General features: G+C 47.0%; 3 protein-coding genes, 1 non-coding gene and 1 pseudogene across 4 annotated transcripts; 1 reads left to right on the forward strand and 4 right to left on the reverse strand.

Annotated features, from left to right (window-relative positions):
• Window positions 1-6,678: 6,678 nt before the first annotated feature.
• Window positions 6,679-73,601, reverse strand: WNT7A (Wnt family member 7A). The gene is made up of 4 exons (XM_025991553.2): window positions 73,245-73,601; window positions 67,546-67,772; window positions 48,296-48,567; window positions 6,679-9,133 (listed from the first exon to the last, which is right to left on the reverse strand). Exons 1-4 carry the CDS (start codon window positions 73,313-73,315, stop codon window positions 8,654-8,656), a joined length of 1,050 nt encoding a protein of 349 aa, XP_025847338.1. The 5' UTR covers window positions 73,316-73,601; the 3' UTR covers window positions 6,679-8,653.
• Window positions 73,602-84,454: 10,853 nt separating this feature from the next.
• LOC112914617 (U6 spliceosomal RNA) lies at window positions 84,455-84,558 on the reverse strand. The gene has a single exon (XR_003233893.1). It is a non-coding gene; the product is annotated as a U6 spliceosomal RNA (small nuclear RNA).
• Window positions 84,559-101,581: 17,023 nt separating this feature from the next.
• Window positions 101,582-102,508, reverse strand: LOC112914511 (vomeronasal type-1 receptor 90). The gene has a single exon (XM_025991633.1). It carries the CDS (start codon window positions 102,506-102,508, stop codon window positions 101,582-101,584), a length of 927 nt encoding a protein of 308 aa, XP_025847418.1.
• Window positions 102,509-129,426: 26,918 nt separating this feature from the next.
• LOC112914510 (protein FAM114A2) lies at window positions 129,427-131,356 on the reverse strand. The gene is given in 4 exon segments (XM_072722120.1): window positions 129,427-130,816; window positions 130,931-131,088; window positions 131,091-131,126; window positions 131,350-131,356. Coding segments are annotated over 4 exon segments (1,476 nt in total). The 3' UTR covers window positions 129,427-129,541.
• A 2,969-nt stretch (window positions 131,357-134,325) lies between these two features.
• LOC112914556 (large ribosomal subunit protein eL29 pseudogene) lies at window positions 134,326-134,879 on the forward strand (annotated as a pseudogene).
• Window positions 134,880-144,179: the final 9,300 nt, after the last annotated feature.

A 144,179-nucleotide genomic window follows, 5' to 3' on the forward strand; every position in this document is an offset into this window, starting at 1 on the left:
CAGGAAGCTAGCTGGGATGTCTAGGGAAGGATTGTCATCCTCCACACCTTCCACAGATGACAAAACGGAGGCCCAGAGAGGTGAAGCCCTCCCAAGGTCACACACACAAGAGGTCAGAGCAGGATTTGAATCCAGGCCCGGCAGACCGTGATATTAACAGCTAACATCTGTTGGGTACTTTTTCTGTGCAGGGCACTGTTCTAAACACTTTCCATGGCTCTGCTGTGTAATCCCTGGCACAGCCCCATCAGGCAGGAATGCCTGGCTCAGTTTCCAACAGGCAACGCTGCCGAGGGTTTCAGAGTAGTGGGCTCTGGAACCGAGGTTTGCATCCCACTTCTAGCTTTTGAAGCATGTGTGATCTTGAACCTGTTACTTAAATTCCTTGCCTCAGTGTCCTTACCTATAACCAGACGTTATAGGTCAAATTGTGTCTATCCCACCCAAATTCAGGTGTTGGAGTCCTAATACCCAGGGCCTCAGAACATGACCTTATTTGGAGATAAGTTCTTTAAAGGGGTGATAAAATGGAAAGGAGGCCATGTGGATGGCCCTAATCCAGTACGACTGGTGTTCTTACAAAAGGGGACACTTGGACCCAGAGAACATAGAGGGAAGTCAATGTGGAGAGGCTCAGGGAGAAAGCAGCCACCTATGAGGTGCAGAGAGAGGCTGGGAACAGACTCTGCCCCGCAGCCCTGAGTAGGAACCAGCCCAGCCCATGCTTTGATTGTGGACTTCCAGCCTCCAGAACTGTTAGGAAGTCGGCTTCTCTTGTTCAAGCCCCTTGAGCCTGGGAGGCTATGTTCCGGCAGCCCTAGCCAACTCATACCAAGGCCAATAGCCGCCTATTTATATCGTGGGGATTACACGAGAGAGTGTGTGTAAGGCGTTTGGGAAAGGGCCTGCCACACACTGACACTCAGTAACTGGTGAGGAAGCTGAGGCCCTGAGGGGCTGAGCACCTTGCCCAGGATCACACAGTTCATGGTGTCTGAACCCCAGCCCTACACTTTTGACGACTCACCGGCCCTGCCTGAACTGCAAGCCAGGCTCTCTCCTAAGTGCACTTCGCCCGAGTTCCTGCCACCCCATGCCTTCTTTGCCCATAGTTGGTGCTTAACCACATTAATCGATCATCCTCTCAGAGGTCAAAGGGGAAGAAAGTGAAACAGCAGAGAAGAGGGCCAGGCTGGCAGAGAAAGGATCTAACTCAAGGAAGTAATTATATATTAAGTGAAAAAGTCCACCGGCATGCTCTCTGATTTAGCACCACCACGTCTCTGAGGGATCTGCAGCCCTGGCTGCCTTCCAGTTGCAAGAGCTGTGTCAGAGTATCTGCTGCAAGTCACGTCTCTGCCACCGTCCAGGTGTGCTGGCTAGCAGGTGGGCGCTGGCAGGTGGGCTGGAGGCTGTGCAGGGCAAAAGAAGGTATTCCTGTGGAGAGGAGGGCAGCCTGGCGCCTAACTAAGTGCCAAATGACAGGCCCTGGGGAGCCGAGCCTCAGTCTGCTTGTCTGCAGTATGGGTGTCACTGGGATGCAGGAGCCCCAGGACCTGGGGGTGTTCAAGAGCCTGTTACTGAGTGGCAAATCCGAGCTATGCCTTGTTGGAGACCAGAGAGGGTCAGGGGGAAGCTGCACAGAACATAGTCCTCTCCGGTCAGCCACCATGGGGGAGGGGTGCAGGGCAGTGGGGTAGACAGGCAGATAGGCTGCCTTTGGGGGGTAGCAGAAGGTGGGGTGAGCAGACTGCAGCAGCTCTAGGACCACCTCTCAAAGTAGTCCTGATGGACTATGTTCCCCTATGCGGGGGGAGCGGTGGTATGTATGGGGGGTGGTGAAGGGAGCAGTTAGGTGGCTATTGAGAAGACTTTCCCAGGCTCTGAATTTGAGAGCAAATGTTACCAGAATGAAAAGTGCCTAAGATCATCACAACTCAGCTCCCCCCACCCCTCATCTCTGCCCTGGGGAGAGGGATCATAATGCAGACCAGAGAGGGAAGGCATTATCTCAGGGTGTACAGCCAGAAAGTGGCTGGGCCAGGCTGCCCGGGGGGTGGGGGTGAGGGGCAGATGTCTGGGAGGTGGGGGCCCTTGGTACCCAGAGGCCTCGGGTAAACTTTGGGTCATCAGATTTTGCAAATAAAAATATAGGATGTTAGTTAAATTTGAATTTCAAATAAACAATGAATTCTTCTTAGATAAGTATGCCCCGTGTAATATTTGGTACGTACTTGTACTAAACTTGCTGTTGTTGCTTATCTGAAATTCAGAGTTAGCTGGGCATCTCGTGTGTCCTCTGACAACGGTAGGCACAGGGAGGGGCAGGAAATGACTGGGTCCGGAAGGTAGCAGGGAGCTCCCAAGTCAGATTGTCTGAGTTTTGGTCCTGACCCCACCATGTAACTAACCCCATAACCCATCAGATTGCTGGAAACTCCTACCTTCATTGCACCAACCTCAAGAGACTGGTGTGAGGACTCCATGAGATCCTTCTAAAGCCCTTAGAACACAGCCTGGCACACAGTCCAGACTCAATATATGCTCCCTATTTGTATTATGTACTGAAATTGGATGAGCAGAGGAACTATAATCGATTGTTAGCCGTGCATATAAGGTAGCAGGTCTCAAATGTCGGGGTGTCAGGACTCCTTAACATTTAAAGAAATTATTGCAGATCCAGAGCTGTTCTTGTGTGTCTGGAGATGGGGGAGGTTATCTATTAATTGTTACAATAATAGAAATTGAAGCTGAGAAAAAAATGTAAATATTCATGTATTCATTTTAAATGAGAATGAGCCCACTGTGTTTACACAAATAACATATTTTAAATGAAAATAGCTCTATGTTTTAAAACCAATAAAATAAAACAGTGGGGAAAAGTGGCATTTGTTTTACATTTTTGCCCATTTCTTCCATGCTTGGCTTCATTGAAGTCGGCTGGAGGCTCACGTCCACCACTGCATCCAGCCTCCTGTGCTAGCACCCGTCATCTGGCCTTTAGAAAAACCCACTGTATACCTATGAGTGCACAAGTGTGAAAAAGGCAAGTGTGTTAGTATTACCATAAAAACGGTCATGACCTTCTGATCTCCTAATCCTGGGAGAGGTCCACGAGCCACACGTTGAGAATCCCCCTCTGGGACCCATCTCCGGCAGAGGCCCCTCACCGCCCCAGAGCCACCTGCTGATGGGGACAGAATGCAGGCCAGCTGTGAGGCAGTGCTGGTGGGGTCTCAGCCACCGTGGCTAGTCACAGCTACCGTGGGCTCTGAGAGCCGCAAGAGGCCTGCCTGGGATTAGCATGCACTTTACAGCGGGGTCGCTGAGGCTCAGCCAGTGGAAGGGCCTCCCTGGCCCAGTCTGTCCACAGGAAGAGGGACAGGGCTGAGACTGGAGTCCAGGGTCCTGGACGGAGAGAGGGGCTTTGCACCCGGGCACACTCCTCTGTGTGAGGTCAGACAGCTCACACAGCTCTGGCTCAGAGGGTGCTCTCTTGGCCCTCATGGGTCATTTCTCTCTTCATACTCCATGATCTCCCATCTGGGTATGTTCTCTTGAGGGAGATGGCCCTGAGTGCCCTCCAGCTCGCATGCCCCTGCTTCCTGGCCTGCCCCTGCACCCAACACACACACACACACACACACACACACACACACACACACATACACACACAGGGTCTGCTGCCAAGCAAATGCCCGGGATTAAAGGTGAATGGTGAAGATCAAGCCAGCTTCCAGGTAAGACAGGTTGCTCAATCTGTGAGCAGCCTCTGGGTGTACATCTTGTGAGTGTGACCCTGTACCCCTGGGGGTGGCCAGTCTCTCAGAGCCTGTCAGTGAGGTCCGTCTGGGCTCCAGTCATGGCAGATGTGTGCCTGCACTTCCCCTTTGTGAGTGCCTGGTCCCTCCATTGGCCACGTGCCAGGCCCTTGGGTCTCTCGCTCAGTGTCTGTGTGAGACTGTGTGTCCGTGCGTACACACACGAGCATGTGGCATGACGCTTTCTCTGGGTCGGGGGTGGCTGACCATCTTGGAGGCTAAGCTGAAAGATGGCTACAGAGTTCTCCCGTTGTCTCCAACACATTCTTCTGGGGCCAGGAGTGTCGTTGCGGCAACCAGTGGCCACCTTGTCAAGGGAGCAGATGTGTCTGCGATCACATCAAGAGAGCTTGATCTGTCTCCGCACTCCCATCTGGCCCCGAGTAGGCAGGCAGCACTCAGGACGTGCCAATTCCTGTCCCCTGGCTCCTTAACTCCAGAAGCCTGCCTGCGCCCACCACCCCCACCCCCTGCCTGGGCCCAAGTGGGGACCCAGCGAATCTGCGAACAGGCTCTAGGTCTTCGGTCATTCTTATTCAACAAAGATCTATTAACCCAACTGGGTGCTGGGTACCAGAGACCCATTGGTAGCCAAGACGCATGAAGTCCTACCCTCATGAAACTCAATAAACATATTAATACCCAAGCCTCACACCTCCTCAGCCCTTACACTATGCCAGGCGTTGTGTTTTGCAGTTTACGTGTGTTGGTTCAACACCACACTGATTCTACGACCGCCCCTGTTCTACAAATGGGGAAAGACAGGCACTGGTATATTACTTGCTCTAAACCACATAGCAGTAAGCAATAGAGGCAGGTTGAGCACCGGGCATCTGGCTCTAGACTCTTAACCACTATATCGCACAGCCTCTAGTAAGTGAGAAAGACCATTTAATATCATGGCAAATGCCACGAAGAAACAAAAAGGGCAGATGAAGGGTGCTGGAAGCCAGGGTTGTTGGCATTGAAGAGTTGGCATTGGAGTTGTCTTAGTAACCAAAGAGATCCAGCCATGCAAAGGTCAGAGGGAACCGCATATGCAAAGGCCTGGAGGCAGGACAGGAACTGGCACAGAAGGAAGGCCACCAGCCACAGCTGGTGCATGGCGCAAACATAGCCAGACTCTGCCACCAAATGGCTGCTGGGCGTGCCCACGGAGAGTGGTTATGTTTGGGTATATTGTGACATAGACCAACGGGATATGCTGATGGATGGAGGAGTGGAGGAAAACAAGACTCAAGACTGACGACAGGGCAGCTGACAGGGGTGGGGAGGGTGAGACTCTGGGGAGGGGAGAATGGGAGGACTTGGGTTTCCCTTAGCCAGCTGCCAGGGCACCCCCTGCAGGCCTATCTCCCCTTGGGGTCCTTGGGAAGGCCCTGCCCCTGCCCTGTGGAGCCTTGAACTAGGCTTAAACTTAAGTCCAGAGGATGTGTGAGCGCATGCCCACACATGTATGCACACATATGTACGTCTGAAAACAAACAGGAACTTTATCCCTCCCAAACCAGCCTCCAAACTACTTTACTGCTGCTAGAGTGCACCACTGTTGGTGAAAGGACTTTCCCAGGAGGCACAAGGCCCAGCTTGGTCTTTCTGCTAGACTTGCTGTGTGGCCTTGCATAAAGCCCTACCCCTCTCTTGGCTTCAGTTTCTCCATCTCTAAAATGAGAGGTTTGGGGGCACCTGGGTGGCTCAGTCAGTTAAGGATCTGCCTTTGGCTCGGGTCATGATCCTAGGGTCCTGGTATCAAGATCACATCAGGCTCCCTGCTTAGAGGAGAGCCTGCTTCTCCCTCTTCATCTGCCACTCCTGCTTGTGTGCACAAATGCTCTCTCTCTCTTTCTCTGTCCCCCTCTCTGTCAAATAAATAAATAAAATCTAAAAACAATAAAATAAAATAAGATAAAACAGGAGCTTTGGTTCAAATTAGAGGCTGCATGCTGGTGGCCCAAAAGCCAAGTTCAGCTTATAGCCTACACCATCCTCATGGTATTTGTCAAAATACCAAAAAGGTGGGAGATTTTTATGTAAAATTTTGATTCAGTCTCTTAAGATTTAGGTCTTTTTAGGTCTATTTTGTTGAAAAGCCACTTTAGGAATAAACCAAAGAGGGGGAAATATTTTGCTCAACACAGAGCCTAATATTTTTTAGCATAAGCTGTGTTTGAAGAATCTTATCATTATGGAAAGAATAGTAATACATGATAATTTATTGTTCTACCATTGCTCTGCAACTCAAAGTGCCATACAGTCATCAGTGTGAGGAAGACCTCGTGACATAATTATTATCCTACTTTTATAGATGGAGAAATTGAGATTCAGAGCCCAACTGAGCTGGGGACCTCAGAGAGGGAGCAGGCCCCAGGGTTGGAAACTAACTGTGCTAAGGGGCCAGGTGACACACTGGCAGCCAACCTAGATATTCTCGAAGGCCTGGCTGCCCTCATGCCAGACACACTCTCCATCTGGATAGTAGGGAAGGACATGGAGGTGATTTCTAGGGTATCTAGGGAGGCTTTGTCAGAACCTTCTTGATTCTTAGACACCATGAGGCCAGGAACAGAGGGACTCTCTTCGCTCATGGTAGACTCTGGTTTTCTCAGGCAGAGATAAACTGTGACATGGGATCTGTAAGAAGCTTCTGTATATTTTCTCCTACCTAACTGCCCACCCCCCACCCCCCATCCATCCATCTACCCATCTACTCACCCATCCACCCATCTACCCATCTATTCCCCTATCCACCCACCCACTCACCCATCCAACCAGCTACCCATCCATCCACTCAGCCCTTCACATCCCTACCCATCCCGACACCCAAGTAAAGAAGAAATAAATGGTCCAAGGGAAGAAATCAACCAACCATCCAGCCATTTTATTTGTCCATGCTGTGATCCAGGCCCAGTGCTGACACTGGGGAGTCCAACACAGCCTAGACATGGAAGAGTGCCCAGTGCATGGGGCCATTAGGCTGTGGTCTCAGAGGTATCTGAGTTTCACCAGTGTCTGTGGGCACAGAGTTCAGAGGTGCCATCTCTTGGTGGCTCAACACAATCGCCAAAGGTCCCTATAGTCTGCCTCACACCACACCTCACCCGCAAGCAGAGACACCTGGGGACCAGCAGATGCATAGGCACACACCCACATGTACACACCACCCTGCATCTCTCAGGCACATGGAGAGAGACACACACATAGATGAGTATATGCACGAGCACACACAATGTAGGCACATCAGCCCCCCAAGGGTACTTGATGGTGCAAAGTCACATGACTACCCCAAGACTCCCCAAGGTCATACACACATACATACACACACGTGCACACAGAAATGCAAACGGACACATATTAGAACACCCACAGCCTCTTGGAGGAGAGCCTTCCAGGCTGACAGGCACTGGATACAGGTGGACCCAGAGCAGAGAGGCCTTGTCCACACCTCTCTGCCTGTCTGCCCTAAGACCACGACATCCAGGAAGCCCTGCTGAGCCCTGCTGCTCACGGGACCCCCTCACCCCAACTTTTCTGCCCCATAACTGAAGACTATGCCTCACCTCTCGGGACACACAGCAATGGCAGGGGTGTGCCAGTGAGGAGTGGGCTCCCTGAGCTGGTTTCTGCCGAATGGCAAATCATCAAGCTCTGTGATGGTCACCCAATGCCAAGGGTACGGGCCTGCCCACCACATGGCTCATCCCGAGGTCACAGCTCAGTGACCCTACTCAAAAGGCCTTGGTTGGGGATCTGATTCCTTTCCCAGGTAATATTGATGACACCCCAGCCCAGGCATCCAGGGGCCACTTCTGCCCACCTGGCTAACAGAACTCGAGAACCCAGCTATGTGAGGGTCCCCATGGGGACCACGCCTCACTCCTCCTTACCCCAAAGCAAGTACCAGAATTAAGAAGAAGCACAGGCCACGGAATGATACAGGCAGACTCAATATAAATAAAATATTCATATAAAAATAGTCTCTTACAAAATATTCTCTCTTATCCAGTGGCTCACTTTCCAAAAGATGGAAACTGCTGGGAGTTTTATTATTACCCTTCCTCTCTCTCTGTATTCCAAACTGGATTCCTCTACTGGTGTTAAATTTGATCTGGGGAGGACTAAAGGATGGGAATCATAACTGGGGAGATGTCTCCAAATCTGGATCATCTTAAATTTCTGGATAAGTAGCAGCAAACAGCAAAAAAATATAAACGTGTGCGTATATATATCTATATATGTATAAAGGACGTCTGCTCTTAAACATCTAGTGCTGCAAGGGGGGGGGAGTACCTGCAAAATCAACTACTAGAAATATCTGCATCAAGGATAATTATGTACAGTTCTACTTGGCTCCTTGTCCTAGTGACAAAATTATCCCGCAAGGAAAGCAAGTGGTCCACGTTGATTGCAGAAAACGGATCCCGACGAGGTGGAAGGATTCTTTTTAATTAAATAAATTAATATTATTTTTTATCAGAATAAATTGTTAAATATTGCTATGTTGAGGCCCCAGGGTCCAGAGCTCCTGGTGCGAAAGGCTCTGCTCCAGCTGAGGAGGGCCCTGGGTGGGCGCTGTCTGGGGTTGGGGTGGAGCAGCAGTGGCTACGGACGAGAACAGTCCAGGGCTCTGGGGAGATCTTTCATTTGGGCGCCTGCTGAAAACCCAGGAGAAGTGTCCCCATAGCAGAAAAGACAAGCTCAGCATTCCCCCCATGGAGGTCCCTGAAGAGACCTGCCAGGGTGACTGCAGCCCGGGAGCTGTCCGGTCCCTCCTGCAGTCTGCCTTGCAGCTGGAGGCGCCCACCTGGCCCTAGGGCGGCGCCGTCGTTTCAGGCTCACTTGCACGTGTACACCTCGGTACGCTCGCTGCAGGTGTTGCACTTGACATAACAGCACCAGTGAAACTTGCAGTTGCACTGCCACACGCGGGCGTACTGGTGGGTGTTGTAGCCGCGACCGCAGCACATGAGGTCACAGCCGCTGGCCTGCGGGGCCGTCTTGTTGCAGGCGCGGCCCTGCGTGCCCACGCTGCCCGTCACCGGGTCCTCCTCGCAGTAGTTGGGCGACTTCTCGATGTACACCAGGTCTGTGTCCATGGGCTTGCGGTAGGACAGCGGCTTCTTGATCTTCAGGAAGGTGGGCCGCTTGTTGCGGCTGGCGCGCACCGGCTCCACGTGGACGGCCTCGTTGTACTTGTCCTTGAGCACGTAGCCCAGCTCGCGGAACTGTGGCAGTGTGGTCCAGCACGTCTTGGTGGTGCACGAGCCGGACACACCGTGGCACTTGCACTCCAGCTTCATGTTTTCCTCCAGGATCTGCAGGGGTGAGCGGGGAAGAGCACAGCGCAAGTCACTGCATGTGGCGGCCTGCGGCAGCCCACACCCTGCCCACGCCCCCCACCCCCCACCACCTCCACCTAGCCAGCTAGGACTTTTTGTGATTCTTTGTGGTCAGGCCACAAATCCCTCTCACCTCTAGCCTTTGTGCCGTGCTTCTACCTGGAACCCATTTGTTCTCCTGGCCCCCGGTCCTGCTATTTGGTCCTGAGATAGATGCTGAGATCAGTCAGGCCAGTCCAGGGCACACAGGGGTTCCCTTTGGCCTGCACAGGCTTAAAAGCATTTTTGCACCAACATTGAAAAACCAGTAGAGGAGCACCTGGGTGGCTCAGCGGGTTCAGCGTCGTCTTGGGCTCAGGTCGTGATCCTGGGGTCCTGGGATCGAGTCCCACATCAGGATCCCCACAGGGAGCCTGCTTCTCCCTCTGCCTATGTCTCTGCCTCTCTCTGTGTGTCTCTCATGAATAAATAAATAAAATCTTTAAAAAGAAAAAGAAAGAAAGAAAAAAGAAAAACCAGCAGATAGAGACTTCCAGGGTTGGTTGGTTGGTTGGTTCCGGCAAACAGAAAAGGCATCTGGCAACTCCAGGGCAAGATTCAAATCATTTAAGGTACTCAAGTCCAGCTGAGCGCTGACCGACTGGCATGGAAGCTGGCCACAAATGCTAGCATGGCTGTCCTGCTCACCACAATCTCTGGCAGCAAGCCCTGGAGCTGAACCAGCAACCGTCTCCTTCACAGGCTGGCATTCCTCAATTTGCCACAGTCCCCACCACTCCATATTGTATCCCTGACCTCGAGTATATATTTAAAAGGTCATCTGCTTTGACCACTTATGACATCTGCCAGGCACAGTGAACCCATGGGGCCAGGAACACCTGGCTCTGATTTAACCTTCCCGGGCAGCTTTCTGTGACCTAAAGGCTCAAAGGAATGCCTCTTCTGAAATCCCAATTCCCCTCTGGCTCCCATCACCATAGCACTGAGAGGCCATCCTGTATGAGGAACAAAAAGCACAAGATACCTGACCTTGGATTTAAACCCCAGATCTAACCTGAACCTGCTGTGTGTCCTTGGGCAACTTACTTGAGTCCTCTGTGCTGCAGTTTGCTCGTATGCAAAATGGAGATGATAATTGTAATTAGTAGTGATCATACAATGAAATACCTGGCAGCAACAGAAAAGAGTGAACTAATACACACAAGAACAGATCTCTAAGATGTAATGTTGAGTGAAAGAAGTCAGATGCCAAAAAGAACATACTATGCGATTCCACTGATAGGAAGTTCAAGGAGAGGCGATACTATTGGCTGGGTTTCGTTAATCTCTACATACAAGGGCAGTGGGCCACAGATGGCCTGTGAACCGTATTTTGCTGACCCCTGCCTTGGAATACCCCTGCAAGCAAAGAAGGCAACATTTACCAAACCCCCCATGGTACTGGATATTTAGGTTATTTTCAAGCTTTTGGGTTCTATGGGGTTTTTAAAGTTTTTTCTCTCCCTCCCTCTCTTCTTTCTTTCTTTTTATAACTCTATTATAGAAGGCAGTGGAACTAAAGCTTCTCTTCCTTCCTCATCCTCTTCAGCCTGATTTCATCCCAAAAGACATTTATGAAGCTCCTACTGTGTACCAGGAATGGGGATGGGGATGTACTAGTGGGCATAGTTTCTGGGTCATAACATATGAGCATTTTCATGGCCCTCATCTGGACTGTTAAATTAACTTTGCCTGTTGTCTAGTGGGAAAAAATGGACTGATGACTGAACATTTATTAATCACCTGTCCAGGCACTGGTCATGCTTTTGTATGTGGCATTACTTAATTCCATGAGGTAGGTATGATACCATCTTATGAGGTAGAAGCTAGGCTCACTGAAGTCCTAGAGCTGGTCTGGAGGGCATTCAGAGACAAGGGTCTTATTGCTGGGGGTTGTGAATCAACTGCTTGGTGGCTGCTTACTTGCTTCATGACTTTGAAATTGTCACACCCTCTCTGGGCCTCAGTTGCCTTCACTGTGACATGGAATGAAGGCAATTCCATCTTTTCAGGCCAAAGTCAGGGCACTGGACCAGAATCAGACGTCCAAAAAATAATCATTAGTTCTCTCTCTGGGCCTGGGCCAGTGCGGGTCCTGGGGACACAGAGGTAGTAACAAGATAAGGTCCCGGTCTCCAAGGATGGGCTCGTGTTCAGGGTCCTCTCAGTCCTAAGAGCTCTGCCTCTAGGAGGAGGTGACCAGTGCATGGATCAACGGACTCAACAGGAAGGGAGCACACCCTGTTTCAACCATGGTATCTGCAATTCAATGAGCCAGCAACACCACAAGTATCCAGAATGTCCAGGGACAGAGATTCCAGTGGCTAATGCTCTGACTCCAGGACACCTCCTAGTGTGAGAGCACCTACTGTGCACAGTGCCCTCACAGGACCCGCACACACATGCAGCTGCTACTGGATGAGCAGCTCCCCCCCAAAAAAACACACATGTCCCTTTTGGTTGTCTGTGGGGAGATAGCACCAAAGTGTCCAGCTCTCCTTCCTGCCTTGGCCTGAGAAGCGTGGGAAAGAGCAGGGCTCAAAGAGGGGTGTGGCAATGTGCTTTGGGGGCAGGGTTAGGCAGCAGGTTCCGGCTGACTGAGGCTTTAGTGCAGTTGGAGATCTCAACAAGACATGCTGGGGACACTCAGAATGGATTCTGACAATACTGAGGATGTGGGGCACCTGGAACCCTCATCACAGCTGGCAGGTGTACACACAGTGTACGGCTCTAAGATGCGCTGACCTACAACTCAGAGATTTCACTTCCAAGGTATACACCTGAGAGACTGGAATGCTTGTGTGCGCAGCAAACAGGCTCAAAGACGTTCATAGCAGCAGTATTGACAGACATATGGAGAGTGCCCAGGGGGGTGGATGCACGGTATCTTCACACTGGGCACTCTCCATATGTCCATCCGTGGTGGGATGGATAGGCTGAGGGGTGCACTCAGTGAGACACTATAAGACAGTAACAATGAACAGATACAGCAAAGCACATCACAGAGGTCAAGCTCAGAAACACAGTGGGGAGGGGCGCCTGGGTGGCTCAGTTGGTTAAGCGTCTGCCTTTAGCTCAAGTCATGATTCTGGGTCCTGGGATTGAGCCCCGCATTGGGTACCCTGTGGGGAGCCTGCTTTTCCCTCTCCTCCCATGCATGCTATCTCTGTCTTTCTCTCTTTCTCTCAAATAAATAAATAAACAAACAAACAAATAAATAAATAAGTAAATCGATCGATCTTAGGAGAAAAGGAAAATAAATACAGTGGGAACAAAGCAATTGTAAAAGACTTCCACAGAATGAGTTCATCTACATAAAGTTCAAAGGTAGGCAGCCCCCCCCCCAAAAAAAACACACATGTCCCTTTAATACAATACAACTGGATTGTATTGTTCAGGGGCACCTACAGAGGTAGAAAGTATAATAAGAAGTAAAGAAATGAGGGCCACAAAAATCAAGACAATGGCTGTCTCTGGATGCTTTATAATTATTCTTTTAAATCAACACAGATGTCCTGTGTGCTTTTTTGCACATAAGCTATATCTCACAATTTATAAAAATGCAATGGGTACAAGAGCCACAGAGCACATGAAAGGATGCTCAACATCACTAGGCACCAGGCTAATGCAAATCAAAATTGCAATGTGATACCAGTTCACACCCTCTAGGATGGCTGATAGAAGAAACACTGGCCTAGCAAGTAATGGCAAGGGTGTGGAGAAATGGAGCAGCCCTGTGGAAAACCATATGGTAGTTCTTCAAAATGTGAAGCTTAGGGTTATCATATGGCCCAGTGCTATGACCAGAATGTTTGAGTCCCCCTTCTCAAATCTGTGTGTTGAAGTAGGGCCTTTGGGAAGTTCTTAAGTCATGAGGGTGGAGCTGTCATGAATGGTATGAATGCCTGACAAAAGAGGCTCCAGAGAGACCCCTGGCCCCTTCCACCATGTGAAAATACAACAAGAAGGCACTGGCTTTGTTTTTTGTTTTTTAAGATTTTATTTATTTGAGAGAGAGAGAGAGCACAAGCCAGGGAGGCAGAAGTAGAAGCAGACTCCCCACTGATCAGGGAGCCCAATGCAGGGTTCGATCCCAGAACCCCAGGATCATGACTGGAGCCAAAGGCAGACACTCAACTGACTAAGCCACCCAGGTGCCCCAGAGCTGGCTTTGAACCAGAAAGAGGGCTGGCGACCATGCTGGTATGCCTCCTCCAGAACTGTGAGAAATAAATGTCTATTGTTTATAAGTCACCCAATCTGTGGTACATGGTTATAGCCGCCTGAACAGATTATGACACCCTGCAGTTCTGCTCCTAGGTATACACTCAGGAGAAATGAAAACATACGCCCATACAAAAAACTTGTAAACCAATGTGAACAGCAGCATTCTTCATAATCGCCAAAAGTGGAAACAACCCAACTGTCTGTCAATTGATGAATGGATAAACAAAATGTGGCACATCCACACAATGGAACATTATTCAGCCATAAAAAGGAATGAAGTGCTGACACACCCTATAGCATGGATGGACCTTGAAAGCATTATGCTCAGTGATACAAGCCAGACACAAAAGACACAAATTGTATGATTGTGTTTATATGCGATGTCCAGAATACACAAATCTATAGAGACAGGAGGTAGATTAGTGGTTTGGGAAGGGGCTGGGGGAAATGAGTGACTGCTAGAGAGTACAGGTTTCTTTCGGAAGTAATGAAAATATTAGAATATTATGATGGTCTAACATATCTGAGAATATGTTTAAAAGTGTTGAGCTAAATACTTTAAATGAGTGTACTGTATGGTATGTGAATTATACCTCAGTAGAGCTGGTTTTTTAAAAAGTCACTGGAAGGTTTTAGTGAAAAAAGCAATAGGAAAAAAAAAAAAAAGAAAGAAAAAAGCAATAGGTTGTATTTTTGAGGCTGTGACACCAACTGTTTTTGTTGTGGCGGATGCTGGGCCAGGAGCCCCAGTGCCAGAGGTCAGGCTCCAGGGTCAGGTTGGGTGCAGCTGCCACTCCCGCTGCATGCAGCCTCCCCTACATTGCCTCCCTCTTCCTGTGAGGCCACAGCTGGCCCGAGGCCATGGTAGTATTTGTGTGGGCCCCTAATCAGATGATGGCCAGCCTGTTAACCCTGCAAACTCTGCATTTTCAGAGCCTCAGTGATTGCATTATATCCACACTAAGCTGGGCATAATCAGCCGCCCTGGCCAGAACTGGCCACCCAGACGGGCATCCGGATGGGCACCCAGCCCTCTCCCCGAGGCAGGGGACAACAGCAGAGGAAACAAGTGTGGGACAAAGCCACATTCTTTGCACTCCCTGCCCCCACCCCTCGAGGCCAGGCTGGCTACCAGCTTCTCAGCTGTCCAGAGGGACTTCCAGGGCTCCCTCTACACTTGAAGAGTCTGGATTGTGGTTAAGTGACATGTGGTTGGAGGGTCTGCAGGCTCCAAGATGACACAACCCCATGCACCTTCCCAGTGCTTGGCACAGAGTAGGTGCCCAGGAAATGGCCAAAGGTAAATTCGCCAACAGGAATTGATACCGGGGATTGATACCGGGGTCCTGGGATCGCATTCAAACTATTTCACCACCAGCATGCAGCAAGCCTGAGCTACCACCCTGAATGTTCAGGGTCTGGGAGGCCCTGCCTGGCTGGATGGAGGAGTCTCGAGGACCCTGGGAGCAGGCGTGATGTGTGGAGGGGTCATCAGAGGGCTTGGAGCAGCTGCTATGGACCTATGTTAATATTTTATGTCCCTGGTTGAGGTGCTGGGTCCCAGCTTACAGAGCAGCCACCTAAGATTGCTTAGGATCTGCCACTTTACCATCCTGGGATGCAGAGATGCCTCGGTGCAAAAGGCAAGTGAAGGGGAAAATCCATCTGGGAGGCCCAGGGTCTGGTGTCTCAGTGTCTCTGGAGAACATGGAGTTCTCTGGTGTCTGCAAACGGTGGCCTGGGTTCTGAACACAGTGAGGGCCTCAGATTAGTGGGCTGGGGGGCACTCTGGGGGGAAAGAAGTGGCTGCTCCAGGGTTCACATTTTACCTGATTCCTTCTCTTCTCTACCTGTCGCTGCTGGTCAGCTAGGAGATGCAATTTTATCGTGAGTGGATGGGGAGGCCAGGAACACAATTCTGGATTCACAGAGATCTTGTACTGGTTGTAACAAACGTGCCACTCTGGTGCAGAAACTGTGCGGGTGGGCGCAGGGGCGATCTCTGTCCCTTCTGCTCAGTTTTGCTGCAAACCTAAAACTGGTCTGAGAAATAAAGTCTATTTTTAAGAAAGAAAGATCTCAGGAGAGAAAGCTGTATGCAGGGACAGTCTCCAGTGCTGAGACTGGGTTTGTCTCCACTGCTCTTTGGCCGGGTACCCTTGCTGGCCCTCAGTTTCCCCATTTTGAACTCAAGGGTCTGAACTAGATGATTCCCAAGGCTGCTTCTGATGCCATCTCTCTGTCTTAGCTTCGTATCCATACTGGTCCATAACATATAGAGTGTTTTCAGAGCCCTGACGGCACCTGATTTTCCTGACACTCCCTGAGAGATGGATATTATCATCCCATTTCACAGGTGAAGAAAGTGAGGCTCAGAGAAAGGGAGGGACTTAGGCAAGGTCAGAGTGTGTGTCCGTATGTCTCTCCAGACCACCCCCCATACTTTTGCCTCTTGCCGCATGCGGGGGAGACCATGTGGCCCCTGACCATTGCTATTGGTGATTGGTAGGCTGGGCCTGGTGCGTATTGGTCATGGGATAGTTTGAATGCCACTGTCACTTCCAGGTGGGCCTGACCAGTGGAAGCACTGGTGTGAGATGAGACGGCAGGAGGCAAGTCCTGCCAGGTACACCTCCTGCTCGCTGCCCCCTGGGCCCCACATTTTCCATCTCCCTAGAAAGATGCTCCACTCCTGTTAGCAGTCACTCCCTATTTCTCCCTTCTCCTCAGTCCCAGGCAGCTACTAAATAGTGTTCTGTAAGGACACCTGGCAGCTGAGCATCTGCCTTTCACTCAGGGTGTGATACCGGGGTCCTGGGATTGAGTCCCACATTGGGCTCCCTGCATGGAGCCTGCTTCTCCCTCTGCCTGCGTCTCTGCCTCTCTCTGTGTGTCTCTCATGAATAAATAAATAAAATCTTTTTAAAAAAGATAAACACTGTTCTGTCTTCACGATTTGCCCATTCTAGACACTTCCCATAAATGGCATCATACAACACGTGGCCTTTGGTGTGTCTAGTTTCCCTCACTGAACATAATGTTTGCAAGGTCCTTCCGTGGTGTAGCATGTAACCAATGCGTCCTTCCTAGTCATGTGGCTACCCCACACTCTGTCCTGTTCCTCGGTTGCTGGACAGCAGTCCCTCTCTAAACTCTCCCTAATTTCCTAGTCTGAGGGCGACCCCGGCGGCTGCCCGCCACCCCTCTGGGGCGAGCTGAGAGGGAGCCCTTTCCCCTGGACTCCCACGTCTGTCCTTGTCCACCCCTTGGCTCTGCCCCCTGCCCCTTATCACGCTGACCTTTACTGCCATCCCGGGGCTCAACCCAGCAAGTCTACCACTGGAAATATGGACACTCCGGGAGGCTCATGCATGTGCCAAGTGGCCAAATGCCTCACAGAGGCATTAACCGAAATAGCGAGAGGCCCAGAGAATCAAAAGATCCACCCGTGGGGACTGATTATATAAAGTTGACGCTTCTGTAAACTGGAATGTTCTGCAGCTGTGAAAGAGAATGAGGCAGTGAAAGAGAATGAGTACGCAGACCACGAGCTCATTTGTGTGAGAAAGAAAAGATGCGTGCATGGGTGTTACTAAGAGCACAGAATAATATATCTGGAAGAATACATGAGAGACTGGTAAGAGCGGCCACTTCTGGGGGCGGGGGGCGGGCACCCAGCGCCAGGGGCCTGGGGAGGGGGGAGCCTCCCTTTCGTACCTTTTGAATATGCTATCATGTCAGGAAAAAGCCACCCTGTCCACAAAGCCTTCCTTGATTGTCAAGGCAGTCAGTGACTTCCTTATGGTCTTCCTGGCTGTCCCGGGCTGTGGAGTACCTGTCACCTTGGCCCAGTGACTGTCCACCTGTCAGCAGGTCTTTGTGGTGCACATGGACATGTACCGTTCGGATGCCTCTTCTAGGGAAGTCTTGCATCAAAGCTACAGCTAAGTGTCGTGCTAGGAAATTGGCTTGCGGGGGTGGGTCGAGGGAGCCCTGTTTTGTAGTGTTTGCTAATCTCTTTGGGATAAATGTTCCTACCATGGCTGATTTTAAGCTACAGATGATTTAACAATTGGCTCCCAAATCCCTGAATCTTTACCATTGGGTCTTGTGAGCCTATAGGACGCTCCAGCAGATCATGGGACCGGGAGTGGAATCGGCATACAGCCCGCCTGCTATCAGATACTCCAGGGCCTGTCCCTGCCGCAGAACGACAGCCTTCCCGGGTGGGCTGCAGCCCGAGGCTGTGGGGACAGATGGAACAGCAGGTCTGGCCACTCTGATGGGTAGTACCTGCTCCAGAGTTCCTCCCAAGGCTTTGTCCGGCCAACATCGCAGCAACCCCCAGCCCAGTCCTGCTCCTCCCCTTTCCCTCAGCTGAGCCCTAATGAACAGCTCTGACCTGCAATTCCATCCTGGCCTCTGCTTCTGGAGGAACCCCCCTGTGACATTCCTCAGAGACTGAGGCCAGACATTCACCTCCACCTCCCCAGCCTCTGGCAGAGAAAGTCTGGCATGGAGAAGGTACTGACCAGTAGGATGCAGAAAGAAGGCCTTAGCACATGTCTACACATGTTCATTCACTTGCTCATTTTGCATCGAGCACCTGCTGCTGAAAAGCCTTGATGCAGGGAGATGCTATCCTTGCGTTCTCTGGGCCTGCAGATCCAAGCCGGGAGCAGCCACACTAATCCTCCTGAATCTAATGGCAAAGCAGTGCGTTCTATGAAGAAGTGGAACAGAATGCAAAGAAAACTTTTGTCCTAAGGGTAGCTGCTCTTGAGTGCAGATCCAGGAAGTCCCCCCCCCCCAAGAAGGCAAAGGCTGAGCCGGCAGCCAGATAACAGGAAGGATCAAATAGAATCAGCCAAACACAGCAGGATGGGAAAAGGGCATTTCAGACCAGGAAATAGCACATGCCAAGGCCTGGAGGTAGGAGGGATGTGGCCTGCCCACGAGAGAAATGGGAAGGGACGGGGGGCTGGCCACTCAGGGTGGATACTCGATGCCCTCTGGATGGATGCCCCATGGGAGGGACTGTGTGTCCATCCAGAAGGCAGGAAAGCCAAGGGGTGCCACAAGGGCCTTTCACATGGGAAGTGGCAAGGGCCAAATGACACCTGTAAAGATCATTCCAGACAGAGCAAAAATTAGGTTAGAGAAGTTCAGAGTGGCAGGATAGAGACGGGGAAAGAAACCAGCCCTATAGCCCAAGCCAGAGAGGACAGTGGCTCTAACAAAGACGGTGGGAGGGGTCGGGAGGGGAAAATCGGCAATACTTCGTGAATGCCCCTTGGGGAGTTTACTGGGGGCCCGGGGCAACTCACGGGCCTCTCGTATGGACACGGAGACTATGCACTGAAACTAGGAACCCAAAGAAGGACCAGGCCAGAGGAAGAGCATGCATGGAGGGCATAATGAGGAAATTCCAGGCACAGTGAGAAGCCCGGGGCATCTGGGGAGCCTTCTGGTGCCACTGAAATCTGGCCCGGTCAGCCTGGGTGCCCACAGGAGATAATATGACTAGAGTCCCAGGCAGGATTCAGTCACTTCCACAGACTCAAGTGCTTGAAAGCGATCAGAAATGAGGTAAACACCTATAATTTTGGCATTAAAAAAAGAAAAAGGGACACCTGGGTGGCTCAGCAGTTGAGTGCCTCCCTTCGGCCCAGGGCGTGATCCCGGGATCGAGTCCCACAATGGAGCCTGCTTCTCCCTCTGCCTGTGTCTCTGCCTCTCTCTCTGTGTCTCTCATGAAAAAAAAAATAAAATCTTTAAAAAAAGAAAAGAAAAAAGATTACAAAAGCACAAATCTGAGAAAGACTGGAAACCTTTAGATAACCACAAGTTCAACAGGAACTAATAAACTGCTAAAAAGCCAATAGCCTGAGGTCATATTAACTGAGGTCTGGTGCCCACAGTAAGGGAGGCAATTGCCATGTGATTTTCAGAACTCAGCTACACCCCAGCAGATGGACAGACACAGAGCACATGTAGGGGAAAGAGCTGGAGACCCCAGTGGAGATACCAGAGGAGCTGGAGCTGCTCAACCTAGAGAAGGCAGTTTCTGGGTGTCCCTGGTCCCTGCCCTCCCTGCTCTGCAGGTCCATCCTGGGGCAGGGTGAATGGGAGGTACTGTGTGTCCACCCAGGGGGCAGCACTGGGACTCCAGGTGGAGAGGAGTGACAGGATAGTGGATCCCTGCTCAGGGAGACGCCCACCCTCCCCTACTGAGCTGACCAGAGCTGGTTGGGGGCTGCTTGGGGAGGTGATGAGCTCCCTGTCCTGAGAGTGTGCAGCAGCAGCAGTGGGGTCCGCAGTGGGGATTCCTGCACAGGGCAGGGTGGGGCCACCCTCAATCTGCTTCTCTGCTCCCCAACCTGGCCCCAAACCTGTCTGGAGAGCAGGAAGGATTTTCCGCACCGCTGGAGGGAGAAAAATCAATCTCTCTGACAGGTCCCCCAGGAAGTGCCAACAATGTACCAGGTGCTGCCCGGAGCCCAGAATTACCCAGGGCAGGATTCTTCGGCCCAGGAGGAGCCTTGGGAGAAACCCAGCTCCAGAAAACGCCTTGATTCATAACACCAAAGAGATACCATCAGAGTTGGCCTTCTGGGCCACTGCAGACTCTTGGGGCTGCCCAAGGATCTGGGGGTGGAAGGGGTCCTGAGGGGAGGGAGGTCAGTGACCTCTGGCTCCCACATGGCCCATGCCGCACGGCACCCCCGTGACCGGAGCCAGTCACCGTCTGAAGCATTCTGAGGGGCATCTAATTTCCCAGCATTGAGTCCCACTGCTCCTTTTCACAGACCCGCCCACACTGAGGCCACTGGGAAGGACCTGAGGGCCCGACACGTCCGGGAGGACAGCCCACCTCAGGGCGGCCCGTCCCTCCAGGTGTGCAGCTCCTTTCACCCCTGCCTTGGTCTGAGCCACCCAACCCTTCGACAGCCTCCAAAACTGGCCCTCTTCAGAGCACCCCTGCCCTGCCCCCCGAATGCCAGCAGGACTCAGCCAACACCGATTTCTCCTGCTCCCAGCGAACTCTTCCTTGTGCCTGGTTCCACAGCGAGCCTGGGGTGGCCTCGGAGCTCTACAAACACTGAGTCCTCAGGGAGGCTTGCCAGCCATTACAGTCATCCTGTCAGCGTCCGCTCCCAGCTCCTGCCAGCCATCACTCCCCCTTCCCACTACTCATCACTCCCAGCTTCCACCAGTTGTTACTCCCAGATCCCACTGCTCAACCCTCCCAGATCCCACTGCTCTTCATTTTCAGATCCCACTGCTCACCCTTCCCAGGTCCCACTGCTCACCCCTCCCAGATCCCATTGCTCACCCCTCCCAGATCCCACTACTCACCCCTCCCAGATCCCACTGCTCTTTGTTCTCAGATCCCACTGCTCATCCCTCCCAGATCCCACTGGTCATTGCCAAGGATAGGCTCATGACTCAGGCCAGTCAGAACAAGTCTTGGGGATTCAATGTGAAGAAAAGCCAAGAACTGTTGGTTATTTCCCACCAGATGTGAAGAAGGAATGCAGGGGCCAGAGTTATGGATAGGCATCTTGGGATCATCTGGGTATGAGGATGCAGTTAACTAGGAAAGCAGAGCTGAGAAAAAAGAGAGGGTTATGGGTATATGCAACTGGTTCCTAGGAATAGCACCTGCATCCTGGATCAAGCTGGACCTGAATCCATTCAGTTCTATGAACTGCTGAAATTCCTTTGTTTTTAAGCTGGCTGAAACTGGATTTCTGTCTCCTATGTCTTAAAATATTCTAACTGATACACAGCTCCCTTTATCTGTGTAGGAGAGATGCCTGTTATAAAGCTGATAGGCAGTCCATGGGTTTTAAGTCACAGCATGGAGCAGACCTGGGGGGCCAAAGACTGGTTTGCTTGAAAGGGCCAGGACCTTGAGGGCTGAAGACTAAAGTTAGCTGGGTATCTGCTGCTTCCTTCCTGCCCTTTGATCCCCTCCACTGCTGGCCACCCTGGCTCCTCTGCAGGAGGGCTCAGTTCTGGACCATTTGCACCCCAGGTAATGAGCAGTGACTCGGGCAATCAGAATTGGTCCCTACATGACAACATGTTATGATGAAAAGCAGCCTGCAGCTACCTAGGTAGCCCAAGAACCCCGGCTCAAGTCCTACCTCTGGTCACCACATGCCAGTGATGACAGAAGTGACTGAAGGAGCAGGGCACACTCCCTGTCTGGCCGTCCACCCCCCATCACAACCAGCCTGCCTCCCACCACAGAGGCTGAAAACCCAAGACTCCACTTGATAAGAAGAAAGCCTGAGAGACTGACTTCTCATTTCCTGCCTTTGGATGCTGTGGTGCTTAGGCAGCCATCTTGTGACCAAAAGGCAAGAGAACCAAAAGGCTGACCGGAAGGATGGAAACAACCTGGGCCCTCAAAGAGATTGTTGAACCTCTGGAAAAACAAAAAACAAGCAACTACAACAACAACACCTACATCCAGACTTTATTTTGCAAGAAAAAGCCAACTCCTATCATGCAAACCACTTCTCATTGAGTGAGATGTCTTATTACTTGTAACCAAATGCAGCCTCAGTGATTCACCCCCTCTTGTCAAGTAGGAGCAAGTCTTTCCTCAGAGAGAACAGTGGGGATTCAATGGGAGATGGGCTATCGGGGCCTGGTCCTGGGCTTCTCATATAACAGCCCCAGCCTGTGTGTTTTCTTGTTTCGTTCGGGAATGCTGAGATGCCCGGGCATGGCCCTGGAAGGGCAGGGGCTGGGGAGCGGCGTTGTGGGGTGGAGGAGCGATCAGCTGGAGGGCCTGCTGCTGCCTCTACACTGCTGTGTGGCTCTAGGGGAGTCCCTTTCTCTGGGCCTCAGGGTCGCCACCTGTGCAACGAAGGGGCTAGAGAGGGATCTCGGAGAGAGACACCAGGGACCCAGAGGGGCAAGGAGGACAAGGGTGGGGCAAGGAGCCATAGGCTGAGGCTTGCCACACTCTCCCAGATGTCCCCAGGGTATGTGTCAATCTCAGGGTGGTACAGTAGCCATGCAGACACGGGGGTCATTGTGAGTACTGAGTGACCTCCGCTGAAGAGGCTCTGGGCCTCCATCCTCCCTCCCACCTCCTCCCACACCCAGGCCGACTCACCCCAAAAACCTATCCTGTTGGAAACACCCCCAGCCCAGCTCCTGAAGCTCGTCTGTGCTACGGCCACCTGGTATGGGAGCCCAGGGCATCTACATGAAGCCCCAACATGGCCACTGCTTCTCCCCACACACCACCCAGTCCCGTGCCTGCAATGTCTCCCATCACGATGTGTTACCACTGGTGCTTGCTCCCACTCTCAGATCCTAACCATCCTCTCCCCAGCAGGACACCTGGTCCCAGAACCTTCTCCACATGAGCTGGATCACCTGGGAAGGCCGGCCGTTGGTCAAGGAGAAGCACAGAAAGTGGACGGCAGGTCTGCTGGGCATGGAGACCTCACCTCCCTGGGGCTGATGTGTGGGTGCTGCAGAAGGGAGGTGACCTGAGGCAGGATGGTCACCAAGTCCTGCTGGCTTCCTCTCCCAGGTCTCCACGCCCTCCCCACCCCAAGCAGCTTGTGACCCAAACCACTTGCACCGATGGAGCTGAACACTTGTCTGTCATCCTCTGGGTGTGAGAAGGGGTGCCCCTTAACTGCGCCGATGCCACTAGCTCATGGGTACATTCCCGAGGAGCCCGACAAGATGGGGGGGCGGGGCCTGCTGGTGTCAAGGCCGGCTCCCGTGCTCATTTCCTGTGAGAACCCAGATGTGTGGGCAGTCTGTTTGCCTCCTACTCCGGCCCGGAGGCTCACCTGTGCACACTGCGCCCACAGGCTCCCTGCGCCCCCCAGCCTCTGGTCAGGTCCAGCCAGTGGGAGACCCCACAGAAGACTGGAGGGCAGGAAGAAAGGGAGGCTGGGGATGCCTGGGTGGCTCAGCGGTTGAGCATCTGCCTTTGGCTCAGCTTGTGATCCCAGGGTCCTGGGATCGAGTCCCACATTGGGCTCCCTGCATGGAGCCTCCTTCTCCCTCTGCCTATGTCTCTGCCTCTCTCTCTGTGTTTCATGAATAAATAAATAAAATCTAGAAAGAAGGAAAGAAAGAAAGAAAGGAAGGAAGGAAGGAAGGAAGGAAGGAAGGAAGGAAGGGAGAAAGAAAGAAAGAAAGAAAGAAAGAAAGAAAGAAAGAAAGAAAGAGAAAGAAAGGGGCTAGGACACTGATGAGTAAGTTATACCACCTCCTCATTCAATGGAATTCACCCATTGATGGTGGGCGCCAGGGTTGAATGACCAAAGGCATAGTGCCAGGCCAAAGGAGGCTCTCTAGAGACATAGCTGCCGTTGTTCTGACCATTAAATTATTTACAGGGCTGCGTGACATTTTTGTGTTGGTCTGGGGTAAGAGTAGGGATGATTTCTCAGGAAAGAGCTCCAGGCTGGCTGCCTGCCCAAGCTTCACCTATGCCTCCCTGCAGATCATGAGCCCCGTGAGGGCAGGAAACCACGTGCACCCCCAGTCAAAGCCACTCGCTTCGTCCAGCTGCTGTTCTAAATACTTCGCATAAAGCAGCTCACTGACTCGGCACAGCAGGCCCTGAGGCAGATCTGCCATCCTCACCCCCATTCCGTAGGTGAGAAGGCCAAGGCCCAGGAGTCCCGGCCGGCGGCGTGGGGACTGGCACAGCGCGCAGGCCCTGGGCCTCTGGAGCCACACCTGCGGCAGGACAGGAGGCCGCGGAGGCAAGGCGGCGGCCTCTTCCCTCGTCTGCCTGTGGGCCCAGGGCTGCCCTGGGTGGTGCTCCCAGGCACTCCCTGGACGCACACTCGCTGCCCGCTGCCCGGGCCACGGCCGCGGATGCTGGAGGCGAGGCCCTCCGGGAGCTGCCCTCCCGTCCTGGAAACCGGCTCACCCAAACCTTCTCAGGGCAACCCCAGCCCGTGACTGGTGGGTGCTGCCCACAGGCCGGCCCCGCTCCGTGAGAACAGCTTGCGCCGTGGGAGCCGCGGAAGCCCCGCTGTGGCTCCGTCACAGGCCCGGGGCTCCCGGCCTCCCAGCAGGTGCGGCAGCCCGCAGCCCCTCCTGGAAGGCGCGCCACGGCCCGGCCGTAGGCGAGTCTCCTAGTCAGGGGCCCTGATCTAGGCCAGCGAGCATCCGAGCATCCGGGGGGCAGCTGGCCGCGGGACCGTGCTCCCGGACACCACAGGAGTGCGCCCTGCCCTGGGAGGAGAGGCGCGGGCTGCCAGCCCAGAGGCAACACCGCCTCCCCTCCTCCTGCTTTCCTCCTCCTCCCTGTCCCCTCCTGTCCCTCCTCCGCCTGTTCTTCCTCCTCCTCTTGCTCCTCCTCCCCCTTCCCCTCCTGCTCCTCCTCCTCCTTCCCCTCCTGCTCCTCCTCCTTCCCCTCCTGCTCCTCCTCCTTCCCCTCCTGCTCCTCCTCTTTCCCCTCCTCCTCCTCCTTCCCCTCCTCCTCCTCCTCCTCCTGCTCCTCCTCCTTCCCCTCCTGCTCCTCCTCCTCCTTTCCCTCCTGCTCCTCCTCCTCCTTTCCCTCCTCCTCCTGCTCCTCTTCCTTCCCCTTTTGCTCCTCCTCCTTCCCCTCCTCTTTCTCCTTCCCCTCCTGCTCCTCCTCCTCCTCCTGCTCCTTCTCCTTCCCCTCCTCCTCCTTCCCCTTTTGCTCCTCCTCCTGCTCCTCCTTTCCCTCTTGCTCCTTCTCTTTCTCCTCCCTCTCCTCTGTCTCTTGCTCTCCTTCCTCCCCCTCCTGCTCTCTCTGCTCCTCCTCCCCTAGCTCCCCTCCTCTTGCATGTCAATCCATCATGAGCAGAAAGCTGCATGTCATTCAGCCGCAGCTGTATTCCTCTGGGCAACTCAGATGAAAGAGAGAAAGAGAGGAAAAGGCAGCTTTTTTGGTAAACACTCGGAGTATTTTCTTCTCAGTCACATTCTTTAAGTCATCTTGGATGCACTGACTTCAAGCAAATATTCCTGTCTGCCTCAGGTGGGGACGGCAGGGGAAAGCTGCGTTCCAGAGAACGGCGCCACTGGAATGCAACCAGGTTGGCTCTGAGTGCAAGGCGGGCACAGCGTCTGGCCTGCGCCTCAGGAAAAGGAGTGTCAACCCAAACTGGAGCGAGAAATTTCCTGGTCTGGACTGGGACCTTCTCAAATTCAGTGCTGGCCAGGTAGCAACTGCTCTAACACCATCTATGGCTCCCCGTTGTTGGGGTTGAAGCCCAGGCTCTCCAGGCCTCCACGAACTTGGCCTCTGCCCAACTTTGGGGACTTGAAGGAAGCCACGTCTTAGAGACAAACCCCCTCACCCCTACACTTGTCTCCTTCCAGGCTCCCACTCCCCCCAGTACACCTGCACGCCCCTGCTCACAATCACACACACAGCCTCTCCACATGCATGGCCCCCAGTGACCCCCACACTGTTCACACCCTCCCAATCATCACCACACACCCCGTCACCCATGTGCTCACATTCATCTGCTCCCTCACACCCAGTCACACATACATGTGTGCACACTCACACACACCACCACACACCACTCACCCCTGCACAGCTCATGCCCATCTAATCCCTCACCCACCCAGACACACCAACACCCTCCTGTGCTCACACATGTACATACACACAGAGCCCCCACATCCTCACACATGGACAGATGCACATCCATTTCCCCATACACACTCACACATGTCATACACATACGACCCCAGACTCTTGCACACGTCATACATATATACCTATCACATGCTCACACACATGTATACCCATACATCCACACATACACTTACACATGTATACACACACATACACCTCCTCTCACACACACTCGCACACATCATACACATATACACCCCATATATGCTCACTCGTGTACCTAACCACATACATCTCCCCTCCTACTTTCACATACATTGTACACATATACACTCACACACATTATACACACATCCTCAGACGTGAGGGAACCCAGATGGTGGAGGCCAGCAAATGGGCTCCGCTGTGCTTCCTAGCCAGGCCCTGGGCCAGGCCTTAGCTTTGCTTACCTATAAATGGAGCCTAGCACAACCCCTTCAAAGGGCTGTTGTGGGCATTTAAGGTAGAAACCCCATCTGAGAGGTGGAACAGACAAGCCCCAAGCGGGGCAATGGCTGCTCCAGTGCTGCCTCCTAACCCCAGCCTGTCTCTCCCGAACATACTCTGCTTGATTCTCACGAGCTGACTCACCTGGAGGCACCTGGGTTGACCAAGGGGCAGGGGCTGCCTCCAACAGGGTCGATCCGAGAGATGGGGTCTGGGTGGGGAACGTGGACTGTGGCTGGGAGTGAGGTTGTCAGGTGACCCCAACGGTTGCACAAGGGGTAGGGAAGCCAGCAGGAGGGCGCTGGAGCCACTGAACCCACCTGTTCCTCCCCACTTCCAGAGCTTCAGTGAACTGGCCTTGGCATGCATGGTTTCTTTAACTAATTCATCCTTCCACCACGTGTTCACTTAACCCCTGCCCTGGGCTGTGCCCTGAGGTTGACGGCCAGGTGGGCAGAAAGAGGCAAGTCCCCTAAGAGGCAAGCCCTCTGTTCTCTGGGAGCTTAGACTCTGGGGGGAAGGTGACCATGCATCTGACTGTGCGTAGGCCGAGGTCAGCCCCCACCAATGGTGGCTCTGAAGGAAAGCACACACCTGCCCCTCCTGCGGTCACAGACCCCAGCCTTTCCATTACCCTACTGGAAAAAGTTTTTGAGACAATGGGGGCTATCATACAGCATTGGAGAACTGTTCATGTTATTCTGGGTAATAACAGTACCGTTGTTACATTTTTTAAAAAAATCCTTATTGATTAGTGAAATAACATGATGTCTGGGATTTGCCCTCAATTGTTCCAGTTTAGGGGAGTTGGGGTGGACACTACAATAATATTGATGGCTGGCTGCTGGCCAAATGTTGGGGTTGTCATAGCTGGGGGTTGGGTATGCGGGGTTCATTATACTGTCCTCTCTCCATTGACCCCCACCTCGTTACCTCTGACCTCAGCTCCTATGCTTTTGTCCACTGCACTCTTGTTACAATATGTTCCTAGCTGTTTCTCCAACACACGAGGGATGCTCTTGCCTCAGGGCCTTTGCACTTGCTGTCCCTCTGCCTGGAACACTCATCCCCACCCTCTCTATATATGGCTCTGTCTCTCCCGTGACCTTTGCTTAAGTCTCTTCTTTCCAAGAACATTTTCCCTGACCCTGCCCTGGTTCATCTGGTTCCCTTGAGTTAGTAACTGACCAAGCACATATTTTCTTCCTTTGGTTTCTCTTATCTCCCACTGGAACACAAACTGCTCAAGGACAGGGACTTGGTCTGTCTGCTCCTGGGAGTGTCCCCGGCACCTAGACTGGTGCCAGGACCATAAGCCAGTGCTCAGGAAACACTTGCTGAATGAATGGCTGAGGGCAGTTAACTATGGAGCACACCTGGAGTGAGGTGAGGAAATATCCTCCGGCACTGAGAACTGACATTGAGGAGGACGAGGCTGGACATGGAGGAGGCAAGGACAGGCCGGGCAGAGAGAATAGCACAGGCAAAGGCCCTGGGGCAGAATAGAGCAAGAAGTCAAGACCCTGGGAGAGGGCCAGCCTGGCCTCCTGATGGAGACTGGGGCTGGGGGTGGGCTTGGTATTTGAGAAGCCCCCTCAGGTGGTCCTTGGATGACAGAGCAGAGGCCTGAGCAGGTGTAGGAAGCAGGAAGATGGAGGCTCAGCCAGGTGGAACAGCAGATGAAGGGCAAGAAAGCTCACAGAAGCTGGAGGACCACTTGGCCATTTTCCAGAAAAAGGCCCCTGTAAACCTGCTTTGGTGGTGAATCAGCTACAAACAGTCACAGCACCTGCTGCCTTTCATGGTCCTGGCCAGCCATCCGCGGCTACAGAGCCTGGGCACCCAGGGCATGGCCCTTGGCCTGTGTCTGTCCAGACCCTCCTCTCTAGACCTGGGGACCGGGCTCCTTCAGGGACAGCCCTGACAGTGGTGAACCTCAAGGACCCCTGGTATCTATGACCACCAGGATCATTTAACAGACCAGACCAGATGCAAAACCTGGATGCGAACGTTCAGAGCAGCACATTCACAGGAGCCCAAAGGCGAGACACCCCAAGTGTCCCTCGACTGCTGCGCAGAGACACAAAGTGTGGCATATCCACACAATGAAATATTATTCAGCCATAAAAAGGAATGAAGTACTGATACAGGCACAACGTGGATGGTCCTGGATGGCACGATGCTAAGTGAAAGGAGCCAGACAAATGATCATGTACTGTTGGATTCCCTTATATGAACTGGCAAATTCATAGAGACAGCGACTAATAGCTGCCTGCAGCGGGAAGGTTAAGGAGTGGGGAGTAACTGTGAATTGCTAATAGGTACGTGGTTTCTTTGGGGAGTGATGAAAACGTTCTAAAATTGTTATAACAGGGGTGCCTGGGAGGCTCAGTCGGCTGAGCTTCTGCCTTCGACTCAGGTCCTGATCTCAGGGTCCTGGGATGGGGCCCCAAGTCAGGCTCTCTGCTCAGTGGGGAGTCTGCTTCTCCCTCTCTCTCTGCCCCCTTCCCCTGTTTCTGCTCTCTCTCTCTCTCTTGCTCCACTCTCTCTCTCAAATATATAAATAAGCTCTTTTAAAAATTGTTATGGTGATAGTTGTGCAACTCTGTGAATCCCTCTGTGAGCACTTACTGGCAGGTCTTTCTGAACCCCACAAAGCGCATGCCACCCCAGGGCCTTTGCAGCTACTGTTCCCTCTGCCTGTGACACCCTCCATCCGGTTCCTTAGCTCCAGCTCAGCTCCACAAAGTAACCCTCACTGGTTAGCCTCTTCACAGTGCCCCATGCACTTCCCTCCCAGGGTAACCCCCTGTCCTATCACCCTGTTTACAACCTCCCCAAGCCCTGGGGGCACCTGAAGGTAACTTGTTTGCCTCTTCCCTCCCTGCCTAAATGTCAGCTCCAGAAAAGCATTACCCTCATCTGTCTTGGTCAGGAGGCATCTAGAAGAGGCTTGCTTCACAGGAGATGCAACCAGCATTTGAATGCAATGAAGGAGGCCACCTGGGTGGCTCAGTGGTTGAGCGCCTGCCTTTGGCTCAGGTCGTGATCCCGGGGTCCTGGGATTGAGTCCCATGCCAGGCTCCCCGCAGGGAGCCTGCTTCTCCCTCTGCCTGTGTCTCTGCCTCTTTCTGTATATATCATGAATTAATACATAAAATATTTTTAAAAAATGAATGCAATGAAGAAGTGACTGATGAGCAAATGAATGAGTTCACCCTGGATCAGGAGCCTAGCTGGCCCTTTCCTTCCTGGTGGGATCTTGTAGAGAGACCCTGACTTAGTCCACAAGGGGATGAAGGCTGACACCCCAGGGAGGGGTTTATGATGGGGGACATAAGGTAGGGGTGCTCCAGAGCATGGAGGAAAGACCCAGGAATGAGGTCATGCTGCCTGAATGCCCTCTCTGCCCCTGGCCACCTCCAGATGAATTGTCCTAACCCCAACAAGGCTCTGCCTGGGTGACCAGGTACCAACGGAGCCCTCTAAACCCTTATCCCAGAATAGGCATCCGGGCAGGGGAGCTGGTATCTAGGAGCCCCGAGGTTCCATGTTCTATCACATGCCCCAGGGGACATGGGCACAGGGACACCTCCCCTGAGATAGGCTTTTTCCTGCCCACTGATGGTGTCAGGTTTTTTTCCAGCCAAGCGACAAGGAAAAACACCCTGGATTGTCTCTATGCCAGGGCAGTTCCCAGAGAGGTGGGGTGAGACCTCTCAGGCAGAGGGGGGCCCTTACTGAGCAGTGAACTGCCTTGAAGCTACAAGGAGCTGTCACAGGAGCTGAGACCCAAGGGCCCAGAGGGACCTGGGGTTTTGTCTCAGCCTAGCCACCAAGAGCTGTATAGCCTCTGTGCCCCCTCCTTCCGGCCATCTCTGAGGCTCTGCCACTGGGCCAGCCCTGTGTGTCTGGAGGCATGTGAGTGGGCCTGGAAGAGCCTCTGAAACCACATCACACCAAAGGAACTGGAGCACCTTACAGCAGAGAGAGGAGTTTTCAACATCCTGACTGGGAGTCCTGACTGCTGCCACCTGGCTGGGCAACCACAGGAATATGACTCAGCCTCTCTGAGCCTGGTTCTTCAACAACTAAACCTTAGAACAACAACAGAAACCATCTCAGGGCTGCTAACTGAGGCAGAGGATGTGACATGTCTGCCTCATAGGAGGGAGCTGGAGGATGAGGCTTCAAGGGAACCTGGTCGGTGCCTCCAAATTTTTGCAGGACTGTTTTCTGCAGAGGATGCCAGTGAGTCTGTGGATCTGGGGAGCAAAGCTGGCTCTTCCTAGTTGTTTTGGGGGAAACTCCCAACTGAGAGCCTGCAGGATGACAACCGACTGAGAAGGAGTGGGCTCCCTGTCACCAGAGGTAAGCAAGCCAGATTTAGATCTGCACCATCCAGAACGGCAGCCACCAGCCACATGAGCACGTGAACTGGGGTTAGTCTGAATGGAGAGGTGCTGTAAGTATAAAGCAAATGACAAGATCTCAAAGACTTATTATGGGGAAAAAGAATATCATAAAGTATCTCAGCATTTTCAGATTGGTTATATGTTGAAATCACAATATTTTGGGTGTCTTAGATTAAATACAAGATATTAGCAAATTTAATGTCACCTTTTTAAACTTTTTGGTGTGGCCATGAGAAAATTTAAATTACATACATGGCTCCTATTAGTTTCTTTTGGACAGCTAGTCAAAATCCTTGCTGCTCCAAGGGTGGCCCCAGGTACCATCAGCACAGTCTCGCAGGAGCTTGTTGGAAATACAGATTCTCAGGCCCTACCCCAGACCAAAGAACAGGAGTCTGCATTTCCACATGCTCCCTAGGTGATCCATGCGCATGTTTAAATTTGAGATGCCTTGCAGATGCCTTGGTTGGTGGTCTGGGGGATCCCCCCTTCAGGTAGGGAGTCCAAGCTAGTGACCTGCAGTCCAGCCCCCACTATGTGAAATATAATGTCCACAGTGTCCTTTAAACCCACTCTCTAGAGCCAGGAACCAAACCTCCTTTTGCGAGAGACTAGTCTCTCTTAGAAGTGAACAGTATCAGGGAATACGCCATTGTTTGGCATCCTAACTTTTTAAAGGCTGGGAAATAATCTCAGAAAATAAGTGAAACGTTAAGTGTTAAAAAAAAAAAACCACAATCAACTCCCCCTAAATTCCTCCCTCTTTTTCTCTCTGAAACCCTGGCCCACAGGCATTAGATGGCACTAAATATAGAAATGGTAAGCAAGTAAATCACTCAGAGGTGCCACAGGTTGCCCAGGGCCTGTTTTACGGTTGAGTTGTAAACCACTGAGAGCTGAGAGCTGTAATTAAAATGCTGACAGCCTCCCAACTGGGAACAGGCCGGGAGGGAGCAGGCTGGGGACCCGTAGCAGGGAGCAGGGAGGGTGGTGCCTTTTCCAAATGCACATCAGCCCAGGTTCAAAGTCCGCCACTGGCTTCCCGGGACACAACAAACCCATGCTCCTCACTTCCCCAGGTCCAGGAGGTGATGTGCGCCCCTCCTACAGCCCCACTCCCAAACAGCCAAGTGACTTCATGTCCTCCCCTCCCCTCTCTGGCTCAGGGAGAGACCCTCAAGCCTCGGCCTCAGGCTCTTGCACCTGTTGTTCCCTGTGTCTCAAATGCTATTCCCCACATGGCTCACTTCCTCACTCCCTGCCCAGAACTCACCTTCTCAGGCTACCCTGAGGACCTAATATAAAATGCTCCCCCCTCCGCCCTCCCTATCTTCTCACTGTGCTCTATTTGTTCATTATAGCATTTATTATTCTCTGACAAGTAGATTCTCTCTATATTTGATTGTTTGTCCTCTGCTTTCCCTCTGGAATGTCAGCTCCATAAAGGCAAGTACCATCTAATCCCAGAGCCTAAAACAGTACCAGACACATAAATAGGTGCTTAATAAACATTTGTTGAATTAATGAATGCATGGATTTCCATCCCTTTCTTTCAGTTGGTCTGGTGATCTCACTGGGAAAATGTCCAACTTGCCAGCAATGAGCTCAGCTTTTCACCCATCCATTCAACCAGCCATCCTTCCAAATAACTATCCATTCATCCATCCATCCATTCATCCACCTGTCCATCCGTATAACTATTCATCCAATGATCCTTCCAAATACTATCCATCCATCCATCCATCCATCTATCCTTCCAAATACCTATTCACTCATCCAATCACCTTCTAATATCTACCCATCTAATCATCTCTCTGTCCATCCACATAACCACCCACCCTCCCATCCAAATCAACCCCCAGATGGTTAGACCTCCTATGCTGGGGTCCCACAATCCCCTAGGCTCCCCTTTACCAAGTCCAGTTCCTGTCATCATGAAATACATGCAGTAATTTGCCATTTCTCTCTGTTATTACAATATAACAACCACAAAAGCAAAAATTATGTGTTTTGTTTGTTTTTGATTTCCAGGGCCTAACACTTAGTAGGTGTTAGTTAAGGTTTCCTAGATGAGTATTTTTTCCTTTCCCATTATTTACTTGTTCTGCATTCCCTAGCAGCCTGAGCTCCCTGATGGCAAGCACCATTTTTTAGTCATCTGGGGGGGGGGGGGGAGTGTGTCTCTAAAATCTCTTTTTTTAAGATTTTATTTTTCTATTCATGAGGGACACACACACACACATACACACACACACACACACACATACACACACACAAAGAGAGGCAGAGATACAGCCAGAGGGAGAAGCAGGCTCCTTGTGGGAAACCTGAGATCCTGACACTCCAGGATCATGCTCTGAGCTGAAGGCAGATGCTCAAATACTGAGCCACCCAGGTGTCCCTGGGGGTCTCTAAAATCTTACATTTGACATAAAAAAGACATGCTATAAATATTTCATGAATGGGTGAGTGTGTGAATGTGCAGAAGAGAGGAATATAGCAAGAGTATAGACTCTGGAGCTAGACTGCCTGGATTCAGATCCTGGCTCTCTATTTATTAGCTGTGTGACCTCGGGTGAGTCAAAGAACTTCTCTGTGCCTCAGTGTCCTCATTCATAAGAGGCAGGTGACAATAATACTTAACCTCACAGGGTTCGTATGAGATTTTTTTGAGTTGATAGCTATGAGGTACTTCAGATAGTGCCCAGAGTAAGACAAAGGCTACATAGCTGTTTAAAAATGAAATCTCCATTTAAAGCTGGCCCATAGGAACAAATATTAATGGCACAGAGTCTTGAGTTTAAAAGGTAGGAGGGAAGCGTCTCTCTGAGCCTGCACTGTTCCCACAGGAGGCCCGCTACAGCAAACACTTTAACTTTTTCCAGCCACACTGGGATCATTTTGCAAACTACCAATATTATGTCAGGTGGTCACAAGTGCTATGTAGAAAAAGAAAACATGGAAGGGGACAGGAAGTGGTGAGGCAGATGGGACAGCAGCCTCAAATAGGGTGGTCAGGAGAGACCTCCTTAGGAAGGTAATATTCGAGCAAAGACTCGAGAAGGTGAAGGGGGGAATGTCTGGAGGGTGGAACATTCCAGGCAGAGGAAACAGCAAATGCAAAGGCCCTGAGGTAGGGATATACCCAGTGTATTTAAGGCACAGTGTAGGTGGAATAGACTGAGCGAAGAGGAAGTAGAAGGAGATGAGGTCAGAGGGTCACAGGCACCCAGGTCATGAAGGGCCTTGTCAGTCATTGTGAAGACTTGATGTCTACTCTGAGTGAGTTGGGAGCCACTGTGAAGTTATGAGCAGAGGAAGGACAATTTCACTTATGCTTGAGAAGACTGCAGGGGGGCAAGGCGGGAGCAGGGGGACAAGTTAGGAGGCTGTTGCACTACTTCAGGGAAAAGATGATAGTAACTTGGACCAGAGGATCAGGGATACAGGTTTGCTAGAAGGGGGAAAATCCTGGAGATGTCGTAGGTAGAACCAACATATTGGATGTGGGGTGTGAAAGAAAGCCAAGGACAAAACCAAGCTTTATGGCCTGGATGACTGGAAGGATGGAGCTGCCATTTCCTGAGTTGGGGGCTCATGAAGCAGGAGCCCGTTTCTAGGAGCAAGATGAACAGTGAGGTTGGGGATGGAAGGGCTTTCCAGCAGGCATCCCGGAGTGGGGAGTGGGAGGCAGCTGGACGTATGAGGCTGGAGTGTGGCTGGGGAGCCTGGGCGGGGGACAGGCCCCGACTTCTCTGCAGGGCCCGGAACGTGGCACGTACTCGGCCCTGCATCCTTGGGTCCCTATGGCGTGAGGCCAGAAAGGACAGAGACAGGGCCTCTCTGGTGCAGGGTCAGACAGGACTAGCAGACCCAGATGGACCGCCTCCACCTCTGAGAGGGCAGGAGCAGTGTGGTGTCACTACAGCTCTGTCCCCTGGCAACCCTTCCTGTACCATTAAAGTGACAACTCCTAGTGACCTCCCAGACATCTCCTCCCCGGTCCTTCTAGCATGCTGCTTGTCTGGTACGTGGGGGAAACGGAGCTTTAGAGCTAGAAAGATCCGTAGGAATAGAATATAGGCATGAGACCTAATTGTAGCTTTAAGATGACTACTATTGGGACGCCTGGGTGGCTCAGTGGTTGAGCGCCTGTCTTCGGTCCAGGGCGTGATCCCGGGGTCCTGGGATCTAGTCCCACATCGGGCTCCCCACAGGGAGCCTGCTTCTCCCTCTGCCTGTGTCTCTGCCTCTCTCTCCGTGTCTCTCATGAATAAATAAATAAGGTCTTAAAAAAAATAAAATGACTACTATTGCTACTACTCATAATAATATTCACAACAGCAGCTACTGTTCTCCGAGCGCTCATCCTGCACGAGAGCACAGGACTCAGCACGAGGGCGTTCAGTCTGCACAACGGCTCCGGGAAGTACCAATCATTGCCTTTCTCCCAGCGAGGAAACTGAGGCTCAGAATGGGAGGGGTGCTCAAGGTCACATCACAAACAAGCTGCCAAGTTGGGGTTTTTATCGCAGCTCTTTCCACAGTCATGTCACTCCCATCTCGCAGCACGGAGCAAAAACCCAATATCCTTTCATGAGTCAAGAGCACAGTGTGGCTAGGAGGCCCCTTCCCGGGACCCTCAAGGCCCAGAGGAGCACAACTTCCCACATGGCCACCCTCCCAGCAGACTGAGTGACATCCAGCCAGACCCTCAGTTGCCTTGTCTGCAAAATGAGCACAATATCTCCCCTCCCCTGGAGGTAAGTAAGTTCTTTTTTTTCTTTTTTTGGTAAGTAAGTTCTGAGCCTCGCCATCAAAGTGTTAAAGAAAAGTTTTGCAAATTATGAAGTATTTTATAAATGTTATTGTTAGGGGCGCCTGGGTGGCTCAGTCTATTAAGCATTGGCCTTTGGCTTAGGCCATGATCCCAGGGTCCTGGGATCAAGTCCCATGTGGGGCTCCCTGCTCAGTGGGGATCCTGCTTCTCCCTCTGCCTCGGCCCCCTGCCCCCCACTCTCACACACACACTCTCTCTCTCAAATAAATAAATAAAATCTTTAAAGAATAAGAAAAAAACTTCCCCAAATGTTGTTAGAATTATTATTTCACAATATAATCAATCCTTTCAGGTCCCCGCCCCTGCCAAAAAGTACATATGTGCACACACATATATATACATATCACCATACATACATAGATGTAACACACACACACACACACAGCATACACTATTCGGGCTGGGAAGAGGCTTCATAGAGCACAGGCTACAAGGGCAGATGGCTGCGAGGGACCCCTGACTCAGATGCTTTCCCCCTGAGCAACCTCAGTGTACCACATAACCGTTCTGTGCCTCAGCTTTCCTCATCTGGAAAATGGGAGTGAAAACATAGGCCCTCCCCTGTGAGGTGGTTTGTGGAGAGCACTTGGAACTGGTGGGCACATGTTGGGTCAGGCCTTGAGAGAGGCGCACAGAGGCCCTGGGGCCTGGTCTCCCATTGCTGGCACCCTCCTGGCCCAGGGCCTGGCTGCACCCCCCATGTCCTGGGAAGGCCTGGGACATGCAAGTGACCTCTGAGATGAGGTCACTCGTTCTGCTACTGCTGGGACATCCCAGGAGCCTGAGATGCTGCCTGGACCTCAGCTGTCCATGGGTAGAGCGGAGTTCACAAGGAGCCCCCTACCACCCCTAATTTTGTCAGGCCAACAAACAGGATTAGCTCCTACAGACAGAGTGCTCGGACTGAACTAGCACTCACCAGGGTGAGCAGTGGCTATCATCTGCATCTCAAAGCCAAGATTTAAAGAAGCCCCACCGTCAGGCAAGGAGCCCCCTTTTCAGGACATGCTAGCACCTAGATCTCCCCTCAAAGGACATGCAAGTGTTCAGGATTAGGGAAAGTGACCTGTGCTCCCACACCTCACTGGTCGCCCCCCCCCCTTCCCTCCAGGATCACTCCTGCCCCTCTCCCCTCCCTGCTTTCCCCACCACCCCTTGGCTCCCCCTCCTCTCGTCCCAGCAGATTTGATAACACCCAGGAGTCCCAGTCCCCCTCCTGAGGACAAAGGCAGCGATTGTCCCTGGTGGGCGCCTTTTGACTAGGTCTCACCATGGTGAAACTGAGCCCCCGTGGCCTCACCTCACTTGGGAGGCCTCTCAGGGCCCCCTCTTCCCCTCAAGTCGGTTTCGAATGAGCCCCCTGGCCGAAGGGCCAGCAGCCACACTGGAAATTCCTTCCAAGAGAAATCAGATGGCCACTATTGGAGAACCCCTTGGGCTGGCCAGGGGCCAGGAGGTGAAAGGATTCGCTGCCACCGCGCCTGCCAAGATCTTCCCGAGTCCCCTTAATAACAACACCAATGTCTGTGCCCACCGCCACCCTAGGAGGATGGATGCTATCCAATGATGAAACCGTCTGGGCGGTAGCCCAGCCACACGTGGCTCCCCAGCACTTGAACTGTGGACTACAGAACTGAATTTATTTTCATTTGTTTGCAACTAATTTAAATGTAAATACCCACATATGGCCTGTGGCAACTGTATAGAACAGCACAGTTCTAAGCACCCCATGTCCCTGAGAACACCTGCTGTGTGCCAGGCCCCATCCTGGGCTCTGGGAGCTGCCCAGGTGACCCTCACAGCTGTCTGGAAGGATGAGGAGGATTTGGCAGGGGGAGAGGAGGTGGCTCCCAGGCTACCCTCACAGGCTGAGCAAGCCCAGAAAGCCTGTTAAAACAGAAGGTGCCCCAGGTCTCTGCACAGGTGAGGGCATTCCTGGGCACTGCCAGGTGTGGGCATCTCCTCCTGAACCCCCCATGACAGCCAGAACCCCTCCCCACTGGGAAGGGGCAATGTGTAGAATTGTCCTCATACAGCCAACTTCCCTCCTGGCCTGAAGTGTCCTCTCCCAGGCAGGGGACGGTGGCCCAGGACTGGCCCAGGGCCACAGCACCCGGAGTGGGAGAAAATTCAGTGTCTGAGTGATCCACAGCCCCCTAAATACCAGACACTGGAGTCTTCTGGGGGTCAAGGACTGTAGAGTCTCCAAGTCCCCCCAAACCAGAGGATCTGAGAATCTTAGGAAAACATCTTAGAATCACAGTGTGTCAGAACCGGGGCTGAGGATAAACGCATCCAAGCCCAAGAACCCCTGAGGCTGGTAAAGACAGTTCAGGGGTTAGGAATTGAGTCTGGAGCCACACTGCTTGGGTTCAGATCCAAGGATGGCACCTGCCAGCTGTGTGACCTTGGGCAAGTTTCTTAACCTCTCTGTTTCTCAGTTTTTCCATTTGTAAAATGTAGACAACAGAAAACGCTAACCTCATAAAACTGTGGTGGGATTAAATTAGTACATGAATGTCAAGAGCTAATATTAGAATCGTGTCTTTATTCTCCCAGGAAACACATACCTGCCCACCAGCAGATCTCACTTTCTGGTAGCAAGTTCTTCCTCACTGGAACTGCAATTTCCATCTTCCCATATTCCTCTAGTTCACGAGTTCTGGGCCTGCCTGCTACCTTACCACCATCACCCCTAACCCATCCTTCAGCCGCTGGGGGTCGATGAGGCTGCCCATTCCAGGCTGAACCTAAGCTCCTCCCAGGCCAGAGTGTGGAGCCACCTCCTGTGGGCCTGCGCTGGGCTGCCTGTGTCTATTCCCAGGTCAGGGTGGGGAGGTGGTCTTAGCAGCTCACCCAGAGCAAAGTGGGCTGCTGAGCACCAGGCTCCAGGGAGCTGGGGACCCAGACACATTTGTCTTCTGTGGGCTCTGCCTCTGCTCCCCACCTCTGTGGCCCCCTATCTCATCCCCTTCCTGCCCCAGCACCATCCACTGCTATTACCAAGGCATCAGGGACTAGACCTGGCTGGGCTCTGCCTTTGCTGTGTCATCAGAGAAAACTAGAAAACCTCAGGCCTCAGGAGCATCATCCACCTGGGCCTGGGCTGGTTTTCCTCTGACCCCTCCTCAACAGCTTCTACTCCAGACCCATCCTGGCTCCTTCCCCTGGGCCCACACACCCCAGCCTGGTCATCCCAGGAAGTAGTCCCCGATGGACCTCTGGGCCCCCACATCAGCACCTCATCTAGCCCAGCTCCCACCTGGGCCAGCCACAGGGACAGGAGGGAGGCAGGAGGGAGGCAGGGCTGGGAGCCAGGCCTCAGGTACGAATCCTACGCCTCCACTCTCCTGGCGTGTGTGGTCTTGGCAAGGGCTCTCTGCATCTGGTGTCGGTCTCTCTTCTATTAAATGGGCCCAAGGAAGGGAGGGTGTCAGTTCTAAAATAATTCTACAGTTCGGCTCCCCTGTCCTGAGGCCACTCTCCTCTATGGAGCAGTAGGGGCTGGGTAGGGTCCCCAGCTTGCAGGTCAAGCACATCGATATGCCAAAAAAAAGAAAAAAAAAAAAAAAAGAACCGTGATCTAAAACACACACCTCAAGTGAGAGTTAACTCAAAATGGATCACAGAACCTTGAGGACACTGTGCTCAGTGAAATAAGCCAGTCAAAAAAGGACAAACAGTGCATGATTCCACTCGTGCAGGCAAATTCATAGAGACAGAATATAGGAGGGTGGTTGCAGGAGAGGGGGGAACGAGGAGTTAGTGTTTAATGGGGACAGAGTTTCAGGATGGGAAGATAAGAAAGTTCTGGAGACAGGTGGTGTTGATGGTTGCACAACAAGATAAATGTACCTATACCACCAAACTGTACATCTTAAAATGATTATGATGGTAAGTGTTATGTATATTTTACTGCAATTAAAAATAAATTTTATGAGGTGCCTGGGTGGCTCTGTCAGTTGATCATCTGAGTCTCAGCTCAGGTCATGACCTCAGGGTCATGAGATTGAGCTCCACGTTGGGCTCTGCACTGCAGAGCCTCCTTCTCTCCCTCTATCTCTGCCCCAACCCCTGTTTGTGTTCTCTCAAATTAATCAATCTTTAAAACTAAGTAAGCAAATTAAAAAAAAAATTTTTTTAATAAATTGAAAAAATCGGCCTTTGTTGCTTTAAAAAGAACGAGTTAATTAAAAAAAAAAAAAGAATCACGGGCTCAAATGTAAAATGTAAAACTACAAAAGCTTTTGGAAAAAAAAGGGAAAATCTGTGGGGCCAGGAGTCAGCAAGTTCTTGGCCAAGACCAAAAACGTTGTCCACAAATAGGAAAATTGATCAACTGGGTCTGATCAAACTTAAAAACGTACTGCTCTGGAAAAGACCCTGTGACAAGGATGAATAGACAAGCTATCTGCTGAGAAAAAAAAGATTGGCCAACCATGTGTCTGACAAAAGACCAGCATCTAGAATACAGAAAGAGATCTCAAAACCCAACAGTTGAAACATAAACAATGCAATTAGAAAATGGGCACGAGACATGACTAGACAACTCACTGAAGAGGATCTACAGATAGCAAATAAGTGCGTGGAAAGCTGTCCAACATCATCAGCCATCAGGGAAATGCTCATTAAGACCACAGTGCGAGGGGCACCCGGGTGGCTCAGGGGCTGAGCATCTGCCTCCGGCTCAGGGCGTGATCCTGGTGTCCCAGGATCAAGTTCCCCATCGGGATCCCCACATGGAGCCTGCTTCTCCCTCTGTCTGTGTCTCTGCCTCTCTCTCTCTCTCTCTCTCTCTCTCTCTGTGTATGTCTTTCATGAATAAATAAATAAAATCTTAAAAAAAAAAAAAAGTCCACAGTGTGATACTGCACACACCTATGAGAACAGCGGAAGTAAAACCCAGTGAGAACACCCAATGCTGGTGAGTATGTGGGGAAAACTGGATCCCTCATATGTTGGTGGTGGGAATGCACTTTCTTACAAAGCTCAACATACAATGACCGTATATCCCAGCCATTGCACTCTGGGGCATTTTATCTCAGAGAAACGGAACCTTATGTTCACCCCCAAACCTGTGCGCAAATGTTCAACTCAGTTTTGTGTGTAACAGACCCAAACTGTCTTTCAATAGGTGAGTGGTTATAAAGAGACTGTGGCACATGCACACATGGTAACAGAAAGGAATGGACTATGGATAAACACAGCAACTTGGAGAGATCTGGAGGAAATAAGGCTGAGTGAGAAAAACCAATCCCGATAGGTTAGATACTGCATGATTCCATTTATACGACATTCTTGAAATGATAAAAATTATAGGAACACAGGACAGATGAGCAGTTGCCAGGGATTAGGACAGGGTTACGGGAAGGAAGAAAGTAGATACAGCTCAAGAATCCCTGCGGCAAGCAAATGTTGCGTGTCATGCTTGTACCAATATCAATATCCTGGGTGTGATATTATACTATAGTTTTGCAAACTGTTGAAGAAAATTGGGCCAAGGTACATAGGAAGTTTCTGTGTTCTGACCATTGCGTGTATATTTATAATATGTCGACCTATGAAATTTAATTTAAAAATACAAGAAACCCAGTAAAATCTGAATTTGAGTTAAACAACAAACAGTTTTTTTTTAGTATAAGTATGCCCCACATAATACTTGGGTCATACTCATACTACAAAATAATTTGTCATCCCAAATTCAAATTTAACTGGGAGTTAACTGTATTTTATCTGGCAATCTTACTCCTGGGAAATTCCCCAAGGTAAGAGCAGATACTTGTCATTTCATTCATTTACTCAATAAATATTTCTTGAGTTCTTACTATATGCCAGGCACTGTTCTAAGGCCAGGCAACACGCCTTGAACTTACATCATCCCTACCCTGTGGTGCTGACACTGCAGAGGAAGAAGACAGGCAATAAACGCATAATGATCTGTGTAAATAAGGTAACTTCATATGGTGGTAAAGTCACATAGAAAATAAAGCAGGGTAGTGTAGAGAGAGCTGAGGTGGACGTAGGAGAGGAAAGTCAGGGAGGGGCTCCCTGAGAAGGGGATATCTGGGCAGAGATCTGAAGGAAAAGAAGGAGCTGGTTATACAAAGATCGAGGGAAGAGCATTCCAGACAGAAGAAAGAACATGTGCAAAGGTCCTGAGGTGGGAACAAGATCGGCCAAATCCAGGAGTGTCTTCCCCTTCCCCACATGTCGGATCTGGAAGACGCTTCTGAGATCATGGAAGAAACTGAAGCCCTGGAGGTCAAGTTTTGTCCAAGGCCGCCACTAGCCCATATCCCTCAATTTTGGCCAGAAGCCTCTCCATGGGGAAAGGTGAGAACACACAGCTGCGCTTGGATCTGGGGCAGAAATTGAGGGCATGGCAGGCTGAGGGGTGGACTCCTCACAGCCTTGCCTGGTCAGCTGGCTTCAGACCAGGCCGGGCTTGGCTCCTCTGGCCCTCAACGTGCCACCGCTGACCACTCCATCTGGTCAAATATGCAAGTGGCCCTTGGGAAAGTGGAGCGTAGCATAGCTCAGTAAGTCTTATCTGGGCCCCGCCCCAGCTGCCAGGGGCCAAGTCCCTGGTGTCCCCTGATGCACAGGCCTGCCTGCTGCCAGGGCACAGTGGGAATCCAGCTCCCAGGAGCACCGAGACCAGACGGGGCAGGGCAGGAAGGGACAAGACCGACCCCCCCTCCCTCCGGTGAGCAAGAGGCTGGGCAGGGACTGGAAGGTGACTTCTCACTCCGGTGGAATTCCATCCCCCTGAGCTCACCTCCCTGGAGCAAGCGCACATTCCAGCAGGGCCAGCCCAGTCCCAGCTGGGCCCCATCCCCAGGGCTGCCTCTCTGGGACTCAGTCACCACAATCCCAGGTACGGATGCTGGGGGGCCCCTCCCTCCCTCAAGGCCCGCAGAGCTGCAGCACACTCCCCTTTGCACAGGAAGGCCTCTGACAGACAGCCTGCCCTGCCAGGTGCAGTATCTGTGCGGAGGCTCTGAGAGGCGGGTCCCCTAGCCCCCTGGCTGGGGTTCCAGAGCTGGGACCTGGCAGGGGGTGTCTGCCGAGGTAGGATAGGGGGCATCCTGCCCAGCAGGGGAATGCATCTGGAAGGCCCCACACCTGTCTCTCCTTCCACCTCCATGACTACTCTTTTGCTCCCCACAGCCTTCCTGCCCAGTGCTCCCCTCCCCAGGGCTGTGCCTGGCTCTCCTGCTTTCCCACTTCTGGTTCCTCTGGGCAAGCCTATCACACACCAGGGCTTCTGTTACTGCCTCCTGCTGGTGGCTGCCAGGAAGTGGCTGCAGCCAAGACCTCACTCCTGAATTAAGACCCAGGCATCTAGGATGCCCCTGGGCACCCCCACTTGCAGCCCCCAGGATCTCCCAGTCCCAAAGGCATCCCTATCATTTCCTCTGAGACTGGTTTCCTCCCCCTGCCTCAGGTCCTGACCCCAGCGAGAAGCAGCACCCACCCATCCATCCCAAAAGCAATTCAAGGTGGGTCTTGGCTATTCTGCTCCCTAAATGGCTTGTCCCTCCCCACATGCTGCTGCCCTGCCCCCTTTACACTGTTCTGTACTTTATCCCAGAGGGGCCAGAAACCTGCCCATGCACTCCCCTGCCAAAGTCTTTCAGGAACCTCCTGCAGAAGGGGAAAGTCTCACTCCTTGAACTGGCATTCAAGACCTCACATCTGGCCCTGGCTCCCCGCTCCAGCCTCATCACCTATTCCCCCTCTCTCCCCAGACCCACAGAGCACTCTGCCGGCCCCACACTGCCTGCACTACCCTCCCCCTGCCTCCACCTGCCTTGCGAGTAGGACTCCTATTGATCCTTCAAAGCCCAGCTAAGGAGTCCCTTCTTCCTAGAGGTCTCCAGACTTCTCTGAGAGGAAACCACTGCCTCTTCTCTCTATGTTGCATTTCTCCTATGGAGGGTCATCCTCAATCAAATTTTTGTTCTTCTCAACTCTCTCACTAGACTATCTTAAGGGCAAGAATCAGGGTTAGTTCATCTCCCCCAAAAGGCTGGAAAGAAACCATGCAAAGCCATGGATTCCACCATCCAAAGATTTCAGCCCAGCGCTTCTGACACCTCTCTCCCTCCCACCCAAAAAGGGAGGATCTTTTCCACCAAAAAGATCCTGTGACTCCAGGCTCCACATGTGAGAATGGGAACCTAATATTCTAATCCCAACCTGAATAGCCTGGGATGTCAATCCAAAAATATTATGGCCTGTAATGCCTGTAGGCAGAGACTCTAAGATCACCTTCCCAAAAGAGCTGTCGGCACCCCCACTTCTTTCTTCTCATCTGACCATGCTAACTTGACCCCGCGGACCACACAGCTACATGAGACAGAGAGGGGAGGGAGAGCCCCCGCGGCCTGCAGCAGTGCCCCCACCCCGAGGCCCGCATCTGCAGGTGATCACCTGGCTCTGCCCCGGCTCACACCCAAGCTAGAGACTTATAAGGGCACAATGCCCCACGGCCTTTACCCGCCCGCACCTGCCAGGTGAGGCGGTGGGCTGCCCTGGGTCTCCCCTCACGGGGCCTGCCACCACCTCTGCCCCTCGGGACGCCTAACCCTTCCCAACTTCCTCCTCCTTTGCTCTCTCACCACTGCCAACAAGCCCAGAGCCTGCGGTCGGGTTGAGTCTTGTCTTCTCACGGCAGGAGCAAGGGAGCCAGCGATAAACACATCTGCGATCCCTTCCAAGATGCTCAGCCAGGGGCGGCTGTGGGCTGGCCTCCTTTCTCCTGTGCGTGGGGCCATGGAAGCCTATTGTGGGGGAATCCTGTGGTGGGCCGCTGTGCCTCTGAATAACAAACAGCACACAAGGCAGGACCCTGCGGGCATCTCCCCCTGCCCCCTACACCATGCCTTCACCTGGCCCTGACCAGCACCTGGGGATCACATGGTGGAATGGAGGCCTCAGATGGAGATGAGGCCCAGAGCTGATATACACTGAGCCTTACCAACCCCAGGCTAAGTGGCTACCCTTGCTCCTCACCACTTGGATGTGTGCCTGGACCCTTGGGGTGCCCTATAGCAGGGTGTGAGAGTCTGGCCACCGCAGGACTAGGCTGGGACGCTGCCTTCTCCCTGTGCTCTGCCTGAGGAGTGTGGCCACTGCCCTGGGTGGCCTCTGATTGCACCCCACAAGGAGACAGACTGGTGGTTGCTCAGGTCTCTTCCTGTGTACACTGGAAAGTCTCGAATTCCACCTGTGAGCTCTGGAAAATACACAGTGCCTGGGTGAATGAATGGCTGTTTTAGGAAGGCATCCGCAAGGGTCCTCCCAAACCAGACTGGAGCTGGGAGGGGTGCGGAGCTTCCTTCAGCTGCATTTCCCTGAGCTAGGAGAGTTGTTCCTGCTCTAAAACATCAACTTGGACACAACCCGCTCTCTTCCCAGACCCATTCCCAACCCTGCCGGAGGCCTCACTCCGCCTCCCCAGAGTCAGCTCCTAGGACTTCTGCACCACCTCTGCCCCAGAACCATCAGTGGCTCCCCAGTGACCACCAGGCACTCAACCATTCACTCCGTACCTATGTAGAATGCCTCTGCCTGCCAGGCTCTGGCATGTGGCCGTGAGTGAGACACACGGGGTCTCTGTCCTCATCAAGCTTATGGTCTAGGGAGAGCAGAAAGCTCCAGAACGAGGCAACATCTGAGAAGGGGCTGGGAAGGAAGTGAAAGGAAAGCTTTTCTGAGGAGAAGACAGCTGAGCTGAAACCTAAACAGTAAGAAGGCAGCCACAGGAAAATCTGAGGGGAGAACGCAAGGCCCTCATTCCTTAACCTGGCATGTAACCTTGCCGGCTCCTCAGGTGCTGTTACCCCTTCAAGGACCCACAGACCAGCTGCTCTGGCCCCTAAACTGGCCCTAAGTCCCCACCCAGACCTGGGTTCTCTTCACCTCTCTTCTCTGCCTAGCCAGACCTCACTTACTTCCTCCAGGAAGCCCACTGAGGTTGGTTTTATGACCTCTGACAGCTCCCATCATCTGCATTGCCCCAAAGCTGCCTGGCACAGCACCACGGGCCTCGCACCTGCTGCAACTGCGTGGCTTCCCAAGCCGTCTTGCATGTGATATACCCAGAGTCCTTCTTACCCCAGGCTAGAGGAGTCCCTCCTTTAGGTCTCCTAGGGGCCCAACCAGGTAGGCACAGGTGAAGAAACAGGCCGGAAGAGGGAAGCCACTTGCCTTCCTTCCGTCCACCCCCAGGGAGCAGGAGCTTCCAGGGCAGGAGGAAGCCTAAGAGCTGTGACCTCAACCCTAAGGAGTGATCTGACCACAGAAACAGGAAGGAATGAGTAGCGGAGAACCCTGGAGGGGGGGCGCTGGCCCCAGGCAGGAGCTCCCAGCTGGGGGACTGAACAGGCAGGGCCTTACACTTCGCCCCAGGACATCGTCCTGGGAGGGCCAGGTGAGCCGCTCTGCCTGTGTGACTCACCGTGGCAGGGCAGCTGGGGAGGCTCTGACACACAGGATGCGGTGGGAGGCTGGAGAGGAGGAGGAAGGCAGGGGACCCGAAGGCAGCAGGAAGGGCCAGCTGGCCTGTCTCATTCCTTTGCACGCCAGGGGGGGCTGGCTCCCCTGCAGGTGTGCGGGCTACTCCTGACACCACTTGCCAGACAGACTGCCTCGAACATGACACATGTTTGCACAACTTGTAATCACACCCAACCTTGCCGAGGACTAACTCTGTGCCAGGCCCCGCGGTAAGTGCCCTCCTGCCTTGTCTCCTTCGCTCTCCACCAAAGCCCTAAGGACACTCCTGCCAGCTCTGCTTCCTTCCCAGGAAGGAAGGAGTGCCAGAGCCAGAGCGTGAACCCAGGCAGCCTACTGCCGGCCCATGCTCTGACCATCACACCTTGGCAAGCAAAGACTGCCCAGCTCGAGAACCAGATGTGCTGGGTTCGAATTCTGACTTTGCTCATTAGCTGTGGAACCTCCTTCACTTCTGTGCCTCAATGTCTTCACCTGTGAAACAGGGATAATGACAAGACCATTCACAGGGACGCCTAGAGGATTAAGTGAGCTGATACATCCAGAGCCAGGAGACACCTGTTCCATGGATGCGCTCTCGCAGAACAAGACCATGCCACAAAATCCTCCATCACCCGAATGAGCAGCTCAAGGCCTATATGTTGCCAGGAGATGTATGCAACTGAGCCTCTGGTGATCTTTCTTTTCACCTTTTCTTTATTTTTTTTAAAGATTTCATTTATTTATTCCTGAGAGACACACAGAGAGAGGCAGAGACACAGGCAAAGGGAGAAGCAGGCTCCCTCTGGGAGCTCGATGAGGGACTCAATCCCAGGACTCTGGGATCATGCCCTGAGCCGAAGGCAGGTGCTCAACCACTGAGCCACCCATGTGTCCCAACCTTCTCTGTATTTTTTAAGAGTCTGCCAGTGACTACCAGTTTTAAAGTCCAACACTTAAAAATGAAGCGATTACACGTAGAAGTCTGAGTCTGGCAGCCGTGGGCCGGCCTCCCCACGTAGCCATAGCAGGCAGGAACCCAGCGGGAGTCTCATAAATGGGGCCCGGGTTCCCTGGTTCACCATCGCCCTATGCACGGTCTCCCTCACGCTTGTCACTCCTGCTCCAGCCCGGCTCCTGTGGCTCCCACATTTCCAGGTAGCATGGAGCCCTCCCTCCCTATCTGCCCTGGCTCACAGACGCTCCTCTATGGAGCTCCAACTAGTCCCTGGAGATTTTCCTCTCCCGAGTGGGCTCTGAGCACCTTGGCCTTCACAGGCACTTCCAGAACCCACCCCCAACCTCAGGCCTCTGCCCCAGACACCGTCCACACCAGGCAGCCTACTTTGGGTGCCCCGAGACACCTGTTCAAGCTGCTGGCGCTTGCATACTTCCTGGGATGGAGAGCTCACTTCCTGGGCAACTCAATCTGTTTCTCAGTGGCTGCGGCTTGTCCTCACAGTGGCAGGACCTGCCTCTGTGTGACACTCACTCCCCACAGGCTCTTCCTTTATACTCTGGGCCTGCAGACCCATGTGCTCCCCTGCCTTGGGAGAGCCAGCTGCTCATGGGACAGAGTGTCCAGCCCCCTTTCCATCCCAGCCGCCTCCACTGGGAACATCCCGAAGCATCCCTGACTCTCTTGTAAGCTAAGCCTAGAATGCAGGAGGATCTGAAGAGGCAATCGAGATGGAACAGTCACCTCCCTTATTCTGAGCTCCAGATCTTGGTGGAGGCGACCGAGGACACTTCAGCGGCCCCGGCAACTGCTCCTCAGGGGTGATTCCTACCGAGCTCACCTCCACCCGTCCCCCTCGCCCTAGCCGACTCCGTGGACTCAAGGACAGGGCGTCGCCCCCCTCCCTCTTGCCATGCCGCCGGGTCACAGCCCTCGGTGCTAAGAGGGACCCGGTCATTCTGTGTGTCCGGGCCCGACCCGCGTGGCGCCGCGCGGGCGCTGAGCGGCGCTGTCTGCGGCCTGCCGGGCTGCCGGGCGTCCGCCCCGGGCTGCCTACCTTTCGGCCCGCCTCGTTATTGTGCAAGTTCATGAGAGTCCGGGCATTCTGCTTGATCTCCCGGGCATCCACAAAGACCTTGGCGAAGCCGATGCCGTAGCGGATGTCGGCAGAGCAGCCACCCCACTTCCAGCCCTCGTCCCGGTGGTACTGGCCTTGCTTCTCCTTGTCGCAGCCACAGTCACTCAGGTTGCCTTGGGTGCAGGCGGCCGTGATGGCGTGGGCCACGCCGGCAGCGATGATGGCGTAGGTGAAGGCAGCCTCCCGGCTCCCTGCGAGGAGAGGAGGAGGGGACGGCGTCAGGCCCGGGCGCCCTGCGGCAAGCCCGCCCAGCGCACCCGCCGCTCCCTCCCTCCCCGGAAGCTCCACCTTGGGCGCTCGCAGCACCCATCCAGAGCCATGCGTCGACGCCCCGGGGCGTCCGCTGGACAGAGCCACACGAAGGCGCAGGGCCCGCGTCCAGCCTCCAGGCGAGGCCCGATGTGGCGCCCTGGTGAGAACGCCCACTGCCCGCCAACCTGAGGCCGCCCTGAAGCCCTGGCAGCGCACTCCCGGCACCTGGCGACAGACCACAACGCAGGAGTTCTTAAACACCTGCAGGCCCCGAAGCCAGAGCAACCAACCACCACCCCTCCCCATGCCTCAGTCTCCTCAGCTATAAGGTGGGGACATGGCAATCGTGCCTTTCTCAGAGCAATGACAGAGAACGTTAAGAGTCTCTCAACTCCGTGCCTGGCTCATGCTCCTGCCTGACAGCAGGTCTTGTGCTCCTGATCCCTATTATTATTGTTGCGTGTCACCTGTCCTTTATAGGGTCATCCCTTCCTCTTCTCCATGGCCCTCGCACTAGACTGTGAGCCTCTCCAGAGAAGGCTGGGACCTGGCCCCCTTCACGTCTGCATCCTCGGGCATCAGTCTGATACAGAAGGCAAGGGCTAGTGGAGGGGAGAGGGACTGCCCACAGTCAGGGTGGAAAGGGGCAGGAGGAACCCTGGACAAGTAGCTTCAATGGAGGGGAGGGCGTTGGGGGGGCACTGAGGCAGTGCCTTCCCACAGGTCTTCCCAGATTTTTGGAGACGGCCCTGCCAGGAGGCTGGAAACTGCCTATAAGGATGTATAAAGGCCCTGCAGGATGGTGCTAGGGCTTTAAGTGGGAGTGGAAGGATCCCGAGTAGCTGCGCACAGCAGCACTGCCACTCTGCCTCTTAGCCTTTCTGAGCCTCATTCTCTCCATCCACAAAAAGGGTTCAAGAGCAGAGTCTACTGTACATGATGAAGATGAACCCAGGCACTCTATGGGAAGCCCCAAGTGAGCCCTCAGCAAATTTTCTCTCACAGTGGGGGTTCAGGGAGGGCTCCCCGGAAGAATAGGCCTCGCGCCCACAACAAGTGAGTGAGGCAGGGCTGAGCCAGCACTAAGGGGCAGGGAGAAGGGTTCCAGGGTGTTGTGGCGCCATGCCCTCAGCGGTGGGTGAGGATTGGGTGAGGCAACCTCCAAGCTGCTTCAGGCCTCAGGTCATGATTTCCCCATCCACCTCCAGGCCTCCCTCACCCAGGTTGCTGAGCCACAAACAATCTGCCCTCACCCCATCCCCGACTACGGCTTTCTCGCTCTGCAGACATGCAGGCCTCTCCACCTGTCGGATGGCTTTGCTATATTAGGGCCCTCTGCCCTGATGCTCCATGCCAGCCCATCCGTGGGGCTCCTGTTCTCATAGGGCTTCCAATCCCAGCTCCACCACCTCCTGCCCGTGACTTAGGCAAGTTCCTCCTCCTCTCTAAGCCTCAGTCTCCCTATTTGGGAAATGCGGACGATGCCAATGCCTGCCTGATAGGAGCAGCTGAGAAGTTACAGGAGTGTGTGTGACACGCTTAGCCCAACGCCCAGCTCAACAAACACCCCTACACCGGGCACTTCTCCTTTTGACAGTATCTCAACCCCTGGGATGTGAAGAAGGGCATTATTTGAGCACCTACCAGGTTCCTGATTCTGCACACCTTATTGATCACACTGGTATGAGAAACCATACATGTGTCACACGCGCCTTGCAGAGGGCTGAGCACAAAGTAACATCAACAGGGGGCAGCCCCTGGGTGGATATATGCATAGGCTCGACCTCCGGGCAGGCTGGACACCTGACAACGCTGATGTGAAATTAAGAAATGCTGCATAACACCTTCTAGTGCATGGCTGGGCTCACAGGAAGGCCAGGGAATCCGTGGGGGGCCATGTGTTGGAGACAGAACTGATCAGCAGCAGGACAAGTAGGAACAGAAAGTGGCCATCTCGTGTTGCTGGGCTCTTGCAGAAAAGGGAGCTAGCGAATTAAGGCCTCAAGGACGAATTAAGGCCTCAAGGACCAGTGATCAGGACTTGAGTCCCACCGGGGCAGAACATTGGAAACTTGATGGATAGACTCCACAGCAGAGGGTAGATTGGGAAAAATCAGCCCCGCCCCCAGGAAAGCAGGTGTGACGTGGCCAGAACAGGAGGTAGGAGGGCGAGGAAACCAGAATCTCCTGGGAACTGGGAGTCTTGTCCCTGCCTTTGAGATTTGGCTCCAACTTGTCCCTCTGTATGCTCAGGGGCTCCCAAGTCAGGGGGGAAGACCGGCCCCAGGCTGGTGATTCCCTAAGACCCCTGGAGAAGCAAAGACAAAGACCCCAGGCATCAGTTCACAGCACAGACCATCAAACACACAAGAAAATAATATGCTGGAGACAGCCAACAGTGAGATTAGACCCTCAACAACATCAAAGAAGAGAATCATCAGATGAAGGGCATAAAGAGAGCAAGACGACGGGCAGGAGGTCATCCCCATTTCGCTTTCCAGCTGTGTGACCTCAGGTAAACTCTCACCCAAACTCTGGGCTTCAGTCCTTCCACTATAAAATCGGGATAACAACCATTCACTTTCTTAGGGTAGAGGATTAAAAAAAACTAACAAAGATGAAGCATTTAGCACAGGGCCCAGTATGAAAAAGGGGCGCCAAAGGTTAGATTTATTACAATGTCTCCTGATGTCGGTAGTAACAGTCCTTTACTGCTGGGAAAGGTAAAGGCTGGGAGGCTACATTGATCTTCATTTATGTTTGAAAGAATTGAAGCCAGGAGAAAGGTCCAGCTTGCGCAGGCCACCCAAACGGGGAGCAGCAGAGCTGAGCCACAGACTGAGCCTCCAGACACCCTATACAGGTCAAGACCGGTCCCCAGGAATTAAATGACCCGAGGTGCAGCGGGCACCATTGGCAGGCTCTCCAGCTGAAGGGAGACCTGTCCCCTTGACCAGATCAAGAATGGAGTATACAAATTGAGGGGGGGCAGGCTGGTCATCAGAGCCTTGCTCTTCTCCCAGACTCCTCCCTGGGGCGGTGGGGTGGGGGGCAGGGGCAGGGTGGGGAGGGGCAGGACCTTTGTGGTAATTTTGTGTGCAGCTGCTGAACCCTCCCCGCAGGATGGTCCCCTGGTGTCCCTGAGCCCTTGAGTAGCATACAGTGATGGAGATGGTGACAGACAGACAGTCAAACACAGCTTCTGTTTCCAGGCACATCCCCTTAAGGCTGGGGGAGGACAGCTGCACCCTGACACATTTAACTCCCCTGAGTTCAAGGTGGACTCCCCACACCAGAGTGAAGTGCCACCATGCGCCATGGCCTTCCCCTCTCTGCCAATCTGGCCTTCACCTCAGCACCCCTGCCCCAGGGACGTGAAGGCTATGGCTGTGAGAGTCCCCAGGAACCCAGGGACTGGCTGCTCAAGTCCAGTGCCTCTGGATGCTAAGAGTCACCGTGAACCTCTGCTATTGACCTGGACAGTGGCCTTGCCCACCAACATTAGACTGGCACTGCCCAGTCCCACCTCCCTTTCTCCCCCACCGCCCACCTGGCCACTGAGGAAACTGGCCTGGGCATCAGGCTGTTAACCCCTTTACACCCCTGTTGCTTCCTCTGTGAAATGGGCACAATGACATCAACCACGACTGAATCACAGAATGAGGCGAAGGTGCTGAGCACAGAGCCTGGCGTGTACTAAGTGTTCCGTAAATGCCAACCATCATGGTCGTTTTTGTTATTATCACTTCCAAGTCCCATTTTGCTGTCTGTGTACTCAGCCACCCTTCAGGTTCATAGGAGGATGGGGATCGTGTCTGTCTCACTTCCACTGTTTACAACCCTCACCACAATGTGTGAGGCATGAATGAATGAGCAGGGCTGCATTCCAGCTGCACCCCTGCCAGAAGCTAGATGACCTTGGGCAAGTCACTTAACCTCTCTGTGCCTCCATTTCCATGTCTGTTAGTATCACCTACTCTGCAGGAAGAAATATGTACCACCTGGCACATAGCTGGTGCTTAAACAAATGCTAGTGAGTATTACAGCGATTATAATTGATGAACTTACAGGCACACCCTTGGGAGGTAAAGAAACTCCCTCCGCCCCTGATCTAATTTTCTCCATAGCCCTCCTGCCATTTTAGATTTATCGTCTGTTCCTCACACACCTACCGCTCCCACTGCTCCGCTGGAATATAATTTCCTTGAAGGCAATCACTCTGTCATGTTCCCCACTGGGTCCCCAGAGCCTGACACACAGTAGGTACTTGGTAAATTCTGTTGCATGCATGCATGCATGAATGAATGAAAGAATGAAAGCTCCAAACTTGGTCAGTGGCCAACAACCACATGACCTTTATTTAGGGCTTATTTGCCAGGCTCCCTGCTAGGCACTTTGGAAAAGTATGCTTACCTATTCCACCCCAAGTGAGGTGCAGGGAGGGTCTGATTAGGCAGGTGGGGAGCAGTGGTGAACTTGGTCCATTCAACCTACTGCCCCCAGGGTATCAGCAGAGAGTTAGCCAGAGGCTGGGTGGCTTTGTGGGGAGTTGGGGTTAGGGTGAGAAAGCAGAAAGTAGCATTTGCTGAGCACCTCCTATGTGCCAGACCTACACTTGGCTCTGTGTGGTATCTCCCAAGACACCATTCTCCACAATGTTACAGGTGAGGAGACCAAGACTCTGAGAGGTAGACGTGATTTACTGAGGCCACTCACCCACGGCCAGAACTGGGACTGTAAGCCCAAGTGTCCTTTCTCGGTCCTACCCACCTCCTTTCCTGGCTCCTTGCTGCACCTGAAAGCCCACAGTAAGAGAGATTCCTTTGGCTTAAGGCATGGATGCTTATCAAAATACCTTTATATCTGCCAAGAAATGCCATTCGGTTATCAGTTAAAACATATCAACAAATAATTTATAAGGCTCATTCTAAGCAAATGACTTGCTAAGCTAAGAACAGGTTTTGATGGCAAAAAGAAGGTAGAGAAGAATCTCAAAATCTTTTTTTTTAAGATTAAAAAAAAATATTTGAGAGACAGAGAGAGAGAACAAGCATCAGAGGGAGAGACAGAAGCAAATTCCTTGGGGAGCAGGGAGCCTGATGTGGGGCTCGATCCCAGAACCCCAGGATCATGACCTGAGCTGAAGGCAGACGCTCAACCAACTGAGCCTCCCAGGCACTCCAAGGATCTCCAGATCTTAAAATTTCAGCCTCTCAGGGTGAGAGACCATGTTACACTCCATCCATCCATGCCTCCTGCATGGGGATACTGCATTTTATCAGTGGGGATACTGAGACTCAGAAAAGTGACTTACTCAGGCAGAGCCAGTATGAAAACTTGGAGGTCACCTGCTGTCTCTAACCACTCCACAGACTGCCCTAGACCCTGACCATGCTCAGGGCTCCCAGCACAGCCCCTGTCTCAGCACCTGAGGGAGCCCCTCTAGCTGGGTGATTTCCCAAATGGCACCTTGTCAGTCTCTCTTGAGACATCTGCAAGAGTGTGTGTAGGACATCTGTTTTACTGCTGCAGAAACTCTGTCCAATGGCACAGGTCTTTATAAGCATAGCAAAGTCATAAAACACTATTTGCGAGGCTCTTCCCTAAGCACTCAATATAGATCAACTCAATCCTGGCAACTACCCTATGAGGTGTGGACCATTACTGTCTCCATTTTACATATGGGAAAACTAAGGTTCAGAGAGGTGATGCAACCTGCTGAGATTAAACCCAACTAGCTCTGCTCCAGAGTCCAACCTACTCTCCTGCCTCAACACCATGATGCCCACTCAGTCCTCCTGGCCTCAGCCCAGGCTCCTCCCCAGGTCTTCCACATGAAGTCAGAGAGCAACACACACTGGGCTGGGCCAGTGCTGACCACATGCCCTCCAAGAAAAGACCCATGTCCTCTCTGTCTGGACTGTCAACCTGTCCCTCCCACCCATGAGCAGAGGAAGAACCTCCATCAAACCTCCTTGACCAAGCCATGTGCCCTGTTCCTGCTCTCCACACATATTTCTTGAATGCCTACTAGGTGCCAGGCACTGTGCTGGACATACCACAAGGACAGATTCAGGCATGGTCTTGCCTTCACTGGGGGACAGACAGTAAGATCACACCACTTGGTGGCAGCTGAGGACTCTGAAGAACATAGAACAGAGCAGTGCTGGGAACAGGGAAAGAGTAGGGGTGGCAACTTCAGAGCTCCAAGGAGCCAGCCATGCACCTCTGTCTGTGGGGAGAGAGGGCTCCAGGCGCAGGGGTGGCCCTGATGAGGACCCCGAAGTGGTCTAGCCAGTGGCAGAGGCAGGTGAGCCAGGGGCACAGGGCAGCAGTGACAGGTTCGGCTGGCTCCACCATCCTGCCCTGCACAGAGGCCCCACATGTCTCCAGAATCAGAGAATAGACTGCCAGAGCCACAGACAGAAAGCCCATGGGTCCCTCCTGGAATGACAGGTTCATGGAGGCCAGGAAACTTGCCCAAAGTCACCAGCGACTCAGCAAGACCAGGGGGACTAGACCCAGGCTCTCCTCACTCCCGACATGAGGCCCCCACTCTCACCTCCACCCCATCCTCCTTAATTCTCAGTGCAGGTACATTTTCCACCCAGAAGTGGCTGGCTTCCACTCAGAACTTGGGTAAGATAGGGCTTGTCTGTCCTTCCTCTCTACTCCTTATTCAGCCGGGTGACCCTGAGCAAGGACACTGCCTCCCTGAGTCTCAGCTTGCACATCTGTGAAATGGGAACCACCAGGAGGACGCTGCCAAGTTGCCAGGAAGAGTTAGTGCAACCTCGAGGTGAAGAGCCCAGACCCCGAGAAGGTGCTCAGCAAAGAACCGGGTTATCACTGAGGTGAAAATGGGTAGCCTGGTTGATGCCCTCCACACAGCCCAGCTCCATAACGATCCCGGCGGGTACAGAGGAAATAAACTGATGAGCAAGCCTGCCCGAAAGATTCCATTCCACCGCCCTGTGCAATCGCTGTAAATGGCTTGCCCCGGAATATTATCTGGGTGTATTTACGGTATCTTACTGGAAACCACAAAGTGCATTGTATTTTTTTTCTTTTGCTATTTAAAGCCAGTGGGTCAGAGAGTGAGCAATCTGCAGTGACACAAGCTGAAATATATGATGATTTGGAAAATATACAGATGGAAAAAGGTTGCCTTTGCCAGTCCCGTGGCATGGCGGCTCACAGCCCTTCTGGGCTCAGAATGCCACAGCTGGCTGTCTCCATCCAGAGGAACTAGAGAGCCTCTCGATGAGCAACTGGAAGAAGGGGGGGTGTGTGTAGGGAGTACCTGTCTGGGCTGCGCCTGGCTCAGATAATGGGCCCACAGCACCGGAAACTGGGGGAGGGGCATGTGCCCTTCTCGCCTGTCTGCCCTCCAGCCCAGGGTCTCTCCTCTCACTGGGCAAAGCCAGCGCACACCGCTGACCATCCACGAAAGGTCAACGTCTGCCCCTTCCTGCCAGCGTGCCTTTGCACATGCTGTTCCCTCAGCCTGGACGTGCCCTTCCTCCCATCTGCCTGATGAGGGGCAATGTAGCCAGGTGGTTAGAAGTAGGGCCCTGGAGGTCAATAAATCTGGATTCGCATCCTGGCTCTGCTTGCCCATGGCAGGACCTTGGATGAGTTAATGGACCTCTGAAGGCCTAAGTTAACCTCCTTGTTTGGATGGCAAAAAAAACACAAAGCACAAAACAGACTCGGTCCACACCTGGGAAAGGATCAATAAGCAGGAGCTCCCACAAGATGCATGCTGGGGATGCCACTCCAGTGTCCCCTCTCTGAGGGACCTTCTTGACATCCCCTCCCTCTGCTTGTGGTCCCGCACCTTAGCGTTCCTTACTTTGTGTTGAACTGAACTCTTGTCTCTTCCCACGAGGCTGTGGGGAGCTGGATTGTTTATCTGCGAAGTCTCCCACAGTTGATGAATGAAAGACAGCGCGTGTGTAAGGGTGTAAGCGTGTGAGTGTGTGTGTGTGTGTCTGTCTGTCTGTCCACCATAGGAAAGCTGGAACGGGAACATTATAACAAAAGACTCATCTCAAAGAATAGCGTCAGGAGAGCTAAAACCCAGGATGAACTGAGGCTTGCAAAAAAAAATGCAAACGAGACAAAAAGTCCTTTGTTAGCTGCGTTCTAAGCAAGAATGGGGAAAGAATAGGTCTTTCGCTCGGGCAAGATGGCGTATTGTTAAGAAATGGCAGAGAGAAAGTGGAGCTGGCCCGCCCCTTGCTTCTGTTTCTCTCACTCCCTGGAAAGGCCTCGAATCCATCCCTCTAAGTGGTCATTAGCTCACCAGACATGTGCTCTAGTCTCTTTCACAGCCCGAAAGGGGCAAAAAGACAGAGCCATTTGTGGGGGTGCAGATTCCCAGGGGAGGGACCCTAGGCCCAGCAGGTCCCCCCAGGGAGGGAGGGGGAGCGGCACTAGAGAACTGGTGACAAATGTCACAGGAGCAGAAGTCCAGAAATGCTTCAAAATCACCGGGTTTGCAGACGCAGGAGGGCGTAGTGCCCTCCCAGGGCCTGAATCCTAGGTCATCTGTGCCCATCCCTGGAAAAATTCTGGCGGGGGAGTACCAAACAGGAGGTCGTGAGTATCTGGAAAAGAATGCAGCAGTCCCCAGGAGCACACGTCGGGAAATCACCATTTCTTTGTTGACAGTAATGCTGGGGACATTGCAAATTTCTATATGTGCTAAGAATGTGATTGTCTTCCCACATCCTGTCTCTCCCCTGACACAGGGGAAAGAAATTCTTCTGACAGATCCCCTCCCAGGCAGAGCCGTGCTGGACTGATTCATGTCCACCTCTCTCTCCAGCCCCTTTCTGTGCTCCCTACCCCACACCCTAGCGTCTGGGGTGCCTGGGTCACACCTGCAAGTCCCTCTCTTCACTGCTTCTCTGCCACCATGGCCTTCCCTCCCTCCCTCCCTCCCTCCCTCCTTCCCGCGGTGGTGGACCAGCCCATTGCTGTGCTACAATCCACCTGCTCCCCTGCCCAGTGCCCTCTCCTCTTCTATGAGATCCCAGAGCACATTTCAGCTTTGCTGCTTCTCCCCACCAAACCATGAGCATCTTGAGGGCAGAGCCCGTGGCCTATTCATCAGTCTACATACAGAAGATTCTAGTAAATATGCTTGGGGCGGATAAATGACTGAATGGGTGGACACAACGGTGGGGCAGGGGGGAGCTTGTGGTGTGTGATCCCACGAGGATTTAAACTAGATGAATTCAACCAAAAGCACCTAGGGAAAGATAAAGGACAATATTGTTGGAGGGGGGGAGGGAATGTAAATTTGTGTAGCCACTATAGAAGAGAGTATGGAGGTTCCTCATAAAGTTAAAAATGGAATGACCATATATGATCCAGCAATCCCACTCCTGGATAACATACCCAAAGAAAACGCAATCATTCTCTTGGAAAGATACCCGCACCTTTGTGTTCACTGCAGCATTATCTACAAAAGCCAAGATGTGCAAACAACTTATGTGAACATCAATGGATGAATGGATAAAGAAAATATGATTGATACATATAGTTGGATATTATCCAGCCCTAATGAAGAAGGAACTCCTGCCATTTGTGACAACATGGATGGACTTGGAAAACATTACACAAAGTGAACCAAATCAGATGCAGAAAGTCAAATACAGAGAAATCCACGTACATGTGGAATCAAAAAAACAAAAGAACACTAACATGTACACTTATACTTTAGACACATACTCTTCCTTCTATACTGTGCATTACTACATATACATTATATATTCATACAAATGTTTTACTGTAGAAAACCAGGTATTCTGAATTTTGTGGCTGATTGAAGGGACTTTCAAGTCCCTTTGAAAGAGGGGGGGACTTGAATACATTTCACCGTGCATGCCAATGTCAGAGGCTAGGGCGTGCCTCTACTGTGCCACTGCGGAAAGACGTAGGACTTGGTGACTGAATACACCTAGGTCAATTCCTGGTTAGTCCCAAACCACATTATGAGCATGATCAAGCTGTGAGAATCTCCAGAGTGGTGTTTCTTAGTGTGGGGGGCCTCTGAAGAGGAGTTCCACCAGATGGTCAGTGAGTCCCAGGTCAGAAATGAATGGACCCTCCAGGGGAACACTGTTCAAGCTGTTCACCTGCCTGTAAGACTTTTCAGAGCCTTTAATGTGCTGGTGGGCATTCTGGCTCCCTTGAGCAGGGAGCATAGCATTCTGAGTTCCCCAATTTATCATCCAAAAAACCCTCCTACGTTTCTTCAGAGGGTTTGGTGGTAGTGGAGGGAGGAAGAGAGGGGGTGGGCCCTACTGTTCTGCTGAACAGACCCTGGGACCAAGTCTTCTCAAATCATGCTATGGGAAAGGGGTCTTCCCTAGGCCTTGACCTAATCAGAGTTTCTATCCCATTTGAAGCCAGTGCAAAGGTGGAAGGGAGAACCAACAGAAGGCCAAGCTAAAATGGGTTAAAATGAAAATGTGCAGTCTTGTATTGGGGCCACAATAAAAAGCATTTGCTCACACAACGGAGGGAACAGAGTGCTTCCTGTGCATGAGGTATAACCCAGACCTGGGAGTCAGAAGAGAAACAAGAGCCAGGTCTTGTCCTCAGGGGCTCAGAGCAACCGCTGGTACAGGGTAGAGAGGAGCTTCAGGGTCGTGCATTTCTTCATGTGTTTCCTGAGCACCTGCTGTGTGCCAGGCTCTGGGGGTGTCCCAGGAGAAGATGATTGACAGGCCTGGGTTCCATGGACACCCCCACGGTCAGGGAAAAGACTGATATTGGACATATCCTTACAAAAGTAAGCAATGTTACTTCTGAGAGTGGTAAGTGCTGTAGAAACATCAATACAAGTTGACCAACCTTGATGGTCAAGGAAGGCTTCCTGGAGGAGATGGCATTTGAGTGGAAACCTGCTGGGATATCTCCTATCTATTGCCACCTTCTCCCTCTCACCCTTCTCTTCCGTTTCCTGCCTCCAGAGGGAGTTAAGGGCAGGTACCAGTACCCAGGGAGGTCCCCACATCCTCAGTGCCCATCTGTGGCCACCATGTCTTCCACATGCCAGGTGCTGTATCAGAGGCTTCTGCTTCCTCACAGAGCTGACTTCTGGCCCAAGAGATAGATGATAGCAACGCCACAACTATGATTTCTGGAGAACTGTGCCAGACAGTTCTGAATGCTTGATGGGGAATAAATGATCTCAACCTATGGGACACAACCTATGGAACAGATGCTATTATCATTGCTATTTGGTCAAGGTCCATAGCTAGTAAGTGGGGAAGACAGGAAAAGAGCCAAGCAGGTGGCCTCAGGGCTGAACTCTCATACAGTGCTGCACAAATGAGCAAATAGAGAATCTGTCCCCAGGTAGTGACGTGATATGAAAAATTCGGCAAGGTAAGGAGCAGACAGGGACAGGTGGTCTATGCTACAAGGGGTGTCATGAAGGCTTCTCTAGGGAGGTGACATGTGAGCCAGGAATGGAAGGACAGAAGAACATCTAGGGAGAAAGCATGCTTGAGGGTCAAAAGAAAGGCAAGGGTCTGTGGTGGAAATGAGATGAAGATGGAGTGGAAATGGAGTCTGGATGCAGGTCACCAAGGTCTGTAAAGGACCAGGGGCCCTGTCCATATTTGATTCCCAGAGGAATAGGAAACCACTACAGGGTTTTACACAGGGGGATGCCATGATCAGAGCAATGCTGAGAAGATGCTATGCTGGATGGCTGTGTGGTTGGAGGCGGGGGTACATGAGGGGCTGATGGAGCTGTCTGGGCAATAACTCTCTAAAGATGGAGGTTTTGAACCAGAAGGTGGTGACAGAGGTGTGAGAAGTAGACTGACAGGCAGATTCATTTCATAGGTAGAGTCCAAATGGTGAGCTTAGATTAGCAACTGCATCAATAGCTTCTCCCCATTCTTCTCTACATCTGCCCACTCTACTGCACCGAGAATAAAATCTAGTGCATGCATCCTCAATTCCTTGAGCTCATCTTCATCTGAGATGGGCATGTGAGCCTCCTGGGAGGGGTAAAGGGATGATTTCTGATGGACTTAATCTACAGGTGCCAGGGTCTTATATCCCTCACAATGTTTTCACCTGGCAAGGTGGATCATGCGACTCCCCCATTCTGCAGATGAGCAGACTGAGGTACTCTCTCAGAGTCCTAGTGATGGGGCTAGGATGGAAACCTAGCTGTGTGACTTTCCTATGAATTCTCACTTGGCTGCCACATGGCCTACCAACAAGATAAGGTTCTCAAATACATGTCAGCTTAGAGAATCTGAAATCTGGCAGGCTCACAAAACAGAAGAATCTCCCAGCAGCAGGGAACTTGGCACTGCCCATCTCAGCTCTACCACAAAACAGCTAGTTGACTTTGGTCAGCCTCTGCCTCACTCAGAGCCTGAGATGGAGGTAGACAGACCACCTTTTGCAGGGATGGATGAAGCCATACAGGAGGAAGGGCTGTCACAGTGCCTGGCTGCTATGGATCCTCGGTGAAAAGGCAAAGGACAGGAGAGTGAAGCCCCACTTGGGCCACCATCCCTGGGGCCTGCCTGGTCCAGCCTTGCTCCCCTACACCATAACTCAGTACTATAATCACGATAGCCAAACCTGAGGGAAGAACACACAACTGGATGGAAAAATGGGCAAAAAGCATGAACAGGCAAGTCACAAAAGAGTAAATATGCACAGCCAATACAGTAAACATGCACATGGGGGAAGAGGGCTCCCCCAAATTATTTCTCAGGGGAAATCAAGACAACAGTAAGAAGGAAATCTGGATAATCCCAAGTATTGGAGAAGCTGTCAATCAATTCTGCTGGCGGGCACTTGGCACAATCACCGCAGAAATCAGGTTGACACTCATACCCTGTGGCCATCAATTCACTCCTCTGTATACACTCAAGAGAAACACACGCACATGGGTGCCAGGAGACATGCTCAAAGAGGCCGATGGTGGCAATGTGACACCAAAAGCTTAAAGGTGACCCAGATGCCCCCTAACCAAAAGCACAGGAGTGATTTTGGATTGGAGTCTATTACCACAGCCAAAAGGAATCAACCACAGCTGAAGGAATACTGTAGATGGTTTTTTTTTTTTTTACTAGTAAGTGACAATAGTAAATCCAAAAGATTGCATATAGCATGATATCTTTTCTTTATAAAATTAAATACAACTAAAACCAAATAATTTACTTCTGGGGACTATATCGATATGATAAAACAAACATAAACAAGCAAGAAATGGGAAACCCAAGACTCAAGATAGAGACAGTGTGGCTTGGGAGGGAGAGGCAGGGGGTGCACAAGGGATGGCTACAGCAAGTATAAATTACCCATTCTCAGTTCTAGTTGCTGTGTTGGGTGGCAGATTCAAGGGGAGTTCACTGAGTTATTTAAGGAAAGGAAAAGGGTGAAGGGGAGGTGAATGCCTTCTTAAGCCCCCAAGGGCCACACTGGGTAGCACCTGATAAATTTGATATGGAGCCACATACCTCATTCCGATAACCCCTGGCATTTAAGAGCCCTGGAGAGCTGGCCTGCAATATCATCTGAGGCTACTGACTCCCTGCCTCCTGAGGCTGCAGACTCCTGTTCAAGATCCTCTTAGCAATCCAACATCCATGTCTTTGCCCCATGGTTCCCTCTGCCAGGGATCCCATTCACTGGTGAAATTCTACCTACCCCTTAAAACCCAGATCAAGGGCTATCTTCACTGTCCAGTACACTTCTCCCACCTTGGAGTCTCACCTCTGAGCACCCACTACACTCTATTGGCCTTTCCCTAAAGCACAGACCATTCCACTTTCTGGTTGCTCATTGTTATGGGCTGACTTGTGTCTCCCATCCCCTTCATATGTTGCAGCTCTAACCCCCAGTGTTACAGAATATGACAAAGGACAATATGTATTCAGAGGTATGACCTTCAAAACAGGGGTTGAGTTGAAATGAGGCCATTATGGTGGGTCCTAACCCAGTCAGACCGGTGTCCTTATAAGCGGAGGAGATGAGCACACAGAGACATGAAGAGCATGTCCACAGGGGAAAGATCATGTGAGGACACAGTAAGAAAGTGGCCATCTGTAGGGCAAGGAGAGGGCCTCAGAAGAAATCAAACCTGCTAACACCTTGATCTTGGGCTTCCGGCCTCCAGAACAGTGAGAAAGAAGCATCTTTGTCTAAGCTGCCCAGCCCATGGTTGTTTGTTACAGAAGCCCCGGGCTGGCTTATAGACTCATGAACAGTCCCTGTCCCCTGAGAGATGGTCTAGGTGGGGCTCCTAGGCCTAGCCAACAAAAGCACTGCCCTTGGCCACTGTGATTGGTTTGGGATGGACACATGACCCAAAGTCAAGCCCTGTTGGCTAATCCACCCAGGGTGAACTGTAGGACTTCTGTAGGTGTCACCAGAGAAAGGCTAATGCTCTCTCTTGCAAATCTAGAACCTGGAAGTTGTGGTTCTGGCACTGTAAGAGCCATCTTGCTACCCCAAGAGGCATTCTGGGGTTGGCAGAAGCCAACACCACCTCTGATCCAAGCCATTTCAAAAGTCAGCACCATCCCTGACTTTGCAGTGACTCAAACAGACACAAATTCACCTTTTTGCCTGAGGGGGCTTCAACTGGGTTGTAGTTTCTAGCATCCAAGAGGGCTTTGTCTGGTACATGCCCATGGCCTTCTCCTGAGAGCTATACAGTAAAATAGCTCCTGAGAGCTATTCAGGAGGGGAAACAGAGCCGTGAAACACAGAGCTGGAGAACAGAGCAGAGGCAGAGGAGACGGAGGAAGGTGAGCCTTTAGGTCTCAGCATAAGATGAATACTATGCCGAGGGTAGTTGCCCACCCCAATGTCAACTTTCCCCTTCCTCCTGTCACAGACCCTGAGCTTAACTCAGAGCTACTCTGAGAAGAAAAGATATGTTTCCCAGACTCCCTTGCAGCTAGATGTGGTTATGTGACTGAGTTCTGGCCAATGATGTAAGTAGAAGTAGGAAGGTAGTGGGGGGAGGTGATGTTTCCCCACCATCCAGAGTGTGGCCTTGGTGGCCAAAGCTCCCAAAGTCAAAGACTACACTCTTGATGCCTTACCCACAAGGCAGCCTTGTTGGCTGGCCATTGCCAGGAAGAGGCAATCCCTTAAGGGCAAGAGCACTGGGGAAGAGGCCAGAAAGCCAAAATCTGAGGCTTGCTTCTTGGTGTCCTCAAGCAGGATATGTTTATACATGAGGAAAGCAAGGCTCAGAGGGGAAGTAACTTCTTAGCCCCTGGGGGTCTCATCTGGGCCTCCTCTTCCTCTCTCTATTGCCACCACCTTTCAGGTTCCAGGCCCAGGGTAACTTCTTCCTAAGTGGCCTTTGGGTCATCAGCTCCCTCCATCCTTTACAACTCATTTCCAAAGGAGAACTCCACTGCCGTCACTTAGGCCGTAGCCAGGATCACCTCCTGCCTGCAAGACTGGACCAGACTCTAATTCCCATCCTGGCCCCTCCACAGTTCATTCCATTCCCAGCACCTAGAGCAATGCTGCTAAATCCAAAGCCAGATCTGCCATTCCCTTGCTGTCTATTCTCTGGAGGAAAACCCCAACCCCTGACTTTGCCCGAAGATGTCATGCTGTCCCCCTCCTGGCTCCTTCTCTGGCCTCTGAGACTTCCTCCTCCACCTGCTTGATATCCTCCAGCTACACTAGCCCCCTCACTGGACCTCAAACACGTTCCTGCCTGGGGGCCTTTGTACATCCATCCTCTTTGCCCCGCACACCATTCCCCAAACATGCCCATGGCTTATTCCTTCATGAATCCAGAGGCCTTCCTTGACCAAACAGGCTGGAACGGCAGCCTCCAGCCATGCTGGGCACTCAATAAATATTTGGTGAATATATGAGTTAATAAATGACATAATAAATGAATGAGTGTTATAGCCACCCTTTAATGAATCTTCCAGAATTGCTATTAGGCTGAATCATATGCGCTGTTGCCATTTTTGGAGGCCAAAAATCATTGAATAGTGGCTATTTCATACAGTATGACCTTACTTTGGCAGCTATGCTCGTGCTCAAAATTCTCTAACTGCTCCCACCACCCAGAAATTCAAACTGCTCAGACTTACGCCACATGCCTCCCAGCCCTGGCTCCCACTCACTTCCAGGCTCTTGGACTTGTTGCCCTAGCACTGCCATGCCCTGGGTTTTCTTGGGCTCCTCTTTTTGCTTGGATTCCCTGAGGCCACTCAACGTGCATTGGATTCCCTCAATTCTACAACTCTGGTCAGCTGGGAGGGCTGCTGGACAGCAGGGGCTCCCGTAAACACAGCCCTCTGCTGTACCCCAGCATGCTCTATTACAATGCCAGGCTATGGGCTGCTTCTTCCAAGGCTGCAGCCTGTGGTGGCATGAACCGTGTCCTGGAAGACTCTGTCACTCACTCTTCATTGACCTAGGACTAGTCCCTTCGGAGATTGTTTCCTCATCTGTAACATCTCATACATCAGCAAAACACAAGTTTAAGATAGTGCCAGAGCCCAGGCCTGCGTCCCAGGAACAGGGGACTGGGGATGTGAGCAGGAGAAGGCAGAAAAACTATAGGTGCCAACAAAGGCCCCCCCCAGACAGAGATTTCAGGGACCTACACTGGACTCCCAGTGTGACACCACCTCGTGGTGTGAGCCAGGGCAGCCCCGCCCCCTCTCTGGACCCCTGTTCTCCACCTGCAAAGTCAGCCTGAGGTTGGTAAGAGGGAGAAGGAAGGGCAGGTGGCGCAGGGCAAAATTCTAACCACGAAGATGTCAGAAAGGGCACGCTTGGAAAGAGAGGCTCTGTAAGAGGAGGCTGCCACACACCCCTGCCAACCTGACCATGAAGCTGGCATCTGGCTCCCTTGGGTGTGAGTAAGCAGGTGCCTACAGAAGATGGGGACAAAACAAGACCTGCTCAGGACTGACATGACACTGTTCTTCCTTCCAAGAAGGAGGAAGGAAACCCAGTGGCGAATGTGACAAGGGAGCCCTGGCCCACATGGAGCTGGCATTCCCAAGGGGTGAGGAATGAGTCACAGCGCCAAGTGCTTGGCTGAGGGGCTGGAGCTTCGTGGGGAGAGGGGACTTCTTTTAAGATTTATTTATTTATTCATGAGAGACACAGAGAGAGGCAGAGATACAGGCAGAGGGAAAAGCAGGGTCCCTGTGGGGAGCCTGATGTGGACTAAATCCCCAGACCCCCCGGATCACACCCTGAGCTGAAGGCAGATGCTCAACCACTGAGCTACCCAGGTGTCCCAGGAGAGGGGTCTTTAGACATCAGTGATCAACGGAGGCCCTGGGAGGCCCAGAGGCTAGGAGGGAGAGATGTGCTCAGAGAACGGGCTCTGGGGTGCTGGCTGTGATAAAGGATGTGAGGCAGAAGGAATGTGTGGTGCGGGGGCCCCAGAGCAGGAGTGATGTGTTTGAGAAAAAGGACCAGCCTGGGTGGGCAAGGGGGAGGGGGAAGATGGAAACAGACATGGGCAGAGGTCAGCAGTGTTTTAAAATGAGAGGGAGGGCAGCCCTGGTGGCTCAGCGGTTTAGCGCTGCCTTCGGCCCAGGGTGTGATCCTGGAGACCAGGGATCGAGTCCCACGTCGGGCTCCCTGAATGGAGCCTGCTTCTCCCTCTGCCTGTGCCTCTCTCTCTCTCTCTCTCTCTCTCTCTCTCTCTCTCTCTCTGTGTGTGTGTGTGTGTGTGTGTGTGCCTTTCATGACTAAATAAATCTTTAAAAAAATTAAAATGAGAGGGAGCCTCATGGAATTTAAAGCAGGGAAATGACACGATCTGATTTTCACTTACAAAGGAGGACACTGCCTACAGGAAGGTCTGCAGAATAGCTAGGGGGCAGCAGGATTGATGGGGGTGCCAGGGACCCCAGAGGTGCCAGCTGTGGGACCCGACGAGGAGGAAGTAAGGTCGTGGAGAAATGGCTGGATTTGGGGAGAATATTTTCAATATCCACTGAATTTACTGAGGTTGGGGCCAAGGGAGAGAGAGAACTCGGGGTGCTTTTAAGAACCACTCTAGCCCAAAGAGGCCTGAGGTGGACTTACTTTCAGGGAAGTTCACAGCTTGGCAGCAAGCCTGCAGAAGTCCTGGGCCCCTAGTCCAGACACACACAAGCAAGACACACAGCGTGGCCTTCTCCACAAATATCCCAATGACCAACACCCCCCCCCCCCGCCCCTTCTACCAGGTTTTCCTCACAATTGCTTTGAAAAACCAAAAGTGTGACCTGACACTTTGTGCAAGTCTGTGTATATGTGTATCTGTGTGTGTGCACACACACGCATGCCCATGTACGCACGGCTGAGCAGCACACATTCCCACAAAACAGGGGTTGCAAATTCAAATGCCCACAGTGGCCTGGGGAGTCACATAAGGGGACATGGTGGTCATAGGGAGTGGTGGGCTGTGGCAATGGCTCCATTTAAAGGAAGCTGCATTTAAAGGAAGATGGGGTCTCGGCTTGACCCCATCATGACCATGTAGGCCCATGGTAAGTTATCAATAGATTCTGCCAGATTTTTTTTTTTAAATAAGACAGAAATTCATTCTTTTAGCTGAAAAACTTATGCTTTTTTTTCTTTTTTGAAAATTGGGCTTCGATTTAAGAAACATCAGTGCTGTCCCGGCCGGTTAGCACTTAGGCCACTGGTTGCTGGTTTTCAACTTTGCCATACGCGGTTGGAGTGATCTGGATTTGGATTTGAGAGCTGACCCTCACCCACCGGGAGACCCGACTCAAGTCGTGGCACCTGCAGATCCCATCCTCGGGAGCACGGCAGCTGGGGCCGGTGATAGGCTCCCGGGGGCTCCCGCGGGTACTCGGGTGGCCCATGGCCGCGAAGACCTTGCGCAGGTCACCTGGGTGAGCACATACCCACTTTGAGCTCCTTCCCGAAGACGGTGCGCTCCCCCAGGGCTGAGCAGTTCCAGCGGCCATTGCGGAACTGAAACTGACACTCGTCGAGGCCCATTTGCGAGCCTTCTCCTATGACGATGATGGCGTCGGGGCGGCTCTGGCATATCGCCCGCTGTCTGGGAGCCAGGCCCGGGATCTTGTTACAGATGATGCTCGCGCCCAGAGCTACCACGGAGGAGAAGCCACTGGAGCAGGGGACACAGAGAAACGGAGCGTTAGGCCAGCGAGGCGGGGACATGGCCTCCAGGCCCTCCCGGAGCGCCAGGTGCTGCTGCTTCCACTCCTCCCACCCCTCACCCACTGCTCCCAGCAGAGCTCTCCCAACTTTTTTGATACTGCACCCCAAACCCACATTTATTCATTTCTTTATTCCATATCGGTACTTGTGTAGCATGCATATTCAATACCAGTGAGGCTTGATTTCCCTTTAAGACACAAACACACACCCACACAAAGATGACAAATGTCACAAATACAATGTTGTACACAAAGCAAGTTGCCCTCCTAGTTATGGTTAGGGTTCAGTTGAGGTGGAATTTAAAATCATGCAAACTAGGCTCAACTGGGTGGCTCAGCAGGTTAGGTTAAGAGTTCGCCTTTGGCTCAGGTCACGATCGCAGGATCCTGGGATGTAGCCCCCAGCCCTGCAGCAGACTCCCTGCTCAGTGAGGATCCTGCTTCTCCCTCTCCCTCTGCCTGCCATGCTCCCTGCTTGTGCTCTCTCTCACTCTGTCATATGAATAAATAAATAAAATTAGATAAGATAATGCAAAATAACAGCCAATATTGTTTAGGAATTGTGTCAATGTAGTAAAACTGCAAAGGCAAGCAAGGGGATGAGAAGTACAAAGTTTCATTCAGCAGTTGCCCTGAGAGGTTGCGGGTACACATTTAAAAAAAAAAAAAACAAAAACTGCTGGGGATCCCTGGGTGGCTCAGTGGTTTAGCACCTGCCTTCGGCCCAGGACATGATACTGGGGTCCCAGGATCGAGTCCCATGTCAGGCTCCCTGCATGGTGCCTGCTTCTCCCTCTGCATGTCTCTGACTCTCTCTCTCTCTCTCTCTCTGTGTCTCTCATGAATAAATAAATAAAATCTTAAAAAAAAAAACGCAACTGCTTGTACACGTCCTATATACTTTCTGGTATGTACGTATATGTTGTATTACAAACAAAATCTTTCAAAAGTAATTGTAAATAGAAGGTCTAGTATTTTCTTTCTGCATGCCAATGGAGCATGTGTACCCCACTCTAGGCATGACCCATCTAGAAAATGCCTATGACTATTCATACGGTTTTGTTGTTGTTGTTGTTGTTGTTGTTTATTTATTTGACAGAGAGAGAGAGTGCCCAAGCACAAGCAGGGAAGTGGCAGAGGGAGAGAGAGAAGCAGTCTCCCTCATGAGCAGAGAGGCCAACACACAACACACAAAGCAGGGCTCTGGGATCATGACCTGAGCTGAGGTCAGACGCTCAGCCAGCTGAGCCGCCCAGGTGTCCCTATTCATACGTTTTCTATCTTCCTAACTTATTCTCTGCGCAGATACATGTTGGACACCTATCATGTGCCAGGCACCATGCCGGGAGAGAGTCAAGGGCCTGCTCTCCTGGTTCTATGTGGAGGGAGACTACCCCCATTTCACAAATGAATCAAACAGACCGTTTCGGACAGCCTTCGGCACTGTGAGGGAAGTAAATGAAGAGGGTGGGCTTGGAGGGCCGAGAGAGGGGCCGCTTTAGCTGGGTGGTCAAGGACGGCCTCCCTGGGGAGGCGCAGTGCAGCAGGGCCTGAATGGCCAAGAACCAGCCATGGGAAGGTCTGAGGAAGAGTAATCCAGGCAGAGGGAACCGCAAATGCAAAGTTCTGGGAGGGAACACGCTCAGGATCACCGAGGAACAGAAAGAACCCACAGAAGCTGGTGCAGGGCTCGGGGAAGGGGTCTGAGGAGAGAATCTGGTAGAGGGCTAGAATGTTCTCAGGTGCATTGGGAAGCACTGTGAGCAGGAAAGTGACAGGATCCCATCCGTCCAGCCCCCTGGGAGGGAGAGAGGCATGCGGGGTGCCAGAGCAGGAGCAGAGAGAATGGTATGAGCAAGAGGGGGTGCGGGCTTGGCCTTGGCAGCAGCAGGCAATGGCTGCAGATGGAGCGACCAAACGTGCATGCATGCGGGTGGACTGATGGAAGGGTGGAGTCGTGGGGGAGGGATGGGGGAGAGTCCGAGGGAAAGGCAGGCGTCAGCGTGACTCCTAGGTATCTGGCCGAGGGTGGGGCCGTTTCCTAATATCAAGATAACCCCAGACAGGCTCCAGTGGCAACCCTGATGGACCAGGTAGCCCTCCCTTTACACAAAGATGGTCCACACGTCCGGAGCTTTTGACTTCACCCCTGATGCCTCACTCTGGTTATAATAATAAGAGCTTCCATTTATTGAAGGTCACAGCCAGCCCTGGGCAAAGTGCCTCACACTTTCCATCCTGGGACTCAGCTACAGGAAGTTGTTCTGGAATTGGAATTTCTTAAAGCGAGGCTCTGTGCACCACAGCGCAGGAGATGGGTGACCCCACTCCTCTCCAAGCACACAACTGATCATTCCTACCCTCTTTTCCTCTACTTCTGCCTCAAATCAGCCCTCTTCCTGCCTCCGGCCCTTTGTCCTTACTGGTCTCCTTCCCTGGAATCTCTTTCATCCCCTGAGCTTCACAGGCTTGGCTTCTTGCCATCATTCCTGTGACTTCAAGGGACACCTTCCTTGACCATCCCAGCTAAGGGAACCTGCTTCCTCACCCCACCCCTCATAACTTTGCATGACAGTCTCTGTTTTGTTTACTTAATTCTCTTGATTACTTATGGTCTCCTGAAATGCTTTGATGTACGTGTTTGGTTCTGTGTGCCCACTTTGTTTATCACTTATCCTTCTCATTAGACTATGAGCTCTTTGGGGACAGGAATGCTATTAGCCTGGTCACTAAATGGCTACTGAATGAATGAATGAATTACGGAGCTCTCAAAATTTCACTCAGGTTAAGTACCTATGACCCCCCTCCCCCATAGGCACTGAATGCATCAGTGAACTTTTGCAGCATCCCTACCACGCCAAGGCAGGATGGCAGGTGTTGCTGAAAACATGAGATGTATGTAGCCTTTCTAAACAGTCCCGGTGGGCAGGAATTACCATACCCCTTTCACATATCTGAAAATTGAGGCTCACAGAGATTGAGATCTAGAGGCTAGTGGGTCACCCATCTGAAACAGAAGCTCATTCATTCATTTCAGCCACCAAGAGACAGCCTGATACAGCTAGAGCTGGAATGTTTGAAGAAGAGGCAGCATGGAAAGATGGTCAAGTGGAGATGTTTTGCCACAAGTCAGGGGGAACCTGTGACTATCCAGCTGACCACCAAGGAATTCCTACCCCAGCAGCGTAAAATAATATATTAGAGTCAAAAATTCACAGGAACAATTAATCTAGCAGCTAAAAGGTCAGGCCTAGGGTGCCATCCAAGCTTCTTTTTCACCTACTAGCTGTGTGGCCTTGGGCAAGTTACATCCCCTGTCTGTGTACTTCAGCTTTTCTATCACAAAAGTGAGGATATAGATCATTAGTCTTCATTTCACAGGGCTGCTGTGAAAATTAAATGTGTTAAAACATGGAAAGTGTTCAAAAGGTGCCAGGCACCTAATAGGTAGTCAATAAATGTGCTGCTGTGGTGGTTTTTATTGTTGCTGGATTTGATTGTTGGAAGGGGATAGTACTTGATTCACTGGAACTATCCACGTTAACAGATTACTGCAGATGCCTTGCCATCAGCCCTGAGCAGGGAGGAACCAGGAACATTTGGGGAGCTGGAAGGCTTCTTAAGGGCCCTGGGACTCTACCCCTCATGCCCATTTTACAGATGGATAACCCCAGGCTCAGGGAGGAGCAGAGCCCGGGGCCAGATTCACCTTGCAACCCCTTTTCCTGACCTGGACCCCTCCCCGCCCAAAAGGGCGACTGCGGTGCTGAAGGCCAGCGCCCTCGGTAGCTCCCTCCCTCCGTCCGGGGCTGCTGGGCCCCCGCGGGGCCAATGAGGTCTCCGCGCGCCGGCGGGAGGTCTGGCGGGCGGGACGGCCAGGGGAGGTTATTTTTCTGTTGTTTTCCCTCTCCCTCTCCCTCTCCCTTCCCCGGTCCCTCCGCCCCGATTCTAATTAAAAAGAAGATAAAGCCTCGCGCGGCCAGCGCCAATCAGCCCGACCAGCTTCCTGGATGCTGGATGCGCGCGGGGCGGCGGGGCGCGGGCCAAGATGAAGATTAAAGCAGGGAGGAAAGGAAAAGCCACCCAGACGCGGACGAATCAATAACACTTAAAACACACCCGCAGGCAGACAGCGCGCGGGCCCCGCAGCCGCCTCTCCGCCTGCGGTCGCCTCTCGGCCCGCGGTCGCGGCGGGCGGCCGCCTGGTCCGCTCTGCGCGCACCTGCTCAGAGCCGCGGCGGCTCAACTTGCGAAACGCCCGCTACCGAGAACGCGGGGTGGGGAAAGGGGAGGAGTGGTAGTGGCAAAACACAAAGGCTCGGGCGCACACACCCCTCGCCGCAGCCCCCGCAGGCCGCCCCCTCCCCGAAGCCGGGCAGCGGGGAGGTGGGAAAGCAGGTCGTGCGAAACCCGCCAAGGTGGCCCTAATTCAGCGCCAGAACCTCTATCCATCCCTAAAGCCCCCGCCCCCACGCCTCCGTGCTTCACACGCATTATCTCCTAAGTACAAAGGGTGACTGGCCCTGCAAACGCAGCTCCAAGACGCGTCCCGAGCCGCCCCCTCCCTCTCTCCGGCCGGAGCGCCGCCCCCGCCCCCGGCCCCACCTCCGGGGAAACGCTGGAGTGCAGCAGGGAGGGCCGCTCCGCAGCGCGCCCGCCGACTCCCGTGCCCAGTTTTAGGGGGCGGGGTGGCCCGCCTCTCTCCGGCGCTGGTTCTGCGAGCTTGTCTCCCTGGGTGTTTGGGGGCACCTCTCGTGCTACCTTTGTGTGTGTGTTCGTTGGGCATGGGAGGCACTGTCCCCTTGGCCCGGGGAAGGGCTCTGGGGGTACTGAGGGTTCTTGGGAATCGGGTGGTGTCAGGGATCTGAGCAGCGGTTCTTGTTTTTGCCAGCGAAGGCCCCTCCCTCTGGGTACCTGCTTCCCGTGGCACGGACCGGCCCCACCTGCCACCCGGGGACTGCCCAGTCCCCAGCAGCGGCTGTGCCCGCGCCTCTGTTCAGAGTTCTCTCCGGCTCTGGGGGCTGAGCTCCTTGGGGGCTGGGGGGCTGCTGTCGTCCTGACTCTCGGCTCCGGTGCTCCCGGGGGACCGGCAGAAGCGTCCCCAGCAGAGGCTGACCCTCTCTGCAGGAGCTGGCTCTCCTCAGAGCCCCCCAAGCCGGACCGTCCGCACTGGTTGCCTCTGGTTCTGGGGGCTTCCAGACTCGGACAACCTTAGGATGGCCCGACCTCTGCCCCGTGTCTGGAGCTGTGCGCGCCCTGGGGCGCCCGTCCGCGGGGGGCCTTTGTGCGCCCGCCACTGGCGCACCTCGCCCACCCGCCTCTCGGAGGGGCCGAACAAGTTGGTGGCCGCCGGCCGACGCCCTCCCGGGCCAAGCCAACTTTGCCGGGACACGCGTGCAGGGGATGCGAGCGGCCCTTACCCGATCCGGAGGTAGACCATGCCCAGGCTGAGAAAGAGGTGGCCCAGGCAGCGCCGCGCTTTCCGGTTCATAGTCCCCGCTGTGCGCCGGGGCCGCGGGCCGGGCTGTGCTGATCCCGCGGGCCGGCCCCGGCGGGGCTATCAACATAGCCCGCCCGGGAGGCGCGGGCCGAAGCGTCCCGGGGCCGTCTGTCCGTGCGCCCGTCCGCGCGCTCGGCGCCCGAGCCTCGCCGGGAGCGCGGGAGCCACGGAGCGGGAGGAGGGAGGGAGGAGCGAGCGCGGCGCGGGGCGACGCCGGGCTGCGCGCGAGCGGCCGGTGCAAGTGTGTGAGGCGCGGGGAGTGCGGGGGCGCTGCCGCCGCCCGCCCCCGCCCCCGCCCCCGGCCCTCCTCCTTTCTCCCGCCCCCTCCCCGCCCGCCTCCCCGGAGCGCCCGCCCCGCACCCCCGCGCCCGCGGGACCCGGCCGCCAGCTCCGAGCGCGCGCGCACGCCCTGCCCCACGCGCTCCCGCGGCGCCCCCTCCCGGCTCCCGGGCGCGCAGCGGGCAGGGGGCCGTGGGAGCCCTCCGGACCCCGGGTCGCTCACGCGCAAGTTGCGGGGCGAGCTGCGCCCTGCGGCCGCCGGCGGGCTGGGAGAATCCAGGCTCGGCCGAAACCCCGAGCGCGGGCGCGGCGCTCAGAGCTGGCGGGGGCTGCCGGTTAGGTGGCGTCGGGGTCCCCCTGGCCCGGGTCTCCAAGGCCAGCTCCAGGGAGGGCGCCCCCTTCCGCGAGCGGGGACAACCGGCTCAGCATATTCCCTCCCCAGCCCTGTCGGTTCGCGGGGCGGGGGCTGCGGCAGGTGGGTGCCCAGGTGGGGCAGCCTCCTCGGGATTGCGCTCCTAGCGGCCGGTCGGGGGGCGGGCTGAGGCCGGGACGCCCCGCGCGGGACCCAGACGCGGGCCTCCCGAGCCGCCTCCGCTCAGCGCGCGCTCGTGGCGACACCTGGTGGGGGCCGGGGCCGGGGCCGGGGCTCCTCCTGGCTCCCCGAAGCCGGGTGCTCTGGGCGGCCGAGCTGCCCGAGCTGCAGATCCCTCCCTGTGATGTACACCCCGGTCCGGTGAGCTGCCGGCTGTTGGACTCACGTTCCAGCCGAAGAAACTGAGGCTCAGAGACGCGAAGGTGTTTTCCGAAAGTCACCAGCTAGTGGGTGGGAGAGCCAGCTCGGAAACAGCACCCACCCACCCACCCACATTAACTGCCATCACGCCCGGACTGCCAGTCCTTCAGAATTACTTTTCTAAATCTTCCCTGAGAACCGCTGTTCATACCTTCATTCACATCACACGAATGTCTGTGCCAGACATCACGGCAGACACCAAGGATAAAAGCAAGAGGGACATGGGACCTTCTGTCTTGGAGCTAGTGAGGGAGACTGACCAGAGGTAAACAAATACGTAATTTCAGACATCACAGGGAGAAGTGAAAAAAATAAAACGGAGTGATGAGAGAGACAATACTGGGTGCCAGGGGATTATTTGAGATCAGAGAGGTAGCATTGGAGTTGAGACATGACGGACCCAGGGTCTGGGGTCCCAGCATTTCAAGAGGGAGGATAGCAGTGCAGAAGCTTGGAGCTGGGCATGAGCACCCAGGAGGGGATGTGGGGCTGTGCTCAAGGAAGAGAAAGAAAGCCAGTGGGGTAGAAGGGAGGTGATGGGGGCACACAGATCCCACAGAGCTGTGTGGGCATGTCAGGGAGCTTAGATTTCGGGGGGGGGGGAAGTTCAGCAGGAAGACATTGGAGGGATATGAAGAAGGGTGACTCATCCGATGTGTGTGTTCGAAAGCTCCCCTTGGCTGCTCCCTAGAGAATCCGGGGAGGCGTGGGGTGAAGGGTAGGGCTGGGCAAAGTGGAGCCAGGCAGACCAGAGAGGAGACTACCCCAGGGGTCCAGGTACAAACACTGGTGGTTTTAAAACCCGGCCACACAATTAATTATTCCACGTGCCTCCCACTGAGAGGTGCGCTGTCTGTGCTCTCCCTGCTTGAATCTGAGTGGGCTTATGTGTGGTAGAAGCAATGCTGTGAAACTTCCAGGCGGGGTCAAAGGAGGCAAAGGCAGCTTCCGCCTCATTGGCTGGAACACTCCTGCTGGAGCCCTGAGCCACCGTGGAAGGAGTCTGGTGGCTGCCATGATGTGAGGAAGCCCAGGTAGGGAGGTGTTCAATCCACAGTCCCAGTTCAGCATTGGAGTTATCCTGGCCCAGGTGCCAGACATGTGGCTGAAGGAGCTTCCAGATGATTCCAACTCCCAGCCGCCAAGTCATCCCTGCCTTTGAGTCTTCCCAGCTGAGACACTGTGGACAGGGGCTTCTGCGGTCATCCCAGGGTGCTCTAAGTTCCCAAGACCCATAATTTGCAAGTATAATGAAATGACTGCTTTATGGCACTATTTTTTGTGGGGGGAGGATGCTTGTTACACAGCAATTGTAACTTGAACAGCTAAGGTGGAAGTAGGGTGCAGGGAGAAGGGAGGATGCTGGGCATGGATCACAAGCAGCCCTGCCAGGACATAGAAGGACCCAATGGAGTGAGGGGTTGGAAAGACAGAGAGAGAGATGGACAGTGAGCCTAGGCCGGCAGGAGCCCTCACATGGATGAAGGTAGCAATGAGGGAGAGTGGGAGAGGGAGGTTAGAAGAGCCAAGGGCTTGGGAGGAACAGTCCTCAAGTCTGTCCTAGCCATGCTCTCCCTCCCGTATTCCTCCTTGTTCTCTCCCACCCCCAGATGCAGTCAGCGCTGGGTTCTGAGCAGTCGTCCTCCAAAGCATCATTCAAATGGGTCCTCTCTTTCCTGGACATTCTCTTGGACAAAAGATTTATTCACATCACAAGTGTTGGGCGACACTCAGGATGTTGGGGCAAGTGCTGGAAATATAGCAGTGGATCAAATAAACCCAGTGTCTGCCCTCCTGGAGCAACTATTCTGAGGGCTGATTTGATTATCAGGCACACGGGTGGCACTTACTATGTGCCAGGCACTGTCATCAGCACAGGGACTCACTCAGTCCTCTAACAATACTGTGAGGCAGGCACCATTCTTTTGTTAATATTTTTATGATTATCATAATTATCATCATTTTATCGTTTGGAGAAGATGAATTAGGGAGGGATTAAATAAAATCCCAAACTCCCCCAGCTGTCACATGGCAGAAATGGGATTGGAACCTGCAGAATTTTGACTTAGAGCATCTGCTCTAATCCTTCAATTATGCCTCCTGTCTAATGGAAAAGAGAGGTGGGGGCTACTACTATGGAAAAGAAGGTTTTAGGCATCAAGGTGGGAAATGCACGGAGGACGGTGGGGACCCAGAGAAGAGGGCTGCGAATGAGTGGGTCATGGAAGGCTTCCTGGAGAAGGTGTTCCTAAAGCAGGATCCAGAGGAATAAGTTGGGGTTCACCAGGCAGAGTTTTCAAAGCCAGAGGGAGCAAAGCCTGTGGAAGTCTGAGGGCCCTGATGAATGGAGCATCAGAGGGAATGGAAGTAGGGAGGGCTGCAGAGATGAGACCCAACAGGTCATCTGGGGACACAGGGCATATGAATAAGTTTGGGCTTTATCATAAAGGGAAGCAGGGTGTCACACGATCAGGTTTATGTTACAGAAGGCTGATGGCAGCAGTGACAGGGAATTGAGGGAAGGGGACAGCATACGGAGGCAGAAGGTGTCAACAGATAGGCAGGGCAGGAAGGCCCAGCCCACGCCAGGGTGCTAACAGACAGCAAGGAGAAAAGTGGACAGATTTGAGAGCTGGTTTGAAAGCAGCATAGAGAGCACGATGCATCCCCATGGACAAGATTCTGTCCTGGAGACACTGTGACTGGTGAGGACAACACAGAGACGGGACAGGGAGAAGCAGGTTTGAGGGTGCTGTGTCTGTAGCTCACTGAAGGGCCAGTTGGAGTGTGCCGGGCACTCAGGAGGGAGAGTGTGGGCTTTGGAGGGTGAAGGTCTCCACAGCTACAAGCAGGCAGTCCTCCAAACCAAGGCACGGCTGAGATGTTAGGGAGGCTGAGAAGGCTGAGTGGGGACAGCCTAGCACAGAGCCCCAACTCAGCACCATTGAGGAACCAACCAGAGAGGAAGAAGCAGCCAGAGGCAACTGTAAAAGACTAGCTGGGGTGGAGAGGAGGTTTCTCAAAGAGCTAGAGAAGGTGCAAAGAGGAAACCCTTGGTGGCTCAGCGGTTGAGCATCTGCCTTTGGCTCAGGTTGTGATCCCCGGGTCCTGGGATTGAGTCTCACATCAGGCTTGCTGCAGGGAGCCTGCTTCTCCCTCTGTCTATGTCTCTGCCTCTCTCTCTCTCTCTCTCTCTGTCTCTCATGAATAAATAAATAAAATCTTTAAAAATAAATAAAAAAGAAGGAGCAAGGTTTTGCAGGGTCAGAGCTTGCAGGGGAAGCAAGGACTGAAAAAGATCCAAAGTCATCAACCCAAGCATCCAGAGATCTTTACAGCATGGCTCCAAATCACCTTTCCAGCCTCCACGTTTCCCAAATCCCCTGTGCCCATATCACAAAAAATTAGTGGGTTGCCACCAACATTTACAAAATGGAATTAGACCAGAAAATAACAGCAGACATTGTACATAATAAGGCTCCAATTGTGTGGTATATACTGCGGGTTGTAATAAAAACAAACTTGAGACTGTTCCTCCATCCTGTTATTCCTTTTCATATGTCTGGAATGCCTTTCTCTTCTTTTCCACCTGGCTAGCTCCTCTCATCCTTCAGGACCTTCCCCAGTGTGAGGGTCATCACAAGCCTTCCCTGATTAGCCTTGCCTCTGTCCTAGGCACTTGGTCTCTTCCTCTTCCATCCATCCATCCAACATTCACTGAAGACAGTTTTTTCCTTTGTGCTCCATGGCCCGTTAGCTGTTCCTGGTGGAGCCCTTCCCACCGGAAGGATGTCAGTTCAGGTGCCTCGCTTTTCCATTAGAACATGAGGTCCTTGCAGACAGGACCCTCGCTCCTGCATCTCTGTATCCCCAGCACCCCGCCTCGACTGAGGACCACCATGGCTTGATCAAAACAAAACCCATAGACTTTGGAGTCAGAGGCTTGAGTCTGAAAATACCAGCTCTGCCACTTAATAGCTGCAAAATCCAGGCCAGTTTTTTAAAGAGTTGTTTGGCTTTCTCTGGGAGTAAAAATCTTTCACTTGAATGAGAACTCCCCCAGAGGGAACTATAGCTGATTCATTGCAAGACCCCGAACCGGCTGTGACTAACTGCTTCATGACTCAGTGGGACCTACTGCTGAAAGTTCTTCTTTGGCAGAGTCATGCTAAGCAAGAGGCTTTCTCCCCATGTGGCTCTTTCTGCCTGTATCAAGGCAGAAGGGTGTCTCTTTAGCAGGTGCGCCTCCACTTTGAGCCCCGCCAGCCTGCCCGGGGCAGGGGCACAGAGGACCCTGGCCTTTGGCTCCCCCTGCTGGATGCAGAAGGAGAGGCTGCTTGGGTCCCGAGGCCCGCATCACAGAGCAGGCCCTGAGCTCCGCTGGTGCCCATTCCCTGCTGTACATGAAGCAGCTCTTGAAGTTTCAAGTTCTGGCTTCCTTCTGTTATCTCCGTGACCTTGGGAAACTTACTTAAATGCTGCTTGCTTCAGTTCCCTCATATGTAAACTGGGGATTATAAGAGTTTCTACCTCCTAGGGTTGTTGCCAGGACTGAGGTGCACCCCCGCCCCCGCCCGCCCGGGAAAGTGCTTGCCATGTGCCACGCACGCAACTGGACCATAAAACTAATGGAAAGGCCACAGCCGCCACTTGGCACCACCACCAATCAGGACAGGATGTCCGTGTTTAAGACCACCTCCGTCGCTGGATTCCTAGGGTTCAGGTTGTAGAGTCTTCCCTTTTGTCTCTGCTTCTTTTGTTTCTTCATGTTTGCTTATAGGAAAACTTCAGCAATGCAAACCAGGGAAAAAGCTTCTATAGCTAAAGTATTTGGAGCTGCTGGGAGCAACTGGGAGGAGCAGAGATTCCCGTGAACCAGGCCCCCAGGGATGGGTGTCTGGGGAAGGCTGTTGGAAGAGTGTGGGTTTTTCAGCATGAGGGAACTCTGGGAACATGGGGCCTGGGGCAGAAGCTGTTCTATGGAAGCCAGAGGATGAGCTTCTCCCCTCAGCTCTGTCACTACTCTGTGTGGCTTTGAGAAAGTCCCTGAAATGTCACTCCTCAGAGACATTTCCCAGGCCACTCAGTCTAAAAGAGCCTCACCTCCAGCCACCTTCCCTCCCTTCACCGATCTACTCCCTTCACAGCACTGGCCACTGCAGGGACCCCACTTTTCCTCCTGCATCCTGTCTCTTTCTTGTCTGTCTCCCTACTCTGGAAGGGCAGGTGGGAGCGGAGATCCCCCATGAGGTCAGTGGAGGGTCCTGTTCATAAGGAGTCTTAATAAGGAGCATGCAAGAGAGTAGGGCTTAGTGGGGCCTCTCGCCAGTGTGGCCAGAAGAGACCTCTCTGCTGACAACCATATGATGGAAAACACACTCTGAGATGCAGTTCCCCTCCTCCAGACATCGTCCCCAGCAGACTCCTCCCCCAGGCATGTTCATCTCCACAGGCCCCCGCCCTGACCCCAGTCACAGCAGCCAGCCAGCTCTATCACCCTGACTTGCAGGCTGGTCTGTCCCCCTCACCTCACGTGAGCACTTCCAGAAGAGGGCTCACAGATGCCATGCTCAGGTGATGCTCACAGGACCCAGGGTAACCAGTCCGTGGAGCGCCTGGGAGGAGCTGGAAAGAAGGTTGCAGGGAGCCTGGGTGGGAGAAGTTGGGAGGCGACTGGGAGGAGCTGGAAAGAAGGTTGCAGGGAGCCTGGGTGGCTCAGTGGTTGAGCGTCTGCCTTCGGCTCAGGGTGTGATCCCGGGTCCTGAGATCGAGTCCCACATGGGGCTCCCCATAGGGAGCCTGCTTCTCCCTCTGCCTGTGTCTCTGCCTCTCTCTGTGTCTCTCATGAATAAAAAAATAAAATCTTTTTTTTTTTTTTTTAAAGAGAGTTGCAGAAGCTGCTCAGGAGTTGACAGTAAAAAGGCCTATAGACTTCAATCTGTGGATGTGGGAAGCCACAGTGTCATCTGCGTCTGAGGAGGGCAGTGACCCAGTCCTGTGCAGGTTTCCATGAGTGAGGTGAGCCGCTATGATCTTGTGGCTGTCCGGCGTCCAGGCCCTGGGTGACTGGCATGTCAGTCTCCACTTGGAAGGCTCCCACTGTGTGTCAGGCTGGTGGGCATTGTGCAGCCTCTCCCACAGAAGCTTTGCCTCCTCCTCCTGCTTGGGGCTGTCAACCTCCAGGCCCTCTCTCCCACGATGGGGGCAAGTGGGACGAGAAGGGGGACCACATTCCCACAGCTAGGAAACAGCAACAACACAGAGCCCACCCACTTGGTAGAATAAGGAAATGGTGTCTCCCTCGGAACTGTGATAGCATTCACCATTTATTGAACACCTACTATGTGCCAGCCCCCCTGATGGACTCTGAGTTTTTTGCTCCCTGGAAACACTCTTCTCCCAGGTAGTTTTACCAGTGGTTCCTTACTTCATTCAAGCAGTCCCTGATCATCCATCCTGTCCCTACAGGGCACCTACACACATCTTACCCTGGCTTTATTTAGCTTCTAGGCATTTGTTGACACTCTCTCCAACTTTACACAATGGGTTTCTTCATTGGCTTATTTTAATCTGTTTCCCAGCTATAGTTAGCCCTACAAGAGATAGATACTCATCGCTTCGCTGCTGCATTCCTAGAATGACGGCTGGCACATAATCAGCCCTCGGTGAACGATTGTTGGATAAATGAGTAATTGAGTGGGTCTCATTTACTCCTCATAACCACCTCGTTTTCCAGAAGAGAAGACTGAGATGTTGAGAGGTTAAGTGGCTTGTCCGGCAGCTAGCGGAGTGTCTGGCACACAGTCAGTGCTCAATAAAAGTTAACTATCGATTCCTTTTCTGTCTTGCCCCACGTCTTCCCACCCCTGCCAACAACGGGGCCCTCTATCCTGGTTTCATCTCCATTCCAGCCCTCCCACTGCTGTGCATGAGGTCAGTGATTCAGTGCCTAACACAGCGGGGCCAGGATGAGTAGGGCCAAAGCATCCTGACTGGGAGGAGTTGGAACATGGGGATCAGGGCTGGAAAAGCAGCGTCTCACTCCTCCTGCTGCCAAAGTCCTATTAACTGCTCTGCTGGGCAGCAAACCCAAAGGCCTTTGCAAACTTGGGGCAGAGCATGAAGGGTGCAAGGAGGCAGCCCATCCCATAGATGAGGAGACTGAATCCCAAAGCAGATACTAGAAGATCCTGAGACTTGGCCAGCTTCGGGAAGAGTCACACATGAAAGGCTGCTGAGGCCGTGGGGCAGCAGACGCAGCCTGGAGTCCCAGCTTAGCCACTTGCTATGCTATCTTAGAAAAATGATTAGCCCCCCTCAGCTGCAGTTTCCCCCTCCATAAAATGGGGATGATAATAATGCTACCTCTGAGTTACATGTGATCATGTATGTAAAGCATCTAGCAGAGCCTCTGGCATGTATCATGCACTCAACGTACGTTGATATTTGATGATGATGACAGTAATGACATATATTGGAACCCAGACTTTAGGACCAGAAGGAATCTGAAAGGTCATCTATGCCCGTGTTTCTCAAACTTCTTCGTCTGTCAGAATGACTTGGTAACGAATACAGATGCCCAGGTCCCTTCCAGATCAAGCAGGGCTGCCTGGGAGAGGTGGGAGTGGCCTTTCTGCTTCTAAGCAGCCCCCCAGGGGCCAGCCATGTCTGGCTTTGCCGGAGCAAAGGCTGTTGAGGATCCAAATCCAGACCCGTGGGCTGGGAGGCGAGGAGGCAGAGAGAGTCGGCCTCCAACAGACTTACTCTGGAATCCTGGGCAAGCCCTTTCTTTGCCCTCTCTGTGATCCATCCTTCCCACTCATACCTTGAGGAGTTTGGACAAGTCATCCAGAAGCAAGAATGAGACCTGAGGCCTGGTTTGCCTGAGACCTGAGTAGAGGCGGGTCGTTTTGTCTGTGCGACTCTCAGGTCCTCACAGGAGCAAGCGGGGAGGGAGCACAGTCCCTGTCTTGGCTTCCTGCTTTGGGGAAGCAGCTGGCAACAAGAGAAAGGCAGGCTCCCATTTCAAATCCCATCTCAGCCATGTGACCTTGGGTGAGTGACTTAGCTCCAAAGCTCTGTTTTCTCATCCTGAAAGTGGAGATGCTCATCCTCATGGTAGAAGGTCTCTGAGAAGTCACTCTGGCAATGCGTTTGGAGCCAGTGGGTCTTCTTAGATACATCTGAGTACTCCAGTCTCATGTGGCCTCGTTGATCACCGGCCAGCTGACCGCGGGCTCCTGGTCACCTTGGGAGGACGCTGCTTATCACAATTCCACCCCCAAGGTCTTCCTCAGGATAATCTGTCCCGGGTGATTCATCTCGTGGGCTGGGCCCTTCCTCTCAGGCCTGAAATATCTCCCTCCCTTCACCATTCCTGGGTCAGGCCTGTGACCCCCGCCATGTGACTTCCTCTGGGGACTGGCCCTGGGCCCCTGCCCGCCTGCCAGCCCTCCAGTCCCTGGCCAGTGACCCATTCTTGGCCTGACATATCAGGCAGGACTCAGCTAGAGAGGAGGAAGCCCACAGCTTGTTGTGCTGGGGAAAAAGTGCATCCCCATGTCCGGCCCCCACCCTGGCCCAGCCACACCTCTCCCTTCGGCAGGCTGGGCTTCTGCCGCACATCCTGGCATAACCTGACCCGTTTATCACCCAGCTTCCGCGTGGTGCCCTGCCCCTCGGGCACACACATTCCCAGGGAAGCTTCTGGGCTGGCTGGAGCAGAGGGGTTGACCAGTGTACCCCACAACTTTGTGGAAGTCACCTTTTTCTGGAACCAAGGACAGCTCTTTGGAGAAGGTAAAGAGTTGTAGACACACATCCCAGCTCCACTGTGGACTTGCTGTGTGACTTTGGGCAAGTGAGTCTACCTCTCTGGATCTTAGTTTACCTAATTTTAAATAGAGAGGAAAAAAGACTTCCATCTCCCATTGTTGTGAGGATTAAATAAGATAATACAAGCTGACTGATACCCAGGCTTCACCTCCAACCAATTAAATCCAAATCTGAGCGATAGGTCCCAGGCATTGGATGCAGCCAGGCATGGAAATCACTGGTGTAGAAAAACAATATTAAGAGCCAAAGCTTTGGAGGAGATCAACACGGGTTTGGATTCTGGCTCTTTTGTATAATTATCGACCCTCAAATAGATCACTAGCCTCCCAAAGCCTCGGTTTACTTGTGCATAGATGGGAATAATAGTGCTGAACATTCCAGTGCTGTTGGGAATTAGTACTTAACATTCCAGTGCTGTTACAAGAAATAAAAGGAATAATACGTAGTATGTCTTTTGCACATAATGAGCACCCCAAGTGACACATGTGAGCAGACCTTTGTCACTTCACCACAGTGCACACAACGGTGAGCGCTGTGCCCAACCCACACGTGGCACTTCCAACAAATATCTGCAAATGAGTAAGTGTGGCTTACCATAGGTTATAAAGTGAAACATCTGTTATCACAAGACAAAGCTCCTGTCTTTGGACAGACTTTAAAAATGACACATCCCTTGCTTGGGGCACCTGGGTGGCTCAGGGGTTGGGCATCTGCCTTTGGCTCAGGGCGTTATCCCAGGTCCTGAGATCGAGTCCCACATGGGGCTCCCCACAGAGAGCCTGCTTCTCCCTCTGCCTGTGTCTCTGCCTCTCTCTGTGTCTCTCATGGATGGATAGATAAAATCTTTAAAAAAAAAAAAAAGATATATCCCAGCACCTGGATCTGCTAGGAGTGGCCAGAACTCTGTTGTGACCACTGAGATGTAGGTGGAAGTCACAGATTCTTAGTCTCTTGAATTTGCCCTTCTTTGTGGGCCTCTGGCTGCCATCCTGAAGAACGGCAGAATGGAAAACAAGAACTTGCCAGCATGGAAAACAAGGACTTGCCAGCATGGGTGAGCTGCCATTGCAGCCCAGACTGCACCTCTGGGCTTTCATTTTTCCCCCAAGTGAAAGGAAAATAGACTTCTTGTTGTTTAGGCTCCTGGTTAGGGAGTTTTTTTTTGTTTCTAATAGAAGGAAAACCGATGCTTTGGGCTTCCTTGTTGTTCTATCTTTTTTTCTTTTAATATGTAATGCTTCACAAATTTGTGTCTCGCCCTTGCACAGGGGCCATGCTAATTTCTGTATCATTCCAATTTTACTATATGCACCCCCAAATCAAGCACACTCATTGTTCTTTCTGTTCATAGTTGTCAGACTCCAGTTAAATCTATGCCAAGAGGACCAGCAGCCTGTGTCATTAATTCCCTTGTCAGCCCTCTAGGTACCCTGGAAAGCCTGCCCAGCCCCAAATCTGACCTCTAGAAGGTTCCAGAAAGGAAAGTGCCTCACTCCTTCCTCCCAAGACTGAAAGCTCCTGGCTCCCATTGCTTTCCTGAGCATGGTCTCTGGAGTCAGGCGAGTATATGAGAATCTTAACTCCTGCACTGATGTGCCATGGGCAAGGTGTCTTTGAACAAGCCTGATTTCACATTTGTAAGTGGGCCTCTGCCAACCAAGAGATAGATTCAGTCCGGGAACTCAGAGAGGGAAAATGCAAAGTAATGCTTCCAAATAAACCCAGAACTAGGTCTGAACATCTAAGGGAAGGGAGGTGAGAGAGCAAATGTGATTATCACAGACCTCAGCATTATAAAAAACAGTAGCCGAGCCACAGAGTGTTGGGCGTGTGCAGGGAAGAGAGTGCGAGGGACTTAACTTTTCTCACCCTTCACAGTAGGGAAAAATAGAAGTGAGAGTGAAACATGTAAATTAAACAAATATACAACCCCCCCCCCAACTTCTTAATGTTCTTCATAATCTTAGGGGGTCTTGTAGGAAACAATATCTGATACAGTAACAAAACAATGGAGCAGTGGGTCAAGTTAGCAACTGCTTTGATTTCAGTTGAATTCTTTTTCTTTCGTTAAATTTGAGGATAAATCAGCTCCATATTTTATTTTTAAAATTTAGCACACAGAATAAGAAATAGGTGTATTGTGAAGAAGCATCATAACCAAATGCCAAAGAGATGGACGGTTTACTTAGTAAAGACTTTTGGGAATGTATCTAATAATAAAAGCATTCAACTTATACCATACTGATGCGTTTATTAAAGATTTCAGTGTAAATGATGAAACTCTAAAATACTACAAAAAACAAATGTGTCTTTTTAACTGGTACAAAGGTAAAAAGGAACTTTCTAAGGAAAAGGCAATGAAAGATGACAAAGGAAAAAATGATGTGATAAAGTTAAAACTTCAAAACATCATAAAACAGAACACAAAAAATATAAAAGTAAATAGTTGGGTAAAAATAATTTTGACAAGAGGTAGCTATCCTTAATACATAACAAAAATCTCTAAAAAGTCACTATTATTCTAATAAAAACATGAATAGACAATTATGGATAGGAAAAACAGTAATTACAACAAATATATTAAAAATTACCAAATTCATTACTAGAGAAATATGCATTAGAGCCACAATAAAATACTATTTATTATCTATACAATTGACAAAATATACTTTTTAAAAAAATATTTTACTTGTTTATTTGAGAGAGAGAGCAAGGGAAAGCACAAGCTGGGTGAGGGGAAGAGGGAGAAGCAGACTTCCCACTGACTGAGCGGGGAGTCTGACACAAGGCTCAATCCCAGGACTCTGGGATCATGACCTCACCCGAAAGCAGACACTTAACGGACTGAGCTACCTAGGTGCCCCGGCAAAGTATACTTTAAATGTTAATTCTCACTACTCATTAAAACAAGTACTCATGCATCATTTGTGAGGTTATAAATTAATATTTATTTTAGGAAAGCAAACTGAGAATTATCTCAGAAATATTCATAGTCCGTAAGTCAATAGTGCTACTTCTAAAGAAATAATCAGACATGGGTTCACAGATGTCTATACAAAGATGTCTATACAGATGCCTAAACACTGTCTTTTACTGCAGTGTTATTTATAATAGTGAAAATTAGCAATAATCAAAATGTCCAACTATAGGTAAGTAATAAAATACATTATGATTTATAATTCATGAATTTGATAGAATATTATACAGCCATTATAATGCTGCTTCCAAACCTTATTTAAAGACTTGGAAGGTTTTCATGATACAGTATTAAATGAAAATTCAGGACTTGACCTTATATTTGTATAATTATTACAATAAACATCCCAAATGGAAATAAAGAAAAATTTTCTTGAAGCGTGTGATTGACTCTAAAGTTTCTTTTCCTTTCTTCCTTCTACCCTCCCCACCTTCCTTCCACCCAAACTTCCTCTTTCCTTCTCTCTCCTTCTTGCCCCCTGCAATATATATGCCTGCAAAGATATCTGGAATGATATTGCCTAGCATTAATCCTGAATATCTGGAGTACTGAAATATGTGTGATATCCTACTCCCCCTCATTTTTGCACCATTCTGCCTATTGCTTGAATTCTTTGTAAAACGTATTTAGCATTTTTATAAGAAAATAAAATCATTTTCAAAAAAAAATGAATAATACCTATTTTTGTAGAGTTTTGGTGAGCATTGAATAAGATGACCAGGAAAGCACCTGGCACAGTGTGGCAAGCAGAATTCTGAGTTGGCCCCAAGATTCCTGCCCTATGCTGGACAAGCCCCGTACATGCAGCTCCTGCCTGGAAGGTCCCCTTCCCTTTTCCTTTGGCTACTTTCTATTCATCCTTTGAAACCTGCTCAGGTCAATGTGAAGAATGTCCAGACACCTAGGCACCACTAATGAGATTGTTTCTCCGGACACATAGAGTCTAGCAGTGACAGCCCAGTCAGATAGTGGAAAGGGTTGGAATACCTTCATAGAGCAGTAGCATCCAGGAGTGACAGTTCAGAAGTTTTGGGTACAAAACCACCTGAGACAGCCCAGCTCCTGCTTTACTGACCCATCTTTTTCTTTTTCTTTCTTTTTTTTTAAAGTTTTTATTTATTTACTCATGAAATACAGAGACATAGGCAGAAGGAAAAGCAGGCTCCCTATGGGGAACCTGATGCAGGACTCGATCCCAAGACCCTGGGATCACGACCTGAGCTGAGGGCAGATGCTCAACCGCTGAGCCACCCAGGTGCTCCTGACCCTTGTCTTCAGGCTTCCCTTATTCCACTACTTTCCCAGTGTCCTTGTAACAGTTGTTTTAATTTAAATTAGTAAATTCTGTCTCGGCAGCCTGCAACTCAAGTACCCAACTGTTGCTCTGTCTCTGCAGAGTTCAAAGCTATTAAATGTTTCTAGAATGAATATTAGTTGCACAGAGGGCTGTTGTGAGAGGCTATCCTTACCCCAAGTCAACCTTCTGAAAGACAGGTAAGGGGACTGATGCCTTTGCAGCCTCATTCTGAGACGTCCTGGGCTGGAGGGCAGGGCAAGCACTGATGGCTCTTGCATGCTAAGGAGCTATGCCTGCCTGAGGGAGCAGAAACTCGGGTGACGTGCTCAGAGCCACACAGCTACAGCAGAGCACAGGACCTGGTCTTCTGAAAAACACCCTGGTTAGGCTTGTGTGCTCCTGGAGGATGCTAGGCCAGGGTCTCCTCTGTCTACACTCGCTCAGCACACAGACGGTGCTCAACACGTGCTCAAGGGCTCCCTGGTCCTCCCAGGAGTCCCAGGAAAGTGGAATTATCGGCAGCTTCATTTTGCAGATAGACTGAGCCTCAGAGGGGAGACGTGCCCCCAAGGTCATCCACATGTGATGTGGGGGTCCTGGACAAGATGCCAAGTCCACCAAATGTCAGAACCCAGGACTGTCCCTCAGTCCGCCTGGCCTCTGAGAGGATGGAAACCCTGCGGGGTCGGGTGAGACCAACTCCCCCCGAGTGGCCTGGTATGAGAGGAGTTGGCAGGTGTATAGGGGGCTTCGTATGTGACTGAAGAAGGGGATGAGGGGCGCCCAGTAAAGCCCAGCTGTGTGCCACACAGCCCAAAGTGGGTCACATAGGGCCTGGCCCAGCCCGGCACGTGGCCTTGGGGCAAGACAGGGCGATGGTGAGAAGATACGGTGTCCTCCTGGCTGCAAGGGGCCAAGCCCATGGGCCAGGGGGCCAAGGGTCTGGCCAAGCAGGGGCCGCGGAGCCAAGCAGGGGGCCAGGGGCCAGGCCCAGTGGGTGGGCCTCGCAGAAGCGGTGGGAGCGCGGCCGGGAGGCAGCCCTGGGAGACTGTGGCAGGGCACAGCTCCTCTGCACCCCGCCACTCTAGGCCCAGGGGAAAGCCACCTCAGGTTTCCTCAGCCCACGAAGCAACTCTCACAGAGACTCTCTGCCTTCGGTGGCCTCGGTTTCCCCATTTGTAAAATGAGGGCAATGCCGGGGGCAGCAGACACTGGGGCATGCAGCCTTTCTTAAGGCCTTCCCCTTGGGGAATGATAGAGACTTGTCATAGTTTCTTGTGGGATTGACTGTTGCCTCTCTGGTTGGGGTTTTTCCTGGGGACTGTCCCTTGAAAGGCTGTTTTTCTGGAGGTATAACTGCCCCTCAGGCTGGGCTGAGGACACTTCCCTGGGTGCAGGAGATGCTGTAACCTGGTGGTCCAGAGGGGGCTTGTGTGACTGTGTGACTGCTGGCACAGTGGAGCCTTGCTGGTCCCAGAGAGTCACGGACGGGAAGGGGGCCTTGGCCCTTGGCAGAGCCACCTCTCCAAGCCTCCTTGTTTTCGTTTGCAAGATTGGGAAGCTGATGATGCCTGCCCAACAGGCTGAAGAAAAGTCAGAGCACATCCCTTATCCTCTAAAGAGACGCCTTGACGAGGGGTGGGGTAGGGGATCTGCATGTGGACAGTATTATCATGTCATCTTTAAAAGGATCTTTTAAAGGAAAGGGTGCTTTATAAAAGTAGCTTCTGAGCTGTTCTATATTGAAAAAAAAAACAAACACTTTTGTGTATTGACATTAGAAGCCATTATTACTTTGGGATGATTAAATACACTCATGCATCGCTCTGTTATGTCCCAGGCACAGTTGTAGGCAGTGTGGGTAGAGATGTGAGCAGATCAGCCAATAATCGCTATTTATATTCTGGTAGAAAGCAGCTATTCCTATGATCTGGCCCAAGAATTGAGACGGTAAGCATAGTCTTGCACATGCTGACCCGCATAAGCGCCTGATGCCTCCTTGAAGCCCATGCCTATGTGCCTACAGCTGAATTGTTCAGAAACACACATTTGATGACAGCACTGAGGTGCTCACACCCCTTCGGTGCCTGTGAGCTTCCTTCAGGAGCTGGCCCCAGCCTACTTCTCCAGTTGCACCTCCCTCCTCTCCCTAAATTTTCAGGAACGCCTGGCTGCTCACCCCTGCCAGAATAGATCAACTCCTTAATACCTCTCCGCTCTTATGTATTTTTTCCTTGTTTGGATGTGCTGATCTCAGTACTAGACACGAGATGGCGCCGAAACTGTACTCAAAGCTTTCTCTAGAAGCCACGGAGCGGTGGCTACCTGTAAACTGGCTTGGTTACTGGGGGAAAAAAGGGGCTTAACAAAAAAGCCCCTTAACAACTTGTTTCATAAACAGCTTATGTATTTTTGGTACTAGTATTGATGACTTTTATGTATCTAATTAATGTTCCAGATGTAAACAGGAATGGGAGTAATATCTACCCAGTGTTGCAGAACCATCATCCATCCTCAGACAGCAAGCCACATAGCTGTTCTCGGGAAGCTAGTTCAGGATCTGAATTCACTCACAGATTCTTCCTACAACCTTTGTTGCCTGGATGCTTCAAGGACTTTGGCCAGACTTGGGGGGACATCCCCTTCTCATCGTCAGGCTCTGCTTTTCATAAGCCAGGAAACAGAATTCAATCAGGAAGATTTTTTCCCCCCGAAGTCCCATTTATTTTCCCAAGTAGTATTAGGTAAAAATCAGATCGTGTTACTTGCACTGGTTTCTCAGCAAAATTTCTAACATTTCAAATGTGTGAAATTGGAGGCTGCCTGGCCCCCAATCATAGGAGGGTCCACAAAATGGATTTAAATCTGTTGTCAAAAAGCAGTCATGACCTGGTCTCTGCTGCCAGGTCATGAGGGGACATGCCATCCTTTTATAGATGAGTTTTTTCCCCAAAGACAGCCAAATAGAGTTTAGGGAAATATTAGAATAATTACAAGAGCTATGATTTTGCCTTGCCTTGTTCAAATTTGTTCCTGGTCATGTTGTATAATGTATTATACATCTGAGTTGTATTTATCAAGCCTGTGTTTTGCACAGGGCACATGGCCAGGAGTCTCACTGGCTTGTCCCAAGATCTTTTGACCTGAGTGGGATCCCTGGAACTTGAGCAGTGCCTCTTGGAGAGTTTTGTCTTTCTCCACCTCTCAGCCTTATTTCTTCATCTACAGAATTATGCTCATAATCCCTATTCCCTAGAGTTGTGAAAATTCAGTAAGATCCTATAAGCCTTTTCCCAGACTTTGAGAGCTGTGATGTTGGGGGCAGGATAAGCAAGGCTGCTGGTAGACTACACAGCACATTTGGGAAGATGAGAAAAAGGCATCCCTTTCTCCTGGTAGACGCAAACCAGTGCCAGGGTGCATGGTGGGTTGAGCGTGATTGGAATTCAGCCGCATTTGCCCTTGTGGCCAGGTACCCAAGGACACCATCTATACAATGGTTGTGGCAGCCCTGTAGATGAAGTCCAAATTCATATGGGGTGGACTGCCCAGAGAGCCTCTCCCATGTACACACCTGTGTTTCTTTTTTTTTTTTTTTTTTTTTTTTAAATTTTTTTTTATTTATTTATGATAGTCACAGAGAGAGAGAGAGAGGCAGAGACACAGGCGGAGGGAGAAGCAGGCTCCATGCACCGGGAGCCCGACGTGGGATTCGATCCCGGGTCTCCAGGATCGCGCCCTGGGCCAAAGGCAGGCGCCAAACCGCTGCGCCACCCAGGGATCCCCACACCTGTGTTTCTACCAAACTGAGGCCATCAGTGCCTTGAAAGTAAAGAATCATTTCACTCCTCACTGCCTTGCACATGTGGGTCCCGCTGCCTTGCATGATCCTTGCCTCACTCGTGCTGTCTCGTTGAGCTCCTGCTCAGCTATGAAGACCCACCTTAGGCGAGTTTTCTTTAGGTGTTCCTGATTTGATGTCTTCTACCACTGTGGCCCTTCCCCTTGATCTGAGGACACACCACTATCCTAGCCCTGACACACTTATCTTTTCTGTTCCGCTGCTCTGCTAGCTTTGGACCATGAGAAAGAGATGGACCCAGAGAGTGAGCCCCCTTGTATCCCAGACAAGTCCCACTTTCAGCATGTGAGCTTGTTAATGCAGCACAGTTCTTTGCACGGAGTGGTCACTCTGAGGAGAAATTGCCAGACTATGGGAGCTGCCCAGGACCAAGGAACATGACTCATTTATCTCCTGGTGCCCAGTTTGCAGCAGCCCCAGGGCCCAGGGGATTGGTGCCAGTGTCTATTGACTGATTCACTCACTGACTATGTCTCATGGTTCCTTTCCTGCCCTAGCCCTGAGCCAAGGCCATGGAGCCCAGGGAACCATGGAGGTGAGCAAGGGAAGGACAGTTTGGGAATAGATAGGGTTTTCCAGGAGCAAGAGGAGGGGAATGCAGGGATTGTCTTGTAAATGTGTTACCCACACCTAAAATCTATATACTCATTACCCTTGTGAAAATGAAAACATTGTAAATTAGGCTGATGCACCCAGTTCAAGCACTTGGACCAGAGGTATCTACTGGTCCAAGTGGGTTGATCTCTACGTGTGCTTTTTATGCGTCCATTAGAGGACATGCCAGCTATGGTGCCAGAAAAAGCTCCCAAATCTCAGTTGCTTAACATTGAAAAGTTTATTTCTCACACTGCATAGTATAATGTGGTTGGAAGGAAACTCTGAGCAACAACCCCAGAAGGTGTCTTGGAGTCTGGGCTGGAATGGCTTGTGACTGCCAACTCCTTGACCCTGTTTCTAGCCTATAAGAGGAAGATTGAGGGGGCATTTTAGGCTGGAGGCAGCATATGCTACTTGTTTCCACATTCTAGCAGCACGAACCCAGTCAGGGTCTGAAGTAACTGCAGAGAGACTGGGAAATGAGTCTTTTTTTTTTTTTAAGATTTTATTTTTATTTTTATTTAGGGACAGCTGGGTGGCTCAGAAAGTGAGTGTCTGCCTTTGGCTCAGGGTGTGATCCTGAATAAAATCTTGATGATGCTCAACCACTGAGCCACCCAGGCATCCCTGGAAATGAGTCTTGTATGAAGAGGGTTTGTGGGCACCCAGCAAATCCTGCTGCCATGGAGATGGGTAGCAATAGAATATATAATAGGTATTCTATAGTGACTAGGTGATAGAATAAAAGTGGTGGGATTTGGGCTATTATTTTGGCTCTAGGGAAGGCAGGGTTTGTTGATGGGATAGGTGTGATGGATATGGGAAAAAAGAATCTAAAGATGATTCCTGAGCTCTTGGCTTGGGCAAGTGTAGAGAGCAAGATGGAGCGACTCATGTCACGTAGGGGCCTGTGTCAAGCAATGACACGAGCAGCTAAGTGGATGGCAGCTACCAGATATGGCCGAGACCAGCACCAGCTGGCGACACCTGGGAACTGACGGCGAGCAGGGGCAGAGGAGGTCTGCAGGGGCCCAAGACCACTGAAATCCCTTTAAAATGAGAGGATTTTTGCAGTAAACCGTCACACTCCTCAGACACTGACCCCTCTATCACAGACCACTTCAAAAAGGCAGCTGCTGCTGAAGGCTCTGCCCAACTCATCTCCACAAAGAACAGAGATTCTTCACTGAACAGAAGCAGCAGCGAGTGCTGAGAGCTGACCTGGACCGGACCGAGGCCTTATCTCAACTGCGCGTCCACTGACTTGGCGTTTGGTCTGTTCACTTCCTGCCCTCCATGTTATCCTGTTCATTGCATGACTTGTCTTGTGTGTTCTGCTTCATGTGCCACGTCAGAAGCCAAGTTAATCACATAGTGAAATGTCACACAGTTTAGAAACCTGAACCGGCTTTATTTATTTTATTTTATTTATTCATGAGAGACACACAGAGAGGCAGACACACAGGCAGAGGGAGAAGCAGGCTCCCTGCTGGGAGCCCAATGTGGGACTCGATCCCAGGACCCCGGATCACGCCCTGAGCCAAAGGCAGACACTCAACACTGAGCCACCCAGGTGCCCCCTGAACCAGCTTTATAATTATGTTCACCTTGCTTCATGATTGCATAAAGCTGACATTGGGGGGGTGTGGCCCTTCATAGCATGCTCATGACAGCAACACAGAGGGTTCATGTCGCTGGATCCTGGACAGAGAGTTAGAGACTTGGGGCAGGAAAAAAAGGGACAGATTTTTCCCCAGGGCAGGACATGGGGGTGGGGGTCTTCTGTGTTTGCATTGTCCGGTGTAAGATACTATTAGATATCCTTGGGGAGAACACTCCAGGTAGGAAGGAGGCCAGAAGTCATGGCAGTTGGATAATATTTAATACCGTGACACTGAGGGTGCAGACAGAAACATAGCGACCTCACCCTGAGTCCTGGGCATGCTGGCGTTTAGAGAGAGAGAAGAGAAGCACATGAAGGAGACAGAGGAAAGGGCATTCAGTCAGGCAGATGGCAGACTGGGTAAATGTAATGACATGGATTTCAAAGAAGAGATGATTTCAAGAAAGGTGATGCCACCTTGTGCTGAAAACCCAGTGAGACAGTGAACAGAGAGACCAAGAGGGGATGATTAGATTTGGTACCATGGGGTCTACTGATGCTCTTGGTGGTACAGACAGAAGCCAGTTGGGTGAGTTGATGGGAGAATGGGAGTGGATGAAGTAGAGGCCACAACCACAGGTAATGTTTCTCTGACTAAGGAAAATGAGATAAAAGGAGACCTGCCCTGGGAGTTAACATTGCTCATCTTGGGACTAAGGGGCATGACTTTGACACCGCAGGGCACTTTATAACACTGTCTTAGCCTTGGCTTCCTACTTGTGTGAAGCATCATGATCAGCCACAGGTGAGAGTTCAGGGCTTTGTCATGTCTTTCCCAGCATACCTGAAGCCCTGAGTCTGCACAATACCCTATGTGTGCTTGTGGTTTTTAGATTCCCCCGAAATTCAGAGCCCCACCCCCACCCCCACCTCCCATTGACAGCTTGTTCTCCAGATTTTACTTTCTAAAAGGTTTTGGTTAGCTTGATTTTTTAAAATCCCACCTCTTAACACCACCTCAAGGAGCTCAACTGCTGATTATTTTTGACAGATGGCCTGTTGACTTGGCTTTTTGCAGTGGCTAATTCTGAGTAACGAAAAATGAAGAGAAGGGCTTTGAGGTTATCTCTGGAGCTTCCAGACAGGTGAAATAGTGACAGTTCTCTTGGAGCATTCCAACCCAGTTGTTTCTCCTTCATTGGCAGCTAGGCCGTAGATTTTCACTCTGACTGCTGGCTCTTGATTTTCAAAGACACCCACAGACAAGGAGAAGAAGGTACAGATAGAGCAATTTCAATGCCACAGAGCATGCTGTGCTTACCCATATTCAGCCACCTTTCTTGAATTCTCTTATTACAAGTCTTTGGTTAATTTCAAGAGTGTGAAAGGGTTGATTTTGACTATTTTTGCCAGTGTGCTCATTGCTTTTATGAAGCAGAATATTGGAAGTCCTTTTTCTGTCATTCTCTCTGACATCTCTCTAAGCTCTTTAGTTTCTGGTAACTCATCTGTCTGTGTACTTTAATTCTCCTCTACTTATTTCTTGTGTGTGCTTTATGGATTTTCTGCATTAGGAGCATATCTGAAATAATTCAAATGTTCTCTTCCCCAAATTGTCCATTTTTCTACCAATTGGTTTATGACAGGTACTTTTTCAGATAGGAGAGGGACTATTCGCCCTTGAGCTCTTTTTAGTTCTGGAAGAGTAGACCTGAAACCAGGATATCAGACACACAACAGGACACTTCTGACCAAAGATATGCCTAAGTAGATTGTAAGAATATTCAGAAAGAATAGTTATTTATACAATTTATGGAAAAGGAGATTTCAAGCCAGATGAATTCATTTTCAATAAAGCATTGACTCTGGAGGAGGAACATGAACGTGGTAAAAGTGAAAAACCAATTTGATTGGAGCTCAGAGCTTATTCCTCGAAGAAAAATATCCCATAATCACTTGAGGGCATTTCACTGTAGTGTAGACAAAGATGAGAGAAGCTGCTAGCATGAATTCTTATGTACATAACAAATGTGGGAAATTATTCTGTAAGAGCACAAGCCAGGCAGGAGTAAAATTTTTAAAATGTAATCAGTATGGGAAAAACTTCAGTCATAACAAACCTCATAAGATCTGTAGGGATTAATAGTGGAGAGATTCCCATAAGTGTAATAAATGTAGGAGGGTTTTCACTAGGGAAGAGAGCAGACAAGTCATACTGTAAAGAATTCCTCTGATTTTACTGTAAGTGAGAAGCTATAATGCCAGGAGTTAAAACTCCTTAGCCACCAAAATTCTGCAGCGATGATAATCCTTATAAATGCAATGAATGTGGTAAAGCTTTCTTCAGTGAGTCATACTTTATTACACATCAGAAGAAAACCCTAGTAGATTTCTAGGGTTGCCATAACAAATGACCACAAACCGAATGACTACCTAGCAATATATTTTCAACATCTGTACAATATAAGTTTGGCATCCATTGATTGTGTTCATCCCTTAGAATTGGTCACATTTTCCTGATACTTTGTATATTGAGTCATTTTGAATTATATTTAGACATTGTGAGTATTATGTTGTGTTCTCAGTCTTGGTATATGCCTCGTGAGATGTTACTTTGCTGTAGAAAGCAATCGACCTGGTTTGGGTCAGTGAGCCTTTGTGTCTGGTTGAGATTGTGTATTAGACCACGTAGCTCCATTGTTTCGTATGTGTGCCATATGTGCTCGGGGATTAGGCTGGGACACCTGCAGAGACCCACACAGAATTAGGAGCGTTTCTGGTTCTGTCCTCTGGAATTCCCTCCCACACTCTCTGGTCCTCAAGGGCTCTTTTCCTGTATTCACTGGCCTGAGGGATATGGTTTCTATTACTCTTGCCAGGCCAATCCAGGAGAAAAAAAAAATCCATGAGAGCCAAGAATTGGGTAACTCAGCCCTGTTCATATACATCTGGTTTATTTTTCAAGTATTTTTTATCTTTGCTCACGTTGAAGTCTTATATTCATGTCTAATATTTTCATGCTTATATTACATATGTGGTTATTATAATATCTGCACTCTTGGTTATTACAGCATCTAGATTCTTAATTTCAACAGAAATTAGGCTTATGTATGTCTTAAAAGTTTAGATTTTTTTCACTCATATATAGCTGATCTTACTCTTGGAACTATTTTATGAATGAATTACTATTTGTTTCCCTCTTGTTCTTGAGGAATAACTAGAGAATGTCTATTCTGAATCATACACACTTGTAAAATTTGAAGTCCAAACTAATATGAAGGAGGACCTCCATTACTATCAGATCCATCTGAAAATTACAAAAGTAAAGTGAAAACATTTTAAATTGAAATTTGGTGGGAGGGAAAAAAAAATTTGGTGGGAGAGCTCCAGTTCTTCTCTAGTGAAAACTTGCTCTTGCTAATTACAGCTATAATCTTTGGGAAGAACATGAAAAACGGCTACCTGAGGACTCTGAAAAGTGAACAAAAGCAGGCCAATAGTGGAGCAAGCCAAAATTTGGAGATGCATCCTGCTTGTGGGTGAGTTCCCCATTTCTTTTCTCTCATGAAGTAATAATAGAAACCACATTATTCTAGCCAGAGGTAAGAGGGGAAGGGGACTTTGAGGGTCACAGCAAACTGTGACATGCTACAACTTGGGCGAATCTTGAGGTGCTCAGTGAAATGAGGACAAATATGGAATGATTTCACTTATATGAGGTCCCTGGGGTCATCAGATTCAGAGATGGAAAGTAGGCCTGCATCTGAATCTGATGACTTCAGGGACAGAAAGTAGGCTGGAGGTCACCAGGGACTGGGGGAGGGACAAGTTTCATGGGGACAGAGTTTCAACGACACACGATGAAAAGAGTTCTGGAGATGGATGCCGGGGATGGTTACCCAACAATGTGCATGTGCCAAAGCCACTGAACTACATATTTAAACATAGTTAAGATGTTAAGTTTGATGTGTGAAGTATTTTATACCAAGTTTTAAAAGGGAAAAAATTGCTTTGTCTTTATGTCTGTTTTACCTTAGAACAGCCACCTGTGACTTCCTCTGCTCACGTTTTAATGTGGTGTATCTCTCACTCCCTGTTTAAAGTATTCGTATTTAGAAAACATATCTTATCTAGTATGGAACTTGTTTTTCTTAAACCACTCTTAATATTTGTCTTTATTCGGATTATTGAGATTATTAACATCTCATATAATTATTGATACAGTTGGATTGAGATCTATCATTTCCTGATGTATTTTCTATTTATCTCTTGTTTTTTTTATTCTTCTCTTCTGCTGCTTTCTTTTGAGTTATTTTTTTTTTTAAGATTTTATTTATTTATTTGAGAAAGTGAGCGAGAGAGAGAGTGTGTGTGAGCACGGGCAGGGGGAGCAGCAAAAGGAGAAGGAGAAGCAGGCTCCTCGCTGAACAGGAAGCCCGACATGGGGCTCGATTTCAGGACCCCAGGATCATGACCCGAGCCTAAGGCAAAAGCCACCGAGGTGTCCCAGGTTTCAGCAGTTTTATTATGATCTGTCTAGGCATGGTTTTATTCAAATTTTTCCTGCTTCAAGTTTGCTGAAATTCTGTGTCTTTAAATCACAGTTGGGTAGTTTTATGACTGTTATTTAAAAAATTATTTCCCCCAACCCTTTCCCCTTTCTTATCATAATAACCAATTACATATATTTTAAATCTTTTGATATTGTGAGACAGGTCACTGAAACTCTGTCCATGTTACTCATTCTCATTTCTTGTATTACTGTCTCCTATCATCTCCATCTTGCTATTGAGCAGAGAGGGAGATCTTATTTCAGGTATATAGTACTTTCTATTCTAAAATGTCCATGTGCTTATTTTTGTAATTTTGCTTACTCTACTGAGAAATCCTATCTTTCTGTTCCTTCTTAGTTACTTTCCTTTACTTTATAGAACCTAGTCATCAAAGCTTCCTAAAAGTCTCTGGTAATTTCAACATCACGTGAACGTGGGTTTGGCCTCTGTTGAAAGTATCTATCCCTTAGAGTTACTCACATATTCCTCATTTTTTGTACAGCAGGTAATTTTGCATTGTATCTTGAACTGTCTGAATACTCTGCTGTGTTCTCAGTCCTGCTGTGGAGAATGCTAATGTTTAGAAGACAGCCAACCCGGTCCGTTTAGTGTATAAGTGCTGCTTTGTCTTCTTGCCCCATTGGCTAAATCTCTGCTCTGTTTGTTTGGGCCTTCTCCAGACATGCTCAGGGGTTAGGATGAAACCCTTGCAGGAACAAGTGCAGAGTTGGAGAACCCCTTCTCTGATTGTCTCATCTCTGGCTTTCCCTCTCACACCGTCTACCCCTCAAGGACTCCTTTCCTTCTTTATCTTGGTCGGAAGGACATGACTTCTCTTACCTCTTCCATGCTGCTTTGTGAGAAAGAAAAAAGGTATTCTAAAAAAGAAATGGGAAACTATCCTCTTTGTAGGATGGATCTCCAGCTTTTGTCTCCCTCTATGATTGACCTGTTTCTGTTATTTTGGGGTCCTGACAGGTTTTTTAAAAAAATATTTGGTCCAGGGGCACCTGGGTGGCTCCATGGTTGAGGGTCTGCCTTTCGCTCAGGGTGTGATCCAGGGGTCCTGGAATCAAGTCCTGCATCAGGCTCCCTGCATGGAGCCTGCTTCTCCCTCTGCCTGTGTCTCTGCCTCTCTCTGTGTGTCTTTCATGAATAAATACATAAAATCTTTTTTAAAAAAGATAAACAATATTCTGTCTTCATGATTTGCCCATTCTAGACACTTCCCATAAATGGCATCATACAACACGTGGCCTTTGGTGTGTCTAGTTTCCCTCCCTGAGCATAATGTTTGCAAGGTCCTTCCATGGTGTAGCATGTAACCAATGCGTCCTTTCTTCTCATGGCCGAATAATACTCCATCGTGTAGCTATCCCACACTCTGTCCCGTTCCTTGGGTTGCTGGACAGCAGTCCCTCTCTAAACTCTCCCTAATTTCCTAGTCTGAGGGCAACCCTGGTGGCCGCCCGCCACCCCTCTGGGGCGAGCTGAGAGGGAGCTCTTTCCCCTGGACTCCCACGCCTGTCCTTGTCCATCCCTTGGCTCTGCCCCCTGCCCCTTATCCCGCTGACCTTTACTACCATCCTGGGGCTCAACCCAACAAGTCTACCACCAGACATACAGACCATCCGGGAGGCTCACACATGTGCCAAGTGACCAAATGCCTCACAGAGGCATTAATTGAAATATCAAGAGGCCCAGAGAATCAAAAGATCCACCCGTGGGGACTGATTATATAAATTCAGACGCTTCTGTAAACTGGAATGTTCTGCAGCTGTGACCTGCATGGAGACCTGGGCCCTGCCCTGGCCCAGCAGGCAAAAACTCATTATCCAGGTTATCACTCGATGTCTCAAGAGCAGCACAGGCTTTCAGCTTACTTAATATTCTGGTCTTAGATCATTCTTCATATTTGAACCCTGACATTATGTTTATTTTATTTATTTATGTTTATTTTTATTTTATGTTTATGTTTATGTTATTTTAAGTATTTAAAGGAATGTTTACTGTAATTTATCCACAGTTTATAAAAAGAGGTGTTCATACTGACTAGACTATCTTATCACCTTGAGGAACAATAGTCACATTGTATGTGTCAGGAATGTGATTTTCAGACTCTTCACACAGACTGTGTTGGAGGAAAAAAAGTATGTTGTCAATAATCTTGACTTTGTGACATATTCATTCTGTGTTGCTTCTAATATTATGTTATAGGAAGAATAATAATTTTAATGTTTTGATTGCATTTTTAAAAATGAAATAACACCATGTGGCACCTGAGTGGCTCAGTCAGTTAAGTGTTTGCCTGTGGCTCAGACCATGATCCCAGGGTCTTAGGATGGAGCCCTGCATCAGGCTCCTTGCTCAGCCGGGAGCCTGCTTCTCCTTCTCCCTCTGCCCCTTCCCCTGCTCCTGCTGTGGTTCTCACTCCCTCTCAAATAAGTAAAAAAAAAAAAAAAAATTAAATTAAAAAATCTTTTTAAAAACCCACCAGAATTTGATATTATAATCTTCATGTTACTAAAGGGATATACCAGTGGTTAAAATTATTGACCTCTGGTTTCTGAATCTGACATATGCAATTAAAGATTTGAATTCATGTTCTGTTCTGCCTCCTTGTATCTAACTTCATTTAAAAAAAATATATATATATAGTCTATAGGTTCTACTAACATATAAAAATTTAGTACATAATGTACTAATGTACAAAGATTTATACATCTTGCAAGGGGATAAATAATTCTTACATGTAAGCATTTTGCTGTTATTTGCTGATGTTATAAATTATGTCTAGATAATTAAAACTGCAAGACTTATTTATGGACTATGTAGAGATTTTCTCTGACCTTGTACATGCTCAATATTTAAAACTCTGTCTTACAAATATATTCTGTGCCCACATACAGACACACACATATGTACATATTATTTTAATAAGTGATTAAAGTCTTCAAATTGGTTATCTAGGTTTTGTCTTCCTTGTTTTTCACTTTGTCATTTAACAACTTACTTGAGTTAGCTGATCTGTAATAAACTATACATACTTGAAACATACAAATGGATTCTTTCAACATATATACACATCATGAAAATATCACATCACCCCCCCCCCCCCAGACTTTCCTCACGTCCCTTTGTAAATCTTGCCTTCTGCTTTTCTTGTTCCCCTCGGCCACTTGCAGATAGTCATTGATCTCCTTATCACTTAAAAGTTTGTTACTGGGTTAGGGGTCCAATTCCTATGAATGAGATTTGAATGAAATCCCTGAATTATCTCATATAGGTATACTCTTAAATGATCTACTATGTAGTTGTGAGCCATGTATACCAAAATAAACAGGCTTAACAGAAAAAGCCTAAGTCTTTATGTTTCAGTTAACCCAGAGAGCATACCCTTTACACTATGTTGAATTGGTTTGAAGTCAGTGCCTTGGATCATCCTTTAAAGGCATAAACTGTCACAGAAAAATTACACATTTATTGTCGTCCTTTGATTTTTGTCTTTTGGTGCTGATGAGCAACAAAGGACTGATGGTGGCATAGCCATTTCCCACAATCATTTGGACACACAGACGCACAGGGTCATTGTTCCACAACATTCTTGAAGAAGAGGAGACAATGAAGTCCAAAAAGTACATGACCACAAAGAAACTCATGAGTAACAGAATGGTCGTAGTGGCCTTTTTTTCTGGAGATGTCTTTGGAGAAAGATTGGTGCTGTGAAGATGCTGGGTCTGCCTCTTATGCTGGTACAAAAGAATCACCATGTACCCACTTGAGAGGGTCATAAGCCCCATCATGGAGACTTCCTGGAATGCCACCAGTGCAAAATATATGTACCTAAAGAAGTAGCTCACAGGACAAAGTGAGCAGGATTCAGTGACAAATAGAAGACAGGCTGAGGTCACATTGGGGGTGGCAATAGTAGATATTAAGAAATTACTATTAATGGCCGTATTGAAGACCCAGAGGAAGAAAATGCTATACATGTTTTGGTGTGATGATTTATGTTTGAACTTTGCCAAGTAGGAGCTTCGGGGACTCAGGGTGATGGCCTGGGTGACACTTAGGAGGCAGGTGGTACAAAAAGATAGGCCCCTCATCAATCTGTACAAATAGATAACTGATTTACATTTTATGTCATCCCAAAGTTTCTGGGACCCAAAGATGTCTGCAGTCATGAACCCCATGGTTAGTAGCATGACTATGTGGATTAGGGCCAAGTGAACAATGATCAGGTCAGTTGGCTTAGGCCTGTGCTTGAGAAATAAGGCGTTGACGTGGAAGATAAGAAGGATGGCATTGGCTGTGATCCCAATTCCAATTTCGGAGAAAGAGGCATTCCTTACATCAATAAAACTGGAAGGTTTGTTATTTTTATTCATCTTTATGATGGTGGAAAATAAACATGTAGTAAATGCCTAAGGAGAAGCTCAAGAAAAACTCTTTATCACAAATATGAACAAAGTTATCAACTTAACCATCACAATTGCCATCCTGAAAATAGGTGGAGTAATCCCAATGTCCTGCTTCCTACCCTTTAGTGCAGAAGACCACTCTAGCACCTTCCTGAAAGCCATCTCCAAATTCCCCTCATTTTGCAACTTCCCAGTCTTCCCTGGACTGTGTTTCCATTGTTGGGCTCATAAAGCCAATTTGCCTTTGTACTTACAGAACCTGATAAAATGCTGGATATATAGTAAGAGCTCTATAATTTTTGCTGAATTACAGTGAGGGAAATTGCCTAAAAGTGGAAATAAGGCCCTCCCAAGCAAAAGGAGTCAATGAGATAGCCATGCATACAGATGTATTAGTTCACTACAGTCTTTATTCTGATTCTGGTTTATTTCCAGACCAAATAAGACTAAATATTGATGCGTGGTCCTAAAGTCAGGCAGCCTGAATTTAAACATATGAGCTGACATTTGATACAAGCATGAACCTGAGCAACCAGTTTAGCATTAAACTGAGCTCACATGTAAAGGATAACTATAGTACCTCTATCCTAAAGATATAAGGTTAAACAGATTAAGTCAATATACTGAACATGGATGAGTGCCTGATGCATAGGGATTGCCACAGAAATGTTAGCTATTATTTTTATTATTATTTAGTTCCTCATACCTGTGACTTAAGAGAGTTGATGCAATTATCTAATAATTCCCTAGCTCTGTCCTTTATGAGAGAGAGAGGAGAAACAATTATTAAAATAGTAGAACATTTTAACGAGCTATGTTCATAGGACGCTGGTGAAATTTTACTCTTTTCTCAGAATCCTCCGAGAAATTTCACATTTTATGTATTTTTTATTATCAGGCAAGAAGGGGGCAAAAAAAAAAAAAAACAATTTTAAGTGAGCAAAATCAAATAACTAATCATTAGCAGGAACAAATTCCCAAATTTCCCAATTTTCTCTCCAAATTTCTTTTCTCTCTATTCTTTGCAAATGGTACCAGGGTAGTAAAGATAACAGCAATTTAAATAGATTCTGGGTTATTTTCTGGAAAGGTTTTAACCAGAAGACTGATGATCACCCCAACCTGAAAGATGTTTCTCCACAGAAGTTCAAGCATCCAAGTCTCCTTCAAGTAATCACTGATATCCCATAAGGACCAAATGTAAAATTTACACCAGGGAGCTTGGTGATGGCCCTACACAAGGAATATCTTCCCTATACAATGCAGGTATTTACCTTAATTCAAGCCTTAAAAATATGGAGTACATAACATTGTAAAATGGGTCCGGACACATATTTTCAGATTTGTCGTCTATAAATCAAGAATGTAAGGCTCAAATATTTTCACAGGTATTTAACAGGTACTTCTATTATGTTTAGTTACTATCAACATAATATAGCATTTAGATGGGTACTTGTTTTAAAGCCTTTGGGGAATTTTTATTTTATTAAACAGAAATTCCTTAATAGCATTAGAAAAATAATATTTTTTTCTTCTATCCCCTCCATATCTGTCTACTTTTTAAATTCAATTAATTAATGTATAGTGTATAATTAGTTTCAGAAGTAGAGTTTATGATTCATCAGTTATATGTAACACCCACTGCTCATTACATCATGTGCCCTCCTTAATGTTCATCACCAAGGTACCCCATCCCCCTGCCTATCTCCCCTCCAGCCACTCTCAGTTTGTTTCCTATTGTTAAGAGTCTCTCGTGGTTTGTCTCTCTCTCTGACTTCATCTTATTTTATTTTTCTCTTCCTCTATGATCCTCTGTTTTGTTTCTTAAATTCCACATATGAGTGAAATCATATGATAATTGTCTTTCTCTGATCGACTTATTTCACTTAGCATAATACCCTCTAATTCCATCCATGTTGTTACAAATGGTAAGATTTCATCATTTTGATGGCTAATATTCCATTGTGTATATATACCAGTCCCTCTCCAAAATATTGAGCAAGTAAAGTGATATAATTTCTTCTAGTCACACATTCAACAAGTTAGGGTTTACTCCTGTGATATGCCCAGAAGAAATAACAGAAAAATATTAATTTTCTGTGTTTTCTGGGTCACGATGATATCATCACGTATACAGTCCTAAGTGGTATTCGTTGTCTGTTATGTGCTTATGAAATATATATATATTCCTATAAATTATTTCCTATAGGCATTGAAATATATACTGATAACATTTTAAAAGAATAACACTAATTAGATATACTATTTAAAGGATAACATTTTGGGGCACCTGAGTGGCTCAGTCAGTTAAGTGTCTGCCTTTCACTCAGGTCATCATCTCAGGGTCCTGGAATCGAGTCCTGCATCAGGCTCCCTGATCAGTGGAGAGTCTGCTTCTCACTCTCCCTCTGCTCCTCTCCCCCTGCTCGTGTTATCTCTCTCTCTCTGTGTCTCACATAAATAAACAATATCTTAAAGGACAACATTTTAAAGAATGGTATAAAATAAGTTACAATGAAAATTGTAAAATTCTTATGTGTAATTTCTGTGAATACAAACTTCGCTTTAATTTAGTTTGAAAATACAGTTTTATAAGTATGTAACATTGTAAAAGTGGTCAAGTAGCATGTTTCAATCCTCTATATTGAGGTGTAGAACTCCCATTACTTTCAATATTACTAAGGGGACTGCAGTCCTACAAATAAAAATTATTAAGGAAAGGCAAGGGTGTATAGTTGCCTTGAACTTGCCCTGGTATTTAGGAAATCACGGTTTAGGTGGTCATTGCTTTAGAACCACTGGATCCTACAGCTAATCCCTTTCTCTGAGCCTGACTCTCAGGAAGCCAACCTGTAAGAAGGGGCTCTAAAGATAAACTCCTAGTTTTCATTCCTCCTCATGAATCAGCCTGATTCTGTATGTGGGCAGTTGCACCTATTAGAAGTTTCTCATTCTGAAACACAATGATCTCCTAGTAACCTCTGGTCTTAATATCTGCTCATTGAAACCAAACAGAGCAAATCTATTCCTTCTTCTTATAACATCTTAAATTAGCAGAGGATTACTATAATGTGCCTGCTAAAGTTTTTTTTTCCAAGCAAAAGAGTCCAGTTTTCCCTACTGTTCCGTAGTAAGACAGGTTTCCAGATTTGTCTCCATCCTTAATGACCTCTCCAGTTTACCCATATCTTTTCATTTATTACTTGATACATTTTTAAAAGATATCATTTATTAATGAGAGACAGAGAGAGAGAGAGGCAGAGATATAGGCAGAGGGAGAAGCAGGCTCCCAGGGGGAGCCTGACATGGGATATGATCCCAGGATCCTGGGATCATGACCTGAGCCAAAGGCAGATGCTCAACCACTGAGCCACCCAGGCATCCCACTATTTGATACATTGAAAGAGATCCTTTTCCCATGAGTAAAGGACATAATTGCTTAAAAAAGAAAAAAAAAGGCCACTAGAAATTCTTGTTTTTCTATAGGAGAAATCCCATAGGAAGCCCAAGAAAAGTTAATCTCCTTTTGCCCAGTATCATGACACAATTTGATGCATTCATGAGCATCCACTTATATCTCCTCCATGGAGTAGAAGAGAGACAACAGAAAATATTATCTCACTCATCTAGCTGTCTCTAAACTTGGTGGATTACACAAAATTATATCGATGAAGCACACACTCCACATATACACATTTTATATTTGTTTGTAAATATTATAAATATGTGTAGATTGTAAACATTATAAAGATGTGTCACTATATTATTTTTATATAAAGTAGTAGATATGAACATTTCATAAAAACAAACTAAAAGAAACTAAAAGAAATTTAGTGTGTCCTTTTGCAGTCATTACCTGAATAAACACCACTGTTTTAGGAGATTAGGGTGCCAGAAAAGAATCATTTCCCGTTAGCAGAATGATCTAGGAGACCTTCCTCAAATAAAGCTCTTAGGAATAGTTAATGTTGAGATGGTCCCTGACTTACCTATATACTAGGCACACACACAAAAATCTCATTTTATATAGTGGAGAAAACTAGCTGCCCTCAGAGATATTTAAAATGACATAATACCACAGAGAAAATAAAATGGAAGAAAATTCTAAAATAGGCCACATCTGGAGAGGTCACTTTGTGAAAGATGAAGGAGAAGCAAATAACAGATTAGGGGAAAACAAAACACAATTGAGTAAGAAATGCCAAATAGAAATCTGAGCATTCAGGGGCACCTATGTACTCAGTCAGGTAAGGATCTGACTCTTGGTTTTGGCCCAGATCATAATCTCAGGGTCATGAGATCGAGTCCTCAATCAGGCTTCACACTCAGTGGGGAGTCTTGTTCAGATTCTCTCTCCCTCTGCCCCTTCTTGTGCTCTCTCTCTCTCAAATAAATAAATAAAATCTTTTAAAGAGAGAGAGAGAGAGAGATTTGAACATTTATTTTGAAAAGTTACCACCAAGAGCTCTTAGACCTGATAGTGAAGCTATCAGAAAGATATGGCAGTTAAGACCCTGTGATACCCTGATCAAAAAAAGCAATCACTGTAGACATTCTGCATTTGTCCAAATCATGGATAATCAAGAGGACCATCAACTAGTGAAGAATAGTAAGGTCATTTCACTGGATCCAGTGGTCACAAAGGACGTGGAAGGTATAATGGAGCGAAGAATTCCCTTGCTAAACCCCAATACAAGTTTTGTGCTCTTGTTCTTTTGGGTGGAACAGATTACATGGTGAAGGGAAAGAAGGAAGGGCACATGCACTTGCTCATGTGTACCGTGAAAATAATAATGCACATCTACTAGGGTGGAGGTGATGTAGAAGTAGCACGATTAGTGTCAGCACTTAGGAATGTGCCTTAGATATATGAAAGAGCAGACTTCAGTTTGTCATTATTATATGTGTCAAATTTTCCATTGTTGTCATTACGTTTGTCATCTATGAATTAAATTGAACATACAAAAGGCATTTATAAGGCACAATTGATCATACGCTATGCATTTGGGGCTGTGGGCATATTAAGTAATATTCTCTACCTGAGGCACAATTTTAGTTGGAGAACTATGAGGAGAACTACCGGCATACCTTGTTTTATTGCGCTTCACAGATACTGTGTTTTTACAAATTGATGGTTCAAGACTTCAGGGGAAGAAGTAACTACAGATGCGGAAATAACGAGAGAACCAGAATCAGAAGTAAAGCATGAAGACGTGACTGAATTGCTGTGATCTCGTGATCAAATTTGAACAGATGAGGAGTGGCTTCATATGGATAAGCAAAGAAAGTGGCTTCTTGAAATGGAAACTACTCCTGGTGAAGATGCTGTGAAGATTGTTGAAAGGATAACAGAGGACTTAGAATCTGACATAAACTTAGTTGATAAAGCAGTGGCGGAGTTTGAGAGGATGGACTCCAATTTTGAAAGACGTTCTACTGGGGGTAAAATGCTATCAAGCACATCGCATGCTACAGAAAAATTGTTTGTGAAAATTAAGAGTCAGTTGATATGACAAACTTCACTTTTGTCTTATTTTAAGAAATGGCCACAATCATCAACTTGATCAGTCAGCAGCCATCAACATCGAGGCAAGACCCTCCACCCACACAAAGATCACAACTTGCTCAGACAGTCGTTAGCATTTTTTTTAACACTAATGTATTTTTAAAGTAAGGTATGTACATTGTTTTTTTTAGACACAATGCTTTTGAACACTTAATAATCTACGGTATGGTATAAACATAATTCTTATATGCACTGAGTAGCCAAAAATTCATTTAACTCACTCTACTGTGATATTCTCTTTATTGTGGTGGCCTGGCACCAAACCAGTGATACCTGTAAGCTATACCTGTAGGGAGGAACAGCTGGCACAGTCAGGAAAGTCAAGTCTTCACCAACTCCGTGTCAGTGCTGTGTACAGAGCATTTGTGACCAGTATGAACTCCGGAAGGATGAGGAAGAAAAATTTAAGGAATATATAAGTACATGGATGGCAGCTATTTTTCAAAAATAATGGATGACAATTATGTATTGATTTTTGCAAATTGAAAAGATCGTAAGGTACATCTCAGGGTGCTCACTTGAACTCCAGTATTTAAAGTATCAATATATTTTCATCTACTTTGAGAACAATCATGAGAAGAGGAATTCTTTTTCTAAATTGAAGAAACATTAAAATCCCAGAGGCACTACATCACAAATATGAAATTGTCAAAAATCAGGAACCCAAATGCTCCTGCGTAAGAATTGGTTTCTTCAATCAACCAACCAATGGTGAAATCAGAGCAGGATGGCTTTTTTGTTGAATTGCTCTCACTTTCATTTATCCCAAAACATTTGTATTTTAGTCACAAGGAAGGAGATCTGTTCACTTTTACCTGTTCATAATGAATGCATGATAAGATGAAGTTTGGAAAAAAATATTTAAAACCCAAGCATAGAGATCAGGGTCATAAATTTTCTTCCTGGTCAAAGGTGTTTCAGCATGTATGTCATAAATGGAAGGGGAAGGAAATTTTTTAAATGAATATGAGCTAATTTGCAAAGAAAAGATAAATTGATCCAAATAGTCTTTTCTCACCAGTTTCTGGGGGATCAGATCCTTAAACAAGCAGAAGAAATCTCTGTCATCATCACTTTGTTTTCTTTATTTTTTAATTAATTGCAGCCTCACTTTCTCTATCCTGTGATTTGAAATTTCTACCTGCTAAGGCACAGGCTTAAGTGCTAATGCCATTGATTTGAAATCTGTGAAATTAAAACTGGGCAAACAAGGCTTTCATGAGAAAATACTGGTAGATTTTTTATAGTACTGTGGTTAATGTTGCTATATAAAGCAATTTTTTGAACAAAGAACCTTATTTCCTAATAAAGAATCTGACTTTTCTTAATTACACAATTACAGCAGCACTTATTAAATAATAGTTCTAGTTGACTCATGGAGAGAAGTAAACTGAGTATACTTAATTAAAAACCAGAGCTGAAACTTACCCTTTCAAAATAAGTTATGAATATGAATTAGTAAGGTTTGGGTTTAAAATGAGTGGATGAAACTAGAGGGTATTGTACTAAGCAAAATAAGTCCATGGGAGAAAAAAATACCACATGATTTCACTCATGTGGAATTTAAGAAACAAAACTGATGAAATAAGGGAAGGGAAGGAAAAATAAGATAAAAACAGAGAGAGGCAAACCATGAGACTCTTAACTATAGGAAACAAATGAAGGTTGCTGAAGGGGAGGCAGTTGGAGGGATGTGGTAATTGGGTGATGGGCACTAAGGAGGGCACTTGATGGAATGGGCACTGGGTGTTATATGCAACTGATGAATCACTAAATTCTACCCTTGAAACTAATAATACACTATATGTTAACCAAGTTTAAATTGTAAAAAATATGAATTGATAATATAACAATACATACCTTCAGAACTGATACAATAAATAAGAGAAAGCCATTATATTCAGAGAAATGAATGGTTATCTAAAATTAGTGGACTATCATGTGAAAATCAACTTATTTTCATGAGTCAACAAATTAAAATATAAATACATTAAGAAGATTTCCCATTGCATAGCAGAGAAAACAATCCTCTGAGCTGTGGAAGATGGTTAGAGCTGGATGGCTCTCCGGAAGCTACCCAAAACTTCACCATTAGACCCAATTTGCCTGCTTCCACCACCTGCCTAGGGCCCTCCCACTCACTGATTCTAAGTCTGGGTAACAAAAAGGCACTTACGTGGATGGACGTGTAGGGCGATCCGTGCTCGCCAGAAGAACCCACACAGTTTAAAGGCAAGGATGTCATTAGCTCATCTCTCTGCAGGCCTGTAATTTTAGTGTCTGTCGAAAGGTAATAGGGACAGGCTGGGAGGGCAGAACCATGGAGCTCCCAGTGGGAACATTTTACTTGTCTCTTAACTTTAATTGATTCTCTCCTGGAAAATAACAATCTGGGAAGAGCTGAGCTCAAAACTTTCCGAGTTCCCTTGCCACAATCTGCATAAATGGATCAGAAGGGTGAAAATCATGGTAGAAGTTACTAAGTTCTCTTATTTAAATCCTAGAATTGGATGAGTACAATCCCATTTCAGACTTTGTAAAGCCACTCCACTGGGGTGAGAGGTTCCTGGCACCTCATGTGAGTGCAGTGTGGCTCTGAGTGTCTTGTCTCAAGAATGTGGGCTCCCTGGGTTGATTCTCAGATGAAACTCATGGTTTCTAGATACTATTGCCCATGTGTCCCATGATTTCCATTTCATCAGTTTCAAATTTCAAGCTCTCAACTCAAATAAGGTATAAAAATATCCCTTGTGACCATTGATGAAGGCAGCAAAACCCCTTTGGAGCTGATTTCTTTTCATTTTTCCAGGAACACCTGCAGTGGCCACACAATAGGTTATAAACATGCGTCCTCTGCATACTGGTGACTCCAGGCTCTTTCTGTGATGGAACAAACATCTGCAAAGAGCTGACAACCTTCTGTGTTCCTTGACTGAGGTACTGAGATACAAGTTTCTTTTCTTTCTTTTCTCCTCCTCTCTCCCTTTCTTTTCTTTTTTCTTTTCAACTAGGCTCCATGTCCAGTGTGGGGCTTGAACTCATGATCCTGAGACTGAGAGTTACATGCTCTACCAACTAATCCAGCCAGGTGCCCCTAAGAAATCCAGTTTCTGATCCCTCTGAGGTAACCAATGAATTGGAAACACATCATGATGGGTCAGTGTGGTGCTGACCAGAGGGTTTTCTGGCAGTAGAGGTATCACATGCTTTAATAAGAACATTCTGTAGAAGCAAAGTTCTTACACAGTAGGATCTTGAGTGATTCCCAACTTTCTTTTTTAATTAAATTCATTAAAAGGGGAACCAGAAAGAAGACAATAATTTCTGCACATTCAAAGAAATTAATTTTTTTCTAAAGATTTTATGTATTTATTCATGAGAAATGGAGAGAGGGGCAGAGACATAGGCAGAGGGAGAAGCAGGTTCCTGATGCGGGACTCCATCCCAGGCACCACCTGAGCCAAAGCAGATAGATGCTCAATCACTGAGCCACCCAGGGGCCCCACATTCAAAGAAGTTTAAAGAGAGAAAAATAAGATGCTCTGGGGCAGGGGGGATTATAACATACCTACCCAGACTACATACCACTGATATTTAATAAATCAAGGTTTTATTTTAAAAGTGCATAAACTGGGAACCCCGAGTGGCAGAGCGGTTTAGCGCCTGCCTTTGGCCTAGGGAGCGATCCTGGAGACCCAGGATCGAATCCCACGTTGGGCTCCCGGTGCATGGAGCCTGCTTCTCCCTCTGCCTATGTCTCTGCCTCTCTCTCTGCCTATGTCTCTGCCTCTCTCTGTGTGTGACTATCATAAATAAATAAATAAATTTAAAAAAAATAAAATAAAAGTGCATAAACTTTAACGTGTTTTTCAGTGGTGAGGGCTAACCCAGGTCATGATATGTGGGATCCACCACCCAGGTCTGCACTTTCTGCCCCTGGTTTTGACCAGGAAACTTTATCTGTGGCTGCCAATCAGACATTCTGAGCAAGAGTGGGAAGCTGTATGTGGGTGGTAATCACACATGTCAATGACAAAATTATCTCCTCCTGTCGTGTCAGGTGGGCACCATCTAGCAAACACATCAGCCAGCTAAGTTTGGCTTTTTTGTGGACACGTTTTCAATTTTCTTGGATAAATACATGTGTGGAATCACTGAGTTAAAAGAGTATTGTTCTGACTCAATAAGAAACTGTAAAAACTTTTCAAATGTCATTGTACCATTTTGGGTTCTTCTCAGCAATATGTGAGATTTCTAGTTGATGAATATCCTTGTCACATTTTTGTTTTTTGGTTCTTGATTTTAAATATTCCAGTGAATGTGTAGTGGAATATCACTGGAGTACTTACTACAATCTCTAAAGAGCAAGTGAACAATTGTTCATGTGTTTACTGTGTATTGTCTGCATATCCTGCTTTGTGAAATTAACATTGACAAAAGACTTAAAAATGTTTTTAAATCTTTTGCCAATGTTAATGATTTGTCTTTTTGTTTTTGAGTTGTTTTTTTTTTAATAATCTCAATACAAGTATTTGGTTGATAAATACTGTTTGCCTATTTTCTCTCAGTGTATGGCTTTCCTTGTTAATATTTGAAATTTTGGGGCATCCTGGGTGGATCAGTGGTTTAGTGCCTGCCTTCAGCCCAGGGTCTGATCCTATGGTCCTGTGATAAAGTCCCACATCGGGCTACCTGCATGAAGCCTGCTTCTCCCTCTGCCTGTGTCTTTGCCTCTCTCTCTCTCTCTAATGAATAAATAAATCTTTTAAAAAAAGATTTTAAAAAGATATTTGAAATTTTGACTTATGATTAATAAAATCATAAAGTCAACACAAAGCCTAATTATCATTTTTCCTGTTATGATAATTGCTTTCTGTGTCCTCATAAATCTTTGCCTATACAACATCATGAATATGGTCTCTGATGTCTTCTCCAAAAGTCTTTTTAGTTTTAGTGATGAAGACTATAGACTGTCTTGAATTAATTTTCATCTATTCTGTAAGGTACTAGCCAATGTTCATTTTTCTTATATGTATATCCACTTGGAGAAAGTGGAACCCTCTTACACTGTTGGTGAGAATGCAAACTGGTGCAGCCACTTAGGAAAACAGTGTGGAGGTCTCTCAAAAAGTTAAAAATAGAGCTACCCTACAACCCAGCAACTGCACTACTAGGTATTTATCCAAAGGATACAAGCATAGTGATTCTAAGGTGTACATGTACCCCAATGTTTGTAGCAGCCATGTCCACAATACCCAAAATACGGAAAGAGCCCAGATGTCCATCAACAGTTGAATGGATAAGAGGATGTGGTATATATGTACAATGGAATATTACTCAACCATCAAAAGGAGTGAAATCTTGCCATTTGCAATGACATGGATGGAACTAGAGGATATTATGCTAAGCTAAATAAGTCAGTCAGAGAAAGACAAATACCATACAGTTTCACTCATATGTGGAGTTTAAGAAACAAAAGAGGTGAACATAGGGGAAGGGAAGGAAAAATAAGACAAAAACAGAGAGGGATACAAACCATAAGAGATGCTGAACTCCAGGATAAAAACTGATGGTTGCTGGAGGGGAAGAAGGTGGGGGTAGGGATAACTGGGTGATGAGCATTAAGGAGGGCACTTGATGTAATGAGCACTGGATGTTATATGCAACTGATGAATCATTAAATTCTACCTCTGAAAAAGGAAAGAGAAGAAAGAAGAAAGAAAGAAAGAAGAAAAAGAAAGAAAGAAAGAAAGAAAGAAAGAAAGAAAGAAAGAAGAAAAAGAAAGAAAGAAAGAAAGAAAGAAAGAAAGAAAGAAAGAAAGAAAGAAAGAAAAAAAGATTTTTGAAAAAACTTCCTTTTCCCATAGGATTAGCTTTCTCTATCATTGAGAGACGAGTTTTGAATCTTTGATAATAGCTGTGAATTTGTCTATTTCTTCTTTCTGTCCTTAACATTTTTTGCCTCGGTATTTTGAAGATTTGTTAATACCTGCATAAGCATTTAGGATTTCTATTATCATTATGAAATGCCCTGCTTTACTCCTGAGAATAGCTGTTGTACAGAAATCTAATTTGTTTTATATCAGTATAATCTCTGTAGCCTTCTTTTGAGTGTTATTTTCATCCTTCTACTTTAAACTTACCTTTCTGTTCAAAAGGGATTTCTTACAGTGTAGAATTAGCTTTGGTTTTGTAAATCTAATTTTTCAGCGTCTGCCTTTTAATTGGAGTGTTTCAACACTACATGTAGTGAGATTATTAATATAGGCTTCAGTCTGTCATCTTGGTATTTGTCTTCTGCATGTCATATGTTTTTCATACTTGGATTTTCTTTGGTTCGCCCTCTCTTTTGCCTTTTTGGGGGGCTTTGATTATATATCTAATGACTCAATTTTATCTTCATAATTGGCTTTTGGTAGTCCTTTTTGGTTTTATACACTATTGATTGATCCAGGATTAGTAAAATACATCTTAAACTCAGCACAGTTCACCTTCAACCAATATGATGCCATCTTTTTCTACAGAGGCATAATTGACATACAACACTGTATTCGTTTCAGGTACACAACATAATGATTTGATACGTGTACATATTGCAAAATTATCACCACAATAAGTTTACCTAACATTTGTTACCATACATAGTTACAGAATTTTTTTCTTATGATAATTTAGCAATTTTCAAGTATGTAATACAGGATTATTAACTATAGTTTCCATCTGTACATTACATCCCCATGGCCTACTAGTTTTATAACTGGAGGTTTGTACTTTTTGACTCTCTTCCCCCATTTCTCCCAACCCCATACCGTACCTGTGGCAACCATCAAATTATTTTCTCTATCTATGAGCTTGGCTTTTGTTTTGGTTTTGTTGTGTTGTTTCTTAGATTCCATAAGTGAGATCATAGGGTATTTGTCTTTCTGACTTATTTTCACTTACCATAATATCCTCAAGGTCCATCCATGCTGTCACAAATGGCAAGGTTTCATTCTTTTTGTGGCTGAATAATATTCCATTGTGTATATATACACACCACAATTTTTTTTTTTAAGATTTTATTTATTTATTAGAGACACACACACACAGAGAGAGAGAGAGAGAGACAGAGACAGAGACAGAGACAGAGAAACAGGTTCCCCACAAGGAGCCCAACTTGGGACTCGATCCTGGATCCCAGGATCATGCCCTAAGCTGAAGGCAGATGCTCAACCACTGAGCCACCCAGGCATCTCTATTTCTTGTCTTTTAGATGGTAGCCATTCTGACTGGTGGAGGTAATATTTCATTGTGGTTTTGATTTGAATTTTCCTGATAATTAGTGGTTTTGAGCATCTTTTCATGCATCTGTTGGCCATCTGTATGTCTACTTTAGGAAAAATGTCCATTCAAGTCCTTTGCCCTTTTTTAATTGGATTATTTGTTTGTTGCTGTTGAGTTGTATGAGTTTTTTATTTATTTTAGATGTTAACTCCTTTTTTTTTTAATTTTTTTTTTATTTATTTATGATAGTCACAGAGAGAGAGAGAGGCAGAGACACAGGCAGAGGGAGAAGCAGGCTCCATGCACCGGGAGCCCGATGTGGGATTCGATCCTGGGTCTCCAGGATCGCGCCCTGGGCCAAAGACAGGCGCCAAACCGCTGCGCCACCCAGGGATCCCAACTCCTTATCATATATATCATTTTCAAATACCCTTCTCATTCAATTTTCCTTGCTTAAATTTATTCCCAGGAACTTTTTCCTTTTCTTAAGTTTTTATTTAAATTCCCTTTAGTTAACATACAGTATTGTATTAGTTTCAGGTCTACAATATAGTGATTCAGCACTTTCATACAACACCTGGTGCTCATCACAACAAGTACACTCCTTAATCCCCATCACCTATTTAACACATCGTTCCAACCACCTCCCCCTGGTACCTATCAGTGTGTTTTCTATAGTTAAGAGGCAGTTTCTTAGTTTGCCTCTTTTTTCTCCTTTGCTCATTTGTTTTGTTTCTTAAATTCCACATGTGAGTGAAATCATATGGTATTTGTCTTTCCCTGATGGACTTATTTTGCTTAACATGATACTCTCTAGCTCCATCCACATCATTGCAAATAGCAAGGTTTCATTCTTTTTAAGGGCTGAGTAATATTACATTGCATATATTATATATATATATATATATATATATATATATATATATATATATATATAATCACATCTTCCTTATCCATTCATCGTTTGCTGGATATTTGGGCTGTTTCCATAACTTGGCTATTGTAAATAATGCTGCTGTGAACATCAGAGTGCACGTATCCCTTTGAATTGGTATTTTTGTATTCTTTGGGTAAATACCTAGTAGTGTAATTGCTGGATCATAAGGTAGTTCATTTAACTTTTGAGGAGCCTCCATACTGTTTTCCAGAGTGGCCATACCAGTTTGCATTCCCAATGGAATGATGGAATGGGTTATAAAGGGTTCCCCTTTATAAGAAACAGCAGATGTTGGAATTTATTCTTTTTTTAAAAAAGATTTATTTATCTATTTATGATAGAGAGAGAGAGAGGCAGAGACACAGGAGGAGGGAGATGCAGGCTCCATGCCAGGAGCCCGAGGTGGGACTTGATCCCAGACTCCAGGATCACGCCCTAGGCCAAAGGCAGGCGCTAAACCACTGAGCCACCCAGGGATCCCCAGCATTTATTCTTTTTGATGTAACTGTAAACAGAATTGTTTTTCTTGATTTCTCCAATACTTCATTATTAGTGTATAGTGCAAATGGTGAGAATTTTGCTTCTTCCTTTTCAATTTTCATGCCTTTATTTCTTTTTCTTGCTTAATTGGTTGTCCAGGACTTCTGGTATTACGTTGAATAAAAGTGATTAGTGTTGGCATGCTTTTCTTGTTCCTTGATCATAAGAGAAAACTTTCAGTTTTTCACTGTTGAATATGATGTTAGCTTTGGGCTTGTCATTTATGGCCTTTATTATGTTGAGATATATTCCTTCTATACTCACTTCACTGAGAGTTTTTATCATAAATAGATATTGAATTTTGTCAAATGCCTTTTCTGCATCTACTGAGATGATCATCTGATTTTTATCTTTTTGACTTTTTTTATTTATCATTTGATTTTTTTATGACCTAGTAGTTGTTTAGTAACATGCTGTGTAATCTTCACATATGTATAGTTTTTCCGGTTTTCTTCTTGTAATTGATTTCTAGTTTCATACCATTGTGATCAGAAAAGATGCTTGATAGGATTTCAATCTTCCTGAATTTATTGAGACTTGTTTTCTAGCCTAGCGTGATCTATCCTGGAGAATGTTCCATGTGCACTTTAGAAGTATCCTGCTGCTTTTAGATGGAATGTTCTGTATATATATGTTAAGTTCATCTGATCTAATGTGTATTTTAAGGCCAATGTTTCCCTACTGATTTTCTGTCTGGATGATCTATCCATTGATGTAAGTGGAACACTAAGGTCCCCTACTATTGTGTTGCTGTCCATTTCTCCCTTTAGGTCTGATAATATTTTGGCCTGTTAATATTAGGTCTGCTTTATATATTTTGGTGCTCCTATGTTGGTTTCATGTATATTTATAAATCTTCTATTTTTTTTTGTTGGATTGACCCCTTTGACCCCTTTATCACTATATAGTGCTCTTCTTTGTTTTTCATTTATTTTTTTAAAATTTTTTATTGTAACTCAATTTGCCACCATATGGCATAACCCCCAGTGCTCATCCTGTCAAGTGCCCCCCTCAGTGCCTGTCATCCAGTCACCCCAACCCCCATCCACCTCCCCTTCCACCACCCCTTGTTCGTTTCCCAGAGTCAGGAGTCTCTCATGCTCTGTCTCCCTCACTGATATTTCCTACTAATTTCTCTCCTTTCCCCTTTATTCCCTTTCACTATTTTTTATATCCCCCTCTGAGTGAAACCATATAATGTTTGTCCTTCTCCATTGACTTACTTCACTCAGCATAATACCATCCAGTTCCATCCACATTGACACAAATGGTAGGTATTTGTCATTTCTAATGGCTGAAGAATATTCCATTGTATACATAGACCACATCTTCTTTATCCATTCATCTTTTGATGGACACCAGGGCTTCTTCCACAGTTTGGCTACTGTGGACATTGCTGCTATAAACATTGGGGTGCAGGTGTCCCAATGTCTTTGTTTTAAAGTCTATTTTGCCTCGTATGAGTATAGCTACACCAACTTTTTTTTTCATTTCTGTTTGCATGGAATATTGCCTTCCATTCCTTTACTTTCAGTCTTGTGTCCTTACTTCTGAAGCGAGTCTCGTACAGGCAGTATATGTATATGTCTTGTTTTCTGATCCATTTTGCCATCCTTTGTCCTTTGATTGCAGAATTTAATCCATGTATATGTAAAGTAATTACTGAGAGGTATTTATTGCCACTTCGTTGTTTTCTGGCTGTTTTTGCAGTTCCTCTCCATTCTGCTTTTGTTCCTCCTCTCTTGTGTTTTGATCACTTTCTTTAATGTTATGTTTAGATTACATTCTCATTCTCTTTTGTGTATTTGCTATAAGTTTTTTTTTAAGAGCACTGCTTTATTTATTTATTTATGATAGTCACAGAGAGAGAGAGAGAGAGAGAGAGAGAGGGGGGCAGAGACACAGGCAGAGGGAGAAGCAGGCTCCATGCATCGGGAGCCTGATGTGGGATTCGATCCCGGGTCTCCAGGATTACGCCCTGGGCCAAAGGCAGACGCCAAACCGCTGCGCCACCCAGGGATCCCCTGCTATAAGTTTTTGTTTTGTGGTTACTGTGAGGTTCACATATATCATCCTATATATATTACTGTCTATTTTAAGTTGATAGCAGCTTAAATTTGAACACATTCCAACACATTTCTTATAAGGCTGGTTTAGTAGTGATGAGCTTTTTTTTTTTTTTTTAGCTTTTGCTTGTCTGGAAAACCTTTTATCTCTCTTTATATTCTGAATGACAACCTTGCCAGGTAGAATATTCTTGGTTGGAAGTTTTTTTCCTTTCAGCACTTTGAATATTTTATGCCACTGTCTACTTGCCTGCAAAGTTTCTGTTGAGAATTAGCTGATTGCCTTATAGGGTTTCCCTTGTATGTAACAAGTTGATGTTTTCTTCCTACTTTTAAAATTCTCTCTTTTGAATGACATTAAGGAGGGCATGTGATGTAATGAGCACTGGATATTATATAAGACATGAATCACTGACCTCTACCTCTGAAACCAATAATACATTATATATTAATTAATTGAATTTAAATTAATTCACAAAAATACAAAAAAAATTCTCTTTAGCTTCTGACATTTTAATTATAATTGAATTGAATTAAATTAAATTAATGTCTTGGTGTGGTTTTTTGGAGCTCTCTGGCCTCCTTGGATTTGGATGTTGTTTCCTTTAGGTTAGGGAAGTTTTCTACCATTATTTCCTCAAATAAGTTTTCTGCCTTTCCTATCTCTCTTTCCTTTCTGGGATTTTACAATGTGAATGTTATTCTGCTTGATATTGTTCCAGAGTTCCCTCAAGTTATCTTCAATTTTTAAATGTTTTTGTTTGTCTGTTTGCTGCTCTTTTGTGCTGAGTTCCATTGCTTTGCCTTCCAGCTCACTAATCCATTCGTCTGCTTAATCCAGTTTGCTGTTGAACCCTCTGATGTATTTTTCATTTCAGTTATTTTATCTTCTGTTTGGCACTTTCTTATATTTTCTATCTCTTTGATGAACTTTCACTGTGTTCATCCATTCTTCTCCCAAATCAGGTGAGCATCTTTAATGACCATTACTTTAAATTCATTATCAGGTAGACCACCTATCTTCATACCATTAAGGTTATTTTCTGAGGTTTTATTCTTTCATTTGGAACATATTTCTCTGTTTCCTCATTTTTCTTGACTCTCATTATTTATTTATATGTATCAGATACAATAGCTACTTCCCTAAGTTTTAATGAGTGGCCTTGTGTAGATAATGAAACTTCTCATTCAACCTTGCCCTAGCTCTTGGTTGTCTCTCAAACTTCTGTGACTGTCTAAACCTGATTTATGTGCTAAGACCTATCAGTGTTCCAAGGAGGAAGAATCTCATTTAGCACCTAGTTTCAGGCTGATTAGGAGCCAGACTCTCAGGCATTAGCTTTTAAAGTATGCAAATATATATAGTCCTGTGAGGCCAACTATATACAGACCTGTGTTATCTCCTTGTTGAGTATTTTTTTTCTCTTTGTTGAGTATTAAGAGTTCTTGTATGTTTTGCTTACAAGTCCACTATTATATATGCTATTTGAAAATTGTGTGGCTTATTTTTTCATTCACTTAACAGTATAATTCAGAGAGCAGACCTTTTTAATTTTGGTAAAGTCTAACGTAACTTTTTCCTTTCATAGAATATGCTTTTGGTGTTGACTCTGAAATCTCATCACCAAATGCAAAGTCATCAGATTTTCCTGTGTTGTATTCCAAAAGTTCTATATTTTTTACTTATATACTTAGGTCTGTGGTCCATTTTGAATTAACTTTTATGAAGGTGTAATGTTTATGTCTAAATTAATTTTTAGCTCTGAATGTCTAATTGTTCCTGTATCAAATTTTGAAAACATTATTATTTCTCCACTGGATTGCCTTTGCTGTTGAAAATCAGTTGGCTGTATTTTTGTTGGTCTTGTTCTGGGCTCCCAGTTCTCTCCCATGAATCTATTTGTCAATTCTTTCACTATGTCATCATGATTACTTAGCTTTACAGTAATACTTGAAATTGGATAGTGTCAGCCTTAATTCTTCTACAGTATTTTTATATTTATTCTGGATCTTTTAAAAATCTCCAGATAAGCTTTGGAGTAAATTTGTCAATATCCACTAAGTATTTAGCTGAGATTTTGATTGAAATATTTTGAATGGAAAGATCAAGTTGGGAAGAATTAGCATCTTAATAATATTGAGCCTTCCTATTTGTCAACTTGGACTATCTCTTCATTTATTGACATCTTTGATTTTTTTATCAGCATGTTGTAGAATTTCTCAAACAGATCCTGTACATATATTTGCTAGATTTATACTTAAGTATTTCTTTTGTGCCAATGTAAGTGACAAAGTGGCTTTAATTTCAAATTTCATTGCTCATTGGTGATATATAGGAAAGCAATTGACTTTTGTCTATTAACCCTGTATTCTGCAACCATATTTTACTCAGCTGTTACAGGAGTCTTTTGTTGATTCAGTGGCATTTTCTTACCTAACCAATCTTGTCATCTGCAAAGACAATTTAGTTTCTTCCTTTACTATCTGTATACCTTTTACTGTCTTTTCATGTCTTTGTTATTTCATGTTATTGCATTAGTTAGGATTTCTAGCATGATATTGAATAAAAGTTGTGAAAAGGGACATCTTATATTATTGCTGATTGTAGGGGAAAGACATCTAGTTTCTCACCATCAAGTATGATGTTAGCTGTATGTGTTTACAGTTTAACATAATGAAGAAATATCCTTCCGTTGCTAGTTTGTTGAGTTTTTATCAGGAATGGTGTTGGAGTTTATCAAATGCTTTTTCTACATCAATTGACAGAATTATATAATATTTTCCCCTAGCCCGTTGATATGATGGATTATGTATATTGATTTTCAGAGTGAACCAATTTTGCCTGCCTGGAATAAATCCCACTTGGTCATGGTATATAAATCTTTTTACACATTGTTGGATTTGATTTGCTGATATTTTGTTGAAGATTTTTGCATCTATATTCATGTAGATTCCATCTATATTATGTAGTTTCCCTTCTTGTAATGTCTTCATCTGGTTTTGGTATTAGGGTAATTCTCCCTCATAGAATGAGTTAGCAAGTCTTCCCTCTGCTTTTATTTTCTGAAGAAATTGTGAAGAATTGGTAATTATACTGGTATAATTTCTTCCTTAAATGTTTGGTAGAATTCACCAGTGAAATCATCCAGGCCTGTTGCTTTCTTCTTTGTGGAACATTTTAGTTATTGCTTCAATTTATTTACTAGATGTTGGTAGTTTGTATCTTGGAAGGAATTAGCCCATTTCATTTCAGTTATCAAATTTATGAGTTTAAAGTTGTTCATAATATTCTTTTTATTACCCCTTTACATGTCAGTAGTGATGACCTCTCTTTCATTTATGGTAAGAGATTTATAAATGTTATTGATCATTTTCAGACAACCAGAGTTTGGTTTCATTGATTTTTCTCTATTGATTTCCTATTTTCAATTTCACTGACTTATGCTCTAATTTTTATTATTCCTTACTTCTGCTTTGTTTAGACTTAATGGACTCATTATTTTCTAATTCCTTAAGGTAGAACCATAGATTATTGACTTTATATCTTTCTTCTTTTCCAGTATATGCCTTCAATGCTATAAATTCCCCTTAGGCACTGATTTCATTGTATACCACAAATTTTGACAAGTTGTATTTTCATTTTTATTTAGTCCAAAATAGTTTTAACTTTTTGAGATTTCTATTTTTATCCATGTGTTATTTAGAAGTGTGTTGTTTAGGGTGTCTGGTGGCACTGTCAGTTAAGTGTGTCTCTTAATTTTGGCTCAGGTCATGTTCTCAGGGTCATAGGATCAAGCTATGGTGGGTTCTGTGCTCAGCAGGAAGTCTGCTTGAGATTCTGTCTCCCTCTGCCCTTCCTCTTCATATTTCTCGCTCTCTCACTAAAATAAATAAATAAATCTTAGTGGGGGGAAAGTGTGTTGTTTAATCTCCAAGTGTTTGGGGATTTTCCCCCTATCTTTCTGCTATTGGTTTCTAGTTTAATTACATTGGAGCTCTGAAGCATATATTGTCTGATATCTCTTGTTAAAAATTGGTTAAGATGTGTTTAATGTGCCAGGATGTGATCTATCTTGGTGAATGTTCCATGTGAGCTGGAAAAATATATATACTTTGCCCTTGTTAAATAAAGTAGTCTGTAGATAGCTATATAATATCTGGTTAGTTTATGCTGATGCTGGTTAGTTTAACTGTGCCCTTCCTTATTTTTTGCCTGCTGGATTTGTCCATTGGTGATTGAAAGGCACTGAAATCTCCAACTGTAATAATGGATTCATCTGTTTCTCCTTGCAGTTCTACCAGTTTTGGATCACATGCATTGATGCTCTGTTGTTAGCCACATATACATTAAAGGATAGTTATGTCATTTTTGGTGTATTTTATAAATATCAACCAAATCAAAGTGATTAAAAACTTTGGGGATCCCTCGGTGGCTCAGCAGTTTAGTGCCTGCCTTCGGCCCAGGGCGTGATCCTGGAGTCCCAGGATCAAATTCTGCATCAGGCTCCCTACATGGAGCCTGCTTCTCTCTCTGCCTGTGTCTCTGCAACACCCCCCCCCCCCCCGTCTCTCATGAATAAATAAATTTTTAAAATCTTAAAAAAAACTTTGCTTTTCTTCCTATTTTTTTGGTCTTAAATAATTCTATGAATTGTTGATTGAAAACTTTAAAAAATCTATAATTGTGGATTTGTCAACTTCTTCATTTTGTGTTGTCATTATTTCCTTATGTGCTTTAGAGTTCTATAAATAGTTTTACACATAGTATAATTGTGTCTTCTTGAATAACTTCAACCTTTTATCACTAAAAAATATCCTCATTTTATCTGCAAACAGAATAGACATCTCAGACATGACATGCTTGCTGTTTGTAAGGTGACTTTTTTCCAGCTTTTAAGGGACTACCGTTTTTTTAGTTTTGTTGCAGTTTCAAAAACAATGAACACTGAAAAGGCCATAAAAATACTCCTTCATTTCCCATGACATGTCTGTATAATAATAAGTTTTCTCCATATACTTCAGCCATGATACTATTTCATAAAAGATTACATAGAGTAATATACCCAGGAATCCAGCTCTTTTCTCTTAAATCAGACATTAAAGAGATTGCTAAATATGTAAAATAAGGCCATGTTCTCAGATTCATTTCTGTTTAGAAAAATATGTCTATCTTTATTAAAATATCTTATAACTAACAATGTTTTCTAAAATTTTTTATTGTTTAGTGAATTAATATAAAACTTTTTAGAATTACTCAGTTTAATTTCTAGTATAGTAAGTTTTAATATAATTCACACCAGCAAAAGCTCTTTGGTGTCATCAATGAATTTTAAGTGTATAAAGGGTTCTTACCATCAAAAAGTTTGGAAACTACCACTTTAGGGATTATAATATGTATCCTTAATCTATTTCACATTCTAAATTATTATTTAATGAAAATATATTACATATTTATATGTAATGTAAAACTTTTGCATTACACTTCCTTTTACCCCATTTCTGTCCTTCATCCTATATTTTAGTTCTACAAATGTTGTACATCCCTCAGTAAATTATTATTCTTTTTGCTTTAGTCATTTGACTTTTTAAGAAATTAGGAAAAGAGAAAAAACATAGTTTTTGGTACCTTTTCCACAAACCTGCCATTTTTTATTATTAATTTCTTCCTTTAGATCCCTGTTTCACTTATTCTTTATCTGCATCGTGAAAAATCTTATGTTATATATTTTATTTGTTTCTGCTGATGATTAATGCTTTCAGCTTTTCTATATCTGAAATTTATCACTAATGTTCTCATCATTAAACATTATTTTCACTGGATATAGAAATCTGTAGAAAAAAATTTCTTTAGGTTTTCAGATATTGGCTTTGTTTTCATTATTTCTGATAGTAAATTGTTTTTCCTTCTTATAATATTTTGTGTATTATAATGCTTTTTGACTGCTTTTAACATTTTCTCTTTGTTTTGAAATAATTCCACTGTAATGGGCTGAGGTCTCATTTTCTTTGTGTTTTTCTCAGAGTTTGTTCAGATTCTAGGTCTGTATATTTTATCATGTTGGGAAAACCTGTGGCCATTATCTTCTTTTAATATTCCCCTTTCTTTTTCTTTTTGCTTCAAGTTTTTATCTAAACTCTAGGTAGTTAACATGTAGTGTAATATTGGTTTCAGGAATAGAATATAATGATTCATCATTTACATATAATAATCAGTGTTCACCACAACAGAGCCTTCCTTGATACCCATCACCCATCTAACCCATCCCTCACCCACCTCCTTCCAGCAGCCCTCAGTTTGTTCTCTAGTTAAGAGTCTCTCGTGGTTTGTCTACCTCTCTTTTTTTTCTTCCTTCCCCTATGTTCATCTGTTTTGTTTCTTAAATTCCACAGATCAGTGAAATAATATGGTATTTGCCTTTCTCTGGTTTATTTTGCTTAGCATGATATACTTTACCTCCATCCATGTCATTGAAATGGCAAGATTTCATTCTTTTTGATAGCTGAATAATATTCCATTATATTTGCATATATATACTCTATATGTATGTGTGTATCACATTTTCTTTTTTAAAATATTTTTAAAATTACTTATCTGAGAGAGAAGGAGAGAGAGCACAGAGGGAGAGGGTGAAGCAGACTCTCCGAGCAGAGAACCCAACATGGGGCCCAACCCCAGGATATCATGACCTGAGCTGAAGGCAGATGCCTAACCGAGTGATCTAGGCAACCCACCACATCTTCTTTGTCCATTCATTAGTTGATGGACAATTGTGCTCTTTTCATAATTTAGATATTGTTAAAATATCTATACTACCCAAAGCAATCTACACATTTAATACAATCCCTATCAAAATACCACCAGCATTTTCCACAGAAGAAGAACACACAATCCTAAAATGGGTATGGAACCACAAAAGACCCCAAGTAGCTAAAGCAATCTTGAAAAAGAAAAGCAAAGCTGGAGGCATCGCAATTCCAGACTTGAAGCTATATTACAAAACTGTAGTCATCCTCTCTTTTACTGTCTAAGGCTCTACACATATTTTAGAATGCTTCTTATCATACTTATGCTTGTTTCATTTTTTAAAACTTTTTTTCCCTCTGCATGAATTTGGATGTCTTTTAACTTGTTTTGAAGTTCCTTGAAGCTTTTTTCTGCAGTATCCAATCCTCCATTAAGCTTATGCATCTGAAATTTTATTTTTTTTAATTTTTATTTATTTATGATAGTCACACACAGAGAGAGAGAGAGAGGCAGAGACACAGGCAGAGGGAGAAGCAGGCTCCATGCACTGGGAGCCCAACGTGGGATTCCATCCCAGGTCTCCAGGATCGCGCCCTGGGCCAAAGGCAGGCACCAAACCGCTGCGCCACCCAGGGATCCTGCATCTGAAATTTTAGATTATAGATATGATATATTTTAGTTCTTACATCTCTACTTAGTTCCTTCTAGGTTTCCATTTCTCTCTAGAAATAATTTGTCTTTTCATCCATTCTATTTCTTTTAATCTTTAAAATAGTTGAAAATAGTTGTTTTGGGATCCCTGGGTGGCGCAGCGGTTTGGCGCCTGCCTTTGGCCCAGGGCGCGATCCTGGAGACCCGGGATCGAATCCCACGTCGGGCTCCTGGTGCATGGAGCCTGCTTCTCCCTCTGCCTATGTCTCTGCCTCTCTGTCTCTCTCTCTCTGTCTCTCTCTCTCTGTCTCTCTCTCTCTGTGACTATCATAAAATAAAAAATAAATAAAAATTAAAAAAAAAAGTCTTTTAAAAAAAAGAAAATAGTTGTTTTATTTTTTATATTTTTATTTAAATTCAATTAGTCAACATATAATACATCATAGGTTTCAGATGTAGTTTTCAGTAATTCATCAGTTGTGTATAACATCCAGTGCTCATCACATCACATGCCCTCCTTAATTCCCATCACCCTGTTACCCCATCCCCCACTGACCTCCCCTTCAGCAACCCTCAGCTTGTTTTCCATAGGTAAGAGTCTCTTATGGTTTGACTTCCTCTTTGATATCTTGGAAGCTAAGTAGGGTCAGGCCTGGTTAGTACTTGTTTGGGAGATAATAGTTATTTTAAAGTACTGTCTCCTGATTTCAGTACCTGGAACATCTGTGAGTCTGCTTCTATTGATTATATTTTTGAGTATAAATCACAGGGTCCTATTTTTTGGATGTTATACAATTTTTTAAATAATTGTGTATAAATTACAGTTGACACTGAGACATAACTTTATCTTATTTATTTCAGAGAAAGTGGAAACCTTTTCCTACTTCCATTAGTTAGGATGAGGATTGAATTATTCAGATTCCTAATGGAGTTTTATTAAGATGGGCTATGCTTCAGCTTTAATTATGTTCAATATGCCTGTGATTACCTCAATTCTAAACCTCCGGCTCTGCCTCTATATTTGTATTTTTATTTCATTTTTTAAAATTCATTTTTAAAATTGACTCACAGCTTGAAACATGGAACTACAGTTTTGGAAATCATAAAATACAGGACCACTGATACTCAGAAACTACATGCTCCATCTCAGAGTTAACCTAGGGGTGAGGATACCCATCACACACAGTAGGAAGAAGACACTCAGAGCCACTATGAACTCATAGGAGATGCCAGGAATCTCTCATCCCAGAGGCTGGCATTACAAAGAATGAAATGGGATTATACAAATTTGATTATAGGATTAAAAATGAAAGAACTGTATTTTCTACCATGATTGTGATCTTCTGATCCTTCCACACAGATACGGGAAGGGTGTTTATAGAAAAGCTTTGGGCACAGATCTTCCCAGATAATTATTTTCCAACAGAGAATAAAGTACAATTAAGGGACAGGTAAACATTTTACTGGGGACTCCATGGTTCTGTCCTCCAAGCCAGATCTTGTCACCTTTATACAGATGCTAAAACTATGGGCCTATAGAGATAGGAGGTTATCTCATATATATCTATAGATATATATGATATAGATATATATGATATAGATATAGAGATATGAGGTTATCTCATGTAGAGATATGAGATATTCTTTCCTTTCAACTATACAGATTCTTCTCACATGCGCCCCACATGTCCATCTGGTAAGTGCCTCTTTATTCCACAGACTTAGAATCACTGCATGGGCAGGATACTAGGCAGGCTGGGGAAAGAGGCAAATTGGGTCTTAACATTGGGTAAAATTTTTTGGTAGCCTCAGGTTTAAATATCTCCCATAGTTCAGAAGATTGTTTTCTCTATAATGGAATGGGGAAATGTTTTAAGTATGTTTAGTACTTTAATTTGGTGACTCAGAAAAATATTCGACTTTTTCATTTGAAAACTGAATTAATTAATTTCAGGTATGCATATATTTTTCTGAATAAAGTTACTTTTTTTTCAAGTGACACAATTATTACTTTTTATTTAAACGTTTTAGAAGATGAGTGGTAGAGCTCACAAAAGTTACCTCCAACAACAAAGTTGGAGAATTTTTTTTTAAAAAAAGAGTGGATACCAAATAACTTTTAGGAAGATAACGCCTCATTAGCCTCTTACATTGTTGAAGAGAGCAAAAGAAGGCTTAAGATCTAAAGGATAAAAGTTGTATTTATAAACATGCTAAGGAATACATTAAAACAAACAAAAAACAAAAAGAAGGAAAAACATATTGTATCTTACAGGTTAAATTCTGTTATAAATGATTTCTATGGGACTCTATAGTCCCCTTCAACAGCATTTAAATAACAAAAACTCCATTACTGAAAGAGCTTCAATACTCCTTTGGAGCTGGCTATTACAGAATTTATCCTGCACATAAGGTGTGCATGAAAAACATCCTGGAGAGACTTGGAATACCTGCAAACATGAAATTGTTTCTGTAAGTTGCACTTATTGGTCTGGAACCCCCTTGACTGGGGTTCAATTACAACTTGAAGCTTGTCACCTTAGGGTAGAAGAACAATTTAAAGCCAAAGGGCACTTTGCTGTAGTTAATTCATGTGGCTTCAAGTACATTTCAGAAGTTTCTCCTCCATGCCAAAGACCTATTGAGAATTAAAGAACACATGAAACTTTCTAACCAAGTCCTAAGAATCTAGGTAATCATTACAGTTTCTATATACTGTTTTCTTAAAGCCACAGATTTTATTATAGAAAGGAGAAAGGTCATGGCATCGACAGATCAAGCACAGGACTTCTAGAATACTAAATTGTTTCTCTCTTGCTTCACAACCAATTATATCAGTGGGCTGCAAAATCATACAGAACCATAACAAAACTGTTAGTGTTTTACATCATGTCCAATAAAGAGCAATATTTTTGCCTGAGTCTCCCATTAACCTTTATCTAGAGCTATTATTCTTGAACTTTCCATAAAAATTTCTTCTCAAATAATTTAATAATTCTAACAACTTAGAAGGGCAATGTGAAGACCTGAATATTTCACCCAAGCAGTGAAGGCAACAAAACTCCTTTAAACCTGCTCTCCTGACCAAATTTTATACACTAAAAGAATCCTTTTTCCTTCCCTTCTGCAGGGGTACCCAAAAGAGAGTGGCATTTCTTGGCCACCACAAGTTTTGGGTTGAATCCTCTCTGTTCTTCAATGTTCTAACAAAAACCCTGGGCCTGTATATAGCTCATGCCTCTGGTAATTCAGTTTTGTTCTCAATGAGAGAGATCTCCAGCACAGGTAAGAGCAGCTGAAAGGCATCCTGCATATAGGAAGCACTGTTTGATGCCTCCAGAAATACTGCAGTGATTAGGGGATTAAGGATGTCTGCCTTTTCTTTGCCCCCAGCAGTTGTTAGGCAAGTGGTGAACTCTTTAGACAGAGAAGACAACTCTTTACACAACACAATTGTCATCTGGGAAAGAGTACTGCTTCTTTCTATGGCTGTCACTTCCTGCTTCTGGCCATGCAGAACCAGAGCCGCTGTTTTGTGAAACAGTTCAATTGAGCAGGCAGTCAGCTCTGCTAGGCTCCGGATTGCAAATGCATGGATATCCTCTATTGAATTTTTACTGATTTGCTCAATTTTTTCTGTTTCCAACTGTTTCTCTCCATCTTCCTTCTCTTCTGATGGCTTGGCCAGAGATGTACTGATCCATTCGTAGGCAGTATTCCTTGCCTTGGTAAGTTTCTCAGGTTTGGAGGAGACATGCAGCTGGGAAAATAGCTCTGTTATTTCTTTGGTAAAGTCTTCGTCATCTTTTTTCTCTTCTTCCTCTTCCTCACAGAACTCTGCTAGAGAAAATGCTTCCTTGAGTTGCTCCAATTCAAGTTTCAGAGTCTGTAGTTCTTCTCCACTTAAGGAATTAAGAATAGATTTCACCTTTATTTCACTTTCTCGCGAAAGCATCTCCAGAGCTTCCAGATGCGAAAGGCCTTGAAATTCATCAAAAAGGAGCCCATAATGAGTTTTCTTGTCCGTTTCCAAGGTAACCTCATTGGAGGTCCATAGCTCTTCTTTCTCCTTTGCCTCTCGTAAAACCTGAGACAATGTAGAATTCCGGTTCATCAGACCCTTGGTTCTTTTAAATCCAGGATCCCCTTCTGCTATTACATCCATTGTCTTTTTCCCAATGAATTCTAAGGCATCCAAACCCCCACTGATCATGCTCTTTCCTGCAGTTTGAACAGCAGTAGAGATGGTTGAAAATACACCAAATGGCCCAATCAATGAGGAGGAGTTTGCATTCTCACTGGCATTTGTCTCTCCTGCTGCATACTGGACTTCAGTTGAAATTTCACTGGGACTAGGAATTCCAAGAGGAGTCTCTGCCTTCTCAATGACATTTGAAATACCTTGTCCCACTGTAGCTACTGTAGCTGAGGCTGAAGAGAGCAAGGACTTGCCCCAGCTGCTCCAATATCCCCATCTGGTCTGAGGTACATCTTTGGAAACAGTCTCCTGTTCTTCCCAGTAGGCAGAAAAACAAAAGGCAAAAGAAAAGGGAAAAAAAATAAAGAATAAGAGAGAATACAGAGAAGGTATCTAATTAGCTTTGTCTACAGCGTGTGATGCCTCAACAGGGAGAACTTCTTAAGTCTCAAGGTCACTGGAAGGTTTGGACTCTGGTCTTTTCCTAGTGATAGCTGCAAACTCTGATTTATTCTCTGGCTTGGTACTTTGGTCAACAAACTCAGAATTCTCGGCCAGTTCACAGTTCCCATCTTCAAGGTGGAGGTTGCTTCAGTTACCACTGGAGTCTCAATATCATCTTTTTTTTTTTTAAGTGTTTTTTTTTTAATTTTTATTTATTTATGATAGTCACACACACAGAGAGAGAGAGAGAGGCAGAGACATAGGCAGAGGGAGAAGCAGGCTCCATGCACCGGGAGCCCGACATGGGATTCGATCCCGGGTCTCCAGGATCGCGCCCTGGGCCAAAGGCAGGCGCCAAACCGCTGTGCCACCCAGGGATCCCTCAATATCATCTTTACCTGACATGATTAGATCATTGCCGCTGCTGCCGCCGCCGCCACTGAGGAGCCTTGAATAAAGTTACTTTTATTGACTTGCTAGTTCAGATCTCAAGGAGATATTACATTTTGTCATTTTAGAGCAGAATATTACTAATTCATATTAATATTCCTCATAAAGGAATAAATTTTAGCTCTGGGTTTTCATTAAAAATACTGCTTTACTTTTCTCATCTTCATAAATCAATTAGAACTATTCTTTAATAACCCTCTAATTTGGGCCATTAAAAAATAATGTATGTCTTGAAAAGAAAGTGAGGTTCTTTGTTTAAAACATCATTTTATCAAGAGAGTTTAACCTCACACTCCTTCAAAATATTTACCAGTATTTTCTCATGAGGATCTTTCTTTTCTCAGTTTTAATTTCATGAATTTAAAATTAATGTTGACAATACTGAATCATATGCTCTTGCAGCTAGGAAACTTCACATCAGAGGATGGTGAAAATGAGGCTGCAGTTACACAAAAAATAAAGAAAACACAGTGATGATGATAGAAACGTCCCTTGCCTGTTTGCTGAAGACTTAAGCATATAATCTTACAATATTTGGTAGGGAAAAGGACTGTTTTGTCTATTTGTCTCTTCTCCATGTATTATTCATTTTAAAAATATCCCTTCCTTCTCATTGAGCATTAGCCAGAACCCATTTCATTAAGAGGAAAATGTGTAACAGAGCATTTTCATCTGCCCTGATCTCTATGTTTGGGTTTTATTTTTTTTTCTAAACTATATCTTATCATGAATTTATTATCAGATAAATGGGAACTGATCTACTTTTTTGTTACTAAAATACAAAGAAGATGATGTTAAAGAGGAAAAAAGTAAGACTACTTATATGTCATTAATGGGTGGATTATGGAAACCAATTCTTATGTAGGACTGTTTGGGCTTCCCAGTAATGACTGTTTCATATTTGTGATAAAGCACCTCTGGGGTTTTCTTGTTTCTTTACTTTGGAATAATAATTACTCTTCTCTTGATTTTTCTCAAAATAGATGTAAAAATATTGAGACTATAAGTACCCATGTGTAAGGGACCACCCTGAACTGAACTTTGCAGTCCTTGAAACTTGCAAAAGCGATGGATAATTCTTACCCGTGTTTTTTTTGGAGGTTGCTGCTACTCATGTATTCAAATATTCCTCAGATTTCCCATTTTCATTCCCTTGCAGTTAGTATATTTCACCATGCTCTGTACACTGACATCTAGTCGGTGATGATTTTGCCTTCCTAGACTCTACCAGCTGTTTCTCCACAGTTCCCTCCCTGGTCCATATGCCACAAGGTAGAGGATATTTTCCAGTAAATCCACAGCCCAAACCCACATGTGTGGTGTATTGTCAATTTCACCTCCCAGATCCTTTCTGTTCATTTATACTTCAGTTTCTGGAAGAGGATTATAATGATGACAATGAAGGTGAAATTGACCTTTATGATAGTAACAAACTAAATATGCCCTTTCCAGCCCGAGTGGCTCAGTGGTTTAGCGCCGCCTTCAGCCCAGGGTGTGATCCTGGAGACCCGGGATCAAGTCCCACGTGGGGCTCCCTCCATGGAGCCTGCTTCTCCCTCTGCCTGTGTCTCTACCTCTCTCTCTCTCTCTCTCTCTCTCTCTCTCTGTCTGTGTGTGTGTGTGTGTGTGTCTCTCATGAATAAATAAATAAAATCTTAAAAAAATATGCCCTTTTGTGTACATAAGGCACATTTAAATCCTAAAGATAAATCATATTATTTATACATTATCTCCATCCTAAGAAATGTGCATTTTTATGATGGTATCGTATAGTGAAAACAGATGTGCTCATCCTTCCTTTTTTCCCCCTGTAATCTGTGCCACCCACAAGGTCATAATGCCCAAATTTGCACTGGGATCTGGCAAAGAGTTTCCTCCGTCATTATATTCTCCATTTCTCTGACCACTGGCTTGAGTACAATGACCTTAGCATTCTTCACTAGTTTGCAGTCCATTTGAAAACACTGTGTTCCATATGATTATTCATGATTCAGATAATTGCAGAATGACACAACGTCTAAAGTGATTGCTTCCTTGATCAAGTTTTTAAGGGAAATTTTAGCCATGTTAACTTTCTCCTGAGGAAACCACAGCCTTCACTTTAGTTCTAAATGGCCCTTGAGTGATAATTTTTCCAAATGAATGTTCATATTTCACTTTGACATTTCTTATTCCATTTATGTTTTGTTTTGCTTGCCTCTTTCTTTTATTTTGATTTCCTGATTTGCCTACTTATCTTTTCTTTCCTCTTTCACAGTGTGGTATGTCTCTTAGAGTATGACTTGTTTCAGAATTTTCTGTCATGTTATTTTCTCTGTGATTTATGTCATTATAATCAGAACTCCAAGTCACTTTGAAGGTATCTATTTTTCTCCAGTTTTAAAATGAGATTTTTGTGCTTGATTCATTAGGCAAGCCAGGTATCATCTGAACACCAGCCACTCCAAGAACCTTATTTGAGGAGGGTCTCCTAGGTCAGCTGCTGATGACCAAAATTCTGCACCCTGCTATCCTAAACAGTGATGTGTGAGTCAGGTGAAGAGCGTGATCAATCTTATGAATTGATGTGGCAATGGTAATAGGAATCATGTCCTGCTGGCCAGAGGGAAAAAGATCGGGGTCTTTAAAGACAGAGACTGTCAGAAGGAATCCCAGAGGGAAGACAATCAGAGAAGGGTCTCTAATTCTGTATATTTAGTGCACAAATCTAGGATTAATCCCAGACATGTATGGGACAGTCCTAAAACTAACTGTTGGAACAAATACAAAAAGAAGAAGAAACAGAACTTACAATATGCATCTAAGAGGGGAGATTGCCTTCTAAAACAAAACAAACATTCTTCAGAGGATTGTAACAGGACTAAAAGCGTGGGCTAATAGTCACAAAGTCCAAGATACAATTCAAAATTACTCAAAATGGAGCGGCGGGCTTTGGTGCAGACATGGCCAAGTCCAAGAACCACACCACGCACAACAAGTCATGAAAATGGCACAGAAATGGCATCAAGAAACCCTGGTCACAAAGATACGAATCTCTTAAGGGGGTAGACCCCAAGTTCCTGAGGAACACGCGCTTTGCAAAGAAGCACAACAAGAAGGGCCTGAAGAAGATGCAGGCCAACAATGCCAAGGCCATGACTGCGCGTGCTGAGGCTATCAAGGCCCTTGTCAAGCCCAAGAAGGTTAAGCCCAAGATCCCAAAGGGCGGCAGCCACAAGCTCAATCGACTTGCCTACATTGCTCACCCCAAGCTTGGGAAACGTGCTCGTGCCGACATTGCCAAAGATCTCAGGCTCTGCTGGCCAAAGGCCAAGGCCAAGGCTCAAACCAAGGCCCAGGCTGCAGCTGCGACCCCGGCTCCAGCTCCTGCTTCTACTCCTGCAGCGCAGGCTCCCAAAGGTGCCCAGGCCCCCACAAAGGCTCCAGTGTAGAGGCTTCTGCCTGCCAGTGTGAGGACAGAAGGACTGGTATGACCCCTGGGCTTCTGTTGGCATGGGCCTAGTGTCCTCCTGTGCTATTTTATTTGTACAAATAAACCTGTGGCAGGATCTGTCAAAAAAAAAAAATTACTCAAAATATAAAGAACTGGGAAAATGTAAGCAATACTAAGGAATAAATACGTAGAAGCCAAACCCAAGATTAAGAAATGGTATTGAAACTGTCGTAGACACAAATAGAAGTTCTTATAAGTTATAAATATATTTTTCTATATTATATTTATAACATTATAAAATATAAATCTGACCCATAAGGTAAGAAAGATGCACTAAAAATGAATGAAAAGATAGGATTTCTCCGTAGAAAAACAGAAGTTATAAAACATAACCAAATGGAAAATTTAGAACTGAAAATTTTTACAACTGAAAATTAAAATCTTCCTCAATGGGCTCAGTAGTGAATGGAGATGACGGAAGAGGAATAATCTACAAACTTGATGATTGGCCAATAGAGAAACAGAAATTAGATTGAAAGAAATTACAGAGCCTCAGGTTCCTACCAGATAATATCAGAAGGTCTAAAGTACAAATAATTATCATAAGAGAAGAAAAAATGGGGGGGGGGGGATTTTTGGAAAAATTAGTAGCCATAAAACTAACCAAATGTGACAAAAGATACATATTTATCGATTTTGAAGTTCAGCAAACCCCAAATGGGATAAATGCAAAGGAAATTATGCTTAAACAAATCATAATAAAACTACTGAAACCCAAAAAGAAAAAAAAAAGCTACTGAAACCCAAAAATAAAATATTTTGGAAGCAGCTAGAGACAAATGATACATTGATATGAGAAAATAATTATTTGAATGACCATAGGTTTTTTTCATCAGTAACAATGGATATCACAAGGCAGCCAAAGTATCTTTAAAGTGCCAGACTTTTTTAAATCCTATTAACCCACCATTCTATATCCTTCAAAAATATCTTTGATTGAAGTTGAACTAAAAGAAATATTTGCAAGCATAGTTGCTCTACAGGATAAGCTAAATAAAGTACTTCACAATTGAAGATATGATGGAAACTTGCATGTGTAGAACATAAAGGATGGCACAGAAATGGTAAATATGAGTAACTAGAAAACATTTATTTTATTCCTTCTCAAAATTTCTTTAAAATACACTGACTGTTTTTTTAAAATTATAACACAGTGTATTGGGAGTTTTCTGTGTAGAGATGTAATATCTTCAACAATGATGGTGGTGTAAATGACCAATATGGTATTAAAGGTTTGACAATTTACATGAAATGATACTACATATTAATTCTAGGTAGGTTGTAAAAGTCAGATATGGACATTAATTTTCCTGAGATAACAATGAAAAAAGTAATTCAAAGACATACTGCCAAAATTCCAGTATGTAATTGATACATTAGAATACTAATGTTATAGTAGTCAAACAATTTTTTTAAAAGCAAGAGAGGTGCCTAGGTAGCCTAGTTGGTTGAGCATACAACTCTTGGTTTGGGGTCAGGTCACGATCTCAGGGTTGGAGGATGAAGCCCCACATCAGGGGGTGGGGGGGGGTCCACACTCAGCAGGGAGTCTGCTTGAGATTCTCTCTTTCCTTCTTCACTTGCCCTACTCCCCTCTCTAAAATAAATAAATGAATCTTTTTTAAAAAATTGATAATCTAAACAATCAAGTTAAAAGGCAGAGACTGACATAGTGAATACAGAACAAGTCCCATTACATGTTTTCTAATGTAAGAGAACTAAAAAGGGAGTAAGGGAGTGAAAGAGATACACCATGTAAAGAGTGAGTATAAGACATCTCAGGTTGCTGTTTTAATATCAGATAAAGCAGACATAAAGATGAAGTGTTTGCCACAGCAGGATAGATTTTTCACAATGATAAAAGCACAAAACTTCGTCAGGAAGGCAATTTGATATTGATAACAAATATCACTGTGTATGCAACTAATCACATGGCCTCAAATGCATGAGGCAAAAATTGAGAGAAATAAAGGGAGCTACCTACAATTTCACAAGCATAGTGAGATATTTTAACACTCCTCTCCAGAAATTAATAGTAGAAGACATTAGACAACATGGTAGATTTAAGCAATGCTATCAAGGACTTTCTTTTAATTATTAGGTACGGAGCTCTACATCCCAAACTGTAGAACAATTTTCTCCATGCACATGACACACCAACATAAGCCATATACTGGGACATAAAATGAATCTCAATAACTTGAAGAGGATCAAAATTATACAGAGTTGTTTTTTCAGACCACAAACAACTAGAGTAGAATCTATACTACTAATATATATATTAGAAATAATATACCTAGGAAGGAAAGAAGGAAAATAAGAGAATATATAAAGAAAACTAATCTGACAACTATATAGAAAATTAAAGAAGCCAAAAACTGTTTCTCAAGATCAAAAATAACAATTCTTAGCTAGATCTACATAAAAAAAAAGAGAAAAGCAAATCACCAATATCAAGATTTAAAAATGGGTTGTTGTTGGGTCTGCATGTAATGAGCTTGGAAGTTGCCACTCCACCTTAACAAGTAAATGGCTCCACAGACTGAAAAATCAACAGCTCTGCTTGGATCCACAAGAGAAGGGGAAGGCACAGGAAAACCACAGTCGCCAAGATTGGAGAGACAGACAGATGAATACAAGGAGTCACAGATTACCAAAGCAGAGATGCACAAGTGGAAACTGCTGCAAGAACCAGTGCCGGGGTAGGAAAACCTTACCTCTTATTAAATAAGTGCTGGAGACTCAGTGTGGACAACTCAGAGAGTTAAAAACTCCAGGGTGATACGGTCATGGGGGAAAGGGGGATGCGGAACTCCACAATAGTATGAAATTTATCATCAGAACTCCTTCTTATTCCCATACTAAATATCTGAGATCTCCTTGTTTCCAAAAGATAGGGAAGGGAAAGGATTATTCTATTCTATTCTATTCTATTCTATTCTATTCTATTCTATTCTATTCTATTCTATTCATTATTTTTTTTCTAGTTTTGAGTTTTTACTTAAATTCCAGGTAGTTAACATACAGTGTAATGTTAGTTTCAGTAGTAGAATTTAGTGATTCATCACTTGAATACAATACCCAGTGCTCATCAACAGCTAGTGCCCCCTTTAGTACCACTCACCCATCTAGCCCATTTCTCTGTCCCTCTCCTCCAGCACCTCTCAGGTTGTTCTCTATAGTTATGGCTTGCCTCTCTTTTTTCCCACCTAGGTTCATCTGTTCTTTCTTAAATTCCACATGAGTGAAACCATATGGTATTTGCCTTTCTCTGTCTGACTTATTTCACTTAGCATAGTACTCTCTAGCTCCATCCACATTGTTGCAAATGGCAAGACTTCAACTTTCTTATGGCTGAGTATATTCCATTATGTGAGTGTGTGTGTGTGTTTATCACATTGTCTTTATTCATTCGTCAGTTAATGGATGGACATTTGGGCTGTTTCATAATTTGGCTGTTGAAAATGCTGCTCTACACATTGGGATGCATGCATCCCTTTGACTTAGTATTTTTGTATTCTTTAGGTAAATACCTAGTAGTGCAATTACTGGATCATAGAGTAGTTCTATTTTTAACTTTTTGAGGAACTTCCATACTGTTTTCCAGAGTGGCTGCACCAGTTTGCATTTCCATTAACAGTGCAAGAGGGTTCCCATTTCTCTACATCCTCACCAACACCTGTTGTTTCCTGTGTTGTTAATTTTAGCCATTCTGACAAGGGTGAGGTGGTATCTCATTGTAGTTTTGATTTGTATTTCCTTGATAATGAGTGATGTTGAGCATCTTTTCATGTGTCTGTTGGCCATCTGGATGTCTTCTTTGAGAGAATATCTGTTTATGTCTTCTGCCCATTTTTAAATTAGATCATTTGGGTTTAGATGTTGAGTTCACTAAGTTCTTTACAGATCTTGGGTACTAGCCCTTTATCAGATATGCCATTTCATATCTTCTCCCATTCTTTAGGCTGCCTTGTAGTTTTGTTGATTGTTTCCTTTGCTGTACAGAAGCTTTTTATCTTGATGAAGCCCTAGTAGTTAAATTTTGCTTTTGTTTCTCTTGCCTCAGGAGACATATCTAGTAAGAAGTTGCTATGGCCCATGTCAAAGAGGCTGCTGCCTGTGTTCTCTTCTAGGAGTTTGAAGGTTTCCTGTTTCACATTTAGGTCTTTCATCCATTTTGAATTTATTTATTTTTTTAAATTACTTTTTTTATTGGAATTCAATTTGCCAACATATAGCATAACACCCAGTGCTCATCCCGCCAAGTGCCCTCCTCAGTGCCCATCTCACTCTTCTGCATGTTGCTGTCCAGTTTTCCCAACACCTTTTGTTGAAGAGACTGTCTTTTTTCCATTGGATACTATTCCCTGCTTTGTTGAAGATTAATTGACCATATAGTTGTGGGTCCATTTCTGGGTTTTCTATTCTGTTCCGTTGATCTATGTGTCTGGTTTTGTGCCACTGCCACACTGTCTTAATTCCCACAGCTTTGTAATATAACTTAGAGTCTGAAATTGTGATGCCTCCAGTTTTGCTTTTCTTTTTCAAGAGTGCTTTGGCTATTCAGGTCTTTCTTGGTTCCATACACATTTTAAGATTGTTTATTCCAGTTCTGTGAAAAATGATGGTGGTATTTTGATAGGGATTGCATTAAATGTGTAGATTGGTTTGGGTAATATAGACATTTTAACAATATTTGTTCTTCCAATCCATGAGCATGGGATGTTTTTCTATTTCTTTGTGTACTCTTCAATTTCTTTCACAAGTGTTTAATGGTTTTGAGCACAGATCTTCACCTCTTTGTTAGGTTTATTCCTAGGTATCTTATGCGTTTTGGTGCAGTTGTGAATAGGATTGATTCCTGATTTCTCTTCCTGCTGCTTTATTATTGGTATATAGAAGTGCAACGGCTTTCTGTACATTGATTTTGCATCCTACTATTTTACTGAATTCGTGTATCAGTTCTAGCAATTTTTTTGGTGGAATCTTTTGGGTTTTCTAATAGAATTTTATGTTATTTGCAAATAGTGGAAGTTTGACTTCTTCCTTGCTGATTTGGATGCCTTTTATTTCTTTGTGCTGATTGTTGAGGCTAGGGATTCCAGTACTATGTTAAGTAACAGTGGTGAAAGTGGACATCTCTGTCTTGTTGCTGGACCAAAAGGGAAAAGCTCTCAGTCTTTCCCCAGTGAGGATGATATTAGCTGTGGGTCCTTTGTATATGGCCTTTAGGATGTTAAAGTATGGGATGCCTGGGTGGCGCAGCTGTTTGGCGCTCGCCTTTGGCCCAGGGCGCGATCCTGGAGACCCGGGATCGAATCCCACGTCGGGCTCCCGGTGCATGGAGCCTGCTTCTCCCTCTGCCTATGTCTCTGCCTCTCTCTCTCTCTCTCTCTCTCTCTCTCTCTCTCTCTGTGTGACTATCATAAATAAATAAAAAAATAAAAAAAATTAAAAAAAGAATGTTGAAGTATGTTTCATCTATCCCTACTTTGTTGAGGGTTTTTATCAAGAACGGATGCTGTAGGGCACCTGAGTGGCTCAGGTGGCTAAGTGTCTGCCTTCAGCTCAGGTCCCAGGATTGAGTCCTACACTGGGCTCCCTGCTCAGTGGGGATCCTGCTTCTCCCTCGCCCTCTGCTGCTCCCCCTGCTTGTGCTCTCTCTCTCTCTCTTTCTCTCAAACAAGTAAATAAAATCTTTCAAAAAAAAAAAAAAGAATGGATGCTGTACTTTATCAAATGCTTTTCCTATTTGTTAAAGGTTGTTATCTATTGTTAAAGGTTCTTATCCTTTCTTTTATTAATGTGGTATATCATATTCACTGATTTGTGAATATTGAGCTACCCTTGCAACCCAGGAATAAATCCCACTTGACCATGGTGAACAATTCTTTTAATGTACTGTTGAATTCAATTTGCTAGTATTTTATTGAGAATTTTTTCACTTGTGTTCATCAGGGATATTGGCCTGTAGTTCTCTTTTTTAGGGGGGTCTTTGGTTTTGGAATCAAGATAATGCTGGCCTCATAGAATGAGTTAAGAAATTTTCCTTCCTTTTCTATTTTTTGGAATAGCTTCAGAAGAATAGTATTAACTCTTCTTTAAATGTTTGGTAGAATTCCTCTGGGCAGCCATCTGACCCTGGGTTTTTGTTTGTGAGGAGATTTTTTAATTACTAATTCAATTTCTTTGCTGGTTATAGGTCTTTTCAAGTTTTCTATGTCTTCCTGCTTCTATTTTAGTGGTTTATACATTTCTAGGAATCTATCCATTTCTTCCAGGTTGCCCAGTTCATTGGCATATAATTTTTCATAATCTCTTATAATTATTTGTATTTCTGTGGTGTTCATTGTGATCTCTCCTTACTCATTCATGATGTTATTTATTTGGATCCTTTCTCTTTTGTTTTTGATAAATATGGCTAGGGGTTCGTCAATTTTATTTTTTCAGGGGCACCTGGGTGGCTCAGTGGTTGAGCATCTGCATTTGGCTCAGGTCGTGATCTTAAGCTCCTGGGATTGAATCCCACATCAAGCTCCCCACAGGGAGCCTGCTTCTCCCTTTGTCTATGTCTCTGCCTCCCTCTGTGTCTCTAATGAGCCTCCCTCTGTGTCTCTCATGAATAAATAAATAAAATCTTTAAAAAAATTATTTTTTCAAAGGATCAGTTCCTCATTTCATTGATCTGTTTTACTGGTTTTTTTGTTTTTATATCATTTATTTATGTTCTAATATTTATTATTTTCTTCCTTCTGCTGCTTTTGCCTCTCTTTGTCATTATTTTACTAGCTCCTTCATGCATAAGGTTAGATTGTGTATTTGAGATTTTTCTTCTTCTGAGGTTGGCCTGTGTTGCTATACACTTTCCTCTTAGACTGCTTCTGCTCCATCCCCAAGGTTTTGGACCATCATGTTTTCATTTTCATTTCTTTCCATGTATTTTTAATTTCTTCTTTAATTTACTAGTTGACCTATTCATTCCTTAGTAGGATGTTTTTTAAACTCCATGTATTTGAGGTCTTTCCACATTTTTTCTTGCGACTGACTTCAAGATCCATAGCACTGAATATGCATGGTATGATCTCAATCTTTTTGTACTTGTTGAGGGCTGATTTTTAACTTGGTACGTGGTCTATTCTAGAGACTGTCCCATGGTCCCATGTGTACTTGGAAAGAAGGTGCATTCTGTTGCTTTAGGATGAAATGTTGTAAATATTATCTACTAAGTCCACCTGGCCCAGTGTATCATTCAAAACCATTGTTTCCTTGTTGATTTTCTGCTTAGATGATCTGTCCATCGATGTAAGTGATGTTAAAGTCCCCTACTAGTATTGTATTATTATCAATGAATTCCTGTATGCTGTTATTGTTTTGTATATTTGGGTGTTCCCAAGTTGGGAGCATAAATATTTACAATTGTTAGATCTTCTTGTTGGAGAGACCCCTTATTATGATACAGTGCCTTTCTTCATTTTTGTTGCAGTCATTGGTTTAAAATCTAGATTGTCTCTCAAAAATGGTTTAAAGACCTAAATATGAGACAGGAATCCATAAAAATCCTGGAGAAGAACAGAGGTAGCAATGTCTTTGACCTTGGCTTCAGCAACTTCTTGCTAGACACATCTAGCAAGGGAAACAAAAGCAAAAGGAAGGGAAACAAAAGCAAAAATTAACTACTCGGACTTCATCAAGATAAAAAGCTTTTGGGGATCCCTGGGTGGCGCAGCAGTTTAGCGCCTGCCTTTGGCCCGGGGCACGATCCTGGAGACCCGGGATCGAATCCCACATCGGGCTCCCGGTGCATGGAGCCTGCTTCTCCCTCTGCCTGTGTCTCTGCCTCTCTCTGTCTCTCTCTCTCTCTGTGACTATCATAAATAAATAAATAAATAAATTAAAAAAAAAGATAAAAAGCTTTTGCACAACAAAGGAAACAGTCAACAAAACTAAAAGGCAACTGACAGAATGGGAGAAGATATTCACAAATGTCTTATCCAAGAAAGGGCTAGTATTCAAGATCTATAAAGAACTAATTGAATTCAATACCCAAAAGACTTACTGAACTCAACACCCAAAAAACAAAGAATCCAGCCAAGAAATGGACTGAAGACATGAACAGACATTTCTCCAAAGAAGATATACAAGTGACCAAAAGCCACATGAAAAAAAATGCTCAACATCATTCAGTATCAGGGAATACAAATCAAAATCACGATGAGATACCACCTCACACAGGTGAGAATGGCTGATATTAGTAACAGAGGAAACAATAGGTTTTGGCAAGAATATGGAGAAAGCGGAACCTTCTTCCACTGTTGGTGGAAATGCAAACTGGTGGAGCCACTGTGGAAAAACAGTATGGAGGGTCCTCAAAAAGTTAAAAATCGGGGCAGTACGGGTGGCTCAGCGGTTTAGCTCCGTCTTCAGCCCAGGGTCTGATCCTGGAGTCCCGGGATCGAGTCTCGCGTCAGGCTCCCTGCATGGAGCCTGCTTCTCCCTCTGCCTATGTCTCTGCCTCTCTCTCTCTCTGTCTCTCATGAATAAATAAATAAAATCTTTAAAAAAGTTTCTTTAAAGTTAAAAATAGAACTACCCTATATCCCAGCAATTGGACTTCTAGATATTTATCCAAAGGATACAAAAATAATGATTCAAATGGGCACATGCAACCGAATTTTCTTACATCAATGTTCACAATAGCCAAAATGTGGAAAGAACCTTACATGTCCATCAACAGATGAATGGATAAATAGGTTGTGGTATATACATACAGTGGAATATTACTCAGCCATCAAAAAGAATGAAATTTTGCCATTTGCAACTAGAGGGTATTATGCTAAGTGAAGTCGGTCAGTCAGAGAAAGACAAAATACCATGTGATTTCACCCATATGTGGAAATTAAGAAACAAAATTTGTGAACATAGAGGAAAGGAGGGGAAAATAAAATAAGATAAAAACAGAGGGAGGCAAACCGTTAGAGACCCTTAACTATAGGAAAAAACTGAGGGTGGTTGGAGGGGAGGAAGGTGAGAGAATGGGATAATAGGCTGATAGGCATTAAGGAGGGTACTTGGTATAATGAGCACTGGGTATTATCTGCAACTGATGAATTCCTAAATTCTACCCCTCATAAAACTAATATAAACTAATAATACACTATGTGTTAACAAAATTGAAATAAAAATTCTTTAAAATTAAAAAATATAATCTAATTTGTCTGATACAAGTATTGCTGCTTCAGCATTCTTTTGACGTCATTTTCATGAACAATATTTCTCCATCCCCTC

The sequence above is a fragment of the Vulpes vulpes genome, chromosome 9, assembly GCF_048418805.1.
Source record: "Vulpes vulpes isolate BD-2025 chromosome 9, VulVul3, whole genome shotgun sequence".
Classification (NCBI taxonomy): Eukaryota; Metazoa; Chordata; class Mammalia; order Carnivora; family Canidae; genus Vulpes; species Vulpes vulpes.

Excerpts from the sequence above, each read along its gene's own strand:
- WNT7A (XM_025991553.2), bottom strand. The coding sequence starts at position 73,315 with ATGAACCGGAAAGCGCGGCGCTGCCTGGGCCACCTCTTTCTCAGCCTG. Across the intron at positions 67,773-73,244 it reads ATGGTCTACCTCCGGATCGG|TGGCTTCTCCTCCGTGGTAG; the intron begins GTAAGGGCCGCT and ends CCCCTGCTCCAG. Across the intron at positions 9,134-48,295 it reads ATAACGAGGCGGGCCGAAAG|ATCCTGGAGGAAAACATGAA; the intron begins GTAGGCAGCCCG and ends TCACCCCTGCAG.
- LOC112914511 (XM_025991633.1), bottom strand. The coding sequence starts at position 102,508 with ATGAATAAAAATAACAAACCTTCCAGTTTTATTGATGTAAGGAATGCC.